The 144,179-nt window shown below is 42.7% G+C and overlaps 2 protein-coding genes across 6 annotated transcripts in view; both read left to right on the top strand.

Moving 5' to 3' along the window:
* Positions 1–28,098: 28,098 nt before the first annotated feature.
* On the top strand, positions 28,099–105,503 carry Hrh1 (histamine receptor H1). 4 transcript variants are annotated; one of them, XM_047534789.1, is made up of 2 exons: positions 28,099–28,169; positions 102,372–105,503. In XM_047534789.1, exon 2 carries the CDS (start codon positions 102,407–102,409, stop codon positions 103,859–103,861), a length of 1,455 nt encoding a protein of 484 aa, XP_047390745.1. In that variant the 5' UTR covers positions 28,099–28,169; positions 102,372–102,406; the 3' UTR covers positions 103,862–105,503. The 4 variants fall into 4 exon arrangements, with proteins under 4 accessions (XP_047390745.1, XP_047390743.1, XP_047390742.1 ...); XM_047534787.1 differs by lacking the exon at positions 28,099–28,169 and adding an exon at positions 71,819–71,883; XM_047534786.1 differs by lacking the exon at positions 28,099–28,169 and adding an exon at positions 82,400–82,494.
* A 3,125-nt stretch (positions 105,504–108,628) lies between these two features.
* Atg7 (autophagy related 7) overlaps positions 108,629–144,179 on the top strand; it is a 241,864-nt gene continuing 206,313 nt past the window's right edge. For both annotated transcript variants that reach the window (XM_047535017.1, XM_047535016.1), the window contains exons 1-5: positions 108,629–108,693; positions 129,265–129,434; positions 130,029–130,083; positions 136,920–137,037; positions 139,754–139,831. In XM_047535017.1, coding sequence (XP_047390973.1) covers positions 129,287–129,434; positions 130,029–130,083; positions 136,920–137,037; positions 139,754–139,831 — 399 coding nt within the window. In that variant the 5' untranslated portion in view covers positions 108,629–108,693; positions 129,265–129,286. The remainder of the gene's footprint in view (positions 108,694–129,264; positions 129,435–130,028; positions 130,084–136,919; positions 137,038–139,753; positions 139,832–144,179) is intronic.

Genomic DNA, 144,179 nt, shown 5'->3' with positions numbered 1-144,179 from the left:
TAGGTGTGTGCCACAGTCTGTGGATATTGCGGAAGTTGGAAAGGAGGCATTGGCATTGAAGCAGGAGAGCTGGAGAGACAGCAACTAGGAAGGAAGAGTATAATTGACCAGCAACATTGAGGACTCTTGCAACATTCAAGGTCAGGAAAGTTAAATAAGCAGTCAAAGTGGTTTTGAAAAAGCATATGAAAAACATAGTTTTTCTCTAGCCACATGCAGCTGCTGGGGACAGGAGAAAGTTTGGTAGAAAATGAGACATGGCCAGAGGGGTGGTTTGGCCAAGCAAGTATGGAAAACATACTAAGTGAAGAAATACAGAACAGAGAAAATTCAATTATGATTAAAAGCTCAAGATCAGGTGCAAAATTATAAAGACGACCTTGCAGGGGAAGGGAAGCAGTAAGGAAAGAGAGAAGAAAAGAAGGAAATAGGGTCATACTGTAAATTGACATTATTAGGCAATTGCATTATTAGGCAATGGATGAGTTTCAGATCCTGTATGGAGAACATGTTTTGATGGGAAGGGAGCCAGAGTAGCCTGAGGCAGACATGGAGGTGACAGCTAAGGCAACCACCCCACCCTGGATGAACCTGACTTGTGTTTTCATTTGGTTTCAGTTCTATCTGCCTGTGATAGAGAATCCTCCCTTCCCCACCCCTCCCTTATACTCCTTTTCCCCATTGTCAGCAGGTTTCCCAGAGGCCAGGGCTGCATACCAGGAGACTCTTCTGTCCAGAATGTTCTTAATAGCCAAGTCCAAACCACAGTGGCCAGAGAGGTCTCTGTCCTCCCAGCAATTTAACAGCCAGAAAGTCAGCACTTGGCTTCCAGACAGGGAAAGCAAGGCAGACCCGGCCACACACAGTGATCTTCTGGTCAGAGGTATGCGATGAGATTCTGGGAAGAGAGCCAGACCTGCTTCCCACACCTGGCTGCCAGGGATATCACCTGTGGGAAGTTAAAGCATGCTGATGATCGGGTCCCTATTCCCAGCATTAAGCTCCAGGGATCCTTATTTTTAACCAGCTTATCAGGTGATTTTTAACACAACGTTGGAAACTATTGATTTGTCTCTTTGGACCTCGGTTTCTACATCCATCATAGAAGCTAAGACAGAAGCCTAGATGTGCTTCCCAAACACAGATCTCCTTTGAGCCTCACAACAGCCCGAAAGATGTCATTATTCCCATTTTCAAGGTGGGAAAAGCCTAGCAGGTGTAGAGGCAGAGAAATGAGGGGGTGGCCATGTGATCACTGAAGTCCTCCCTGGCACTTGGGTTTCTGGATTCTGTAATAATTCAAGAAGGCTAGCTGAATCTGCTTCCCAAACCACTGGGGCTGACTCAGGCACTCACATATGCCGAAGGCCCAGCTCTGACACGCCTTCTCAGGTGAGTCAGATGAGCACGAAGGCAGGCCTGCGTGTCCAAGCGTGTTACTGCAGATGGAGGCTTCCTCTACTAACTGTCACCCTCACCTCTCCACACTGCATTCCTGACTACTTACTGCTCAACTGTGTCCTTTTGGGAATCCCTACTGACATCTCTGTACTTTACCTTATTTCAGACTATGTAATGCCTGCACATCTTGGAGGTGGGGTGACTTGGGAAATTCGAAAGGTTCAGTCCAGCTGCATCATTTCCAGAAGAGGAATGGAAAGAGCAGTCTGCATCACATGACACAGTGGCTGGCATCCATGTGAGTGACAATGCAGTAGCCATTGAGAAGTTGTCAACATCCCCGTGATGGAATGTTCATTCCATTGTGTGCTGCTAGAGGGGAGAATAGACCAGAAGAGGCAAAACCAGAGGCCTGGAGATGGTTATAGAGCCCCTGAAATCATTCAGGTAAGAGACCACATGTCAGACTAGGATGGGAAGTGGAAAGAGCACAGAGGGTGGCTGGGTTACAGCGATTGGAGTGGCAGGAAGGAGTCTAGGCAGTACCCATGTTTCTGGCTTTAGTGTCTGAGTGATTGTTGGCATCATTCATGAGGGAAGGGCCCATATTATTTTCAGAGTCTGCCTGCCAGTACCTGGCACATGGAGGGGCAGCTGTAAAGGTACTGAGGGATTAAGTTGTTCTCTAGGATGAGATATCTGAGAAACTGTGTTTGTTTTCATGATGGGGGATGTTGGGTTCTCTGGCTGAGCGATTAAACCCCAGCCTAGAAGGAACCCTGGTATGAATTAGAAAAAGGCAATCCCCAGAGAATGGGAGGAAATATTTGCAAATCCTCTTATCTCATACAAATCTAGTGTCCAGAATATAAAAGACAACTATAAAATGGGCAAAGGATTTAAAGAGATGTATCTCTAAAGAAGGTATACAAATGACTAGTAAGCACATGAAAAGATGCTCAACATTATTGGCTATTAGGAAAATTGAAACCACAAGGAGATGTCACGTCAAACCCACTAGGAAGTCTAAAGTGAAAAAGATGGACAATAATGAATGTTGACAAGGATGTGGAGACATTGGAAGTCTCAAACCTGCTAATGAAGAATGTAAAATGGTGTAATTATTTTGGAAAAAAAATTGGCAGGTCAAAAAGTTAAACAGAATTATCATATGGTCTAATTACCATATGGTCTACCCAGATACATATTCTAGCGGAGAATGGAAAACATGTTCACAGAAAAACTTATACAAGAATGTTCATAACAGCATTATTCACAACAACCAATGAAGATAATCCAGATGTCCATCACCTAATGAACTGATATGCAAAAAAAGTAGAATATTATGTAGCCACGAAAGGAATGAAGCATTAATAATACATGCTGCAACATGGGTAAAACTTGAAAACATTATCTAAGTGAAAGAAGATAATCACAAAGACCACAAATCACAGGATTCCATTTGTACGAAAGCACAGAATAAGGAAATCAACAGGGACCAGATAGGCTAATGGTCACTAAGGGATGGAGGAAGGAGGGAATTGAGAGTTACAGAATTGTTTTGGGGGTAGTAGAAGTGTTCTGGAAACTGATAATGGTGATGGTTGTGCATATTGTGAATATAATAAAACTACTGGATTTTATACTTTGATTTTCCTTTTCTTTTTTTTTTTTGTGTGGTGCTGGGGATTGAACCCAGGGCCTTGTGCTTACGAGGCAAGCACACTACCAACTGAGCTATATCCCCAGCCCTTGAATTTTATACCTTGAAATGGGTAAAGTGGTGGATTTTAAGTTGAAAATTTTCATTTGTGTGAAATTTAGCTCATAATTTAAAAAACAAAAGAAAACAGTGGCACCCACTCTGGGCAGGTATAGCCTTACAGAGGTATGGGTTAGCAAAGGGCAGGCTGGATTCCAGCACCTTTGACCTGGTGCATGTGTGCAGTGAGTGACCTGCACAGCAGCCCTGAGAATGGGGCATAAAGCCTTCTGCCCCCATCTGGACCTCTGATGGACTGAGTGCATTTGCCAAGGCTGGAAGAAACCCCAATCCATCCCCTCAGGAGAATAAAACCATAGGGATGATTTTCATCCAACAAGCCAGATAAGCCCCTTCTTCCTGCTCTAGGCATGGCAGTTGACTTTGGCCCCAGCCCCAAGATTTCTCATTCTGCACACACCCTGCAGCTGCAGCTCCACCTAGCATACACATTTCTTACCCAACCCTCTTCCACACACACAGGCTTACTCATTCCTTTTATTCTGGCAGTGTTTCCCTTTTTGCCCTGGCACATCTCTGGGATCCTCTTGGGGACTCCTCTGACCCCTTTCAGGTACTCGAATGCTCCATCTTCTTTTCCAAGCCACTTCTCCATTTCAGAATACTGCCCCTACTCACCTCTTCCAGTAATCTTCCTCAGAGGAACCCTGCCTATTTTTTAGTGTCCCCTGGACACTTGTAAAAACACCCTGTTTTTTTACTTGGGTTTTACCTGGGAAACTCACAGGCTGCATGATTCCAACTATCATACAACTTCTACAGCCTCATTGTCCCCATCTGTGATGTGTACAGTGCTATGCTAACCTGAAAGGTGGATTGCATAGAGTTAGGAATGTATAAGACTTCACTGATGCAAAGTGACAAGACCCTATGGAAGGGTGTTACTTTTGCCATTACTGTATAGGCATTGGTGTGTTTATCTGCAGGAAAATATTATATATACTCCATAAGCAGCTGAGCTTTCCTTGGTCAGTCTGGGGCTCAAGGGCAGAGGAGATGTTTGCTGTCATTATTGTCCATCTTTTTCACTTTAGCCCTCCTACTGGGTTTGAAGTGACATCTCCTTGTGGTTTCAGTGTTCCTGCCACCATTCCAACCTATGGAGCCAGATTCGCTCTGGAGTCAGTATCTGAACTTGAGACTCTAAGACATGGTCATGAAGTTCTTAAGGTCAGGGACTCTGCAGGGAGAGACTTCATTGCTCTGAATCTGTTTCCTTGCCTGTGAAGTGGGAATAGTAAGAATACATTTCTCATAGCACTGTTGAGAGGGTTGAATGAACACCATGTAGTAAGCCTTCAACAAAGGCAGGGGATGAACATGAGAATGATGCATTAGTTATCTATTGCTACATAATGAATTGCCCCAACATTGAATGACTTAAAACAATAATAATTTATTGTCTCTCATAGTTTCTAGGAGTCCGGATTTCAGGGAGCAGCATAGCTGGGCAGTTCTAGCCCATGGTCTCTTATTGAAAAGGCTCACTCACTTGGCTCACTCACTTGTACCTAAGCTGGTGCTGGCGGTTGGTGGGAGGCCTTGAAGCCTCTGTATTAAGCCACCTGAATATACTCACAACATGGAAGCTGACTTACCCATTGGGTAATCCAAGAGATGAAGGTGGACATCTCACTCTCTTTCATGTGCTAGACTCAGAAGTTAAACACTGACACTCTGCAGTATGCTGTTGGTCATGCAGGTCAGCCCTGATTCACTGGGGGAGGTGAAGGCCGTTGGGCACCATCTTGGAGATGCTGCATCTGATGACACCAAGTACATTCTTCATTAAGATCAGGTATAAGTGTTTTAGTCAGCTTTTTCACTGCTGTGACTAAATGTATCAGCACAATTATAGAGAAAAGGTTTATTTGAGGGCTCACAGTTTCAGAGGTATTAGTCCACAGAAGGCCGGCTCCATTCCTCTGGGCTCAAGGTGAGGCTCAACATCATGGCGGAAGAGTGTGGCAGAGGGAAGCAACTGGCATCATCAGGGAGTAGAGAGAGACTCCACTCTCCAGACAGAAATATATCCCCATAGCCATGCCCCCAATGAACCACTCCTTTTAGCCACACCCCACATGCCTCCAGTTACCACTCAGTTAATCCTATCAGGGATTAATTTACTGATTGGGTTAAGACTCTTACAGTCCAGTCATTTCTCCTCTTAACCTTCCTGCATGGTCTCATATGTGAGCTTCTGGGGGACACCTCACATCCAAACCATAACTGTAAGGCAGCTAGAAAGTGGCTCAGCCAGGATTTGAATTCAGGTTTGCCAACCTAGACTCTGAGCTCTCAACCACTAACCTATGTGGATACCTATTGTCTTCATGTGAGCAGTGGCTTTCTCATTTAACAGACCTTTTTTGAACACCATCTATGCTGTTGGTGTGCTAGATGCTGGCCTTGAGAGCTCACAGCCTCAAGGGCATGTGTAGGCTGAACCATAGCTCCCAGTTCTCCTTCACTTCTCTTTCTTCCCTGGGACATTCATATCAGAGGAGAAAATCACCAGATCCTGATACCTTCTTTGGCAGAGAAGGGTAGAGTCGAATTATAAAAAATGAACTGATCTTGGAGCCAGGAGCCCTGGGTTCTGAGTTTGAGTCTGACATTGATTCCAGGATGTCTTGGGTACATCTCTTCTCTTTTGTGGATTCAGCTTCTCTATTTGCAGAATTGCCTCTGAAGACCTCGCCTATATAAATAGCTCATTCAGTTACCATTTTTCAAACTCCTTCTATGGACTAGTTACTGTTCTAAATGCTGGGCATACAGTAGGGAAAAAGACAGAATCCCTCAGGTTACTTACATTCAATTGGTGGAAAAGACCGTAACTGGCAGCAAGGGGAACTAAGGAAGGCAAAGTGATAGACAGAGGCCTTAGTGCACTTAGCAAGGGTTTGTCCAACAAGCGGAGAGTGAATAAAGACCCAATGGTGATGAGGTGTCTGGGCAGATCTGGAGGATAGAAAACTGCAGGTACAAAGGTACTGAGGTGGGGGTGAAAGGTTGATGCGTTTATAGAGCAGCAGCGGGACAGTGAGCCTAGGAAGGAGTGATGGGAGATGAGGACAGAGGGGATGCAGGGGTCAGGCAACATAGAGTCTGGTAGGCCTCTGGGAGGTGTGTGGACTTATTTCTAAGTGAGAAGAGAAGCCCTTGGAGGGTTATCAGTGAGAGTGATCATAATGTGTAACCCGAGGGTGCCTAGCCTGGTGTGTGGAGAGTGGCTGGCAGCAGTATTAGTTCTTTTCACTTATTTTTGACCAAGACTCCTAGTTGTCCCAGGCTGGGAAGGCTCTATGGTTTGGGACAATGTGTGAGGGACATCATTATGCTGTATGCTGGGACAGTTCACTGTTCCCTGAGTTCACTGTGTATCCAGCTCTTGGGGGAACTTCCAGATGCCTTCTCTAGTCAAAAGGTTCATTGGTTAGATTAATACAAACTCACCTTGACATTCAAGACCCTCCTAATCTGGTTCCCAGACTCCCTTCCAGATTCTTCTCCCACCATTCCTCAGTGTGGCCAAGCCAGACTAACTACTCACCATTCTCTGAATGCTTCCGTTTCTTTCCCACCTCTGAGGGTTTGCTTATGCTGTCCCCTCTACCTGAAATACTTCCACACAGATCCTGTTCAGGACATTTTTTCAAACTCCGTCTCAAAATCCATGTCCTTCAGGCGGTCATTTTATGTTTCCTTTACCTAAAGTTGTCTCTCTTACTATGGTCATAAAAGCTTTTTAACAGAATTTTTTTTCTAATTGAGTGAAAATAAAAATGTACCGTTTTAACCATTTTTAAGGGCACAATCTAATGGCATTAAGTGCAGTCACAGTGTTGTGCAACTATCACCAGCTATCCATTTCCAGTACGTTTTTATTGTCCTGATCAGAAACTTTGTACCCACATAAAAGCTTTTAATGGAGCCTATATTCATGAGAACACTTTGAGATAAAAAGACGCGTGCGTGCACGTGCACACATGCGTGCGTACATACACAGGAGAGGAGGGGAGGGAGTGCATGCAATTTCAATTCAAAAGGACTGTTCCAAGAAGATAATCCATTGGCTTATAAAAATGGAAAGTTCAGGTTAGTCTTCAGGCTTGGCTGGATCTGGAAGCCTAAAGACTTGTCATCAGGCATATGACTCTCATTCTTTTGGTTCTGCTTACTCAAGTACTGACTTCACTGTCAGCCAGGCTCACCCTGTCTTAGTAGCAAAGGTGTCCATCAGTAGCTCTACCAGGTGAGCAATCCCAGCAGAAAAAATACACTCCTTTCACAGCAGGTTCAGCAGAATTTCCAGGGCCCTCATTCCTCAATCTGGGTCATGTACTAATCCCTGAACCAATCATTGTGACCAGAAAACTGGAAATGTTGACTGGCCAGATCTTAGTCACTGTCTTAGAACTCAGAAAAGAGTTTTATGACCTAAGGGCAGGGAAGAGTAGTTCTCCATAGGAAAAACAGGATTCTGTCGTAAGAAAAAGGAGAAGCAGGAACTGAACAGGCAAAGCATCTGACCCATCATTAGGACACTTACAAATATACCTCTTCCTATTGTTTTCTCAGTAAGTGGCTCCGCCTTGACAAGAAAGGCAAGAACCCAGTAATCTCCCCTGTCCCAAGTATTGCCGGGCACCAATGCTGCCCTCCTGAGTATTCCTGGAAGTGCCTTTCCCCACTTCAGTCTCTATTGCTTCGGCCCCAGTTCAGAGAACACACTCCATCTCCCACTTCCCTGCAATCCATCTAACCCTGCTTCTCCCAGTGTCCTCAGAGATCTTTTCTATAGTCTAAATCTGGTCACAGCTCTTCAAAGCCTCCCCTTTGAACTCCCCTGTCACTTATGAGGCTTTGTCAGATCTGACTCCCATTCACATCTTTGTGGCTTTGTTTTTGTCCCTTCCCCACACCCACCCTCTCTCACTCAACTTCTCTTGGGGCACAGTGAGAGCCTTTGTATGCTGTTCTTATTTCTGGAATGCCTTAGCCTTCCTTGCTTGGTCTTCATCTCAGCTCCTTATCACCTGCCGGAGGAAATCCTCCGTGGTGCCCACTGTTCCCACCTCAGCCCACATACAGTGTGCCTACATCTCCCATGGGCTCTCACAGTAGTACTGTTGGCTTGCCTCTTCATAGTACATATAGTGGGATGTTATATTTGAAATGTTAGCCTCTGTGGATCTTTAAGGAAAATGAGGTTTTAAAAGTTCAGATATAATGTACTATTGATAAACTGCACAAATATTATAGAGGAGCTCAGTGAAATTTTACCAGTCTATATCCCAGAGACTAAAGTGCAGAAGTTTTCCAGCACCTTCGTCTCAGTCATGAACAGTATCTCTTCTATCCCAGAAGAAAACACTTTTGTAAAACCAGTTATCAATCAACCTTCATATAAATAGAATTACATAAAATTTACTTTTTTGTTCTTTATAATCAAAATAATGATTTTTACTTTCTTCCATGTTGTTGTGGACAAAAGTAGTTAATCTGTTTTTATTGTTGTATAGTATCTCAAGCATAAATTAACCAGGTTATTTATTCAGACTCCTTTTGGTATATATCTGTATTGTTTCCAGTTTGGGCTATTATGACTAAAACTGTTATGATTTATGTTCAGTGTTTTGTAGGTGTTATGTTTCCATTTCTTCTGAAGACATCCCTAAGAGTGGAATTTCTGAATCAAAGGGTATATGTATGTTTGGTAAACTGAAGAACAGTTTTTTACAGTGCTGTACTGTTTTCATTCCCATCAGTTATGCATGCATGGAGTTCCAGTGGCTCCATTTCCTAGTTAACACTTGGCGGTGTCAGTCTTTTTAATTTCAACCAGTCTGGTAGAGATCAGGGAGGTATTTTTCATTCTTTTTTTTAATTGTAAACAAATGGGATACATTTTGCATCTCTGTACATGGAGTAAAGCCATACCATTTGTGTAATCATAAATTTACACAGGGCAATGTTGTTTGATTCATTCTGCCATTTTCCCCCTTCCCCCCCACCCCACTCATCCCTCTTTTCCCTCTATACAGTCCTTCCTTCCTCCATTCTTGCCCCGCTCCCTAACCCTAACCCTAAACCTAACCCTAACCCTAACGCTAACCCCTCCCACCCCCCATTATATGTCATCATCCACTTATCAGAAAGATCATTTCATTCTTTGGGTTTTTTTTGAGATTGGCTTATCTCACTTAGCATGATATTCTCCAATTTCATCCATTTACCTGCAAATGTCATAATTTTATCATTCTTTATGGCAGAGTAATATTCCATTGTATATATATGCCACAGTTTCTTTATCCATTCATCAACTGAAGGGCATCTAGGTTGCTTCCACAATCTGGGTATTTTTCATTCTTGATCATTTTTGTTACTCAGGAGTCTTACATTCTTTCATTTTAGGTTGTCATCTCAAAGTTGCTGTTCTTTTTTTTTTTTTTTTTTTTTTTTTTTTGACTCTACAGAAAAAGAGAAGCCAGAATTTTTTTTCCTGGCTTTTGTATTTCAAAAGAATAGGGGCTTATGAGAAATAGAAAAAGGCTCTTGTGCACTGATGACTTGGTCAATATGGGAATATTCAAGGGATTTAGGAGACACTCAGAATCTCCAGGTAAGTTCAAAAGAACCTGAATGTAGAAAGGACCTGTATCTTTCTCCTAGGCAGGTGCTTTAGAGGAGAAATGACAGTGGGCAGATGAATCTCATGTTTATAACAGATTGCTGAGCCCCAGATGCCTTTAGAGCTGAGCAGTGTTTCCTATGCACTTGAGATATGTGAAGACCTAAGAATAAGGAATAAGCAATGGCCTGTGTGTGGGAGGTGAACCCTCCTGAGACAGGAACAAAGATATCCTAACAGATGCCAGTGTGGCTAAGTGATGATGCACACCAAATGCTCCCCATGAGGTCCCCAGAACCAGGCTGCACACTAGAGATACAGGAAAAGTTTGGCTTGCCTGAGATTAAGATTGCCTTCCCTGTAAGGGGAGACCACAGTACAGCCTGAGTTCACTAACCTAGAGATCAAATTACCTTTCTTGCTCACTTGAGCAAGAAATTGTGGACTGAAATTAGATCACAGTCCACTTTTCACATGAACTGTGCTCATTCCTATATTTTCCCTTTCTCTCCTTGGACTGAAAGCAGAGAGAAGGTCTAATTCTTCCAGAATCAGTGGCCTCCTGGCCCAGGCCTGGCACGGACTAGGGTTTGGCGGGGGTGGAGTGGGGGGTGGGGGGGTGGGGGAGGGATTTGTCAAATGCCCATATCCATTTGCATTTATATTTCTTTGGATGCTCTGGGGTTCGTAGCATGACTTTCTACCCCCAGAAAACCTCTAATAGTTGTTCAATTGGAAGAAATTTAAATGTTCTTGACCTGAGTTTCCCCAGTTGTAAGTTCCTCCAAGGAAGGGTGAGAAGGAGCTGCCTGGTTGAGCACCCACCAAGTATAAAGTCCTGAACTGTGTTAATCACTTTTGCCACCTTAGGAGGTAGGGCTGTGTACACCACACTTGATAGATAAGCGCTGAGCCCCAAGAGAAGTTGAGCGAGAGAGGGTGGGTGTGGGGAAGGGACAAAAAATGTATTGAACCCTCACTTCATGCCAGGCATGGGTCTTGAAATGAATTAACTCCCACAACCCTCACTACAACCCAGTGATGCTGATTCTCTGGTTATCTCCATTTTACAGATGGAGAGACTGATGTGTGGATTCTGAATGCATGTGATTCCTGAGGACACTGCTGGGATTTCTGCCCAGGCTGCTTGATTCCAGGGCACATGTTCCTTTTCCCAGTACTGTGTCTGTGCTCTCTGCATGATCCGTTCTACCCAAACCTCCTCCTTCCCTGCCCATCTCACCATTCACCTCTGCATATCCCTTCACCGCTTCTGACTTTCCTTAATGCCACAAGTGTGAAGTGTTCATTCCTCTCTATTTTTTTGTTACCACAGCACTTTATTTTAAGTATTCATATAAGTAAGGATTGTGTTCATCTGTATTTGAAAGAAAATCTAAAGCAATAGTAGCATAAGCAAGATAGAGGTCATTTTTTTCTCATGGCTGCTCTGCCATCCTAGTTTATCACTCCCTTAAGGGCTACTAAAGCTCCAGTCAGTACATCTACATTCCAAGGATCAGGAGAAAAAAGGAGTTTGTTTGTTCCCTTTAAAGAGATGTCCCAGAAACAGCAGTTTCCCATTTATCTCATTAGTCAGAATTTAGTCACTGCACTGCAATAGTCTTTTAGTGGGATATGAGAAGAATGATTACAAAGAAAACTATAGTTTCTAAAGTAACATTGTTACCTTAGCTACCTGGGATGGCTTATTTAGACATCTCTCTCCTCAACTACAGTATCTTAAAGGCAGCTTGTCATCATCTTCATCCTTTTCTCCCAAAGTCTAGCACAAGTTGGAGACCCCTGAGATGGGAGAATAAGTGATTAGAAGTTGTTTCTTTGGTTGCTCTGTGGTGCATACCATAAATAGTTAGTTCTCTAACCATGGTGAACCTGTAATAGTTGTTCAGTTGAAGGAAACTTAAATCTTCTTGACCTTAGTTTTTCCAATTGTGAAATGGGTATAAATGACCTTAAAGGTCAACTCTAGTTTGGACATTCATAGTTTATATTAAGTAAAATTTGAAAAATATATGTCATTAAAGAAAGAAAACCTAGCCAGAGATAGCTATTGTGAATATCCTTTGCTCTTTCTCTATTTCTTCTGCATAAGCACATATATGTGTTGCAGATAAATAGAATCCCATTATACATACCATTTTATAACCAGCCATTTTCACTTCTGCCTTTGCCTATGAAAAAACAGCTTGTAGAGATCAGTACTCTCAGTAAACAACTGGAACATCTGCATAAAAGTGTTTCAAAGAATATAAAAATCAGTTACAAGCTATCAAAATGTTCTCCAGAAATCTAGAACTTGAGTTCTAGATTGAGCCTGACAGTTTATGTACTTTTTTTCCATGATTTTACCAGTTCATATGAGACTGAGAAGCACAGAATAAAACTGGCTAAGAAATGGGAGTAAGTAATCTCACAGGGCTGGAAGACAAAAATAATTCATGATAAGCACACTTCTGGGCCATTATATGTTCTCTAAACATCAAATTCATAAAATTCATTGAATTCATAAAATTTTGGCCTTTGAAAGAACTCCAGAAATAAAGGAATCAAACATTTTATTTTATGGATATGGTGGCAGAAGCTCAGAGACATCAAGTAACTTTCCCAGGGCCATATGGCAAATAGGTACAGCCTCCTAGTACAGACTCCTGTCACTGGAGTGCTCTTTGGCTATTGCTGCTGCTCTCAGCTTTAACATCCCTATTCCTTTACAGCCATCCAAGCCAAAGAGATAGATCAATTTAATCGTAGTTCTGGTTGTGGCCTTTTAATAAATGAAAGTGCTTTTCTAAAAGGGAAACCGAGCACAAATCCTTTTATAAAAATTATTGGTCATTTTTTCTGATTATCAAAGTAACATAAATTTACTTTAAAAAGTTAGAAAACACAGTAAGTAAAAACCAAAAGTGCTCACAAATTTTTCTCCTTCCAAGCAAACCTTGATGTAGATACTTTAAGCTTTTCTATACATAGGTATAAATTTTTCACAAAGTGAGGTCATCCACACCTAGTCTTTTACAACTTACTTTTTTTTTTTTTTTTTTGGTACTGGGGATTGAACCCAGGGACACTTTACTACTGAGCTACATCCCCAGCCCATTTATTTTATATTTTGAGACATGGTCTTGCTAAGTTGCTGAGGCTGGCCTTGATCTTGCAGCCCTCTTTCCTCAGCCTCCAGAGGAACTAGGATCACAGACCTGCGCCACCACATCTGATTTATAACTTACTCTTCTTTTGGTTGTGATGGTGATGCTCGGGATTGAATGCAAGGCTTTGCATATGCTAGGCAAGTGCTCTACCAACTGAGCTACATCCCCAGCCCTTATAACTTATTCTTTGAAGTGAACCTTCACATCATGATCAGTTTTCACGTATTTCTGTATTCTCTTATGTGATCTTAACAGCTGGTTAGTAGTCCATTCTATCCATGTGCCCTAATTTATTTGACATTGTATTATTTTTAATCTTACTATTACACACAAATCTGCAATAAACATCTTTATGCATATCTTGGTGGGGCCCAAGATTATTTTCTCAGAGAAAAGTCTTAAAGTATGGAATAATAGAACTGAAACTTTTTAAAGTTCTCAACATCTGGTTCTAAACTACTCTCCATTTTATCAGTGTACACTTCTTTCGCAATGTGTGTATCAAAAGTATGAACTTTACTTAAGAGGAGATGGGGAGCAGGTCTTGTCATTCCAGCTTGCTATCTGCCTTTCTTACTCACCTTCCTTTAAACAGATAAAGAACTGGAAATGTAGTTCAGTGGTAGATCACTTGCCTAGGATCTGTGAGACCTTGGGTGCTACTCTCAGCACAATAGATAAATAGATGGATAGATATACAAGCTTCACAGCATGTAGTGTAACCAGATTTCAAGTGGAGAGTTCAGACTAACCACCTAAAGCCAGAAACTTTGAACTGAGCCAGGGCCAAGTTGAAATGGTCAATTTTGATGACTAAATAACCAGTTGGCCACTTGGCCCACTTCGGTCCTAAAGCATGTACTCCTACTCTCAAAACTTGAGCAAGAAGCAAATCAAGTGAAGGGCTATCTTGCCTACTTTGGGAAGCTACATTTTAAAAAATGAGCATTTGGGTCTCTCAGTGCCAGAGTGTGCAGTCCCCAAAGGGGTTGACCGACTTCATGAAGTGATGGGTGGGGATCTGCCTGGGCACCTTGCCCAGACCTACTCGTCCACAATTTGGAGCACAGCCTGGGAACCCAATGTAAGTGGCATTCATTTCCTCCAGGTCTTTAGGAGTTTGTTATTATCTAGTGTTCCCTGTGTAAATGAAAGATAATTCCTTTGGTTAATGGGGTACTGATAGTTATTAGCATTAAGTGGGACTTGTTTCAGAGTTGGGGGACAGGGGTTCTATGGCTGATTGGATGGGACACCTTGGGTAAGTCCCTTCTGTCTGGGCCTTCCTTAGTTTCCCTATGTGAACAAGGAAGTAGTTGGCCTGGATTTGTTGAGCCTTGATTCCTGTTTTGCAGAGGAGGAAAGAAGGGAGGAGATTTAGTTAATTACCCACTACAGAGCCAAGCACTGACTGAGCACTTTGTACCTCTGAGTTTATCTGCTCCTAACAAAAGCTCTATAAGGGAGAGGCCTTTTGTGTTTTACCTTTCCTGCACTGATACCACATTAGCACCCTGAATTTCATTCCTTACCTACTTCTAGTCCCGGTGATTTAAGAGCAGATGAACCTGCCCCCTTGCGTAGGTGTAGGCATGTGACTTAGGCATGGCCAGTCAGAGAAGACCTAGTGGGTCAGGACTGGGCATGTGACCCAGGGCAGGCCAGTGGGAGTTCATCCTGGGATTTTTGCTGGAAGTATTTTGAAGGAGATGAGCAATTGGTCATTCCTGCCTCCTTGTGGAAAAAGTCTGGTAATAAAAGGGACACAAAAGAAGCAGGATTCAGAGGGAAGCTGGGGATATAGCTTAGTTGGTGAGTGCTTGCCTCACATGCACAAGGCACAAGGGTTCAATCTCCAGCACTGCCAAAAAAGAAAAAAAAGATTCAGAAGGAGATGGGTTCACCTCTGATGGGTTCATAACTTCATTTGAGCTAGATTCATGGCAACTTCTTTTGAGCCTCTGAAATGGGCTGTGCTGAATCCAAACATGCATCTTACACTTTTTGATTCAAGAACCCTTTTTGATTAAGTTGGTTATTACTGGTTTTATGCTACCTGCAACTGGAAGAATCACTAAAATCCTGGGTATAACTAGGCATTATTATTCTCATTTGTGTGTGCAAATAGGGAAACTGAGTCTCAGAGATGCAAAGTAAGCGCAGACATAGCAAGTGGCAGAAGTATTTTTAGTCTGTTTTTTTCTCCTTACCTATAATCTCTCCTCCAGGACTCAGGCTATTTTGTTTTCTTCCACAAAGTACAGAAGTAGGAGCAAGACTAGGGAGCCGTTCTGAACCAGGTTCCAGACCTGGTTTGACTGCTTCCTGACTGTCTGATCTTAGCATAACTTATTGCCTCTTTATGCCTCTGTTTTATCATCTGTAAAATGGAATGACAAGAAAATCTACATCATGAAACTGTTATGAGGAGTGAGTACACTGAACTATGTAAAGCTCTTCAGATAGAGCCTGGCTCAGTCATTATATAGGGGCTAGCTATAATTTTTTCATCTTCTGGCTGTATATTGTTATCCTGCCCCCACCCCATATGGCCTGGGTTACCTCATGATATATTAGTTCCAAATGCCACAACAAGATAATTCATACCCTGGTCACCAAGAGCTTTAAATAATATCTGACATGCTGTTTCTAAAATGCTGATTTTTCTAAAGATGCTGATCACTATGGGTTTAGCAGCCCTAAATCTGTCCCAGGAAGTGAAACTTTGGAGAGGAATTCTAAATAATCAAGCCTTTGCTGACTCTCAGGAGGGGAAGAGAGGGGGTGAAAGTGGACCCAGCCATTTCCAAAGCTTTTACCCCACCACTCCTGTAAAGCCCCACAGCTGTGCAGGGGAAATGCCTTTCCTTTAGAGTTTATAACAGGTGTGACCCTGGGTGCTAACTCTGTTCCAAGGGTGCATTAGTCTGATAAAGTTTAAATTACAGAGGAATCCCTGAAGAATAACCAGGGAGTGGGAGAGGTTTGCTGGGGATTCAGGGTGGGTCCTGATTGAAGGTTATGCTAAAGTACAGGGACCTGGCCAAAGAAGCAGGTGGAAAAACTTTGTTTTTCTGATTTATAGCAGTCAGCGGTGGTGCCCAGGAAAGTAATACTGCCTGTCAGCTATCATGAATCCAAAGTCACATGTCTCTGGGCATTACTAATGATCCCTGAATCCCCACCTTGCAGACAGGTTGGTGTCTGTGAGCTACCATTTGTGGAGCACTTACTAAGCCCTTTATATAAATGACATCATGGAACTTTCCAACAGCCCTGCTAAGAAGATTATAGCATGATCTTGGAACTTGGGGTCAAGCTGCATTGGATGGATTCTCAGTTCTTCTGCATGTGACCTTGTGCGAGCCACTTGGCCTCTCTGTGCCTCAGTCCTCTCATCTGTGATGTAGGGGTTGTGATGGCTCCTCTTCATTCAGGGTGGTGTGAGGATTTGCCGAGTCAGCACCTGTAGAACTTTGAAGCCCTGTGGCAAGATGATGGCTATTTTTATGAGCCCTCACTTTACAGACATGGACCCTGAGGACAGAAAAGGAGATCACCCATTCACCATGCATTACCTGTGAAATTGAGCCCCAGTCCTCTTCTGAGTGACCCCATAACCACTGGAATTACCCACTAGTTGGAGGAGGCTGAAATACTCCCGTAATCCTCGATCCTTCCCCATCAAATACCTTCCTCTGGGCTTTCTGAAGTGTCAAGGTCGGATCTGAAGCCATAAGTGTTTAGAAGTTTAAATGGGGTTTTTCTGGCACTGATAAAGAAAGAAGGGGGAAAAAAAAACGACCACTGACTCTTAGCTCCGAGAAACCGAGGCAGCCAGTAAGAATTGGGGTGGCATTCCTGGGGTCCTAAAGAATCACACCCTCCCCACATAAGGTGGCACAGGCTGATAATTGAAATATCTCATTTTGAAATGTAAACTCGGACTGGAGGTGTAACTCAGCCCAAAGCCCTGGGTTCAAGCCCCAGCACCAGAAGAAAAAAGGGGGGGGGGCGGGTGGAGAGAAGAAAGAGAAACCAGCTCACTCATCAGGAGGGTGTAGGTTCTTGACCTTGGGGGAGAGGGGTCTCTACTTCCCAATGAAGCCTCAAGGCCTCTAGGGGTAGGGTTCCCAATCAATCTTACCCTGTCTTTTCCTATATATGTCTAGCAGGGCATCTCGGTTTGTCCTTATCAATACATTTGCTGTTGACTTTGCCAAACATCGCCTCATCCCCATTCTCTACCTCTAACTATTTTCATCTGTTCGCGTGCCCCAGGTGCACGTGTGGTGGAGGTGTATCACCCTACTCTTATCTTTTCCCACAGGCCAGGGACCATCCTCCCTGCGGAGCCGGGGCTGGGGTGCCCCACCGGAGCGCTCGGACCAGGGGCGGAGGTCTGGGAACTGGAAGCATGGGTATCCTGCAAGCACTGGGCGCTGGTCCCCAGCCTCCTCCCGGCGGGTGGTGGGCGGCCTGCCGCGGCTCCTCCCCCGCGCCCCGCCCCCAGTCCCCACCGCGCCCCCGCGGCACCCAGCCGCCTGGCCATCGCGGTCGCCGCGCCACCAAACTTTCCCCTGAGCAGGCACTGGTGAGTCTGAGCGGCGTGGGCAGGTCGCGGACGTGGGCGTGAGCCGGGCCTCATCCGCTGGGTGAGGCTGCGCGCTGCGGGCTTGGGATCCCCGTATTCCCGTGGGGCAGCGGAGACCCCCCCCCCCCGCCCCCGGAGCCGGCGGCACAAGGTGGGCGTGCTTGGGGACCCAGCGACGCGGCAGACTGGGGAGGGTGGCAGAGCGCTCCTCGCTCCACAGCCCCGCTGGCTGCGCCGCGGTTGTGGCCCCAGTGCCTCCACGCGCAGGCACCTGTGGCTTCCCGGGGCTTGTCCAGGGTGTGCGCCTTGAGCGGCTCCTCGGGCCTTTGAAGAGGGGAAAGCGAGCACTCAGTGTTCCCTGAACCGCCCAGGGCTGAGTGCGATGCTACCCCGGTCCCAGCCGGGATGTCTAGTGCGTTCTCTGTGCCTAGATGGGGAGCATCCATTGTTTCTTTCGTTTCTCCCTATAACTCAGTAAACCAAATATTGCTATACCCATTTTATAGAGGAGGAAACTGAGGGTTGGGAGGGGAAGTGGAGCCCAGGAGCATTGGCTATTAAAGAAGAGAGCTAGGGTTTTGAGCTAGAGTTGGGCGAACCTAAACCACATAACCACACACATTGGAGCCCCAGGTTCAGTCTCACCTCATGTGGGGGTATGGAAAGCTTCTGGATCTCTACCCCTGTCCTCTTCTTTTCGTAGGCAGGCTGCAGCCCGTGGAGTGTGTGTGTGTGTGTGTGTGTGTGTGTGTGTGTGTGTTTGTGTTTTGTGTGTGGGGGGAGTGTCTGTCTCCTCCTGGTTGTGCTGATAAAAGATCCTTTGTTGAAATGGGTGGTTGTTAAGGCTAGAAAGTGGATTCTAATGGTAGAAGCACATGGAGGCTGCTTATTCTGCAATTAGGGGACCCAAGATTCTGGAACTTAGTCTCCCTTATTCTGGAAGAAGTACTGGTAGGCAGGAGCAGGACCTAAAGCTTAATGGATCTTCTCTGAAGCCCCTGCTCTTTGTTTGTGTGATCCAGGACTCCCTCACTGCCCAGAAGATTCCATCTTACCCCATCCCCATTCCTGAGTCCCCTGTTATCTTTGAGGTGTCTGCTAGTCTGGGAGCTGGCAGTGCAGGGGTGCTCCATGTAGGGTTGCTCTCCTCCTGCAGGGGGCTCCCATATCAGACCCATGCCAACCTGAGGGAGTAGGCTGGGAGTCCTGTGTGAGCAAGTTCTCCAGCATGAAAAATGCCCAGAGAACTCATTCTGTTATTGAGGGTTGGGGGATGGTTTTTCTGTGACAATGAACAGATGGAGCGTACCTCCAGAGCCTGAAGAACAGGGGAGTTGGGAATCTGATAAAGGTTTGAATTCCCCACTCTTGCCTTTTATCTTGGGGAGACTGGGGGAGTGGGAAGAGACAGAAACCAGTCATCAGAGATCATCATGTATTATGCTGTTTAATACAGCAGACTTGCAAATTAAGTACCTTTAGGCCTAGCCTTGTTAAGCAGATAACCTACTGAGATACAGAGAGTTGGGATTTGAACACCAGTCTTGCCTCACTCTTAAGATTATCAATGAGACTTGGGTGGCAGATGGAACCTTAGGTTCTTTTGTGTTCGTGGTTGCAGCAGCAAAACTAAAGACTAGAGGGATGCCAGGCAACAGGGTCCCCAATGCCCTTAAATTTCTCTTCAGTAGGTCTCTTTTGGTGGGCCTTGCTGTTGAGGATGATCACTTAGCAAAATCCCTGACAACCCCATGTAGGTATACTACTGTGACTTGGAGCTTGCAGGACCCCACACATGTAAAACTGCCCCGCTGCTCCAGGAGGTATTTTCCCTAGCGGGGGAGAGTTAGTGTAAGAGAACAGGGAATGTCTGTACCATTTTCAAGTGTGACTAAGTCCTGCAGAGTCCAGGAGATGCCCAAGTGCTCCTTGTCCTTGATTTCAGAGTGGGGTTGAGACCAGAGCTACCTACTGAGAGACTCCACACCCCAGAGAGGCTGGGCAACCCTGATCTGGGAGTGGTCCCCCTAGGCCCTCAACTGAGTGTTCCAAGGAACTTCCTCCCCTGTTCTTTGGGATTCAGTGTTCACACTTTCCTCTTCACGGTCGAGGAGTGCCTGATAGAGTGTGGTCTTGCCATTGCAAAGGCAGTGCACAGCAAAGAGATTATGGAGCTGACCTGCCTGGGTTCAAATCCTAGTGCTGTCTTTTATGAATTCAGTGGCCTAGGGCAATTTGCTACACCTCTCTGTTCCTTGGTTTCCCTACATTTAGAATGGGGTGCTTGTGGCACCTTTCTCACCAGGCTGAGATAATTATGTTCAAGTGCATAAAGCACTGAAATGATGTCCTGTAATACTTAAAAATGCTATTGTTACTATGAAAGTCCTACAATCCCAGGTTTGTGGGCTTGCAAGCCACCTAACCTCCACACAAGCCCAGGTTTGTGGGCTTGCAAACCACCTGACCTCCACACAAGTCTGCCTTCTCATCTATAAAACAGGAGTAGATCTAGTCAGATTACTGTGTCTCCCAGAAGTCTTAGTGAAGTCTCCAACTTTAAACACAAGTCTCTGGGCAAACTTAGGCAAATTCCTAGCACTCTGCTTGGTGTCGGGGAAGGACTGGGCATTGCCACCATTTTCACCATGTGGCAGACCTTCCCCTGAGTGATGCCGCTTGAGCTTTCTGCTCTGCCTTGGTTCAGAGAGTCCTGACTGGAGACAGTTTTCTAAAAGATATTTTCTGAATCTTAGGGAGAGCCTGGAAGATTTCTTTGAAATTGGTTCTTGGAGACAGAAGAAAGGCTCTTGTCTTTCAGCCCAGATTTTAGCTGTATGGTCATTTAGCTGTATGTTCCTCTAGGAGCAATTGGGGGTCTCTTGATGGTTGTAGGATAGAAGGGGGCATGTTTGAAATCCTTTTCATAAGATCTTCCCACAGCTGTCCCAATAGAACACACCAGCCCAGCTGGCTTTCAGATTATACTGCCAACTTGGAAGATTTTGTTCATTCTTCAGGTGAGGAAGACCCACTCAGAATTTTTATTTTTTCCCCCTTGAAAGAAATAATGGTGGAATGAAAAGAAATGCGTGGTTGGAACCCCTGTCCCTTTAGAGCTCAGTGACCTTGGGCTTCAGTTTCCTCATCTGCAGAATGACCATTAACCATATTTGCCACTATTTATTTCACAGGATTAATGCTGGGATGACAGGCAGAGAAAAGAAGGGGAGGGGAGGGAGATAGTATAGCTGGCAAAGAATGACATGCAATTGTAAGTAATTCTCATTAGCATTCAGGCCAGGCATTAGCTGTAATTGCTCCTGATCCAAGACGTTTTATCTGAAAGCCATACCTGGCAGAGGACCATTGAAGCCCCAGTCACCTGCTGCCCTCCCTTTCACAATGACACTGAGCATTTCTGCATCTCAGGATGTAATTATAATAAAGCTCCTGTATCTTATTTATAAGTGACTCACTTCTGCCATTAATGGTGGCAGAGGACTCAGACACACACTCTTTGGGAACAATGCTACTGATGCTGTTGGGGGTGGGGTAGCAGGATGCCTCACCTCTTATGCATCTGTCCTCCCTGCTGTAATTCTCCAGTGATAATGCAGGAGGGTCACATGGGCCAGAATCGAAGCTGACAGCTCTCAGTTTGTGCAGCAGCTTGGTTGGTGAGGTCCACTGAAACTCTTCACTGCCAGCAGAATGTATGTTAGAAACCTTTGCAGCAGAGAGGATGAAGCTGGAGAGGTTGATGACGGTACTTCCAGGGATGAGTTAGAAGTGTACACTCTGGAATCCAACAAACCTGACTTTTAATCTTGATTCTGCCAGCATATTAGTTAAGGTATGAATTGAGGCTGTCTTCCCAAGTACAGCCGGGACCATGTGGTCTTATTCATAGCTGCCATTACATCAAAAGCAATCGTGAGTGCAGAATGAAGTAATGACTATATGAAAGATAAGTTGCTTAATTAGGCCTCAGCTTTCTCATCAGTATAATGGGACTAACATAGCACCACTTTATATGTTGCTGTGAGAACTGTTCAGTCAAATGTTATGAGCAAAATAAGTATTCAGCAATGCCAGTGATGACAACTAGGTGGGCAGAAGAAAGGACACAGCTTGTACGAGCTGGAACGTAGAATTTTTTCCTATCCCCAGACCAAAAGGAACAATAGTACCAGTCATAAGAATGTCCTGAATATGTACAGCACTCTGAAAGATGTTTTCATATCCATTGAGTCCTAACAACTAGACAAGAATCATTATTTGTTTTGCAAGCAAGGAAACTGAGGTTCAGAGAGGTTGGTGGAATACTCAGAGCCAATGAGTTTAGAAGCAGCAGTAGTTGGAATAGAAAAGCCAGGTGGCTCTGATTTCCAAGTCCTGACCTCTGAGTTGCCCTCTAGAGAGTGGAAGGTGTAGACTATGTCTTCCATGAACATGGTATCTCTCTTCATTACTTAGGGTGTTTTTAACAACTTTAACGTTGGGTAATATAGAAAAATTTTCTCTTCATGATTTTACACATCTTTTGTTAGATTTAGTCCTAGTTATTGATATTTTCTTTGCTGTTGTACATGTTTTGTGTATATGTATTTTAATTAATGTTCTTTTGGTTATTCATTGGAGAAATATGTTTTCATTTTGCATATGGATTTATATCCAGGAATCTTGCTAAAATATCCTAATTTTTTAAAATGTGTAGATTCTTTTGAAAATACTATGTACAATTGTAGACACTGCAAATATCAGTTTTGTTTCTTTGTAATTCTTTTTCCCCCCTTGCCTTACTTCCCTGCTAATACCTCAGTTCAGTGACGAATTGAAGAGGTGATGGTGGGCATCTTTCCTTGCGTGACTCCTGTAGGGAAGCTGTTCACATTTGATTATTGAATATAATTTTACTCTAGGTTTTCAGTAGATATCTGTCTAGATTAAAGATGAAGTTCCTTCATATTCCCAGTTTGCTGAGTAGTTCTTTTCTTTTTAGTCATAAATGGGAATAGAAGTTTAACAGATGCTTTTTCTGCATCTGCCCAGATGGTCACATGATTTTTTTCCCAATCTGTTTACCCAATACATGACCTTGATTTTTGCATTTCTGAAATGAACCCAACTCATAACATCCTGTAGTATCTTTATTTCAAGATTATCTTTGTTAGCCATTTTTGTATAGGATTTTAATGTGAATTCAAGTTCAGGAGTGAAATTCCCTGCTGATTTCCTTTTTTTTTTTTTTTTTTTTTTTTTTTTTTTTTTTTTTTTGATGCTTCTTTCTCAGTCTTTGGTATCAAGGTTTTACTGGCCATATGAAATGAGGTGGGCAGGGTTCCCACTTTTCTCTGGAAGCAATTGCATAAGCTGAATGTTGATCTTCTTTGAGTGTTCGGTGAACTCACCAGTGAGGCCCCAGTGGGTGGAAACAACTAAAGCAGAGAGTGGGGAGGGAAACCGTGTCAGCTAAGTCCAAGAAGGAACTTTTCAACAGTGAGAAGCTCAGACTGCCCTGGGTGGAAGTGGACAGAGATTCAGTCTGTCTGTCCTGAGTGCCTTGGGGAGAGCCCAGCCTTGGACACTGAATAAGGGTTCTGCCAACCAAGGATCCTAGATGAAGGGCACTCAACCCATGGTGAAACCCAGATGCTCATGAACTGCACTTGAGTTTCTTTCTGGTTTTAAAATTGCTGCTGCTGCTGCTGCTGCTGCAGACTTGTGCTATGAATTATTATTCCCTGGTGATCACAGATTGAGGAACTTTACTTTCTTAATTGTTTATTCCTGTTCCAGTTGGTGGACTCTCCTGTCCCATTATCAGTTTTTGTGAAATCTCCACATTATGATCTATGGGTCACACCCTCTTCTGCCAGTTCACTTACTCTCCCTACCAGGTAGCTAGATTTGGGCTAGTTTCTTAGCTAGAATCTTCCCTCAATTTCCTTTTTTTTTTTTAAGTGCCATGTACTGACCTAACTTGGATCATCTCTCTTAATCCCCTTAATAATGATATGAGCTAATTACTATTATCCCCATTGTTCAGATTAGGAAAATCAGGGTTTCTAGTTATTATTTTTAATGGTTTCACATTTCACACTAAATTATCATCTCTAACTTGGTATAAGAGAAAGGTCTAAATTGATTTTTTTTTTTTTACCAATCTTTTCCATTGTACTTACTGAATCTTCCTTTCTTACTACCTCCACATCCTATGCTACCTGTATCAGTACTGAATTACTGTACATCTTTGGAGGCAGAACCCCAGGATGGTACACAACTGCAGGGAACACTGGAACACTGTTTTGATGGTTCCCAAGCTGGGTCCTCAGGGTTTGTAACCTGGAAATCCATTATTAGTGACAGGTGTCTATCTAGGCTGTTTGTTCTGGTTTGTTGGACTGATTCTGTAACTGACTGTCATACAGGTTGACGACAGGAGACAGAGGGTCCCTGACAATGGGAGAACTAAGAACAGTTTGATAAAGAAACTACTATAAACTTTTTGGTTTGGGGAACCACTAAGGGGTGGGGCACTGCCCTAGGGTATTGGTGGGGAGGAGAGAGCTTTTCTACCTTTATAATTGGAGGGGAAAGAGAAAGGAGCAACTCACAGTACCTGGAAAGAGAGTTGGTGTGGAGACCCAGTATGTAGCCATCTGCCCAGGAGGGAGCATGAACAAGAACACCCCATCACACTTTCCTGTGGTATCCCAGGGCTGCACCCAGCCAGGAACAGAGGGAGGGCAAGTGAGTCTTTCCTGGGGTTCATGCAGGCAGAGAGCAGGCATAGCAGATTGGGATTGCCATGCTGTTTTGATGATGATTTGTATTATGTATGTTTTCATAGCTTACAAACACATCTGCTGCCTCCTCCTCTTTTTTATTTTTTTTTTGTTTCAAATTTTTCCAGGCAGTTTTCACCCAGTTTATTCTTATTTACTGGCTGATTTTTCACTGTTGCTGGAGAGACTCACTGATCATTATTAAATGAACACAGACTGCTGCCCCTCACCCTGAGCCCATGTGGGGCACAGTTCCAGGGCCAGCCCACACCTGTGGGCCAGAGGGTCTTAGAATGTGACTTGATTTTAGGTGCACAAGGGCAGCTGCATTTTCTTTATTTTGTCTGCGGCATCCAAATGCCTGTGTGCAGGGACCACCCTGATGGACCTTAGGGGCCTCTATGTAGAGGTTGCTTCCAGCCTCCCTGGAGGACTAAAGACAGTCTAGCTCTCGAAAGCACCTCCTAAGGGCTCCCAAAGTGAATTTGGGCAATGATGAATTTTGCATTTAAATCAGATCATCACAGTCTCTCCCTGAGAACAAGTTCATGTGAGGCCAAAAGAGACAAAATGCAATTGTATATATAAATTAAGTTGCAGAAATGATGCTTATAAATTCAGTGAACAGTTAAGAGCTAAGGCTTCAGAACCTGGGGGCAGTTTTGGATTCTGGCCCCACCACTTTCCAGAATGTGTCCTGGGCAAGTCACATGTCTTATCTGCACCTCAATGCCCTCAACCATATGGTTGGGTTGGTGACATTTCAGTTACACGCTACATAGAGATGTTTGGTCAGTAGTGCACTCTGCATATATGGACATGGTCCCATTAGATTATAATGAGGCTGAGAAGCCCTTGTTATCATAGAAGATGACAGTTCCATGAATATTATTGCCCCTGAAGACCTTCCAATGGGATAAGATGTGGAGGTAGAAGACCTCCACATCATATTGATGATCCTGGCCCTTTGTCAGCTTAGGCCAATGTGTGTTTGTTTGTATCTTAGTTTATCTCAGAAAAATTTGAAAACTAATAAAGCTAAGGAGTAAAACTAGTTTTAAATAGAAAAAGACATATAAAATTGTTTTAGTCAGCTATTTCGCTGCTATGACTAAATGATCTGACCAGAACAATTTTAGGAGGAAAAGTTTATTTCAGGGCTCATGGTTTTCAGAGGTCTGAGTTTATAGAAGGCCGACTCCATTCCTCAAGGCTTAAGGTAAGGCTGAACATCATGGCAGACAAGTGTGGCAGACAGAAGCAGCTTGCATCCTCAGAAAGCAGAGTGTCTCCACTCTCCAGATACAAAATATATACCCTGAATCCACGTCCTAATTCCCACCTTCTCCAACCACACCCTACCACTTCAGTTACCACTCAATTAATCCTCATCGGGATTGGGTTAAGACAATTACAACCCAATCATTTCTCCTGTGAACCTTCTTGCATTGTCTCACACGTGAGATTTTGGGGGACAGCTCACATTCAGACCATAACAAAAATATAGAAAGGAAAAAAATTTTTTGTCCAGCTGCATAACAGCTGTTATGTTAAGTGAAATGTTATTACACAAGAGTCAAAAAGGTTTTTTTTAAATTTTTTTAGTTGTCAGTGGATTTATTTTATTTATTTATATGTGGTGCTGAGGACCCCAGGCCTCATAAAGTTTTTTAAAAAGTGAAAAACTTGGGCTGGGATTGTGGCTCAGTGGAAGAGTACATGCCTAGTATGGTGTGAGACCCTGGGTTCAATCCTCAGTACCACAAATAAATAAATAAAATAAAGGTCTGTCGACAACTAAAAATATTTTTTAAAAAAAGGTGGAAAACTATAAAGTTAAAAAAAGTTTCAATAAGCAAAGGTTAATTCATTATAGAAAAAAATAAGTTTTTAAAAATATAAATTTCATGTAGCCTGAGGATATAATGTTTATAGTCTGCAGTAGTGTACAGAATGTATTCAGCCTTCACATTTACTTGACTCACCCAGAGCAACTTCCAATCCTGCAAGTTCCATGCATGGTGAGGATCCTGTAGAGGTGTACCAGTGTTTTCTACCATACTTTTACTATACCTTTTCTATGGTTAGGTATATTTAGATACAATAATACACTGTGTTACAGTTGCCTACGGTATCCAGTATGGTAACATGCTGAACAGGTTTGTAGCCTAGAGCAGCAGGTTATCCCATTATCATAGAGCCTGGACGTGTAGTAGGCTAGACCATCCAGGTTCATGTAAGCACATGCTAAGATGTTCACACAATAGTGAAGCTGTCTAATGACACATTCATTGGAATAAATCCCCATTGTTCAGTGACGCATGACTGTATTAACTTCCAGGACTGTTATTAATCTTAAATGAGTCACGAAGTTTGAAAGAATGAATATTTGGAAAACATTTACAAGAGTCTGTCAAGGCCTAATTGTTTATTAAACAAAGCAATTAATATATATTATATGGATTTCTTTTCCCTTGAGAAATTGGGCGTTATTTTGTCAGGTTCCAAAACAAAACCCATTGTGTTTTTTAAAATTTGAAATTGTGTCAGCCCTATATATTAATGTGAAGACCTGTCACATTAAGGGCATTTTGGTTTCCAAACTGCTAGGTGTTACTAGTGTTTCCTGTGACAAGGCCAGTTGTACATTGTAACTCCTTAGAGCCCTTTGCTGAGGCTCCTTGAGAGAGGGTTCTTGTAGAAAGAGCTGGAACCTAGAGGCAGCGGGGTGTGGAGACTACTGTGGGATTTCAGATTCTTGACCTGGACTCAAATTCTAATGCTACCCACAGAGACATATGTTTGATCCCAGAGGAAGCATTTTAACCTCCCTGGCCTCAGTTTTCTCATATGTAAAAGGGGAACAATACTGATATCCATCAGAAAGCCTCTTCCTCCTCATCCTAGAAAGAATAACAACTTCTCATTACTGAGGACCCAAATATCCCTTCCTCATAGAGGCCCATCTTGTTTTAAGCTGACACTCCTACCGTGATCTACCTAGTCTCCCTTTCATTGTCTCCGTGGCCCCCACCAGCCAGTCAGCCCTAGCAGCATGGGGAAATTATCTCTCTGGTTCACTGCTCTCCAGCACTGCCTTCATTACCTCCTGATACCTAGTAGGTGCTCAATAAAAACCTCCCAAAAGAAGGATGAAAGGTAATAGCTAGATCCTGAAACACAGGCAGTGGGTGGGACCTTGCTCGTGTCAGTGACTCTGCAGTCCACAAAGATGGTGTCTGTTGCTTACCACAGCTCTGGTACTTGGGACAACTTTTAGACCTTCAGATTGAATGACTTTGGGGCATTTTGAAAGTAGTAGGAATCACTGGGTAAGGATGGGTTCTTTTCACTGTTATTTCAAGAGCTTGATAAATATTTGTCAGTTGCTTATTGATTGATTCTCACAGCACCTTGCACCAGGCTTGACCAGGGCTCTAAGAAGCTCCATTAGCAAGTCAGGAACACAAGACAGATGGAGTCCCCTCCCGCTGCGCTCCCCTGTTGGGAGCTGGGAGGGGCCAGTAAATAGCACTGCTTCATGCTGCCTGAGTTCTGTCCAACTGAGAATTAAGACAAAAGGCAAGGCAGCCAGAGAACAAAATGTCACCATTATTACCAATCAGTGTGATGGGGGAGCATGTCAGATTGCTGATGCTGAAGGGCAGAACTGACTGGGTTTCCCTGTCCAGGTTCAGGCAGTGCTGGGCTGCCCTGGGTAGTCCCTCTCCTTCCTGGTAGACAGCAGGGGAGAACCATGCTCCCTGCTTTCAGACTGGCTCCTAAGGTAAGGAGAGGCTAAGTTCTACTTGACTATTTAATTTCTTGGATTTGTTCATAAATATGTCATACCCAGAAGGGCCCAGGGGAGGAGGAAATGAAGAGATGGAGAAAAGCCAGGGTATTAAAGTGATGAAGTGCCATGTGTCATGTGGAAGAGAGGAGGATTAGGCAAAAAGCATTTTCCTGTCCTTGGTGGAAGAATCCAGAAGTCTCTGATGCCTGCTTATTATTTATAGCAGCAGAGAATGGAAGAAACAGGGTCCCGATCCCTCTCTGACTGACTGAGGAAGGCATTCCAGACCTGGGCTTCTGGGTCATTACAGGATCTGGTCCTCTCAACAGCTCTGTGCGGGTAAGCTTTAGCATGTCCATTTTAAAGATGAGAAAACTGAGGCTAGCCATGCTGCCTCACATGCGAAAGTGGACCTGGGGAGACCAGCAAGGAGCTATGACAGTGACCCAGATGAGAGAGGATGATTGTTTGTCTGGGCAGGATGTTGACTATGGAGTGAATTGGAAGGATTGAGACTGTTTGGAACAGGCAGGAGGGCCAGACAGGTGAAGCGGGATGTGCTATTATTGGAAGGTAGTGTTGAAGTTGTATCTTGAATAACTTGTGATTATTTTGTTTAGATTTAGGGGTTTTGGGGACTTGGTTTATTTATTTATGTGCTTTTTTAAAATTTATGTGTTTTGTTTTTGTGCTTTGAGTAGAATAGATGTGACCCTTCTAGGCAGAGATTTTGCAAAGAATTAAGAATTCCATAGGCATCACGGCATCTGTGCATCTCTTTGGAACTGAAGCCAGTGATCACTCACTCCTAATTGGAGTGGTGGCTGGAGCGCCTTAAACAGAGTGGAAGCGTGCAGGGCTGAGGCGGGGAGCTAACAGAAAAAGGTGCTTGTGTCTGTGAGCATTCTGGTAATTAAGGAGGTCCTGTGACACCCCCCCCCACTTCCTTCTTGCCCTTCCACAATCCCCTCACAGGTGACTGTTGTTGCATCCCACCACCCTGCCATGTTTCCCAGAGCCTTGCTCTCTTTTGCAGCCTTCCTGAGCATCCTCCCTTCTGTCCCAGCCTGAGCTTAGGTTTCCTCCTCCTTTCCAGGACCCCTGACACCTGCTTCCCTATCCCCCAGAAGTCCTCTGTTATCCCCAGGAACGAATCTCTTTTCTAGGAATGTATCTGACCATGTCACTTCCCTGCTCACAGTCAGTGGTCTCCTCTGCAGCCATCACATAGAAGGAATTCTTAGTTGTACCACTGAAAAAGATGTCTGTGATAAATGTATTGCTGAGTGATAACCACAAATGGCAAAATAACAGAGACAATATAAGGCGACTGAATGCCATGCATGGTCACATGCATGGCTCTGGGGCCACACTGACAATGCCACTTAGTAACTGTGTGACCAGGAAAAAGTGTTTAATCTCTGTGAGCCTCAACTTCCTCAACTATGAAATGGGAATGCTAATGGTTCTCACCCCTTTTTGCAAGGATTAAAGAAGTTAATGTGTCTAAAATATGAGCCTAGTGCTTGGTTCCCAGTAGCACTCACTAAATGAGCAGTTTTCATGATCACATCACTGCCTGTGTGTCACACATATGTGTACGGATCTCCCTCCCTTTTTACCTCCTCAGGACTCAGGTTAGATGTGTCCTCTTCTAGGAAGCCCTCCCTGATCACCTCCATTACCACCTCCAAGACTGGGTTAGGGTCCTTCTCTGAACTCGCAGCACTGCATGGACCTGTATCTGCCACACACATACCACTCCTTACGGTCACCATCTGTCTCCCCAAGACTGTAAGCAGCCTGAAGATGTGGGCTGTGGCTGATTTCTCCATTGTATCCTGACATCCCTCAGAGTGCCAGGAACAGAGCACACCCCCAGGAAATTTTGAATGAATAAATGAGTGAGTGTGAGCAGGCTTTGAAACATAGGCTTCTGTGGGAAGCAATTTGGACACTGGACATTCCAGGCAGAAGGAACAACATGGGCAAAAAGCACAGGGGGAGGAAGACACATGACTGGACTGGCCACATCATAGAATATGACAGGAGGTTAACAGAAAGTACTTAAGGTGGGCAAGATGGGTAGGGACTTCAGGAATGTTTTGTGTAAAGAAAGGAAAGTAGATGACACAGGTGGGCCTGAAGCAAGAAGATACCCGGGGGGAATGAGTCCTCTATTTACATCATGATTCCCCAGCCTAGGTCAAGGTCAGGTGCTTCTGAGACACCAAGTAATCATCAAAATGTAAGATAAACCCTCGTTTTACCTGTCTCTCTCTACTGTCGACTGCAGACTCCTCTAAAGAGGGAAACTTGGGTAGTAGTTTTGTTTTGTTTTTTACTCTAGGAATCTTCTTGTGCACAAAGATAAGCTATTTCCTCTTCCACACCTCCTTTCTCTCTGCCACATAGGGCTGCGGTCATAGAGTGTGTTGTGCTTTCCAGTGTCTGCATCCTAACAGGTGTCCCTCCAGTTCTTCTGGGAATAGCAAGTGTATAGCTCTTGCACTCATTTGAACTCATTCTCTCACTCCTGCTTCCTTTAATTAAGACTTGAATCAAACCCACAACAGGTAGAGCCTAGAAGTTCATTCCTAGGTGAGACCAGCAGGCTGCAGAAGAAAATGTTCTCTCTTAAGTTGTTGGGACTGAACTGAATCTTGCTTGTGAAACCCAAATCGGGAAGGACAGTACCTGTCCCAGTAGCAGAGGTGGCAGCAAGGTAAAATAGGAGTCAGAGTCTGTTTATGGGATGTGTGCTGGGGATGCTGCAGAGGACAGACTGACATGGCTGTTGCCCTTACAGGTGTCAGGATGGAGAAGACAGTTGCTAGATGAGTCACAACAATAAAGTGGGGTGTGACAGTCTCAGATGGGGAAGCACAGTGCCAAGGGAAATTCAGAGAGGTTAAGTGACTCACCCAAGGTCACACAGCTAGTTAGTAGCCAAGTTGGGGTTTGAACTGATATATCTGTCCCCTTTTCACTGTGCTACAAAACCCCTCATGGTATGATGCTAATTGCCTGAAACATTTTTGGCAATTGCTCGGTGTTAGTTAATCCTCCTGATTCTTCTTGTGGTTTCTTAGGTTGCGTTCATCTATTCATCCCCTGATATTTCCAGGACCCAAGTGTGAACCCTTTCTCCTGAGTTCCAGGCTAGGTAACAGGAACAAGTCATGAAATTAATCCTTGGGTTTCTGAGGTTGAGTGTTCCCTGATTCACAGAGTTCATTTCTCCCTCTCTCTGTTAAAGGCAGGTGAAAAACAAACAGGCAAGTTGGAAAGAGAAATCAAAAGAACATTTAGCTCTGTTGATTGAGCATGGCCATTGAGTGAGTCACAGGGATTTGGACACCCAAGGTTTGGAGCCGATATTGGACCAGATTGCCCTATCAGTGCTGAGAACCATTAAGGGTGACCTTCCTGTGTCACTTGTGAAAACAGAGCAAAGCCTTCTTGGTCTCTAGGAGAAATCCTGCAGAATCGAGCACCTTTCTGATGATTGCATTTAGCTGTCTTTGATCCCAGCTCCAGAGCTGTGTGTCTGCGTATGCTCTAAATGGTACTTTGAGGCAGACCTCAACTTCCATGGTTATTAGTTTATAAAATTGCCTTCATAAATCTTACCAGCACCAAACACAGGGTAAGGTCACCATGGGATGCATTGAGCGTCTACTATATACTGGACACTGTGCTGAGCATTTCATATGTGTTGCACCATTTAATCTCTAAACAGCTTTGTGAGTCAAGACCGTCATTATCTGCACCTTTGAGACAAGAAACTGAAAGCTCAGAGAGTTGAAATATCTTGCCTGGGGTCACACAGCTAAAAAATGGAGGAACTATGATTCAAAGCCAGATCTGACTCCCAACTATGTGCTTTTCTCCCCCAGTGTTTAGGGGAAGGTAGAGCTTTGAGAGCTGATGGAGGCATCCCTGTCCTTCAGAGGAGGAACTTGGTCCCCAAGAAGGAGGGGACTTGCCCAGGGCTACACCTTCCGTTGATGGCTTAGCTGGCTATAGAACCAGTTTATCCAATCTTGTAAGGCCACCCCTTCTGGTTTCTTTTTGAGGCTTGCCAAGTCTAGTCTAGATTTTTAAACAGGGACACAGGCTCTTTGCATACTGACCCTTTCATTTGCAAACAGCCCCACACGTAGCCCAGGCTTCTTCCCCTTCACCATGTCTTGCTCCCCACGGACCCTCCCACTTTCTCTGTCAGTGTGCATTCTGTGTTCCCATTGCATTGCACACTTAAAATAAGCTATTTGGGGATAATAAAATTTTTATAGTAATGAAATTTACATAATAAAATGGGTGAACACAATGGCATATGACTTATATCCCAATAAAACTGAGAAAGGAGGGGGAGAAATATCCCTCCAGGTCTCCCCTTCGATGGTGCCTCTTCCAGGAAGCCTTTCCTCCTAGGAGGTTATTGGGTTTGCAGAGCTCAGAGGCAGGCCTGGTTTAGTCTCCATCAATGGGACTTGCTGCTGCATATAGGGATGTAAGCAAGACAGAACACAGTGTTACTGCTATATTGCTAGGCCCCATGGGGAACTGGAGGACCATTTGGAACCAAGCTGCCACCAGAGACTTATTATCCTGGCTCTCCTCTGTAGCAGCCATCTGCCTCCCTCTCTAATGCAGGACAGTGAGGTGACTATCCTCATTACCCAGCTATTGCTCCTCTTGCTTGTACCACCTCACTCTTCCCTCTCCTTATCCACCTTTCATTCATTCAACAACGTTTTATTGAGCACCTTGTGTGCCCCAGCTCTGACTCTAGGTACTTGAGAAATGCTGCAGGAGGAGCAGACAATATTCCAACTGTGGTGGAGCGTCATTCTGACCTGCTGGCTTCTGCTAACCTGTGACGTCTACTGTCTCTGGATTTGAAGGCCCATGACATCCATAGTCCTCTCCCTCTGCTGACCCATGATATTTGTTGTCCTTTGGCTTCTGCTGGTGCACGACATCTGTCGTTCATGGTTCTCTGGCCTCGTGACTTCTACAGCTTCATGGTTTTTGATTTCTGTGCCTGGTTCCTATCAACCTCTGCTTTCTGTGTGTCAAATTCAGCCTTTTCAAGATGGAATCTATTTTATTCAAAAATTTCTGCTTGGCCAGAAATTTTCTCAGGGTCACCCCACAGATGACACATTCATGACTATCTTTAACCCATGGATGGTCCAGGCACCTGTCCTGGGTTTATGAGTCACAAGTTCAGCTTTCCTCTGAAGGTTGGTGGCCCCACAGGTCTCCTTCAGTCATTCAACAAGTTTTATCAAAAGATCATATTTTATTGGCCCAGTTGATACCAGGATCTGTTCTGGGTGCTGAGTTGTAGGAATGAACAAGATCCTGCCTACTTAGGGCTTCCATTCTGATGGGGATGTGTGAGACATGAATTGACAGTGACTAAAAAATGCAGTGTTGAAGATGTGTGACAAGCCAGGTGTGGTGTCACATGCCTGTAATCCCAGCAACGAGGGAGGTGGAGGCAGGAGGATCATGAGTTTGAGGCCAGCCTCAGAAACTTAGTGAGACCCTGTCTCAAAAAAAAGAATAATAAGCAGATGGGGATCCCTTTACACAGAGTGGGAAGGGTTGACATTTGAACCAAGTGAGGAATTGAGATATGTTCCTGAGGGGAGAGCATTCTGGTGGAAATGGAACAGCAAGACCCTGGTCTAAAAATAGTTTAGAATATTCTAGAAAAAGTGAGGAGTGCTGAGCAACTGAACAAAATGAGTAAGGTCCAGTGTAGGAGTTGGGGTCAGAGAGGTCACCAGCCAGACATGGAAGACCTTATTGACCATTGCGAGGACTTGGCTTTTCCCTGGAGGTCACTGCACAGGTTTAAGCCTCCAGCAACATGATTAGGTGTCGGGTGAAAAGCATCACCCTGGCTGTTGGGTGGTGTTGCAAAGGCAGGAAAGGGTGGTAGTGAGGGACTCCACAAGAGACTATTGGTGACCTCCAGTCCTGGATGGCTGTGGCCTGGACTGGAGAGCAGTGACCAGCCTCCAGGTGTAGTTTGTAGGTGAACTGAGTGTAGTAGATGTATCTCTTGTGCACCTCCCCCAAGTCTCCAGGTGGACCCCAGTAGCACAGTCCCTCTGTTCCTGTGGTGCTTATCCCAGGTGCCACAGTGAATTTTCTAATCTGTGACTAGAGGACTATAATGGTATCTCCCTCCTGGGGTCATTGTGGGGATGACAGAGGCCCTTGTCTCAGTAGTTGGGAGCTGTTATTGTTTAGGAACACAGGGAATTTGGGTGTTTCAGGATAGAGGGAACATCTCAGTTGTAGTTCTCTCAGTGGATTTGGGGTGCATCTGATTCTATTGTGCCCAGAAACTCTGGATGTGAGCTCTTTTCAGTTGGAAATGGAGTTGCTACTCTTTACTGAGTTCAACCAGGAACCTGGGACTTTTTTTTACACTTATATAATTCCATACAGCTCCTCTAAGCAATGGGAATCCCCAACTCCATTTTGCAGCATCGTGGAAGGTGAAGGAATTCACCCCAGGGTCTTTGGCAAGTGGCAGAGCTCAGGACAACCTGCTGAGCCCAGGCAAGAGGCAGAGTGGTATAGTGATTCAAGACCTGGGTTTGGGACCCACAGAAATCTGAGTTTGAATCTTGGTTCTGCCACTGACTGGTCATGTCCCTTCCTCTCTCTGTGTCTCAGTCTCCTTATCTGTAAAATGGGGTAATAATGGACTCCTCGCTTGGTTAGGGTAAGGAGTTAGGAAATGAATGTTAAGTCTTAGGCAGGACCCACATATAGTGGACACTGTGCCGGTAGAGCTCCCCTCCCTTGTCCCTAGGCCTGTGTGTCTGGCTCCTGCATGGCATCCCTGCCACTATTTGAAGAAGATGCCTCATTGCCAGATGCTGTCATGGAAACTAAGAGATGGGGGAAACAGGAGGAGCCAGAGAAGGGATGGGGTGGGGAGGGGATGTCCTTCCCTTGCTCACCTTGGCCCACCTCAGTCAGCTCATTGTAACAGATGATGACTCAGAAGAATAAAGTGGATGTGGCAGAACAAAGTGATGGAGGAGACAAAGGCCAGCTGGAGTGAGCTAGTACCTTTGGCTGTACGGTTAGTGGAGAGTACTGAGCACAACCTGCAGGGCCAGGTACAGCCATCTCTCAGGCCCCCTGAGGCTCGGGCAGGCTGGAGCAGGGATGTGACTCATGCTGAAAATACTTGTCCATCTGCCATTGTTTCTGCCTCTGAGAGAGGCAGCACAGCCCATTTCCCTGTGAAACACTCCTTACCCATGTCTATCAAGTCAAAATTGATGCTTCTTCCAGCTGCTCCTCTGAATCGATGTCAAAGTGAGTTGCTCACTGTCTTGCAAACATAAAGAGCTTTGTTTGAGGTTACCTGGTTCCCCTCATCCAGTGTCTTCAATACTAGATCCTTTTTTGACACCAAGTTCTTCAGAGCTGAGTTGGAGACCTGAGCTATGGATTAATGAACCTTCTGAGTCTCAGTGTTTCTGTCTGTTCAAGGGGTTGATTGCAGGACCTGCCTCACAGGCCCAGGAGAAGTACTTGCAAGTGGTATTGTTGTGACTGTCATTTCATACCCTCTAAACTAAGGAACAAGGAAGGAAGCAGGGAAAAAACTCACTAAGATATGCTTTGTTTTTAAAATTAAATAATTTACTTTTGAGATGGAATGAATCTTGCAAAGCTTTCTTCCTTGCCAGTTTTGGATCAGTTTATCAAGTGTTTATTTGTACCTACTACGTGCCAGACCCCATGCTGAGTGCTGGGGAGATAAGTAACACAGACTCATCTGACCATTGAACTTGCAGCCTGATGGAGAAGGCAGACACAGACACACAGACACACACCACATAAGATGTGAAAAATGGTGGAATGAGACAGACATCATTACCTGTGAACTTGTATGATTACATGTGTGAATGTACACCATGCACAACCATAGAAATGAAAAGATGTACCCCATTTGTGTACAATGAATCAAAATGCAGTCTGTAAAAAATAAAAAATAATTTTAAAGAAAGATGTGTATGGTCAGGACAAACATGGGGCTAAGGTGCATAGAACTTGGGGGGCATTCATCTCAACCTGAGGAACCTGGGAACATTTCCTGGAGGGGATGGTTTGCCTGGAGAGTTTCAAAGCTGAGTAGATCTGCTTGGCTGAGTAGGGTGAGAAGGGCTTTGTGGTCTGAAATAGCTTGGTATGTGCAGAAGGCCATAAGGAGTTGGGCTTCATAGCTGAAAGTCAGGGTTAAAGGCAGGGGAAGATGGAACAAGAATAAACCTAGAGAGGTGAGCAGGGTCCTGTTGTTAGCGGCCTTTTAATGCTAAGGATGGCCTCCCTCCCAGACTCAATCTAACCTAGGATTTCTTCTGTTTCAATGAGTTAAAGGTGCTGTGTTTTGGATAAGTGTTCCCCAAAGCCCCATGTGTTGAAGACTTGGTCCCCAGCCTGTGATGCCATTGGAGATTGTGGAACCTTCAAGAGGTAGGGCCTAGTGGGAGATCTTAGGTTATTGGGGGCGGGCTCTTGAAGGGGATAGTGGGACCCTGCCCCTCCCTCTCTCTCTCTTTTACTCCCTTGAGGGACTCTACTCTGCTGCATGCTTCCACACGATGTGCTGCCTCACTACAGGCCCAAAGCACAAGGCCAACGGATCATGGATTAAACTTCCAAAACTGAGCCAAAGAAACTCGTCTCTTTGCAAGTTGACTCTCTCTAGTATTTATTGTCCTGATACACCAGGAGACTGAGGAGGGTGATCAGAGGGTCTTGACCACCCATTTAGTACCTGGAACTTTACTCATCAGAGAATGGCCATACAGACCCCATAACGACACTGGAACTTGTTAGAAATGCAGAATCTTAGGCTCCATCCCAAAATTAGCATTTTGGCAAGCTCCCCAGGGAACATACATGCACATGAAGGGCACAGGACTAGCCAGTACCAAGATGCATCCATTCGTCACCTGCTCTGTTTCCAGGCCCTGGCAAAGGTGGACTTTTGCTTTTCAAGCAGCCCAGGACTCCTATTCAGGACAAGGAAGGGACTTCCCCGGCTCTGCCCTAGAACTGCTTTAAAAAGATATCTATATCCCCTTTTTAGGCCCCCCCCCAGGGGTCCTTGGTCAATTCATCTCTCTTTTGTTTCACTGGAAGCAGGATCAAGTGAGACTTTGAAGCACTTACTCATTTCATAAAAGGAAATGATTTGTCTTAAAAACAATCTCTAGAGAAAAGATATTTGGGCGAGAGATTTGGTAGGTGCTTTTCGGCTCCTCCTGCGTGGTGGCTTGTCTCCAAGGACAGGGCACCCAGATGTATGAGTCAGTTGCTTCACAGACCCCGTTTATTAATTTGTGTGTTCTCTTGAGAAAGAGAAAATGATGACACAGTCTCCCCCATCTCCAAAGACTTAGAAATCAGGCCAAGTGATTAGGACTTTTGCCGAGGGCAGTAGGGAGCCAAGGAAGCATTCTGAGGAGCACAGTGACAGGTTAAATATTGCCCATTGAAAGGTTACTCTGCCTGCAGTGAAGTGGGGGCAAGAAGGGTCTACAGACCTTAGTGTAGATTAAGGTGCAGGAGCCCACATGAGAAAAATAAGGCCTGGGTCCAGGCAGTGACTCTATTTGGTCACACTGCATCAGCCCTCTGAGCGCCCAACCTTTTTCTACTATGTGGGCAAGTGGTTTCAAGGATTCTGAGTTCCTAATTGATCTCATCTGCTGGAGGCTTAAGCAACTGCTGCCTTTGAAGCAGCAACTTACAGCTGGCTGAGAATAGAATTTGGAACCCTCTCTGGGTGGTATGTGACAGAGAAAGTCATCTATTTTGATCTAGACAGTTTAGGAGCTGCTGGCAGCAATTTCAGCCTGGCTTGGGAATCCCTCCTAATGCTCAACCCAGCCCCTGGGGTTATGTGCAGAAGAGTGTGCTGAGGGACTGTGGACTCAGAGCAGAGAACAGGAGGACTTTAAAGGCTTGGTCTTTCAGCTTGGTGTTATGGGGAGGTGGTGGAATCTTTCAGAGCTGGAGCCTAGTGGGTCTTCAGTTCTTTGGAGCCATGCCCTTGAGGGGATTATGGAGCCCCAGTCTCCTCCCCTTTCTCTCTTTTACTTTCCATCCATGAGGTCAGTGGTTTTGCCCCACCATGCACTTCTCTGCCTTGATATAACGCCACTGACCAAAGCAACACGGCCAAATAATCATGGCCTGAAACCTCCTATACTCAGGAAAGGGTGGAGACTTTGGTTAGCAGAAGCTGGCTTTGAATCTCACCTTACCACTTACTGTGTGATATTGGATGATGGAACTTACCTTGAGTCAACTTGGTCTTTTATTGTGTACAGTGGGAATAATGGCAGTACTGATGATGTAAAATTATTATGAATTCACGAATATTACATAGCACATGTTTGGCATGTTATAAATAAAGGGTAACTCTTAAATTATTATTACTATATTTTTAACATTTGTTATTATCCATAAAACTTTATTTACAATGCGTAAATTATTTATTTTACTTTTAAAGGCTTTAAAGGCTCTAAAAAAGTCCTGCAATAAAATCGGCTTGACGTTCCTTAACCCAGTATTTCTGAAATCTGTTTGATCTTGGAGCCTCCTTTTTCACATAACAGCCAGGAGTTTTCTGAGGAATTCATGCTGTGACTTCCTTTGGGAAATAATGATTTTGTGTTCGGGAAGCCATTGTCTCTGGGCCAGGTTTTAGTCCATACATGAATCTTCTGGTGTAAAGAATTGTGTCTCATTCTCAGTTCCTGTTTCCTCTTCCCCTAAGACTGTCACTCTGAAAGAAAGGCATGGGGTAACCATTCCAGAATCATAGGGTGAGGAGTTGGAGGTGGGCCTTGGGGGTTCAGCCTTGCCCTGGGAAAAGGACTCATCCTCCTGTACCCCATTCCTGTGTTCCCTTCTCTCATAAGCCTATACATCTTGCCCAGAGAGCATTAATTGACCATTTCCACTTGAGGTGGCAGCTCTGGTGGAAACTGCCCATTCAAGACATACCACAGTAGACCATGACTATCTGTGACATGACCGTCTCCTCAGGCTAGACCATGAACTTCTTCAGAGCAGACATCACGTGTGTGTCATCTCAGGAATCCCAGCCAGCACTTGATCAAGACCAGATTGCATTCATCACCCTCTAGGGACTCCTGAGGTCTCAGCCAGTGATAGGAGGAGTGAAGAGTGAGCTCTGGGTCTTCTGAAACAGGAAGACATGATTTGTCTCAGCTCCACCATCTCTGCCTGTTCCTATTGCCTTGGTGGGGGCTGGGGGCCTCCCTCAGATTGCCAGTGCAGGACCTTTCTGAGATCCCCAAATACAGATACCTAGAGGCAGGAGGTGATGCATCCCAGGGCTTCACATCTGGGCAGAAAACCACTTCTATGGCAAAAGGGCAGAGATGACCACAATGGAGTGATAATAGGTAAAACCAGCTCCCAATTTCCACTCCAAAGCTCATATGCCATGACCTTTAAAGTCAGTGGCTTGTTTGAACTAGATAGCAGTACATGAGTACTTAATCTTGGAAGATGACTATGCTCTCCAGGGATCTGGAGGCTGGAGCACAGGGACTTGGCTGAGCTAAAGGGCCCAGAGACCAGAACTAGACCTGGAGGCTGCTTCCAACTGACCCCCCCCCCAACAACCTGAGGACAGCTCAGGACACACCAGGACCCCAGCAGTGGTTGTGGGAATGATGGGGAAGATAGCCTAAGCCACTCTGGAGACTGGGGGAGCTGCTAGGCAGTAGGCTGCCCCGCAACCCAAGGCAACATTCAGCAAAGAGTGGGACCTGATTCAGATCAGAGTCCAGTATGGTCCCAATCTTAGTCATGGTTTCTTTGGATCAGGAATCCTTTTTCCTTCAAGGTCTGGAGAGAAAAGAAGCTGAAGCACACTGGAGCTTGGAATGTGACACAAAGCCCTGGTCAGGTCTTAGGGTCCCAGCTGGGAAGGATTCCTTGGAGAAATAATGATGATGATGATGATGATAGTGGTGGTGGTAGTGGTAGTGATGATAGGGATGATAGCAGCTTCTGTTATTATTGAGCACTTAATTTGTGCCTTTCTACAGTTACCTCATTTAACCCTTGCTGCAGAGGTGACTGTTGCATCCCCATTGTTCAAATGAGAAAGTTAAGCATCTGCAAGATCATACAAATTCCCCCCAGGTCATTTAGCTAGTAAGCTGCAGAGCTGGGTTTCAAATCTGGGTCTTTTTGGCTTCCAAACTCCGATACCTGTCTATGAGGCTACTTATTTAGTCTGTCATCTCAATGGAAATGATTTAGGTTCCCAGTTTAAGTATAGACTGTGCAAGTGGGTCTGAATCTATCAGATTTAATGATCCCTTTAATAACAAGTCCTTTGGAATGCCCTCTTTACCATCCCTAAATGGAGGCCATTGATTGTACTATACCCACAAACACCTAAAATAGTAGTACTAACAATACTAACCATGTGATAAAAGAGAACTAAAAGAAGAACCACTTATAAGAAAATGATGTATATGTCACTACATAGATACCCACATTCAAAGACGTCCTGAAGAGTCAGAGGTCTGCAGCCACATCTAGAACCCAGGAAATATACAGCTACAAATGCTAGTTGATACAGATGTGTCAAGTAAGCAACTCAAACACCATTATAATTCCACTCATGGTAAACCTCCAAACAAAACAATCTCTCATTTCCCCAGAATTTGTATGATCAGAGCCATCTTAGAAAATTCAGAGTAAATTGAAACTGTGCAATGAGGTTTTTAAAAAAAATTTAGTTGTAGATGGACACAGTATCTTTATTTTATTTATTTATATTTTTATGTGGTGCTGAGGATCGAACCCAGTGCCTCATACATGCTAGACAAGCACTCTACCACTGAGCCACAACCCCAACCCAGGTTTTGTGTTTATGTGTAAATGGAATTAGGGATTCTGAACTCAGATAACTATAAAGTTTTCCCATCTACTTATAGTTCAAGAAACATTTGAAAGGTGGGCGGGATAAAGGAAAATTCATCATGGAACTTCACTGGCCACAAAAATGCCAATTGTGCCTCCCAAATCGCTCTTGTAATTTGAAATGCACCCCCTCCAGATGTGTCTAAACACCCCATGGAAAGCATGGAATTCTACCCCATTGAGAACCATTTGACTAGGCTGACATGCTAGGGTGAGATCCTAGGCAGCCAATTCTACAGCCAGTTAGAACTGGGGAAGGGGAAGGAGATATTAATGAATATTGAAGATCTACTCTCAGATGATCCCGAGGTTATGCTTTTTATAAATGAAGTCAGAATTCAAACAGGCTCCATAGGGAAAGTTTTCTACCTTACTTTTTTAAAATTAAGGTTAAATTTTTTAAGGACTGATGGGAGTCTGAAGATAGTGTCATATAATGTTCTGAGAACATTAAAAGTCAAGTACAACCTCAGTCTTTCTGCTCATCAGCCACATAACTTTAAATTGGCACTTCTCCCATTCTTTGCCTGAACTCCTATGCATCCCTCAACACCCAACTTAAATATCACCTCATTTGTGAATTATCCCAGCTTCTCCAGGATGAGGGAGTGTTTTCCCCCTCTGAGCTTCTATGCCTCTATTCATAAAGCTCACCAGGACTCTTGCCACCCTGTGCTAGGATTCCTGCTGTGTCTGTCTTCCCCAACTTGATGAGGAGCTTATTTATTGAGGGCAGAGACTTTGTCTGATTTAAGACCCTCAGTCCCCTCTCTCTGCCCCCAGTGCCCAAAACAACCACTGCATCACAGGCATTCATAAATACAGAATGAGTGGTGAAATTAAATCACTTTGCTTAAAAAGTTGCTCACAGAGCAGACCCTTTGTGCTGCATGACTAAACAGAGCAGGTCAGAGTCACCTGGGATTTACCGGCTGTTGATGGCATCTCTTCAAGCATCGCTGCTTCTCGGTTGACACAGATAGGAGACAGGAATCAGTGCAGCCCGGTCCATCCAAAAGCGGTCACTCAGTGGAGCTTCCTCCAATCATGCCTGCAGCCTGCAATCATTCCTGCTGTCTGAACCCTTGCATACCCTACCCAGGGCCTTCAGCAGCAGAGAAAGAGGGTCATGGTGGCATTTTGATCCATGCTGCAAAGTAAGGGGATGCTCCTTGCCTGTCATCATCCTTCAGCACCTGTGCTCTCCCTCAGGCACACTTTGTACCTCTTCTGCCCTCTGGAGTTCAGGTTCATGTCCCTTTATTGGGCACAGTCCTCTTTTCTTCTGGTTCCAGCTTATCATCTTCCCCCTATCCTGTGTTTCATCTACTAAAAATTCTTCTCTAGCCCTGTCTGTGGATGCATCCCTCTTGAAGAAGGTGGCTTTGGGGACAAACCTGTTTTCAAATCCCAAGTCTCTTTAGTTCCTATTTGAGTTCTATCAATGTTAGCATTCCACCCAGATCTCCTTGGTCTCTTTATAGTCTGTTCAACTTTCTCCCAGTCTCACCATACATGCACCTGCCACCTTTCTGTGGTGGGCTGTGGTTGTATCACAAAGCTATTTTTTCCACAGTAAAGAGGTCCAAAAATGCCTGAGAATGCATGCCTTCCACCCATAAAGCCCGTGTGCTTGACCAGTGGCTGTTGGGTGCAGAAGAAGGAAAGCCCATCTCCCTGGCCTTGGTTGAGTCAACTCTTGACTGTGACTTACGCTTCCAAGCCCCCTGATGGAATAAGACAGGACTTTGCCCACACCCAACACCAGTCTGCTTTTCCTGCAAAGCACTTAAAATACCTGGTGCCTGGAAATCCTTGTCACTGGTTCTACTTCTGAGGAACCTGAACTAAGATAGAGACTTGGACAGCACACTTCATATCTCTGAGCTTCAGTTTTCCCACCTGTGACTTCCGATGAGGAATGCATGCTGCTTAGAGTTGTTGGCAGGGTTAAATAGTATGTGTGTAAATTGTCCGGTGTGTAATGAGCCCACAGTTCCTTTCTATGATTTGTCCATTCAGAGAATCACCCAGAAAGGTGTCAACCTGGAACTTGGCAATTCTGACTTCTGTTCTGAGCTCACTGCTTGTCCTCAAATCAGGACACCTGTCCATTTCCAAGGTGAAGCCTCTTTGCCTCTCTAGGCCGCATTTCTTTTAATTAAATGACTTTATTAAGATGTAATTCACATATCATACTGTTCCCCATTTAAAGGATATAATCCATTGGTTTTTATTACGTTCCCAGAGAGGTTCAATTATTGCTACTATCTAATTTTAGAACATTTTCACTGTCCCCAAAAGAAAACCTCTACCCATTATAGACACGTTCCACTTTCACCCCACAGCCCATGACAGCCACCAGTTTCCTTTCTGTGTCTATGGATTTGCCTTTTCTAAATATTTCATAGAAATGGAATCACACACCATGTGGTGTTTTGAGACTGACTTTGATCACTTAGCATGATGTTTTTAAGTTTCATCCACTTTGTGGCATGCAAAACTCCTTGACGTCTTTCTGTGGCTGAATAATATTCCACTGTGTGGACATACCACATTTTGTTTATTCATCAGTTGATGGATATTTGAGCTGTTTCCTCTTTTGGGCTATTATTAATAATGCTGTGGGTGAGAGTTTGTGTGGACTTGTGGTTTTCCTAATCTCGGACTGGAATTTCTGAATCATATAGTTAAGTATATGTTTAACTTTCTGTGGAATTGCTTGTTTTCCAAGATGGCTATACCATTTTTGTCTTACAAAATATGTCTTACAAAATATGGCAATATATAGAAAGTTCCAGTTTTTCCACATCCCTGCTTAACTGTCTTTTTTACTTTAGCTTCCCAGTTAGGTATCAAGTTCTCTCTTTTGGTTTTTATTTGCATTGATGGTTAATGATATGGAGCACCTTTTCATGGACTTGTTGTCCATTTATACAGCTTCTCTGGGGAAATGCCCATTCAGATCCTTTGCTCATTCTTTGATTAGGCAATTGGTCTGTTGACTGTTGCTTTGAAAAAGCTCTTTATATTTTTTATATTATGAGGCTATGGAATTTGCTGTGTTCCCCAGATTGAAAACAAAGTTTGTTAGGGACCTTGTAGCCACCAGGGAGCTATTAGCTGTTATCATTAATAGAAACTTCTTTTAATTAATTGATCTTCAGGCTGTATGAGGATGCAGCTGTCATCCAGTCTGAATCTTCCCTGTCTGCCCATTTCATAGATGAAGCAATTTAGTCTAGGGAGGGAAAGGTACTTCTTGCCTCTAGCCTTTAGAAATGGCTTAAAGCAGATCTGGAATGAGCCAACCACGTGCCCTTGGAGAGTCCACATCCCTTCCTTGCACCTCAGTGTATCTATCTGTAAAGTGGAGGTAGGGGGCGTAGCTAACCTGCACAGAGCATCATACATGTGGCAAGCAGTGACTGGAATGTTTTCATGTACATGTCCCATCCAGTCCTCCCAGCCACCCCTATGTCCTGGGTGTTCCTTACCCTCCCATTTCACACATATGGAAATTGATGCACAGAGAGTTGAAGTCTCTCACCTGAGGGCTCATGTCTGGGATGTGACAGAATTAAGATCAAACCCCGGATTTTCATCCCTGATGCCTCTCATCTCTGCCATATCCTGTCTCCTGCGACACTTCATATCTTGGGATACCCCAGAAAAGCATCTCTTCCTCTTTTTTAAATTTCCTGATACTTTATTGTTCTTCTACCAGAAATTTTGTAATTAGCAGAGAGGAAACCTGAGAAAAGTGGAAAACACAGTTCCACCCCAGCCATCTGTGATAAGTTTTATCATTTCTCAGATCTGATTAGAAAGTTCAAATGAGAACTGGCTATGCCAGTCCTGTCTTCCTAAAGTGATGGCCTGGAGCACCTGGAAGTCTAACCATCTCCAGGGTAAACCCCAGCCTCGGTAGTGCTGAACTTCGGGGGACAAAATCCTTAGAATTTAGGCACAAACGCTTTGGTGGTAGCATTGGAGTATCTATTTGGGCAAGGAGTCTCAGATTCTAAAGCAGTTCTTAGCCACAGGTGATTTTGCCTCCAGGGAACATTTGACACTGTCTAGAAGTATTTTGAATTGTTACAATTTGTAGAAGAGGTTTGCTCCTGGCATCTAGTGAACCAAGGCTGAGGATGCTGCTCAACATCCTACAATGCACAGCGAGTTCTCTGAAACAAAGAATTATTCTGACCCAAAGTATTGACAGAGTGGGGACAAGGAACAGTGAACTGGACCAACACAAAGTTGATCCTCCTCTCTGCTAGGCCCAGCTGGGGTGCTGGCACACAGTACACACATGTATGGGGGTGAAACTTGCAACTAAGGAAGACTTCCTTACTGATTTCTGGGAATCCTTTTGTACTCTTGCCCCTCTTTCTGTGTTTTGGAATGAAGGCACACAGGGGGAAAGTGATACTATCCCATTCCCAAGGCAGGTTCTTGCTGCTCAGAGAGGCAGGTTATGGTCTGATGTATTTTGCAGATGGGCCTCTAAAGGGCTGCCACTGGATCTCATTTGCTACTGTGCCTGCAGTGATCAGTGCAGTAAATGAACAGGGCTGCTCCTACCTTCTGCCTCTAACTCATGTATTAACATAATGTTAACAAAATACTTATGTAAAAGTGACAAATAAGAACTTGGTCAGTCTTCATAAAATCTATGAGATAGATATTTTTATTATCTCCATTTTACAGATAAAGAAACTGAGATAAAGAGAGGTTAAAATCCCACAGACCAGACATAGTAGAGGCAAATTCTGAACACAGGCATTCTAGCTCCCTGCTCTTAACTACTAAATGTCTCCCCGCTTTCTTAAAATGGCCAAAGAGGTATATTTTGCACTGCCTTGTGTCTGAGACCAGCTTTCCCAAGTAGGCATGAGAAGTTGTCAGAGCTCTACAATGTCAGGCATTATCAGTAAGAGTTGAGGGGATGTTTATAGATTGTGGAACTAACCTAGATGCCCTTCAATAGATGAATGGATAAACTGTGGTATATATACACAAAGGAATATTATTCAGCCATAAAGAAGAATAAAATTATGGCAGTCGCTGATAAATGGATGGAGTTGGAGAATATCATGCTAAGTGAAATAAGCCAATCCCCAAAAAAACCAAAGTCTGAATAATTTTTCTGATAAGTGGCTGATGATACATAATGGGAAGGGTTAAGGGGTAAAGCAAGAATGGAGGAAGGATGGATTGTGCAGAGGAAGATGAGGGGTGGGGAGTGGGCAGGGTGAAGGAAAGATAATAGAATGAGACAAACATCTTTACCCTATGTACATTTATGATCACACACACGGTATGACTCTACTTTGTGTACAACTAGAGAAATGGAAGTTGTACACCATTTGTGTACAAGTCAGGGGGACTTTCCTACCATGCCCTGATAATGGTTTTCAAGCAGGAGGGAGAAAATTAGACTAAATGTGGTAGACTAGGTGGGCATGAGGTTTATCCCTGAGACTTCAACTTTGTTTTTCCATTGTACTTAGGGTTTTTATTAAAATTATCATGCTCACTAAAGAGTAAAACAAAACTTGCCAATGCCTCTAATACATATCCTCAAAAGACCTGGGGAATCATGAAAAATATTGTAGTACCTGGGCTCCACTGGTGCAAATTTGGATTCAGAAGGCCTGGGGCAAGGAATGGTATCTCAAACAAGTTTTCTTAGAAATTCTAACATATAAACAGAGAGGTCAGGAGCCTAAAGCATGACATTGGGGCTCAGGAATTCAAGTGGAGACATAAACTGTTCTTCATTAATAATGAAAGTATTCAATGCTTTATAAAGTCCCTACCCCTGGGAAGCCTTCCCTCATTTACTTTATCTTTATCTTTATCTTTTTACTTTATCTATCTCTGTATGGTGCTAGGAATTGAACCCAGCACCATATATTAGGCAAACTCTCTACCATGGAGTTAAATCTCAAGACCTTTTTATTTTATTTTCTATTTTTGTGACACGGTCTCCCTAAGTTGCCAGACTGGCCTTAAACTTGTGATCCTCATGCCTCAACCTCCAAGTAGCTGGGATTACAAGTGTGGGGTACCATGCTGACGTCCCTGATCCTTCAAAGGAGCCCGTTGCTTCTTTCATGACCTGCCATAGTGCTTTGTACTCATGACATCACAGGGCAATTTTCTGTTTATTGGGTGTTTTGGAGCAAGAACTCTGTCTTATCTGCCTCTGTATACCCAGCACCTATCCCAGTGTCAAGCCTGAAGCCAGTGCCCTATGAATGCTTATTTAGCAAATAGTTGAATAGTTAGTCAGTCCACTTTGATCTCCACCCAGTGTGCTTTGTGATCTGGGCCTCAGACTGAAAAGACCTGAGCTTGGACTCTGACACTTTGTCATCTTGACTTTGAGGCCCTCATATACCCCGTCTAAGTCTTATCTGGCCCATCTGGAGTATTGGGATGAAACAATCCCTCCCTCTTGGTGGAGCTAAATGACAGGCAAATCATGGCAATGATATTTGGCAAACCTTGAGGTATCTTGGTGATATGTATGTGGCAGGGGGATTGTGATTCCTGTTCTAGAATGTTGACACTCTCAGAGATGTTGTTTATGGTGACTTCTGGGTTCGGTGTCTGGCTTCCCTTGGGCTCCTGACGCTTGTGAAGGCAAATGGAAGTTTCAAATATGAACGTGTAATTGGAAGACCCCACCTCCGACCACCTCCAGCCTCCCTTGCAGATTTCCTTCTCTCCCCAAGTTCACTGCTCTTCTTGCCCACCTTGCAAAACTCTTCAGGGTTCCCCGGCACCCCGGCAAGCAAGACCGAGCTCCATTTTAAGTCCTTTTCCACCATGGGACTGTGAGATCACACTTGGAACCCAAATGGTTCCACCCTTTCCTCTTCCTCAGGACCTGCGTGAGCAGCCAGAACTTTAGTTTTATTGACCTGCTGTCAAAAAGTATACCTTTGTTTCCCGCTGTAACCAAAGGAGTGGACGGTATTTGCCTCAGGACAAGCGAAGTGGCTCTGACAAAATGATACAGCCCTTAGTCATCGTAACTATAGCTTTAACCATTGTGCCTCTGCCTGGTGTCAAAAGATAGAATTCTTACAACATGATTTAAGTATTGCTATTTTTATCATTTTGTAGATGGGAATACTGAGGCCCCAAGAAGTGAAGTAAGTTAGCCAAAGCTATACCACTTCCATCTGGAGAAAACTGGAGTCTAACTCAAACTGGCTGGCCACTCACTGTCTCTGAAACAATGAAGGGAAAGGGAGGGTCATGGTTTCCCTGTGCTACAACATCTAGGATCTCTGTGATTTCTACCCCAGGGATAAGAGATGATTACCATACAGTTATAAGGATAAAGTTCCACAGAATGGCAAACCTGGGTTCTAGTGTCACCTGAGCACAGGCTTATTTGGGGTCAATATGATTATGTATGAAGGTGCCTACCTCTGCACGAGATAGGCAGGCAGGCAGACAGGTAGAACAGGAGAGAGTTGAGAAGTAGACCTACATACAAGTTGAAATTTACTATGCATGAAGGGCACATTAGAAATCATTGGAGAAAAGAGATATTACATGAACTTGGAACAATTGGAGAATCTCTTTGAAAATATTGTTAGGTCACACCTTACTCCTTTCGCCAGAATTATTTCCAGATTGGTCAGAAATTTTAAGAAAAAATAAATAAAATTTTTAGAAGATGTGAGGTTTTCAAAATAATCTCAAAGAGAAGTCCTCTCTAAGTATAATGTACAATCCAAAATACACCCAAAATTTTTGATAAGTTTTAGTTTAAAAAGTTGTTTAAATGTCTTTGTCACATGTTATAGCAAAGTCAAAGGACAAACAAGTCACCTGGATAAAATAGTCATAAATGTATATCACAGACAGGAACTAATTTTCTTGATATAAAGAGTCCCTACCAATCAATTTAAAAAATCCCCTTAGAAAAACATGGTCAAAGAAGTTGAACAGAGAAAGAAGTGAAAATGGCATTTATATATGTGAAGTAATGCTCAACTCCTCTCGTAAGAATTGTAAGTTAAACTACCGTGAAATGCCATTTTAACCTGTCAGAGATTGGCAAAGATTTTAAAAGTTAGCCAAGGCATTCTGATACTGAGATTTTTTCAGAACTACACTGTCATAAATGTCAGTATTACAAAAATAGTGCGGCCTCTCTCTGTGGATCTTACAATATTTTAAATGTAAAAAATCTTTGACTCAACCATTCTTCTTGAAGTCCATCCTACAGATAAACTTCTGCATGTGAAGCAGTGATTGTGTATGGAGAGTCCAAAGTGGCAGAAGGCCTGGGGATATAGCTCAGTGGTAAAACATTCCTGGGTTCTATTTCCAGTACCAAAACCAAACAAAACAGTGTCATCCTGATTTTTAGAAGGGATTTATGTTAACAGGTATTATTTATATGTTATATACATATATCTGCACACAAATTCATACACACATACACATATGTTCTTTCTTTTTCTTTCCTTTTTTATTGTTTTTTTTTTTTTTTCTTTTTGAGTACTGAGGATTGAACCTAGGGGCACCTTTCCACTGAACTTTATCCCCAGCCCTTTTTAATTTTTATTTTGAGACAGGGTCTTGCTAAGTTGCTGAGACTGGTTTCAAACTTGTAGTCCTCCTGCCTCAGCCTCCAAGTTGCTGGAGTTATAGGTGAATGCTGCTGTACCTGGTTACAATAAAACAATGCATTTTAAAAAAATCTGATGATATTTTTTAAAAGTATCAGACCAAATGTAACTGTACAACTTTATAATCTGATGAAGTCTATGGACTATCATTAGGAGTTACAAACAGGTGCCCATGAACTAAAGCTATATGACAGATGAATTTGGTGTGCTAGGTCAATTCAAATTTCACTGAAAATTTTGTATTTTCTAATTTCCTTGGAAAAACTCAAGAGATTTGCCAACACTGGGCCCTCATGCCCCCGTGGCACGCTTGACAGGAGCAGAGAGGCAGCCGCCCTGTTTGGTTTCCATGGTCCCCCTGGTTCACCCATTTACCATCATCCCTCTTGTTGATATATAGCCAACTGGCATAAACAGAGCAGGATGAATATCCTTAATCCAGAAATCCAAAATACTCCAAAATCTAAAACTTTTATCCCCAGCATGATGCCATAAGTGGAAATTTTTACACCTGTTCTCATGTGCCAGATGACATTCAAAATGCAGGCACACTAAAAACATTGTATAAAATTGCCTTCAGGTTATATGTATAAGGTATATATGAAACATAAATTAATTTCATGTTGAGACTTGGGTCTCATCCCCAAGATCTCTCATTATTTGTATGGAATTACAAAATCTTAAAAAACAAAAAGTAAAACAAACAAACAAAAAAACAATGAAATTTAGAACACTTCTGGTCCCAGGCATTTTAGATAAGGAATACTCAATCTCTCTGATCCCTGTTTGACTCACACTGTCTTGAAGTCAGGCTCATTGCCTGTTCATTTGCTCATTCCCAGCCCCTTTGTTGGGCTGCTCATTGAGTGAGCCTAGAGAAGGTGCTGAGTTGATCTGAGGTTACCCATTGACATAGTTGCAAAAGTCAGGACCAGAACACATCTGTAGATACTTAACAAGAATGTGGTGGCAGGGATTCCTTCCTGTGGGAAAGGTTCTTTCCTGAGGCTGCTTCCTCTACCCTGGTCTAGGGGGAATCATCAGCTCTCAGTTTTCTTGAGTAGATATATTGGACATATGTATGGTGGCTCATATGATATTTTCAATTAATGGGCAAAGAAAAGGAGGGTTTTGTAGAATGAAGCGTTTGGGAAGGAAGGAGACATGTGGAAGGAACATTGGTCTACCCTTGTCTTGTTTGGGGTCTTTGGGCAGCCACACTGTCTCCCTGCATTTATATCCATAGCCATGAACCACCACCTACCCCCAAGAGACTTCAGCATCCAGGGAGAAGGGTGGAGAAGGGCCAGAAGTGTCATAAAAGATATAAACATATTGTCATCATGTCCTTGGCAGTCCCATCTGTTCAGCTCTCTTTCCAAGTGTGAATTCAAGGCCTAGAAATGACCTAGAGTTTTCCTGCAAGTCCAAGGGCATGTGCAGACTTCCTTGAAGCAAATGCTGTCTCCAAAACTTCTGAAATGTTTATTTTGATGACAAATTACATCAAAAAGCCAAACAGATGCTTAAAGGTTTTTTTTTTTTTTTTTTGATGGAAGGAAAAAATGTTTTGACTGTAAAATATACAGCCAATATCAGAGAAACTTTCTTTTTGATTTATGTCTTAGGTTCTTCAATAAGACACATGGCATGTGTCTTCAATTTCTCCAGTAGGATGCTGGCACAGTTCCAAGCATCTTATGCCTGGTATGCTAACTAAGCATTATGGGGAAATCAACAGTAAATAAAATGTGCCTTCATATTGCATGAAGAGTAATACTTAATATTCCACATGCTTCCCTATATTCTCAGTCCCTTGCAGCTTAATAAGAGCCATGTAACAGTCAAGCTAGTCAAATTCAAAGCACTTAATAATTGACCATTGGAGGCCCTTCTGCAAGCTCCTGTGCTGTGGTATTAAATGATGTTTCAGATGTCTTTCATCCTGGTTCCCTGAGTAACTACATGGAACAGAATCCCCTACCAATTTTCATTAGCCATTTATCATGAGTAGAAAATGAACCTTTTTTTGTTGTTGTTGTTTTGATTTTTTGTGTGTGCCTCTGAAATTTGAGAGTTCAATCTTTTCTGCAGGTTAACCCCACCTTTGTTAACCAATAGAGTCCTTAACCTCAATATAAAGAGCTATCAGTTATGGTATGTGTACTATGTGCCTGAGCACTTTACTTGCCTTCTCCAATTTAATCCTCACAGTAGCCCTGTGGGATAGCTATTATTATTTTCCTTTTCTAGATGAGGAAGCAGAAAGTTAGAGTTTTGTGCACAGCTAATTAGTTGCAAAATCCAGATTGAACCTCAGTTCTTGGTCTTCAAAGTGGCCTTTTCCTCTAAAGTTTCAAGGGAGATTAGACATGAAAACATATTCTGTATGAAGGTTTGAGTTGGAAGGCAGGGCTAAAGGAATTCCTCAGTTTAGACTGAGAAGGAACTTCTGGGCTCAAGATTCCACATTAGAATTCCAGTATTACAGAGAGGCAAAAATACCATTTTTAAAGCTGTTTTGGTAATGGCCGCCCCTTGATTTTGCAAGCATAGGCACCATCTGTCAAACATCACTGCTGTCTCCTTCCACCAGTATGAATAATCCCTAATGTAAGCTACTTGCTGTGTCATAGATATTTTAGTCCAGAGATGGGGGTCAAAGTCAAAAACTATTAGAAGGACTTCCTCTGAGGTACCTTCATTATGGTGCAGAGGAGGGTGAAGCCAGAGACAATCCTGTCTCAGATCAAGTGGTACCTCCATGGGAGGCCTCTCTGTTGAACTCAGAGCTTTGTGGGAGGTTTTGCACAGGTCCTTAGAAGAAAATGGGGGTCTGGTTTGCTTTTTCTTCCTAAATTATCCTAAGTACTTTCTGTAGAGAGAAGTGTCGTTAAGCACATCCCCTCATTCTTGACCCCCCATGCATATCTGCCATCTATGAATAAATGCACAACATACTTTTCTACAGTATCTGGAGCATCTAAGAAACTACATCTGTTCATGTTTGTTTTCTCTTCTGACCTTCACAGAAACACTGTGGGTAAGCAGGGAAAGTCTGTTCCCATTGTACAGATGACAGAATGAGCTCAGTGAGTGTGAGTGGTTTGTTAAGGTCACAAGACTTGTGGGTAGATGCAACCCGGAAGCTCTTTACTCTCAGACAAATGTTTATCTTTTTGACTCAGGGGGCTTATATCATAGGCCCCCTGAGTGGGTGGCATAGCTTGGATTCCTTACTGCCTGGGATTGAATTCAGTTATTCAATCATTTGGTGACTCAGTTTCCTCATCTGTAAAACTAGGAGAATAATAATACCTGAAGAAGAATTCAATAAGCTAATACATATAAAGCTTTTAGTATTGGGGACATGGTTATCACACAGTCATTATCAGCCAGTGTGAACAGTTCCTGACTTAACCATGGCTTCAACTTAAGTTTTTTTAACTTTACAATGGTGCAAAAGAAATAAAATTTCAGTGGAAATCATACTTCATACTTTGAATTTGAATCCTTTCCCAGGCTGGCAATCCATGATCCAATCCTTTCTCTCTGTCTTTGTGTCTGTCTCTCCCCTTTTCTCCTTCTTTCCCTTCTCTGCCTGGAGTTTGGGCAGAACAACCACAGAGCCACAGCTCTCAGTCAGGTATGTGTCACTAGGGAAACCACCAATTCTAGATAACATCCTGAATTACCATGGGGTTTTTTGGATATAGGTATTGAATAAATGACATGAGATTCAACATTTTATTGTAAAATAAGCCTTGCATTAGTGTTAGACTAATTAGTTATAGGCTAATGGAAGTGTTGAGGGCACAAGTTAGATTAGGCTATGCTATGATGATCAGTATGTTGTACTAAATACATCGTGTGTGTGTGTGTGTGTGTGTGTGCGTGTGTATAAAGTTGTTGATGGACCTTTATTTTATTTATTTATATGCAGCGCTGAGAATTGAATTCATTGCCTCACTCATGCTTGGCAAGTGCTCTACCAGTGAGCCAGGAGTCCAGTCCCTAAGTGCATTTTTGACTTGAGATATTTTTGACTTGGGATAGGTTTATGGAGACATACTCCGTTGTAACTTGAGGAGCAGCTATGTTATAAGATCCTTGCCATCAGTGATTATAATAGTTCTGGGGACACCCCTGCTTCTGTCCATGGCATGCAATGGTTTGTTGTTTTGATGAGAAAAAAAGCTAACTACTCACACAGAATGAGGTTAGGATAATAATTGTATACTTGTATACTTCTTCATGAAAACTGGCCACACATGCTACCTTGGAGGCCAGCTGTACCAGGGCTCTTGCTCAGATCCCCTGAGGATAGGGCAGTGGCCAACACCATGTGGAAGGAAGAGCTGAAAGCTCTTTGTTCAGTGCTGTGCAGCCGCCACCCCAGGCCCAGTGGCCAGCAGCCTCCTTGGCTCTGGAATCTGGCAGCCCTTTGCAATGCTTCCTTCCCACCTCAAGTCACTTTGTTGCGTCTGAGGAATGAAAGTTTAGGAATATTTAAGGAATCAAAGTGTTGGTATGTTCAGACTGTGCCAACTAGGACCTCATTAGCTCTAAATCAGTGTATATATCCTGTTACATAAACCTACAATGGATTGATAGAGGGTGGGAAGCTGGGAGCAATTCCTTGATTGTCACATGTCAAGGGTGAACCACACTAGTTTCTAAACATACTGAAAGTGTCTTGGGGAAGAAGGTTTTGATACAGAAAGAGTTGTCAGTCTCATCTCCACCCTTTCATAGCACCAGAGAACCAGACCCATGTCCCAGATCTATGATTATGGATGGAATTTGGAAGAGGGAATCAGTTTGGGAAATCATGTCTCAGACTTGACCTGAGTGTGTTGTGCAGCAGAGAATCTAATTCTGAGTAGCGGTCCAACTGCATGGGCACCCTTGGCCACATGGGCTAACATTATGGAGCAGGTAATGGGCATCAAGAACTCAGACCCTGGTGACCAGTGTTGAGACAGCTCCTACCTCAATCATTATATAATTACTAATTAACTAGAGGTGTTAATATGTAACTAAGGCTAGTTCACCGTCATGGTTAAATTCAGTGTGCCCTAATAGCAGAACTGGCATATTGGGAGAGAGCTATTCACCCAAGACTTGTGGGAAACCTGAGTATTTCTGGCCCATCCCAAGGGATGTTGTAGCATCCCTAGGGGCTTAGGACCACAAAAGTGGTATCCTGAATTCCCAAATATTCCATACAGGACTGGCTGTGGCCTGGTTGAACTGAACACAGTACTACCTTCTTACTACAGAGAAAAGAGACTAGTTTAGTGGTTATAATGAACAAAAATGAAAGTGGGGCTTCATCCTAACTCCTGCTGAGCAGATATTCTTCATTGGATGTGATGAAATGACTATTCGTGGGCCTTTAGTAGTAGCAGTAGTATTTTTTATTGAAATGTGATATACACAAAGGCATCTATAGGTTAAGTGCACAACTGGATGGATTTTAACCAATCAAGCATACTCATGTAACTAGCATCCAGATTCAGTTAGACACCACTTCTATCACTGGGGATTCCTCTTCATGACTTCATGTGGGGTGGCTCCTGTCTTGATGTTTAGTGACACTGAGTCATTGTACCTGCTTTTTTGATGTTTGTCTTTTTCCACTCCATCTTGTGTTTGTGATACTCATCTGTGTAGTTGTTGGTTCATTCTCATTGCCGTGTCACAGTCCATGGTCTGAATGTACTGAAATGTATGGAATGTATGGACCTGTGGTTCAAGTAGGTGGGAGGTGTCCCATTTGGGGCTGTGTTCAGTAGTGTTGCTGTGAACATTCTAGGTCCTTGGATGAAGATACATATGCCTCTATTGTGGAGCCATGGGCTCTTGTTTTTGTTTTTTGGTTCAAAAGAAGTCACAATGATTGCTTCAGGTCTCTAAGCATCATCTGAGCAGGTGATATGAGTGCTTAGTAGACTTCCCAACTTGGATGGAATTCAGTTTTTTAGTGGTTCTCTGTCCCTTCATCCATCACATCTGGGCCCTCCTGTCCTGGATTCATCTCTTTCAGGGCTATTAGATGTAGGAGCTAGTATCTCAGTGCTTATTTCCCTCTTAGACCTAGCCAGAGAAGCCAAGCTCAGTAGCAATTGACTCAACAATTTTAGAATGTTTTAAGGGACCAAGTGAAGTAATAAATGTAAGTAAAAACATGTTTATTTACTGGTCGGGCTGACCAGTACAATTTTTTTTTTTAACTAAGCACATACAATGAGCCAGAACTTCAGCATCTAAATATAAATGTGTTTGTACAACTCACATTTTACTCTCCCTGAGGACAAGCTAATCATAGCAGTGTCCTTTCAGAAATATCCCATACATAGGCCGTTGTCTGAGCTTTTTCTCCTCTCCTTAAGAGAAAATGATTACAAACAGAACTCTTTAAAAAAGCCCTGATTCACTTGGTAAAATGAAGTAAGTAAGTATAAGTTAGAAACTAATAATATTAGGCTAGCAGTCATTCTGCGCTGTTTTGAAGTTCTTTTTAAAGTGGATATCTTAGTCTGTAGAGGCTCCTATAACAAAATGCCATCAACTTGGTGAATTACAAACGAGAGGGAGTTAGTCACCATTCCAGAGGTTGAAAAGTCCAGGATCGAGGTGCTGGCAGATTTGGAGTCCACGAGGACCCTCTTCCGGCTCAGGAAAGATGCCTTCAGGCTTGGTGGCTCACCTTGGTGGGAGGGCCAAGGGGTCTCCTTTGGTCTCTTTCTGTAAGTGCACCAGTCTCATTCCTGAAGCTCCTTTCCTTGTGATTTAATCACCTCCCAAAGACCCCCATCTATTAATACCATCACCTTGGGAGTTAAGATTTCAACATAGGAATTTGAGGGTTGGGGGGACATGAACATTCAGAATATAGCAATGACACAGGGAGAAATGGGGGAAGATTTAGGGCTGTTTCCTGAGGTGTCAGCAAATATGTTTGCTACAGTGATGGGTTTTCTGCTTATCAGAGGAACATTGTTTCCTAAGGGTTTTGGGGAAGTACAAATGCAGTCTTGAAGTTGGTTGGTTTGGTATTTGGTTGTCCAAGCATAAATGCAAATAGGTGTACACATGTGTGTGCACAGGGATCAAATGAGCTGCACCCTAAACCTGGAGTCCTTATGAGGTGTTTGGATGGGGGCACTTGTTTTTTTTTCTTAGGAGAGAGAGGACAATTTCTTTTTTAAGGTGGTACAGTGCAGTTCGAGAATCAGGAAACCAAATGCAAAAGACCTAGGTTCAAATCACAACTTTGGCTCTTTTTAGTTGCCTGCATTTAAGCAAGATTTTTCATTTCTTAAAGCCTTGGTTTTTTTCAGCTGTAAAATAGAAATGATGCTGCCTATGCTGTTTTTCGTAAGTATTGAAGAGGATGGAGGCACTCATTAAATGGTTGCCGTTACACATTGGGCTCCTACTTTGTCCCATACTCACTTCCCGATACCTACTGTGTGAGTCAGCTTTCCATTACTTTGACAAATAACTGAGATAATCAACTTATAAAGATGAAAGGTTTATTTTTGGTTTACCATTTTGGAGGTTTCTGTCTGTGGTCAGTTGGCCCCATTGTGTTTGGGTCTGTGGTGAGGCAGTACATCATGGTGGGGAATGTGTGAAGGAACAAAATCAGTCACCACATGGCCAGAAAGTGAAAGAATGAAGTGACTGGGGTCCCACTGTCCCCTTCAAGGACCACCCCCAATGACTTGAGACCCCCCCTTAAAGTTTCCACCTACTCCCACTAGTACTACACTGGGGACAAAACCTTTAACACACGGACTTTTGGGGGACACTTAAGATCCAAACTATAACATTTACCTACTTTTCATCTGAAGGTTGGGTAAATTCCACAACTTTTCCTTGCTCAATACCAACTTCACTTATTTACCTAATAACTTCCTTAATCAACTCACTTCCAATTTAAGCCTCATCCTGAGCACTGGTAGCTGTGAAATTGTTGGTTTGATGTGCTTTTTTTTCTGAATATACCTTAAAATTGAGGCATAACCCTTAAAATAACATATTTTCTTTATGAGAGGCAAACAGAAATCACTGTGGTGGCCCAAATTTGTGTGCATACCACACATCCAGGAGCTCATTTCCAAATTTAATCTTTAAGATGGTCTGTCAAGGGGTGCATTGGATTTTTTAAAGAGACATAAATGGATTTCCCCATCAATACTATGCAGCCAGCTAGAACCCTTGAAAGACTGCTTTGACATCTCTTGGAGACATGTTCCCTTCAAGAAAAATATTTTCAGATCCTGAGTCCTCTTGCCTGTAACCAAAAGGAGCAAGCATTGTCACAGTGGCTCCTTGGAACAGGCGGATTCTGCAAGGTCTCTTGAAAAGATTCATATTAACCAAGTTTTTTGTAAATCAAACATGAGAACAAACTACAAACAGCTTTGCATGGCACTAGTTGGATAGTGCTGGCAGTTGGCTTGCAAAGCCACCATGTGCTTCCAGTTAGGGCCATATTTAGACATATCTGCCTCATGCTCCCTCAGCCCTCCACCCCCAATTTCCCCACCCCTAAAGGGAGAGGGAATGACCCAGTGAGCTGGCTCCCACTGGAGCTCCTGAATCTAAATGTGTTCATCAGAAGCAAGTGACTTTCCTACAGTATTACATTACATCATGGAGTATCTGGAGGATGTGATCTGGGGACCTGCTGCTTGTTTTTCTAGAATTTTTACACTTTAAAAGCCTCAATTCAGGTATGCTTTTGAATTCTTTAGGGTTCAGTGGGTTGCAAGGAAATCACCTCAACCAAGGAACCTGGCATAAGGGTACACAGGCATCCCAGGGAAGTCAAGTCAGAGCTGCTGATGAGCCTCAGGAAGGGTTGGAACCAGGAGCCTGCCCCCCTTCTCTACTTTTTCTTTCTCTGCTTTCTGCCCAAATTACTTAAAAACAACAACAACAACAACAAAAAAAAAAAAAAAAAAAACCATTATTTTTGGCCTAGTACTATGAATTAAACCTAGGGCCTCACACGTTAGTCACGTATTCTACCACAGCTGCATCCCCAGAACCAGTAATTTACTGTGTGATTCTTTCTCTTTCCTAACAAACTATCTGTTCCAGTTTCCAGTGACCGTGGAGCATAAAATGGTCATCAGTGACTCTTGAGTTTTATCCCTCCTCAGAGACCGAAATGCTCTTTCTAGCAAACACAATCCATACTTCCAGGAGAGGAACTCCATACTTTGACCTCTCCCAACCCCCTTTCTTCCATGCAGTCAGAGTGACGTTTGCAAAAATATGAATCTGACCAGGGCTCCCCCTCTTCTAACACTCTCCAGTGTCCCAGGTGCTCTCAGGATGAGACCAAAGTCTTCCTGAGGCTCTGCCTGGCCTGGCTGCTACCTGGCTCTCCAGCCTGGCTGCCCTGCCCAGCCTCACTGCAGCTCCCTCTTCCAGGAGCACTCTTTTCTCCTGCTTCTGTGCTTCTCCCCACCACAAGGTCACATCCTTTCTTACAGTCACTCACAGCACTTGTTACAGATGCCCTTCCACCTTGGTCCACATGATTCTTTGTTTTTTGTTTTTTTCCAGCTCTCCAATGGGATGGGGAAAAACCTCTTTATTGCCTGGCACACAATGGGTGCTCCTCAGTGGTGGCCACGCTTTTACTGGAGCCCTTTGTTGAATAATCTCTTGGGGTCTTTCAAACCCACCCCAAATGTTGAGGATACTGCCCTTTTGGAAACTGTATGATGTTTCCAAGGAATTAGTCTCTAAATCATAAGGGGCTGATCAGCTCCTCCAAGTATGATCCAGCCCTCTAACCAGTTTTTCTCCCTTCCTGAGCTCACTACTCACACCCACGTTCTTGCCTCAAGGTTTGCTTTGGGGAGAATCCAAACCAACTTATTATCTTTCCCCCCAAATTGCTTCTCATCCTGTAAATTGCATCAGCCTCCTCTCCGGTGCCCTGACTGGATAACTGGGATGCTACTTTGATTTTTTTCCTTCTATCCCACCTCCCACAAGGGAACCATATCCAAGTGCTGCTCCTTTCTAACCCCCTAAATACTCCACAGTTCCATCCATGTTTCTAGATCATTTTGCTATCATTTGTGGTCCAGGCCATCATTGCTTCTTAGGTGAACAGCAGCCAGAGGCTTCTATACCTCTGTCTTAACTCTTCATCCAGGTGACTCCCACTTCTGAACAGATATGCCAGGCCCAGACCCATCTCTCTGTTCAGATCCTGGACAAGTCTCCTTGAAGGTATACCTCCAACCCGGTCACTACCTTGCATTTTCAAGCCTCTTCCTGGGTTAACTGTCCTTGATGGGTCTCCCACCTTATTAGCCACACACTGCAAAGCAGAAAATCATCCCGCTGATTCTCGTTCCTCTCCTTCCCATTTCTGCCTTGAACACTTCTCCCGTATCCATCCTGACTTTCCATTTCAATACCTCCACTTTAGTTTGGGTAGCAGTGTTTCATGAATGGTATGCTCTGATCCTTTCCTAACTGATCTGCCTGCCTCCAGTCTCAACCCTTCTCATCCTTTTTCTATCATTATTGAAAGGATTAGCCTAAAATGCCAATCAGATCCCCTCACCATCCCATTTAACTCTTCACTAGATTCTCATATGAATTTCTTCATTGACATGAAAACCTCTTATGAATTATCTCTAGACAGCCTCAACTCCTAGCTTCCCTGCAGACACCTATGACTTCAGTCCCACCCCATTTGTATTCTTTTGTACCTTGAGCCCCACAGATATTATGGATAGATTTAGGATGCAGGGATGGGGTTTTCCCCCTTGAACCTGGTCAGACTTTTTTTTTTTTTTTCCCCCCAGTGCTGAGGATGTAACCCAGCGCCTCAGGCATATTAAGCAAGTGCTCTACCACTGAGCCACACCCCCAGCCCTCAGGTCAGCCATTCTGACAGCAAGTTGTCACCTTCCTAGTCTCCTCCATTTCAAAGAATGGCACCACCCTCTACATGCACATCCAGTCTGGAAGCCAGGCAAAAATGACATTCAATAAACAGTAGCAATTATTATAATAAGAGATGAATCTCTCAGGCATTCCCATGCTCCTGTCATCTCATTCCTTCATTAAAGAAAATCCTGGCAGCAGGGCCTTGGGAACTTGGGAATTATACATAGCAGAGAGAAGGAATGTTTAGAGCCTGGGGATTTGAAAAGTGGGACTGGGAACTGGATTTGCCACTGGAATGGGAATCCTAAGGAGGTCCCCCAAAGGGAGGTAGATCTCAAATCAAGACTGTGGGGGTCCTTGACATCTTTACACTAACGAACTTAGAGGTCAAAGTGAGGCACAGATCAAATTTATGGAGATAAATAAGGAACAGGGTAGAACATAGCTATCGGAAAGGAATGTTCTAGCTACATCCTAGCTTAAGATTAATAGCACAAGGACGTGATCTGAGAGGGTGTTCTTAGTTCTCCTTTGTGTTGGTACCTGGACATGTTGTCCAGTGCTGGGACTGGGTCATTTACTGACTAGTTGACAGTTACCAGAACGGGGTGTTTTATTCTTTTCTTTATTTTTGATGCACTCTGCTGCATGAATTTAAGCGGTACTACATTGGTGAATAAGTTCTAATAATTGATTTAATGGTGCTGCTTGTGAGTGAAGCATGTTAAAGTGACTTTTAAATATGGATTTAACATGACCACTGCAGGTCTTCTTCTTACCTATCTTTGTGTCTTCTATCCTCCCTCAGCTTGGATGGGGCTTTGTGGGGAAGGGGTGAACACTCAGGAGCAATGAGAAAGCATGTGGGCCTGAACTCTTGAGCAGATGGAGTGCAGTACTGTGCAAGGACAGGAAGGGCGAGGACACAGTGGCCCAGCTGCAACTGTCTTGACCTTACAGCTCTGCAGAAGCTGGGCCTCCACTTCTCCCTGTGCTACAGAGACTGAAGGGGTGTGACTGGCTGAGGGAACTGGAGGTGGAGCCCTCAGGTAACTGGAGACCTTAGCTACATTGTGGAATTAATTCCCAAGGACAAGTAGAGTCTGAGAACAGTGTCTTCACTCCTTGGAGTCAGTGCTACAGTGCTGGAAGCATCTGCAGACAGCAGGTAGCCTTCCATGAGCTTGCCCTCCCTGCCCTTCTCTCCCTCCCTTCCTCCTTCCTTCCCTCCCTCCCTCCCTCCCTTCCTTCCCTCCCTCCCTCCCTCCCTTCCCAGTAAATCAGTGCTGTGGATATGCCTTGTGATGCCACAGTGCAGCCACACATTGTAACACTTTTAAGGACAATCTTCACAAGTATATTTGACTTGCAGCCATTACCACTGTGAAGTCACACTTTTCAGAAGTGATTACCAAACTGGATTATATTTCTTTACCTATCTTTTTATTCAGTCTATTGAATGACCACTGTAAATTTCCAAACCAGCATTGAGGTCATTAACAGATTTTTGTGACTTTCCCAGATGTTTCCTTCCTTCCTTCCTTCTTCCATTTTCCTTCCCATCTTTTTCTTTCTTCCTTTCCTCTCTCATTCTTTCTCCTATTCATTCATTCATTCATTCATTCATTCATTATTTTTGTGAATTAAAATTAATGAGTCAGGAATCCAGGCTGGGCAAGGCAATGCACCTGTGTAATCCTAGCAGCTTGGGAGGCTGAGGAAGGAGGATTGCAAGTTTGAAGTCAGCCTCAGTAATTTAATGAGGTCCTAAGCAACTTAGCAAGACCATGTCTCAAAAAAAAAAATAATAATAATAAAAAGGGGATGTGGTTCAGTAGTTAAACACCCTTGTGTTTACTCCCTGGTTCAAAAAAGAAGGAAGGAGGGAAGGAGGAAGGGAGGGATCCAGCTTAGCTTCAGAATCTCTCACTGGACTGCCATCAAGGTATTGGCCAGGGCTGTGGTCTTCACCTGAGGCTTGCCTGGGCAAGAGTTCACTTCCAAGTTCACATGGTTGTTGGCAGGATGCAATTTCTTGTGGATTATTGGATGAGGGTCTCAGTTCTTTGATGGAAATTGGCAATAAGTGGACCTTAGTTCCTTGTCACATGGGTCTCTCTGCAGAGCAGCTCGAGTCATTAAAGCTAGCAAGGGAGAGTCATGGGAATCTGCTAAGACTCTACTGTGATATAGTTACAAAGGTGCTATCCCATCACCTTGACCTTATCTTATTTAGTAGAAGGAAATAAAGGGTCCTGCACAGGATATAAATTCCAGGAGGCAGCGACCATCACTGCAGACCATATGACACTTTGTCACAGTGAAAGTGACATCCCTTCCTGTTGGGTCTCAGCTGCACCCTCTTGCATGTTTCACATTCCATTGCCCTCCTTGAGCATTTCTGAAGAGGGTCCTGTAGAATATGCCTTTCAAGCAACTTTGTCATCCTACTTCTTGTACTTAGGAAATTGAGGACCAGAATCTTTTTATACTTTGTGCCTTTTAATCCAGGTCAATACTACTTTTCATTAGTATAGTTTCCCAAAGTTTTGTGGGTTTTATATGCCCAAACAGTACCTTTTGTTCAAAACAAAGTAGTTTCTAGAGCATTCTATACTATGAAAGACTTTGCATGGACCTTTTCTGGGGTGACAATTAAGGGGAAAGAAGGGTCCTTCCCTATACATGTCTGGCAGTCAATATATTAGGCACTTTCGGAGTTGGGCAAAACATTCAGAGTCCCAGCCCTTAGAAATCTCATGGTCAAGAAGAGAAGTCAAACACTAAAGAGGCAGTTGCAGATGGAAAGAAACCAAGGGAGCTTCCTGGAATGTATAAAAGAGGTCCAAATCCAGTATTTCTCAAACTTTAACATGCACATGAATCGCCTAGGGATCTCATTAAAATTCACATTCTAGTTAAGTAGGAATGGGGTCTGGTATGAGATTCTGCATTTTCAACAGACTCCCAGACACTCCTGATATTGCTTGTTTGTGGACCATAGTTTGAGTAGCTTAATGGCTATTCTGATGTAGCATCTAATTCCCTGGGAGCATCATACAGTTTCAAAAAGGGCAACATCCCCAACATTTTATGTGAGTTTGAAAGGCCCTAAGAGACTACTTAACAAAGGTTCCAGTAAGAGCTTTATTATCACTGAGGAGCACCTACTGTACACCAGGTTATAAAGAGACTTATCCCTGTCCCAATGGCAGAAGCAGTTGAAGGGTGTGGACAGAAAAATCAAAGAATTATATAGGCCAGTATGGAAGAACATTTGTGACAAATGCTGTGAGTGATTGTAAGTAAAGGGGAATGTGAATGGCCGGATTGGGAGGAGGAGGAAGGGGAGGAGGAAAGAGTCCTGGAAGTGGGGACTTCAGGGGCAAAGGCCTGGCTGTGGAACAGGGAGCTGCAGTGAGGCTGGGCAGTGCAACCAGGCTGGAGAACCAGGTAGCAGACAGGCCAGGCAGGGCCTCAGGAAGACTTTGACCTCATCCTGAGAGCACCAGGGGCACTAGAGAGTGTTAGAAGAGAGGGAACCCCAGTCAGATTCATATTTTTGCAAAGGTCACTCTGACTGCAGTGAAGAAAGGGGTTGGGAGAGGTCAGTGTGTAGTCCATCCCTTGGGATTATGAATTTTTCTTTGCTAGAGAGAGCATTTCAGTCTCTGAGGAGGCATAAAACTTGAGAGTCATTGTTGACCTCTTGTGCTCTAAGGTCACTGGAAACTGGAACAGATAGTCTGCTAGGAAAGAGAAAGAATGAGACACACAGGAAGTAACTGGTTTTCCAGGGGAGCTGAGGTCACTTCTGTGTGTGAGTATCTCTTCTGGGGCATTAACTCCCCAACATTCCCAGCTTATTCCTCTTGGGGTGGAGAGAGCCCACCCACAGGTAGAAAGAGCTCACTTAATTATCCAGCTATCTCCTAGCAGAAAGGGATATTGGGTCTGGCCCCAAGTCTTTGCTACATGTGTTAAGACCCCTCAGATAGGTGAACTCCCAGGTACCTGAGACTTCCAGCTGACGTCTCCAAAATGGGTGTGCAGGCCAGATGATGGTGACATTCTGGTAGCCATCAAGGAAACCTCACCTCTGTGCCCTGGAAGGGTGGGTGTCTTCCTGTTTGTTTAGGGCTTTCAAGTATCCTTGACCCAGTTGGACCACATAGGTGCATTGTCTCCTTCCCCAGGCTGGCAGCTAAGCCAGTACTTTAAGGCTCAGCCCACTCCCTGCAGAATAGTCATCAACTGTTTCTACACTCTTAACTTCCATCCTTCTGGATCTTGAGTGCCACTTGTCAACAGTTCCAAGAAGTGGAACTCATTAGGCAAAGAGGAAGAAAAAGGGTGGGGAGAAGATAGGTCCATCTGAAGACAACCTGCAGATTGCAAAATAAAGAGAGCCAGGTTCCTAGGCAGCCCCCGTGTATGCAGGGGAGGGTGAATGGAATGAGCTGTTGTTGCTGTGTGCCTAGTCCCTACTTCATCCTCTTTACCACAAAACACAGGCGGCTCATTGGATCCAGTCTGATATCAGTCTCTGCCTTTAAAAAATAGAATCATATGCCAAACCCAGCACTAGGAGCTATAATGTAATTGCATATATCCCACTAACTAATTTTTAAAAGTTAAAAAAAAGTATGATTAATTTCACTAACATTTCACTTAGCTCAGTCTATCCAAAATATGGTCATTTTTCATGTCAACGTAATAATATAATATTTTACATTTTGGGAGAACAGGGGTGGTACTGTCTTCAAAATCTTCCTTTACAAAACCTATCAGTTCAGAGCTGCCACGTTCAAGAGCTCACTGGTTATGGGTGGCCAGTGGCTGCATATTAGAGATTGTGTGTCCAGCCTCTCTGCTATTGTGAACCACAGGAAGGAGCTAATTTAGTGCATGTGTATATGCCTGGTTGCACGCACGTGCACAGCCTCACACATCCCTACACACTGTCTCTCGTGGTGCATCTCTTGTGTCTAGGGCCCAATCTTCATAATAATCATAAGATAGTTACAGTAGTCAGGAATTTATACTATGGTGAGAACTTTACAGACTTGACCTAATTTGAGCCTACATCCATCCTATACATTGTGATTTCTGTATTAGAGATGAAACCATTCAGGCAGGGAGAGGGTAAGCAGTTGGCCTGTGGTCATATTTTCCATTAGTGGTGATCCCAGGATTCTAGAAAAAAAAACTCTGACTCAAGTCTTCTGCTTCCCCATGAAGTGTACCACCAGTACCAGGAGTTGCCTCGCTCTCCCTCACTTCAGGGTCTTTCCACATTCTGTCCCCTCAGCCTGCAGTGCCCTACCCTCTCCTTGCCTTGCTAACTTCCACAGTTCCTCCGGCCATGGTTTGAATCAGGCCTCCTCCACCAAACCTTCCCTTTTTTCCCCAGTGTCCCACAGTGTGTGCTTTCCTGTGGTAGAGCTTGTCACACCATATCCTCACCTGTCCCATGACAGTCCTCCCAATGCCTTGCGTGGCAGGTAGTAGCGACCCAGGCTTTTTTGTCACTGCTGCTAATGGACTTACTAGAGTGTTTGACCAGGCAGGTACAGTTTACCATCATTTTTGGTTCTGTTCAAGAGGTTCTTAGATGCAGAACCTGAGAAATGGTCTTGTGGGGATATGTGTCAGTCAACACTGGCAACAATTCACCCCCCACTTCCTGGCTAATGGAATGCTCATTTTTTCTGGTTACCTACCCCTTAACCCCATTCTTAGCCAATTGTAGGAAACATTATCCTGTTGCTGGGAGTCATACAGTACTGGACAGTTGGTGGGGCTAGGGTCCTGGTGCTAATTGACCTTAGAAAAAAGGGATGGCTTCTTTATTGCACGTTGTTGTGCTGGGCCCTGTGGCAGTCATCTCGTGACCAGGAGGTGATCTGGTTTGAGAAAGCCCCTTACAGATATTTAGATGGCAGAGTCAAAGATGCAAGGGACCAGAGTGCTTGATGATGTCCCTGAGGTGCTGTATTAGCTAGCCCTAGAACTGCCCTGACAGGGTTTCTTATTATAGGGGGCCCATGATGTGATTACATGAGGTGAGGTGAATGTGTTGGGATTTTCTATTACTCTTAGCCTAAATCATCCTCGCAGTTCCTCTGTACCCTGGAGAGACTGTGCAGTGAGACTGGCTAGAGAACAGAGCCGGAATGTGGGCTCAGCCCTGGCATGGAGAGTCTGGGACATCCTTTGTGCACAACTCAGATGTCATTCTCTCTCCACAAAGCCTTCCTAGACACCCTGCCGGGAGCTCATTCTCTCCTGCCTCTGAGTATCTCAGATGATCCAGGAGAGCATTCCTCCCTGCTGCTTGTGAGCTCTCTGAGATCAGGAACTATGTGTTGATCATTTCTGTGTTGCCATACTTGTTATCTTGCACAGAGTAGGCCCTTAATTAAAAACTCTATGACATTATAGCATTATTTTTCTATCCTTTTTTTTTTTTTTTTTTGTGTGTGTGTGTGTGTGTGTGTGTGTGTGTGAGAGAGAGAGAGAGAGAGAGAGAGAGAGAGAGAGAGAGAGGGAGGGAGGGAATGGTGCTGGAGGTGGAAGCCAGAGCCTTCTGTATACCAGATTTGCCCTCTGCCACTGAGCTACACCCCAGTCCTTCAATGGCATTTTATATCAAGTGTCTATTATGTGCAGGGCTTTGAAATACAGGAAATAATTAGACACATGCCCTTCCATATTGAGATGTGCAGAGTACCTGTAAGAGGAAGAGACTCCCTTGAGGAAGATGCTCCCATTCTCAAAATGCTATTTGCAGTTTTAGGGGATCCTTCAGTGAGTTCTGCTAGCAAAAGGCATCTACAGGCCCACATCTGCCTTCTAGCCCAAACAAAGGAAGAATCCTAACTCTCTTAGAAGTCTAGGAGAAAGACCAAGTGCATATTAACCAATTACCCTCCAAAGGCACTGAGCAAGGCAAGCCCTGGTGACATGCAGAAGATAGATTTGATAGCTAGAGCCCTGCTGTTTGTGGAGGAATTCATCAGGTGCTTAGACATAGGAAACTCTTGTATAGACCCATGGGCTATATGTGTACAAGCTCCAATGGGTGAAAGGGCACTAGATATTACGGGATGGTGAGCAGCTTTGGCAGAAACAAAGAATGGGGGACCAGAGGGTAGATGGAGGAGTGTGGGTGTGAGGAGCAGACAAAGGCATGTGGGAGAAATGCCAAGAGGAAGTTGCTTGTACAGGATGCTTCAGGCTGCACAACTAAGAGTGGGATTCAGAGCAGGAAACCTCTACAGGGGTTCCTAAGGAACTGAGGTCAAACTTGGAGTTCCAAGAAACAGGCTGAAAATTCCACACATCCTCAGACTTAGCTGGAAAAGTCTCTCTGTTAATTCAAGGTGTCATGTGACTGTTACTGCACCCCTGAGAGGGACTTTCCCAACCAAGCAGAAGGCTCTGATGTCTAGGCCTTATCATGCACCTGCTGAGTGGCTTACAGGAAGTATGTTCAGCCTAGAAAAATAAAAGCAGAGTTCTTCCTTTGTGTGGTTCCACCACAGAACTTATGTGGGGTTAGAGGTTGGTAGCTACCAGGCTTTATTTACATTTCGGGAAGTTAAAGGAAATCATTGTCTGCTGCCCGGGCCTCCCTGGGACACTGCCAGGGAACCTTTTTGGTGAAACTGCATTAGCACTGCTCTCCCTTCAGCTCCCATCTCACCAGACAGGGCCTGGGTCTGACAGAGCAGAACACTGTAGAGTAACTCAAAGGTGCAGAGGACAGATTTTTCTTTAATACATGCAGCTTTGTGGTAGATAAAATTATTTCATGACAGTTAAGATTAAGAAGAGCCTTGTTGGAAACCAAATAGTCACCTAGGTGATTTTGTTTCTTTCTTTTTTCCTTTTGTTTCTTTCTTTCTTTCTTTTTTTTTTTTTTTTAACCAGAGATTGAACTCAGGGATGCTTTACCACCAAGCTACATCCTCAGCCCCTTTCTATTTTTTTTTTTTTATTTATAAAGAGTCTTGCTAAGTTGCTTAGGGCCTTACCAACTTGCAATCCTCCTGTGTCAGCCTCCCAAATTGCTGTGATTACAGGCTAGTTTATCATGCATTTCTTTCTCAGATCATGCCTTGAGTGCCTTATCTAAAATGTCCTTGACAAGCCCAAGGACTCCAGATTTTCTCCCAAGTTCTCTTCTAGGAATTTTATGGTTTTGCGTTTTACACATAGATCTATGATCCATTTTGAGTTGATTCATGTCAGGGATGTAAGAACTGTCTATATTCACTTTTTTTGCACATGGATGATTTTGGTGCAGTGCCATTTATTGAAAAAAACAATGTCATTCCTGTGTTGTCTTGGCTCCTTTGTCAATGATCAGTTAACTATATCTATGTGGATCTATCTCGGGCTCTCTATACTGGTCCATTGATCTGTGACCAATACTACACTGTTTTGATTCCTGTACTTTATAGTAAGTCTTAAAGTCAGAGTGTCAGCTTTATAACTTGATATTTCTCTTTCAATATTGTGTTGGCTATACTGGGTATTTTGCTTCTCCATCAAAACTGTAGAATCATTCTGCATGTATTTCCAAAAGAGCTTGCTGGGATTTTGATTGGGGTTGCAGTAAATCCATAGATTAGTTTGGGAACAGTTGATATCTTAATAATACTATGGAATTGCATTAGCTAGGACCCAAGCTATCCTTTGACCTAGGTCACCCCCCCCCCGCTTTTTTTGTACCAGGGATTGAACCCAGGGGCGCTTCATCACTGAACTACATCCCAACCCTTTTTATTTTAGGGACCTCCCCTAAATTGCTGAGGCTGGCCTCAAACTTGCCATCCTCCTGTCTCAGCCTCCTCAGTCACTGGGATTTATAGGCATTTGCCACTGTGCCTGACTCGATTGAGCTGACTACAGTTCTGCTTCTAAGTATTCCTTAATTAAAAGAAATAATAAAAATAATAAAGTAGGGGAGGGAAGCACTGGGGAGATGATCCATCAAGTACCTACTGTGTGCCAAAAATCATTTGATCATTTTGGAATATCATGAGAATGGGATTATGATTCCCATCTGATATTCACCGAGGCTCAGAGAGATGTATGTATCCATTGATTAAACAAGGATGAATTAAGGCCCCGCTGCTTGAGAAGTCCTGATCCAGAAGCTAGAGGTATAACAGAACACAATAGAAATGTTTTACGTTCTTAGAGCTTACTATCTAGTAGGGGAGAGAGGGCTACTAACTAAATAACCTGTGGAGACAGTTTAGTGGGTGGCCTTTAGGAGGTGCTGTTTGAGCTGATGGAAGGATGAGTAGATACTAATCAAGCAGAGGGAACACCACTTACAAAGCCCTTAAGGCAGGAAGGAGCTTAGAGCTTCCTGAGGACTGCGGGGGTGGGAGGGGTGACCAGATTTGGAGGAAGGGATAGGATGGGGTTCATGGAATTGCTGAAGGAGGAGGTGGGACTCAGCTGTGCATACCTTTGGTCTTCAGTGCATAGAAGCAGGGTGTGAAGAAAGAGAGCAAACTGGGCAGGAGGTGCAGCTCAGTGACAGAGAGCTTCACCCATTGATAAACGTTAGCCCATTTGACACATAACAAAACTGGGGTTCAGAGGGGGTTGGCCACTCTGCTGGTCAGAAACAGCCCAGGCTTCCCATGTCCACCTGACTCCAAAGCCTGAACTCTCTTCAATTTAGGGACCCAGTGTACCAGCCCCTGCTATCCAGTGCCTCCACCCTCCTTTCCCAGGGGGTGCCCAGCCAGGTTCCCTTCAGTTCCACATTTTTGGTTTCTAGCCTCTGCGGCATCCTTGCTTAGAATCAGAGACGGAAACTTGGGGTCTGGTAATTGTATTCCGTTAAGCCTAATTAAGATGCAAATTTGTATAGTTAATGAAGGAGGCAATTTTGCCAGTGACAGAGGGACTCATCAGTGCTTCTCTTCTTGGTAAGTAGGTGGGGGAAATGGGAAATGTATGCACAGCCACCCACCAGGCTGCATCTGGCCCGTCTCCAGGGGGAATTTCTAGAACATGTTGTATAGAAACTGCTCCATTTACGTGGTCCCTTGTGTGGGGATCACCCAGCTGTGGCTTCTCAACTCCCAACTGCATGCTCTGTCCAGCCCTGGCTCCTGCGTGTGTGGCAGGAGGGCCTGCAACACTTCTCTGGAACCAGACTGCCTAGATTCATGTCCTAGCCTCACCACTCACCAGCTCTGTATCCTTGGGCAAGTTTCTTAACCTCTCTGAGTCTCAGTTTCCTTCTCTGTGAAATGGAATAATAATAGCAGCACCTAGGATTTTTGTGAAGATGAAATGAGATAAAGTACCTGGCATATGAATTAGGGACATTTTTATTGGCTCTGCCAGTCCCCACATTCTGCATGAGTAGAATTTCTAGCTTCTAAGCCCCAGGCTTACAGATCTTCTGCTGCTTCTACCAGAGGCCTGACAGGTCCTGGCTGTCCTATCCCTGTGATCTGTCTAGCTCTGAAGATGGGTACCGTCCAGCTACCACTTTGTGGAAGTTGCTACCTGTTGGATGGCTGTTTTCACATATTTGAATACCTTCCAGACCCTGACCCAATGTCCTTGCTCCCCGCCACTTCAGTGACCAATTTTGTTTCTAAATAAATTATTTAACTGACATTATTATTATTAGATCTAGTATCTGTGGAATGTTTACTGTGCCAAACTTTGTCTATAATTATTTCATCCTCATAGTTTGAAAATGCAGAAACAAAGACTCAGAGAGTTGAATGACTTTCCCAGGGTCACACAGCTGGTAAAGGATATAGCTGGAACTCAAACTATTCCATCTGACTTTTCAAATTCACTTTGAAGCCTTCTCACCCACCTCTTTGCCAATTCCCAGGTGCCTTCTGAGTGCCCAACTCTGTACCTGTTGCATCGGGCAAAGGAGAAGCACACAGGCTTGTGGGAAGGGACAAATAAGACGAGAGAAAATGACAGAGCAGGGAGCATGTGCTGCAGGGGCAGGAGGAGGACTGTGAAAGCACTGAGGAGGGACCTTGTCTTCCACAGAAGGGCCAAGGAAGGAAAAGAAGGTACACAGAGGAGGGTGGTCTCAATGCTGAAAGGACGTGGTCATCTGTTGGGGCTTGCATTGGAAAGGACATCATGCAGGTGTGAGGTACTCAGGTATATTAAAGCTGGGGGTGAAGGGAAGATAGGGAGTGGCAGCAGAGAGGGACCCAGGAAATGTAGGCAGAGGCCAGATTCTGCTATACCTCAAAGGTAGCCTCAGGTGGAACTTACTAGAGGTTTAGAGTGGTGGGTTCTAGAATTAGACAAGACTGGAGTCTGAGCTTCTCCACTCTTAGTTGTTGATGACCTGGCATAAGACCCTTTACCTCTTTGAGCCTTGGCTGCTTCATCAACAAAATAGCAGAGGGGCAATCAAGAGCCCTCTCTGCTAGGCTAGTCGTGAGAAGATGCACAGAAATCAGTTCATGGTCTCTGTACACAGTGACCCCTCAAACAACAAGAACTGTTCCCCTCAGTGCAAGAACCAAAGAAGAGCCATTCATCTAGAAATAGAAAAAACAATCTTAAAATTTCTGTGGAACTACAAAAAGTTCCATACAGTCAGAACAGTACTAAGAAAGAAAAGGAAGACAACTCCTGATTTAAAATTGTATTACAAAATTGTAGTAATCAACACAGTATGCTACTAGCATAAGAACAGAAAGGTAGGCCAATGGAACAGAATAGAGAGTCCATAAATCAATCCAAACATGTACAGTCAGCTTATTTTCAGCAAGGACATCAAGAGGACACCATGGAGAATAGCATCTTCAAAAATGGTGTGAGGAAACCCAGATTTCCACATTCAAAAGATTGAGATTGGACCCTTATCTTCAACCATACATAAAAATATCAACTTGAATTGACGAAAAGATCTAAATATAAGACCTGAAACTAGAAAACTCTTAGAAGAAAACATAGAGGTTATCTTCCTCAACGTTGGCCTTGGCAATGATTTTTTAGACATCACACCAAACCTCAGTCTACAAAAGCAAGAGGAAATGAATGAGACTACATCAAACCAAAACCTGCTTTACAGCAAAGAGAGCAATCAGCAAAATGAAAGGGCAACATAGGGACTTCCAAAAATTTTTGCAAATCGTAACTGAGTAGAGAAGCTCAGACTGCAATCCTGATCTCTGTGATTCTAGAACTCACCACTTTCAACCTCTAGCAAGTTCTGCCTGAGACTACCTTTGAGGCTCAGTCTGATAAGGAGTTAATATCCAAAATTTATCAAGAACTCTTACACAATGTCAAAGAAGTAGGGCTGGAGCTGGAGCTCAGTGGTAGAGCATTTGCCTAGCATGTGTGAGGCACTGGGTTCGATCCTCCAGCACCACAAAAAAATAAACAAATAATATAAAAGATTGTGTCCATCTACAACTAAAAAAAATTTTAAAAAAAGAAAAAGAAGTAAACTGATTTTTAAAATGGGCGAAGCACTTGAACAGACATTTCTCCAAAGAAGTTATGGGTGTATGAAAAGGTGTTCATTACTAAGTATCAGGGAAATGCAAATCAAAACCACTGTATCACCTTACACTCAGAAAGATGGATGTTTTTAAGACAAGAGATATAAATACTGGGGAGAATGTGGCAAAAAGGAGACCCTAATATAGTGTTGGTGGGGAAGTAAACAGTTGGTGCAGCCATATGGAAAACAATATGGAAATTAAACCAAAAGGACTGAGGATGTAACTCAGTGGTAGAGCACTTACCTAGCATGCACAAGGCCCTGGGTTTGATCCCCAGCACCACACACAAACACTCACACACACAAAGAAAAAGAAAAAAAAAGAAAAAGCCAGACACAGGATGTGTCCTATGGTCCCAGCTACTTGCAAGGCTAAGTCAGGATGATCAGTTGGGTCCAAGAGTTAGAAGCCAGTTTGGGGAAACATATCAACATCCTATCTAGGAAAAAATTATAGAACTATCATATGACCTAATAATACCTCTTCTGGGCATAGAACCAAAGGACATGGAATCTCCTCCCATGTTCACTGAGGTTTTCACAGAAGCCAAGATATGAGGAAAATCTAAATGACAGATGAATGAGTAAATAGTTAGGAAATTACTTATTAACTTAGAGATTTGGGAAGAATTGGTTTGTGATGGTATTTTTAATTGCCCAGAGATTCTTGACTTTGCTTTGTATAGTTGGTCTGAAACTGCTGTGGCTCATATGATGGAATTCAATATATTTGGAATTCACAGTGTTGGATCAATAACCCTATAACTTCCAGAATCTGTACTGCCTTACTCTTTTTTTTTTTTTTCCCCATCCCACGGTGCTGGAGGTTCAAACCCTGGTCCTTCTGTATGCTAAGCAAGCACACTCCCAAGATGGGCTATATCATCAGCACCTGCCTTGCTCATTTAGGGCTGCTATAATGAATATCATAGATATCGTGACTTAAACAGTAGACATTAATTCCTCACAGTTCTGGAGGTTGGAAGTCCAATATTAGGGCACCAGTGTGGTTGAATTGTGGTGAAAGCTGTCTTCCTGGCTTGCAGATGGCGGCCTACTTGCTGTGTCCTCATGTGGCAAAGAGAAGAAACTCTGGTGTCTTTTCCTTTTCTTATAAGGGCACTAATCTCATTATGGGGGCCCCACCCTCATAACCTCATCTAAACCCAATTACCTCCCAAAGGTTCCACTTCCTGACCCTGTCACACTGAGGGTTTTAGATATGATATGTGGATTAGGGGAAATATATAAACATTTAGTCCATAAACATTTACCATGAGGACAAGTATGAGAAGTGAGTTGGATCATTGCTTTGAATGTGTATCTTTTCTCTCCAGTGGTAGCCAGTAAGCTGTTTTGTTTATTGAGTGTTTACTATGTGCCAGACTCTGTGTTAGGTAAATACTTCTTGTATATTCTCACCAAATCATTACAACATCCCTGTGTGTAAGAATTGTTAGCTCCATGTGACAGAGAAGGAAACTAGAGCTCAGCTACTAAAGGGTGGAGCTCAGATTTAGAGGGCACCTCCAATTCTTCGCTCATCTCCACTCTGCTACACTACCCAGACAGACCCTGAACCTCTGGGGTTTGGAAGACTTGTCTTGCTTACCTCTGGATCCTGTCCCAGTATCAGCATAAGGTAGATAGCATCAAACTCAATTGTTATAAGACAGAGCGAAGATGTTGGCATTAGGTGACTTGGGTTTGAGTCCTACCTCTGCCCCTTATTGCTTAGAATGACTTTATCTTTCTATCTGTTAAGTGGGTTTAATAATCCTGTCCTTGACAAACCATCTTGAGGATAAAATGAGATAGTGTGTACACCCAGTACGTAGTAAGCACTAAATAAAACTACCTGCTGTTATTTTCATATATACATTTAATCCCCAAAGACCCCTAGATCCAGTGAGTAGAGCACTATGGAGATAGAGGTAGCTCTAGGAACCTCAGATGTCAAAGCATAACATCACTCATTCATTCATTCAGCAAATAGTTGAGTGCCTCTTACAGATGCTCTTCAGTTTATCATGTGGTTTTATCCTAATAAACCCATCATAAGTTGGAAATATCATAAATTGAAAATGTATTGAATACACCTAAACTACCAAACATGTAGATGTTTGGTAGATGATTGTAGGTATTTTTCTGATTATGTGACTTGCTCCCCTGCATCATGAGAATATCATACCACATATTGCTAGCCTGGAGAAAGATTGAAGTTCAAAATCCAAGGTGTGGTTTCTATTGAGTCCATAGCACTTCTGCATCATCATAAGGTTGACAAATTGTAAGTCAGACCATTGTAAATTGGTCAAAACACAGTAGTGAACAGTGAGTGACATAAGATCCCAGCTCCTAAGGAACTTACATACCAGGGATTAAGACAGATGATAAAATACAAAGGAAATAAATCTATTCATAATTCTAATGATGGGTGCTTTGAAGAAAACTAAACCAGTTTAAGAGGTTAGAAATAACCAGAGAGGGCTGGAGTTGTGACTCAGTGGTAGAGAACTTGACTGGAACGTGTGAGGCCCTGGGTTTGATCCTCAGTACCACATATAAATAAATTAATTAAATAAAAGATTCACTGACAACTAAAAAAATATTTAAAAAAGAAAAAAAAAACATATAGGGTTCAGGGAAGAGAATTATTTGGATCTAATGGGCAAGAAAGGTAGCATTTGAACAGAGATCTGAGTGAAGTGGGAACCACTATGGGGAGATATTAATTGGCAATTTTGGTGCCTAGAGCAAGCAACTAAGGGGGCTCTCAAAACAACTCTGTAAGGCTGGAGTTACATAGTTCAGTGGTAAAGCACTTGCCTAGCATGTGTGAGGCACTGGGTTCGATTCTCAGCACCACATATAAATAAATAAAAAATAAAGGTCTATCAACAACTAACAAAATATTTCAAAAAACAAAAACAACTCTGTAATTCATGAAGGGATGTAAGCCAAGCCCTGCATCTCATGGTTCTGGTGAATTATAACAGACACTGAGCTGTTTGGTTTTCTACGGCTAAGGGGGTACCTACTGTCAAACTGAACAAATTAATTGACAAAACAGTATTTCATAATCACAGATAATCATTCCTTCCACCTTTTGGTTATCAGACCCTTCCATGAGGGTACCCTCTCCAGTCAAGACTGTGCCCAGGGCAGCCTCAAACCCCAGCCCTTGGGCCTTCCTGGGCATGACTCAAGATAGCAAACCCTGAACTGATCTGGGAACTCATCAGGATAAATGAAAGAGGTGGAATAGACAGATAGTGACACGCATTGGGGTTTTAAGATTCTTCACTGCTCCAATTTACCCAGGAGTGTTCCTGCCCCTGCCAGGATCAAAGTGTACCTCTTTGTGGTCTGAGAAAGGTTATGGGGCCACTTCATTCTATAAGTGTAAATGCAGAGACAGGATTGTTGAGGCTATTCCTGTAGTTTGGGGTGGTGATTCTCGACCACCTGCACCAGAATAATCCTAGAGTCCATATTTCAAAATAATTTTCTGGGACTGGAGGTGTAGCTCAGTGGTAGAGCACTTGCCTAGCATTCACAAAGCCCTGGAGTGTGTCCCCAGCACTGGGTGGAGGGGAGGAGAAGAAGGAGGAAGAGGAGGAGGAGGAGGAGGAAGAGGAAGAGGAGGAAGAGAAGGAAGAAGAGGAGGAGGAGGAAGAAGAGGAAAGGAAGGAAGGAAGAAATTAAATTAAATTAAATTAAAAAGAAGATTCTGGGCTTTACCCCAGCATCTTGATTCACTTTTCCTGGAATTTCCATTTTAATAAGCTCCCTGGGTGATTCTTATACACTGTAAAGTTTGAGAAGGGTTGGTTCATGGGGCAGCTGATGGGAAGAATATTTGCAGTCAAGGTTTTTGTCCTGGGAAGACAGGACACTGCCTGCCATCCTGTCATCAAAAGGCACTTCAGGTTCAGGTTAGTGGGTTGGAGTGGGTTGGGGGTCACATCTCCAGATTTATCTTTTTGCAAAGAGAATTGCAGTAGAAATAAAGACAGGAATTTCAGAAGTTGGTTTTCATCCTGCTGTGAGGCAATATGTAAGAAGGCTCTGCCTTACTTCAGATGAGAAGGCAAAAGAAAAAGCTTGATATCTATTTATTCTGGAGGCAAATGTGTCACTTTCAAATGGATTCTTTTCCAGCCTGGACACAATTTTCATTTCTCTCTGGTGAGTCATTGCAGAAGTTGCTTCTTCCTCACTGCTACTTGTTAGGAAAGGACAAATTTCATGGAATACGTGCTACAGACAGTCCTAGGAAATTTATTCTTTGCAAAGCCAGTGAGAGGACCCACTTGAGGACACCTCAGAACCCCCGCGCCAGGTGGTGTGAGGGCTACAGAGATGCCTGCCATCCTGTAGAGGATCATTTCTACCCTTAATAATTAACTGTCCTTGTTAACTCAGATCTTGCCCTCTCTGGGGCTGTTTTCAGACTGTCTGGCTGCCATCCTGCTGGTTTTAATGAGAAAAAGCCCCCAAGTACCTTCTGACATTCATTTATGTGATCAATCGGTAGCATAGCATTGCAATTAAGAGTGTGGGCTCTCTGGGAGTCATCTCCCAGTGGCTGCCCATCTTGCTCAAAGTCACTACAAGAGTGCCTACCCTGACTAACTTTATGTCCCTTTCACTTGCTGAGCTCCAGCCACTGCACTGAATTTTTCACCATTTATCTAACTTGTCAAGGGATGTCAACCACAGGGCCTTTCCACAGGCTGTTTTCTCCTCCTGTGATACTCTTTCCCAAAGATCTCTGCATAATTAACTCCCTTACTTCCTTTTGATCTCTGCTGAAATCCCACTACATCACCGTAGTCATCCACTGCCCTCTATAAAATAGCACACTTACTTTAAGCCATCACTAATCCCTCCCCACTTCCCCCCATAGCATTTTATCACCACTTGACATAGTATTTACTTACTTGTATTTTCCTTTATTATTTCTCTCCCTACTAAAATGATAGCTCTCGTAGATGAGAACTTTGATTTGATTACTACCATTTTTCCATTATCTAGAATATGTTTAGCACATCATACAACCTTAATAAATACAGATTGTTTGATTGAATGTCTGACTGTGTTCCTTACTAGCTTGTGACCATAGGCTCCTTAGCACTTCTGAGTCTCAGTTTCTGCATTTACAAAGTAGTTCAGGTTATACAGGTTTGCAAGCCAAATGAGATAATGTATGTGTCTTCGTCTTTTTGTACTGCTATACCAAAATGCCTGACGGTGGGTAAATTATGAAGAAAAAAAATTATTTTCTCAACAATCTGGAAATTGGAAAGTCCATGATTAAGGTACTGACAGGTTCAGTGTCGGGGAAGGACCCACTTGTCCCTAGATGGTGCTGTCTAGGTGACCTCACAGGGAAGAAGAGATGGAAGGACCAGAAAATTTTCCGACACCTCTTATTAATCCTAATCATGGGGATAGAGTGATCATGGCCTAATTACCTCCCAAAGGCTTCACTTAGTTATTTTTTTAGATCCTCTGGATGAAACCCAGGTTCTCACGCTTGTTCAGCAAGCACTGTACCCCTGACTACCAACACCCCCCCAAACACACACAGCCCTGGCTTTACTTCTTGGTATAACCGCTTTGGGGTTTAAGTTCCAACATGAATTTTGGAGGGACACACACATTCAGACCATGGTAGCATGTAAGTCCCAAGCATGATCTTGCATATTGACCAGCATGTTCAGTTATCAATAAATGATAGCCATCTGTAGATCATTATTACTGAGACCAGCGAAATAAGACAGACTTCCACAGAAAATGAAAAAAGATTGCAAAGGACTGTCACATTGAGATGTAGAGGTCTGGCCACGTGATTAGGATCAGTAAAGGCTTTTTGAGCTGGGCCTCTGGGATGGGCAGACTCTCAGTGCGTGAATGGTAGTCTAGGAAGATGGAATAGCAAAGAGGCAGGGGAGGAAGTTGAGGGACTGGGAAGGTGTGCTTCCTAAACTCCAGAGACTTCAAAACACGAGGGGGAAGGGAAAGCAGAGTAAGGAAAAGGAAGTTCTGCTACCCCTCTTCTGGAAGAAGAGAGGAGGGCCAATGCTTGCCAACAAGCTGTACAACAATGGAACCACAAGGAAGTTTAATTGACAGGCCATTCCTGGAGCTGAGTGCTTTGCAGTTAGTAAAGTGCTCCCCAGAGCATTCTTTTGTTGACTTGTCCCAACCCTTCTCAAGTGGAGCAGAATTTATTGCACGTTTGTTATTCTAAAACTGAGGTCACCCGCAAATAACCCTGAATGGGATATCATGACCAAAAGAAACCAATTGATAATGGTGGGATTTGGGGGCACTATAGCATCCTGTTGTTTTGTAGACTGGGAGGAAATTCAAAGCACAGGCCTAAGGAGAAACTCAGAAGGTTGGTGTGGTGGGGAGAGGAGAGAGCTTTGGAAAGCAGAGAGATGTGCATTTTTCATTCATTTATTCTATGAACACTGAATACTCACTATGTGTAAAATAATATATTCAGGCCTGAGACAAAGCAATTTAGTCACTTAATACATGTTGACTTTTCTACCCGGGGGTACTTTACCACTGAGCTATATGCCCAACCCTTTTTTATGTTTTATTCTAGGAAAGGGTCTTGCTCAGTTGCGCAGATTGGCCTTAAACTTGGAATACTCCTACCTCATCCTCCCAAATCACTGAGATTACGGGCTTTTGCCTGGTTCCAATAGTGGTTCTAATGATACCCAGGAGAGTCTCAGCTAGGTACTACAGTCAGCTAACAGCTCTTTCTGACACTTCCACCCTGGGCTGAGGATATATTGGGTACACACCAGAACCAGGAAGCTAGAGACAAGATTGGGGTGAGGGTGAGGGGCAGCCAGGCTGGACAAAGACTTAAGAATCAGAACATGAAGAATATCCACAGCTGTGACTTCCTTGTTTTGTGAACATTTTCTGGGGAACAGTTTATGAGAACTATGATTACTTTTCCATTTTCCAGTCTCTATGATTGTTTTCATAAAAAGCAAAGTTGTTCCTGGGTGATTATATAGCCCAGGTGCTATGTAGAATCTTAACTAAAATACTGAAATCCAGGGATGTTTGGCTATCACTTATCTATTTGTTCAGCTTCTCCCAACAAATTCAATGTACTGCTTAAATTCAGTGTTTGTAACCAGTGGAGGTTTTAGTGAGTTCTGGAAAAACAGGAGGGAAAACTCAATGGAAAAAAATGGGATTGAAGCAGATGCTCTTTTTTGGAAGGAGATAGCAGGTTGCCAGGATGGTCCAAGTTGCCGACTGCACCGTACCATATGACTACAGTGCACTTATGTCAATAAAAGGCAGGACTAGTGGTCCCCTATATCTAGTGTGTTTGGAGGCACTGGGAAACATCTTTCCTAAGGTTCAACCTCCCCCTTCTAATCGAGGAGGCTCACCTTCTACCATTCAAGTACATTAGACAATCAATAACAGTTGTCCAAATGTGTCAGAAAGGATTTTCCATTTTCAGAGCTGTTCTCTTAAAATGAAGATGTTCCTAAAAGTGCTGTTTGTTCCTCTAGCTTGGTTGTCATTGGGCTTCTCTGGTGAGTCTGGGGCAAATTGGAAGGAAGAGCTGAGTAAGGGGGGCTCTGGATCCCCCCTCTTCTCCATTCCAACTACAGCAATCTGCTTTGATCTGTTTTAAATACATTTGTACATAAGCCAGGAGTAGCACTACCAAGAAAAAGAAGGAAAAAAATTTGAAAATATCTGATTTAGAGCACCCACCTTGTTTGACAGAGGAAGCCCGGAGAAATTGAGAGAAGAAAGCACACAGCAAATTCATTTAACGAATATGTACTGAGCAACTGCTGTGGGTCAGATATATGGTAAACAAAGGTCAGCACTCAGATCCTCTGTTACGAAGAGCAGGCTTTTCTCTCTAGAATGGTTCCTTTGCAGCAGGGTTTGTGCCTACTATGTGCCAAGCAGGGCCAGCTGATGAGCTACAAAATTAAGACATGGTTCCTGCTCCCAACCATCTTTCAACCAAACAGGGGAGAGAAAAGTTGTACATAACTGACCACAGTGCAGAGTCAGCACTGCACACTGGAAGGAGGCACTGATAGCTTATCAACCTTGCAGGGTCAGGGACAAAAGAGACACATGTAGTCAGGGGAGGTGATATTGGAACTGGGCTTCTTTTATCTTCCTAAACTTTTAGGTTAAGAATATAGATGTTAGAGTCAGGCAACCCCCATTTCAAAGCCCATCAAGCCATGTAACTATGAGCTGGGCCAAGGGACATAATCTCCCAGGGCCTCATCTGAAAATGTGCATGATAATAGTAGTTTCTACCCCAGTGGGTTGCTGTGAGGATTAAATGAGATAACACAAGACTGGGGCTATAGCTAGCGCAGAGCGCTTGCCTAGCGTGCTTGAGGCAGGCCCTGGGGAGGCAGATACTCTTTTTGGAAGGAGATGGCAGGCTGACAGGTACAGTGGTTCAAGTTGCTGACTGCACCATACTGTATGACTAGGGTGCACTTAACATCAATGATAAGGCAGGGCTAGTGATCCCCTATATCCATCCCTAGCACTGTGAGAGAGAGAGAGAGAGAGAGAGAGAGAGAGAGAGAGAGAGAGAGAGAGAGAGGGCTCACACATGTCCAACTCTTAGCTTTGGTAGATGTGACTTAGAGACTTTGGAGATAAGGTGAGAATGGGAGAAGAGCATTCCAGATAAAGGCAGAGAGGGGAATGCAGGCAACAGGGTACAGGATGCTCTGTCTGTTGGAGCCAAGAGCCACACAGAGGAAGGAGTGCTGGGGAATGCTATAGGGAAGGGGGAGCCAGCCAGGTGATAGAGAGCTACTCTGAGACCAAATTGAGGACTGGGATCCTGTGGTACTCATTCTTTTAGACCTAATGGCTTTCTTGTAGTTTCCTTAGGGTTTTCTAAATACTGGGTTACGTGGTGTGCAGAGAGAGAAATACTCCCTTCTTTCAAGGCGTGCCTGCACTTCCTGCTTGCTCAATTGCTTGACTGCCTTTAATTCCTTTTATTTTCACTATGTGTGGACCAGGCCTGGCAGGCATCAGAAGGAGGGACAGACTGCTGTCTAGATGGCCAACCTAATGGACAAGGGAGGATATGCAGCCTAGTCAGGTGAGAGCCAGGGCAGCTCTTTGGGCCTTTGATAGGGCATGTGCTCCCAGGTCTCTTCAAGTGATGACGGAGAGAAGACGGGTAAATGCTTCCATGGATCATTCAGTCCCTGGAGCATATTTCTGGAGCATTCAGTAACTGTTCATTGAGCATTTCCCTGGTTCCTGGCTCTGAGGACACAGACATGACTCAGATCTGTATTTGACACCCACAGACTGGTGAGAAGTTCTGCTCAGTAATTAAGCAATTACAACCCAGCTTGATAAGGGTTATAATAGAAGTCTGTACAAAATTCAGAAAAATCCTAGAGAAGGAAGTGAATTAACCATGTCTGGTAGGGTTGAGGAATGCCTTCAAGGCAGGGACTTCAGAACAGGGTTATAAAATAGTAATTGGATGCTCTGGCTGACTGAGAGGAGGGGAACTGGCAGAGAAGTGTTTGCACAGGTACGGGAGTGGGGGCAACCTGGACTTTCAGAGGAAAATGGAGTCCTGGAGGATGAGGCCACAGTAAGCTGGGACCAGATGGGAAGAAATCATGTGTGAAGGGCTTACAGGTGTTCACATAGAGCTGGCCACTGCCTGGCCCTCTGCCTCAGGTTCCAGAGTGGAATCTGTTTGCTTGTCTCCTGGGCTTTTATTATAGTGATTGGAGTAATGGATAAAGAAGAGAAGTTCTGGGGAAGCTAAGGTGATTTATGTTAGAAATAACGACGAGGTGCCCTTCAGTGGATCAGAAAGACTCAAGAGTGGGTGAGGAGAGGTGTGGGGGACAGAAGTGGAGCCACATGCTGAGAGACAATGACAATGGCTTAGAGAGCCAACACCTGAAACAGTAAGCAACACTGCAGAGTGGTAAGTGGAAGAACTTAAGGATGTTTTTGCCTCTTTGCGAGTCTACAGTAAAAAGTTTAGGCTACTTTTTCGTAGATATACTTTCATGATGTTGGACTTGAGTTTCTTGTGAACATGATGCCCTGGGCAACCTGGACACAGACAACAAAATTGTACTGGGGTTACCTTTGTGTTATATGCAGGGGTCTCGCGTTGCATCCTAACAGTGACTGGCATGGGAAGGTTCTAGGTCAGGGAAAGTGGTGACTGGAGCTGTGGTTTTAGAAGGACCAGCTGGGGCTGGAGATATAGCTCAGCTGATAGAGTGCTTTTGTTTTTTTTTTTTTGTTTTTGTTTTTGTTTTTTGCGGTACTGGGGATTGAACTCAGGGCCTTGTGCCTGCAAGGCAAGCACTCTACTAGCTGAGCTATATACCCAGCCCCTAGAGTGCTATTCTTGCATGCACAAGGCCTTGGGTTCAAGCCCCAGCAACACACACACACACACAGAAGGATCCACTGGAGGTGTGCAGGAGGGATCCCAGGGGTCAAGACCAGGAGCGGGAACTTCAGTTATGAAACTTTTACAACTTGAGAGGAAACATTATCAAACTCCAAGCCAGAGCAGTGGTAGCACAAAAGGATCAGTATTTCTGCTCTTGCGTCACCTGTAGTACAGAGTTTTAAAGTAGGTCTGGGCAGGTGCCAGTAGTGCCAGTAAGGAAACTCCTTTTACCTGTGGGGCAGTTAAGATCTTAATCATTTCCTGGGGCTTTGGTGTTCCTTTGTGTAAGCATACGCACAGTACACACAAAAGGAAGGGTGTTGGGGGGCTGTTTTGTTTTGGGGTTGTTTTTGTTTGTTTTTGTTTTTGGTACTGGGGAGTGAATCTAAGGGTGCTTTACCCCTGAGCCACATCTCCAGCCCTTTTAATTTAATTGTGAGACAGTCTCACTAAGTTGTTTAGGGCCTCATTAAGTTGCTGAGGCTGACCTTGAATTTGTGATCTTCCTGCATCTGCTTCCTGAATTGCTGGGATTACAGGCACGCCCCACAGAGCCTGGCTTGGATGTTTGAGCCACACAGGAATGTGGCCTGCCACCCAATAGACTCACTCTTGCTTCTGCAGAGTTTGGAGAGGTCTAGACCAGACCATTCTGTATTTTTGGTCTCTTGACTTGACCACATACCCCAGGAACTTCCTGTGTCTGAGAGTGATTAGAACCTGTCCTTACATAGCCATTGCTGAGGAAACAGCCAGAAGGGAGCTCTGCTGCAGCCACTAGGGAAATGATTGCTGTTGAGACTGGCCAATTAGCCAGCAGGACAGAAAGTTCCTGGAAAAACTAAGTAGGACATGGCCCCTGCTTTCCCTAAGGCACCCTGGAAATGGGAAAAAAGTGGGAGTCTTATTCATGTTTCCACCTCTAGCAGCTTGGCCCAGCATAACACCTGGTACCACATTATTGTTTAATTAATAGTTCCTGAATATATTAATGAATTATCATAACATGAAGCCCTGAAATTGGTCATGTTGGGTCAGAACTGTGGTGTGTTAAAGGCAAGATTCATCCACTCACTCATCATTGAGTGTTAGGTTAGGGCACAGGGTTATAGTCTTGGCTGCAGGGGAGTCATCTGAAGAGTTCTCAGAGATCCTGATACCCACACCACTACCAAGACCAGTTAAATCCAAATTGGGTCTGGAGAGGCAGGCCCAAGCAGCAGTGTTTGTTTGTTTTGTTTTGTTTTTGTGACTTCAGTGTGAGCCAAGATTGAGAGCCACTAGACTAGATCAGTGCTGGAAATATAGGTGAATATCACTTTGACCCTATTCTTACAGGGATAAAAGCCTAAATGACAGATGCCTTCTTTCATTCAGTAGAATACAGAGCATTAAATGCCTTAATAGAGATATGAAAACAATAATGTGGGAACCCAGAGAAAGGATTGGTTAGATGTGGTTAAAAGATATAGGAAATCTTCAAAGAGGAAGGAACTTTTAAGAGGGGTTTTATCGATAGAGAAGTTCATCAGTTTCTTCTTCCTCTCCTTCCTCTTCTCTTCCCATCTTCCTTATCAACCTTTCCCTCCTCTCCTCTCTCCTTCCCTCCCTTCCCCTCCCCTACTTTCCCCTCCCCTCCTCTCCCTCCTCTCTTTCTTGATACCAGGGATTGAATCCAGGGGCACTTAACCACTGAGCCACATCCCCAACCCTTTTTATTTTTTGTTTTGAGACAGGGTCTCGCTAAATTGCCTAGGGTCTTGCTGAATTGCTGAGACTGGCTTTGAAATTGCAATCCTCCTGCCTCAGCCTCCTGAGCCACTGGGTTGACAGGTACCACACTTCCTGTCTCTATTCTTTTTCTCCTTTTCACCTCCTTTGTTCCAGGCAGGCTCTGAAATAGGTCCAGAAGGAGACAATAGTAAACAAATGTGACATCCCAATTCTTAAAGTATTGCCTCTTCCAAGAAAAATGAATAATGTACAGAGCTCCAAAGGCTGAAAGACCCCAAGGTGTTTGGGGACAGTGACTTCATTTTTAGAGTGTAGTGGGTCAAAAGTTGAAGAAACTAAACTGTCTTGCCCACAACCCAAGGAGTTTGAACTTTCCCTTCATTTAGGAACAAAACAATTTTATGATGAGATTTCAAACAGTGTTTACCACATTTTAGGTGGCACTGAAGTGACTCTAAATGGTACACAGACATGGCATTAATTAATATTGACTCACACTGGTTTTGATTATATTTCAGTCCTTCTGATTACTTTCAGGAGAGTCTAAATTTAGCACTGGAAGGTCTTTAACACCTATCTCACACTTGCTAATCTCTCTGTAACAAAGCAGAGCCTTCCTTGCAGCATTTAATCACATTGTTTTGTGGTCTTGTTTATTCCTATGGAAAGCATTGTAGGTGACAAAAACAGATATCTGTTTGTTTGTTTTTAAGTGACATGTAATAATTGTGCATAGTTATGAGGTATGGTGTGATGTTTTGATTCGTGTATACACTGTACAACAATAAAATCAGATATGCTAAATAGCCTATTTATCATCTCATGTATTTATCATTTCTCTGTGGTTGAGAACCTTCAAAATCTTCCCTTGTAGCTATTTTGAAATTATCAGCACAATATTGTAACCATAGTCTCCTTGCTGTGCAGTGGAACACCAGAACTATTCCTCCTATAAGGCTGTAACTTGTCCCTGTTGACCATTCGCTCTCCAGTCCCCGCTTTCCCTCCCCTCCCCAGCCTCAGATAACCACTTCTCCTCTCTGCCCTGTGAGATCAGCTTTTCTAGATTGCACTTAGGAGCGAGATCATGCAGTATTTATTTTTCTAAAGTTTTTCAGATGTGATAGTGAAATAAACTTAAGGTAAAATAAAATGAATACTTTTAAAAATATATGAAGTAAGTGATGGTATAGGAAACACATAGATCCAGCAAAATTATAACAAGAGTGAATAAGTAATTAAAGGAGAGAAACACAGAGCAAGAAAAACTGCTTGCATATTTACATGGGTAGAAGCCAGGTGTGAGACTGGAATCAGGCCAGCCAGATATGGGACTGTTGCAGTAGCCCAAGTTACAAAGAAATTGAACTTGAACATGAACCTGAACCAAGGCGGCCTCCAAGAGGATGAACAAAAGGAGCAGGCAGCTGGCATCTAACAATGGGAAGGAGACCTCAGATCATGTTTTAGTGAGGTGACACTGGCAGAAGCCTCCTGGGCAGGCTAATCTGCTACAGGCAGGTCCAGCAGCAAATGATGAGGACTTATCCCAGGGCCTGACCTCAGGTCTTAGTGAAAATATTGGGAAAGAAGACAAGAATTTTGGGATTCAGTTATTGGCTGGGGAAGCCATGGTGAGCTCATTCTGAGAATAAGAATCTGGGAGTAAGAGGCATTTTATTGCTGAATTCCAAACCTGTTAAGACAACACATTCACCAGAGGGACTATGAAAAAAAAAATACAGTGTCCAAGACCCCTGTCCAGATCACCTGAATTAGATTCCAGGCTGGGCTCAGTGTTCTGTAATTTTTATAGTTACCCTGGTAATTATTTTTAAACTAATTATCTTTATTGTACATATTATGGGATATAATGTGACAAATTGATACACATGTACAATGTGTGATGATAAAATCAAGGTAGTTGGTATTTTCATTCCTTTAAGCATTTAAGAAATTTTAAATTAACATGTAATAACTTTACATATTTATGAATACAGTGTGATGTTTCAATACATGTATATAGTGTGTATTGATCAAATCAGGGTAATTAATGTCCCATCCATGTTGCAGTAAATGACAAGGTATTATTCTTTTTATGGCTGAATACTATTCTGTTGTGGGCATATTTTAAAAATCCATTCATCCATTGGTGTTTCCCTAGTTATTCCTTTGAACCAACCTAGATGCAACCACCGTGCAAAGACCCTTGCTCTCAAAGTGAGGTTCATGGGCCAGTGGTGTGGCAATGACTTGGAAACTTCCCAGAAATGCAAAAGTGTAGACCCTACCTCAGACCTTCTGAGCTATTTAAACAAGATCCTCAGAAAATGTATGTATATATTAAGATATAAGAAGCACTGACCTGGACCAGTGGCTTTTAACCCTGACTGTACTTTGGGTCACCTGGGGAATCTTTAAACCATGGTGCCTGTGTGGAGTTCCCAGGCATTAGTGTGGGTTTTCTTAAACCTTCTGGGCACATGCAATTGTAAGAAATAGTACAGAGCAGAGAAACAATACAGAGCAATCCCATGTACTCTTTCCTCATTTTCCTCCAATAGTAACAGCTTACAAAAATGTAGTACAGTGTCATTCAGGATATTGACATTGACACGATAAAGATACAGAACATTTCCATCCCTACCAGGGTTCCTTAGTAGCCCCTTTATAGCCACACCTATTTTCCTTTCACCTCCCCATCCCTAACCCAACATGCACTATTCTGTTCTTTATTTCTTTAATTTTGTCATTAGAAGAATATTATATAAATGGAATCATACAGTAAGTAAGCTTTGGGGATTGACTTCTTTCACTCAGAATAATTCTTTAGAAATTCATCCAGGTCTTTGCATTTATCAGTTGCTTGTTCCTTTTGTGTCTGTGTTGGTAGATTCTGGGAATAGAACCCAGAGTTGTGAGCATGCTAAGCCCTCACTCTACCTCTAACTGCACCCTCAACCCTCACTATTCCCTTGTACTGCAGAGTAGTCTACCGTGTAGATGCCACATGCATGGTTGGTTAGCCATTCACCCAACAAAGGTTTCCAGTTTTTGGCCATTATGAATAAACCTACTATAAACATTCAGCACAGGTTTTGGTGTGAATGTAATTTTTAATTTCTCCAAGACAAATGCCAAACAGTACAATGCCTAAGATGTATAGTAACTGCACATTTAGTATCTTAAGAAACTGCCATCCTCTTTCTTCCAGAGTAGCTGTACCATTTCACCTTCCCACCAGGAATAGAATCTGAGTGATAAAGTTTTTCTGCACCCTCATTAGCACTTGGTGGGGCTGCTATTTTTCATTTTAGCCATTCTTATAGGTGTGTGGTAATATGCATTGTGGTTTTAATTTGCATTTCCCTGAGGGTTAGTGATGTCGAATATCTCTTCATCTTGTATGTGCTATCTGTTTATGCTCCTTGGTGAAATGTCTTGCCATAGCTTTTGCCCATCTTCTGATTGGATTGTTTGGTCTTTAGGTCTTTAATGCTGAGTTTGTGTGTGTGTGTATATATATATGTGTGTGTGTGTGTGTGTGTGTGTGTGTGTGTGTGTGTGTGTGTTTATATACATGTTTATACATATATGTGACTTGCAATGTTTTGTCTTTTCATATTCTTTTTAAAATTTTTTAAAATTTTTTTATTAAAATTTTTTTTCATCGTAGATGGACACAATACCTTTATTTTGTTTATTTTTATGTAGTGCTGAGGATCAAACCCATTGCCTCACACATGCTAGGCAAGTGCTCTACCACTGAGCTACAAACCCAGCCCCATCATGCTCTTCTTTTTATTTATTTTCTTTTTAGTTGTAGATGGACACAATACCTTTATCAGCCTTCTGATTCATGAACACAAGTATCTCTCCATTTATTTGTGTCTTTGATTTCTTTTATCATCATCTTATAGTTTTCAGCATAAAGTCTTACACATGTTCTTCATCTGAGAATGTGTTGATTTTCCTTAGTTCTTTCAAGATATTTTCATCAAGAATAAAGATTCTGAGGCTGACTGTTGTTTCCTTTCAGCATCTGAAAAATATTGGGGACTTCTCTCTTCTCTCTATGTTATCATGTAAGAAATATCATTATGGTAAGGTGTTTTTCTGCTGCTGCTTTTGAGATTTTGTATTTGTCTTCAGCTTTCAGGAATTTAGTTATTATGCATCTTGGTGTGGATTTGGGGGAAGTTTATCCTGCTGAGGTTTACTCAGTTCTGGATTTCATTGATTTATATCACATCAAAATTAGGACATTTTCAGTCATTTATTTCTTTAAGTACATTTTCATCCTCACCCTCTTTCTTATCTCCTTTCAGAACTATGATTACATGCGTGTTAAATCTTTTGTGTTGGTCCCATAGTTCTCTGGAGCTGGTATTTTTTCATTTATTTCAAGTGTGTTCACATTTTCACATGAAGCATTTTTTTGCTATTCCTTTATAACTTTTATCATATTAATTTGACATCTCTGTTGTCATAGATATCTATTGATTGCATTTTCTAATTCTGTTTGTGACTTTTCCATTTTTTGATATAAGTGATTTTTTTTTAATGAAATGTGAGCACTTTCAGGTATTGTGTTAGGAGACCCTGGAGCATATTTAAATCTTTTGTTTTATCTGGTTTTATGTTACACTGCCCTGGAGAGGAAGTGGGGGTTGTGGGAGGGAAAGTGATACTTCAGACTTTCAGGAAAAGTTCAGTTTCCTCATTGGCTTCTGCTGACACCTACAGGGTGTCACTGGGGCCTTGTGGCTACCTCTCTGACTGGGATGGGTGAGGTGCCTCCATCCTGCTTCCCTCATGCCCCCCTGGATATTGTTGGGTGGTGTGGGACTTGTGACCATCTGATAGGGACAAAAAAACCTAGCTTCTTACTGGGAAATATAGGTCACCTGTCACAGCACAGTGAAGCCACAAGTATTCTTGGTGGCATTTGGCTGAAGTAGAACCATTATTATCTCAAATTTTCCTGTTTTGTGATGCTGCACTTTTCCTGGTCCTTCCATTAGACATAGTAGGTTTTTGTTGGGTTTGTTTGTTAGTTGGTTTGTTTTCTGTGCACGTTGGCCCTGAAGAATTGCCAACTTCTCTCAGAAAAACCAGCTTAGGGAACTCATCGTTGTGCCATTCTCTGCATCCCAAAGTTCATAGTTAGTCTGCCTCTGCCTCTCCACCTGTCAGTCTTTTTCTTAAATGTAATGTTCAGGGGATTTTTTTGTGTTTGCCTTTTTAAAAAATATTTTCTTTTGGGATGGGGAAATGGGGTCTTGTTTTATTGCTCATGCTGATCTTGAACTCCTGGGATCAAGTGACCTTTCTGCCTCAACCTTTTGAGTAGCTGGAACTCCTGGTGCATGCCACCCTGCCTGAATTGTTCAGGGTTTTTACTTGTACTTGGCAGAAGAATATGGAAGAGTATCTCCTCTCCATCTTGCAGGAAGCATAAGTTTCCATATGTGTAAAAACTATCTGGGAAGCCAGGGTTGAGGACTGGCACAGGCTGTCCACTCCATGAGAGCAGGAACTGTGCTTATCTTTTAGGTATCATAATGTGAACTTCATAAAACTTGTCAGTAAAGATGTTATGAATGAATGAATGAATGAATGGAACAATGAGCAAATGAATAACAGAATCGAACCAGCAACCAGACTGATCCACATTACCTTTATAAACATGTCCCTGTACATAAGGCACACATGGTCGAGAACCAGAGGAGGGCTGGACCAGCAGGTGGCGCCAAAAGGTCCCAGGTGTGGTGTCAGGGAGGTGCAGCAGTCAGGTACCAGGTTACTTGACTGAAGGAGGCAGAAATTAAAGAAATTGCACATTACCCAGGAACTCTCTACTGGAAACGTCACATCTGCCTCTCTTTTGTCTTTTTTCCAGATCCTTTATTTATTGTGGTATCATAACTATTTTTTTTCCACAAAGAGAATATATCCTGAGCAACTTTGGTCTTTGAAAGTCTTTCTCAAGACTTAACCTCCTGGGAATTGGAACAAAAAGAAAACATTATTCATCATGTCCTAAAAAAACACTTGGATGAGTGCTGGGTCTGGAATTTTGTTCTCTATTGTATGTATTGTCTAATTTGCACAATGTCTCCACTTTCAGTTCCATGAAATCTTTATTTGAAGTGTTTGTTTACTTCCCTCTTTTTTCCAGAGAAAAGAGGATAGAGAATGAAGGGGAGGATGTGAAGGTATCTCAGAGGTCTTAGAAGGTAGTGCCATTAGGGCCTTTAAATGAGACTTGCTCTTCAAGCACTCTCAGGTATTTTTGTTTTAATTTGGAGTGTTTTTGCGTGGTGCTGTGAGGGAACCCAGGCCCTTGCACATACTAGGCAAGTGCTCTACCACTGAACTCCATCCCTAGCCAACTCTGATTTCCTAGTGCAAGGCACCAAGTTTATAAGCTCCCAAGTATCAGTTTCTGCATCTTTAGGAAGGGGACATAATGATTTGTTTAGTGTATGTAAGGCCACTACCCTTGTATAGACTAAATGGGACAATGTGACAGCTCTTGCAGCCTGCTGCCAGTGTGTGGAAAACCCAGAAAATATTACTTTTCTTTTACTTCATTGCTTTTCAAGATCAGTGGGTGAGAGAGAACTGAACTGGGATTTTAGTACTTCTTTTGATTGTCATTTAGTGGTAACTCTCCTTCAATTTCCCTTTTGCCATGAATTTTAAAAAATCCCAGTCACCAGAGCATGGGTGCAGGTTGGGAAAAGCAGAAAATCAAACAAGTCTTATTTCCTACACTCTTAAACCAAATTATAAAATGAGAGACCATAGCTGTCTGTGAGGAAATGTTTTAATGTAGCCAAGTCATTTTCCTACTTTCATTTCTGATGACTAGCTTGGAAAAAGTTTTCTGTAACATCTCACTGTGATTCCCTAACAAGAATATGTATATGTGTGTGTGTGTGTGTGTGTGTGTGTGTGTGTGTGTGTGTTTTGTTTCTTTGCAGTGTCAGAAATGGAACCCAGGGTCTCACACATGCTAGGCAAGCACTCTACCATTGAGGTACACCCCCAGCCCATGAGACTTACTTTATCTAAGTCTTGGCCAAAGCTGACTATTTGCTAAGCAACTAGTTTTTGCTTTCATCTGAATGACAATGAGATCTTTTTTGAACCACTGAACGTTTTACAATAACTTGAGGTGTAGTTGACATATCATAAATTCTACCTATTCAAAGCAAATAGTATAAAATCCTATTGTTGGTAAATTTACAGAGCTGTACAATCATTATCAGAATCTAATTTTAGAACACTAACATCATTCCCCAAAGATCCTTTCATTTTCCCACCCCCACTCCCAGGCAACCACAAATCTACTTTCTTTCCTTAGATTTGGCTATCCTGGACATTTCTCTTAGTACAATAAAACACTCTTATCTTTTATGCACCCTTCTTTCATATAGCATGTTTCTTCAGGGCATCTGTGTTTTAGCATGTATCAATACCCTGTTCTTTTTTTTTTATTGACAAATGATACTGCATTATATGGCTAGACCAATCACGTTTTGATAATCCATTTACTAGTTTGCAAATATTTAGGTTGTTCCATTTTTGGATAATTATGAATACTGCTATGAACATTTGCATACAGTTTTTCTGCAGACATGTTTTCAGTTCTTTTGGATATAAATAGGATCTATATATGGAATTACTGTGTTATATGGTAACTATGTTTAACCATTTGAGGAACTGCCTGGCTGTTTTACATAGCGGCCACACCCGTTGACATTCCCCGCAGCAGTGTACGAGGGCTCTGATTTCTCCACATTCTTGCCAGCACTTATTATTGTCCCTCTTTCTTAATTATAATCACCCTAGTAGATAAAAATTGGTATCTCATTGTGGTTTTGATTTGCATTTCCCTAATGATTAGTGACACTGAGCATTTTCTCATGTGCTCATGAGTCATTTCGTATTATTGGTGAAATATCTATTCTAATCCTTTGTTCATTTTTAAATGGGATTACTTGTCTTTTTGTAATTTAGCTGAAGAGTTCTTTTTATGCAGTCATGCATCATTTAATGATGAGTATACATTCTGAGAAATACTTATCAGCAATTTTGTTGTACAAATATGATAGAATTTACTTTTATAAACTGAAATAGTTCCAACATCACTAGATTTTTAATCTTATGAGACCATCATTTGTGGTACATCATTGAACAAAACATCATTGTACAATACATGACTATTCTGGATACTTCAGATATGCGATATATCAGATATATAATACACAAATATTTTCTCCCATTCTGTAGCTTTTCACTTTCTCCAAGGTGCCTTTGAAACATAAAGTTTCCCATCTTGATGAAGTTCAATTTAGCAATTTTTTCTTTAATGCTAGTGCCTTTAGTACCAGATCTAAAGAAATCTTTGCCTAAGTCAGGGTCACAAATGTTTTATTAGCTTTTACAATTAAGGCTGTCATCAATGTTGAGTTAATTTTATGTGAAATGTGAAAGAAAGGCCTAAACTCATTTTTTTATGCATGCAACACTCGTTCCAACATATATATCATTATGCTTTGGCTGTTACCTTCCTCTATCCCTTCTGTGACCCAGTGTGCCTAGAGATGAGCAAGAGTGCCCTCCTTTGGCTGCAGCCTCAGCTGCCACAATCTCATTCCTTTAGTTAATTAAATCCACAGAGTGTCTTGAAGCACCACCAATTCCAATTTCCAGAAGACAGAATTGGATGGATTAGTACATTCTTGATCAGGTTATAACCTCTGGTCCACTCACATGTGCCCAGAAGATCAGGATGAGATGCAGGAACTCTGATGGACAGGACCCATCCCTAGGTGAGAAGATGTCTCAGAAAAGGAGACTTGTCATGAACTAGGCAAATCCCCCCAAAAGTGTATGTTTGGGGTCATTGTCATGGATTCAGCTTTCTGGATCCCCTATGAACTATCTTGATATTTCTAGCTACAGGTTTACAGGTCATCTCCCCCAAACTTCTTTTGATTTCCCTATGGGCATGCAAAGAAACAAATTAAGCAATTGAAAAATTGACAAAATTGAAAAACTAAGATTTTATATAAAAATCTAGATTGTGTGCTTCATTTAAAATAGGCAGATCTAGGCCTAAGGCAGGTGGTAGCATCTGAGTAGCAGCAGTCCTCTGCAGACAAAGAATACACTGCAGGTTGTTACAGTCCTTGCCACACATGGTCCCCTGTACATGGTCCCGTGTTCTCATTGATTTTTCCTTCCTGGCTCTGCAAACATTTGCACGTGTATGTTTCCTTGCAGAAAGGCCATGAGTGCCACTACCTGCCTATAATGTCATCTACCTCTCATGTCTTACCCAGAGAGTGACTCAACCCAGCACTCTGTAGACTGAGTCAGCCACGTTCCTGCAGCACTGGGCTCTGAATAACATTTTGCTATTTGTGGTCTGCTCTGGGCACCACAGAAGGTGGCATTGATAAGACTGGGTGTTTCATGGAAATTGTGCTCTGGCCAGACTTAATGAGAATATTCAGTAACTAGAGCACCCTCATGCATGGCACCTTTTTCTTGGAATTAGAGCAAAGAAATTAATGTTCTGACTGACTTCACTAGAATAACCATCTATGCAAATGAAGAAGACGGTACAGCAGCTTGCTTGGAATGGGGAATGGTGGGTGAGGCCATTTAGAATATAAAATGAAGGAATCCCAAATGCTCAGTTTTTACTTAAGAAAATAGAAGATGTGCAAAGCATATACAAAACATTATTTTTTAAGCTGAAGAAATTATTTTGTCTTTTTAAATAGGAATGTAGTTAGTTATTATTTTCCCTGTTAATCAAATTAATACAATTTCATCATTGAAATCTTGGGAAATACCCAAGATAATAAATACCATCCACTACCCAGAGAAAACTACCACTAACATAACAGAGATTCACCCTAAGTCTGAGCCCATGGGTTAATAGCAGTGGCACCATCTTGTATAAAATGTCTTTTATGAATTTTATTTCATCATAAGCATTTTCTCATATCATTACCAATCCTCCACAAATGTGATGATCAATGGCAACGAAGTATTCTGTTCTGTAGGTAACCCATTGTATGAATCTATTTTCTGTTACCACAACAAAGTACCTGAGGCAGGCTAACTGTATAAAGAAAAGAGATTTTTTTAGCTTATGATTTGGGAGGCTGAAAATCCAGAATCAGGCAGTCCTATTGCTTTGGCCTTTGCCAAGGGCCTAACAGTGGGTAGCATTGTGGTGGGAGCATGAGCAATAGGAAAGGTAACATGACAGCAAGAGAGTGTTTTTGTAGCAGCTTGCTCTCTCAAAATTTCAGGAGTCACACAGAGCTACCTTGATTGCTTCTAAGGGCACACCCCCAATGACCTAACTTTCTCCCACTAGGCCCCACCTCTTAAAGGTCCTACCACCTCCCAGTGGCATCATAGACTGGCAACAAACACTTATTAACTCATGAGCTTTTGGGGGACACTCATCTAAACCACAACTTTGGTCATGGTGTCTCACTTCAGAAGCAGAAATAGCAGACACACTCCATGCCCTAGAGTGGCCCCCTGTTTAACTGGGGAAGAATCACCTGAAGAAAGAATAATAATGCCACAGGAAAATTAATATACAAGGGAGGATGTTACACATGTTGTTAGGGGGAGACAGAGAAAGGAGGCACTAGGAACTTCAAGGCAAAAGGGTGCATCAGACATGGGTAGGAGCACTGGCAGAGGCACCGAGGGGTCAGAGTGTTCACTTACACTTTAGCCCTAACATATATTTCCAGACTTGTCATTTTGTGCTTCAGGCACTGCCAGTGAATTTCTCCCAGTTCTTCAAATTCAACTCTGTGCTTCATTTTTTCTATATCTTGGCCTCAAGTAGCTCTTCCTTCCTCCTGGTAAACTTCTACTCATCCTTCTAGCCTAACTCACACATAACTTCTCCTGTGTCCTCCCTGACATTGCATGCCACCTTGAAGGAGTGAGTCAGTTGCTCCTTCTTTACTCCTGCCACCTTCAGTCATCACACTTATCCTAGTTCAATTCTAGAATTTTGTTTTCGATGCTGCCTCTTGTGTCTTTCTTCTCATACTAATTTATATAATTTATATCCTTAATGTATTAGTTAGAATTTGGTCTGACTGTGTTTGATGGAAAACCCAAGTAATAGTGACTTTAATGAGATTGGGCAGAGGTGGGCAGTCCCCACTGATCTGGTAGCTCTGTGATCTTCAGGGACTTAACTCCATCCATATCGCTGCTTCCCCTTCCTCATTTTGTGTCTGTTCTTCATGGTCCCAAGGTGACTGTTTAAACTCCACTCATCATATCTGTATCCCATCCAGTTGGAACAATGGAGTGCCAAAGAAGAGTACACACCTCTTCAGAGCAGAAATTTGCAAACTACACTTCCATTTATATTACACCCAGCTACAGAGGAGACTGTAAAATGTCTCTAGTCTAAAAAAAACAGTATTCTATTCCTAAACATCATATGAGACTATTAATAGTTTCTGTCATAGTGAAAAACAAGAAGAGGTCAAGGATGATTCCTTTTAGCCTGACTGGACCATCTGTGGATGGTGGTACCACTCACCAGAAATGTAAGAAACACAACAATTGGAATAATTGAGCCCTTCTGTGTGTGAGACACTATATGAGGTGCTTTGGATACTGTATCTAAAACCAACATCTGCAAGTTTACTTAGGTATGTAATTGCCTTTGACAAAGATGGAAAATTTCTAATTTGGAATCAGATCAAAGCTACCTCCTCTTGCACACTTCCCATGATGGGGAGCTCACCATTTTTCAAGGTAACTGCATTGTTGATAGCATTGGTTTTTAGAAAAACCATATTCCTGAAACTGAAAACCATATTCCTGGGCCGGCAATGGAGTGGAGTAGTGCTAGGCACATATTCTTCAATTAGATCAATGGTCCTGTGCCCCAGGCACTATCTGGCAGTTTTACATATTTGGTCGTCATGCCTGAAGGGGACAGCTGCCCCTGGTATCTAGTAAGTAAAAAGTAGGGATGCTGCTGAACAGACAATGCACACAGCAACAGACAGTGACCGTGTGAACTTAATAATTGGTGTATGAGAAGCACCCATGTTTTGACTTCTTACCATCTCAGCTGCCTCAACCACTTCCTGAATGTGGAAGGAATGTTGACTGCCTGTTTATTTGCTGGCACATGGATGTGATTGGATTAGACTGTTTGTAGCTACTCTAGTAAAAGGCCCCACTTCAACTAATGCATTTGGTCTAAAGCCATTGCCTTAATTAAAAACAAATTTGCTTGTACACTCAAGTCTCTTAGACAAGGGTCCATCTTTGCTTTTTACCTAATTGTCTTCACTTTGCAGAACTTTCCCCCGCTCTGTCTCAGCTGATCCTCCCAACAGCCCAATGCCATAAAGAACCTCCAGGTGTCCTCTTGCCTTCCCCAAATGTCCTTGTCCAAAGCGCCTACTCCAGCATCCATTCTCTTGGCCCAGAGCACCCCCTCTTGCTCACATAATTTCTGCAGGCCTGACTTTCACCTCGCAGGGGTGCCCTAGACCCAGCTGGGGTCTCCTGTGCCATGTTAGACCAAATAAGGATCTGCGTGCCCACATATCTCCCACCCTCTTTGCCAGAGCTCCTGGCCTTCTTTTGGAACATGTACAGGGAAAACCATTCATGTATCTGCTTTTCAGTGTACAGATGCCCAAGGGATGGATAAGTGCCTTACTTAATCATCTCACTGCCTGGAGCCTGTTCAGACTGGCTTGAGAAGCAGAGTTCAAGGTTGGCTTCCTGGTTATGTGACCCACACAACTGCACAGGACCAGGGTACATAAGACCTTCAGCCTGGTAGAATGCTCTGCAGCCACCATCTTCAAATTCTTAATCAATTAAACATTTTTTTGTTTGGGGGTTCAGGGTATGGTTCAATGGTAGGACATTTGCCTAGCACATGCACGGTCCTGAGTTTGGTCCCCAATACTGCAAAAGATAACTTTTTTTTTTCTTTCTTTCTTTTTTTTCCTTCAGTTTGAACTGGTAGCTGGTCCTGTGTGGGACATTAAGTAAATGATGATATTCTACTGTCCATAAAAGGAAAATCCCTTTCCATGGGTCCCTGGTGCTGCCCTCCCTTCGTGTTTGCAGTCTTAGTGCCTGGGTCCTGTTGATCCTCAAGGCTTCTCCTTCTTTGGAACTGTCCTACCATTCCTCAGATTGCTCCCTAAGGTTTCCCTTAGTTCCCTGGAACTGCTCCCACCATTTCTCAAGCCGAGGGCTACATCTCTTTGCTGCCCTCTCTGGTATAGCTGAGTTTTTCTAGGCTCAGTGCCTGGGTTACATTGCTCCCAAAGGCTTTTCCTCTTCCTTAGAACTGACCCTACATTCTTTAGGCTAAGTGTTGTTGTAGCATGAGTGCTGCAGTGGCCTTCCAAGGACTCAAGTCCTGCAACTTTTGAAAACAAAAGATTTTCTTCCTCCCAAATCAGATCACTGAGCTAAAAGGAACCTTTCACCAGAAAATATTTGTTGAATGAATAAGTTCCTAGTAGAGATACTTAAGAGCACTCTCGTTTCTCATTCATCAATTCATTCTTTTTCTTTTTGTAGTGTTGGGATGGAACGCAGGTCTTCTCACTGCCACTGAGCTGTAACACCCCCAGCTTCACGTTTGCTGTTTTTTGTTTTTGTTTGTTTGTTTGGTACTAGGGGTTGAGCCCAGTGATGCCCCACCACTGAACTACAACCCCAGCAACCTTTTCTATTTATTTTTTGCTTTGAGACATGGTCTTGCAAAGTTGCTCAGGCTGGTTTTGAACTTGGGATTCTCCTGCCTCAGCCTTCAGAGTAGCTAGGACTACAGGTGCATGCCACTGTACATAGAGATCTTTCTTTTTGAATCAAAAAGGAAAAAATACAGATTTTTTATATAAAAACAAATTATTTTCTGTCAAATTAATTATTACACAATAGTTTCCACACAATTTAAAAAGACAGATTAGTGCCCCCTTTGTGTGTCCAGCACTGGGGAAAAGACAGTTGAAAATCTTTGGAAAGAAGGGAGGTCTGAGTTGCCTTAAGAATGCCATGGTACAGGATTATTTTAGGGAGCTACTTCTTGCTTCCTTCTCACCCAAACAAGAAAAAATAAAATCCCTGAGATGATCCTTCCTTCTTTTCTCCCCTCCCTCCCCTCCCCTCCCCTCCCCTCCCCCTTTCTGCTTTTTGAAGGAGGCCATGGCAGCAGCAGTGGATTTTGACTTGGTCAGGGCTGAAGATGAAGCTATGAGTTTGGCATTAGACAAAGGGATGATGGAAGATTCCTGCTGCAGCTGTAGGTTTGGGTCTTGTCGTCATAGAGGTGATGGCTAAAGTGTAAGGAAGTGAGTGGAGAAGGTCCCTGAGGCAGTAGAGTAACAGGGACAGGCCGGGACTTGTTGTCACAGGAAGGAAATGGTATTGAAGTCAGAGAAGCGGTCAGTGCTCTGATCGCAGGCGACTGTGCAGAGCTGGAGGGGAACATGGAAACCCACCTCAAGAGAGGCTCTAGAGAGGATACCTGGGAAAACTCTTAGAGATCTTCTGTCCCACCACACATACGAGAAAACAAAGCTGAAAGATCACTTAAGGAATCAGTGGCAGAGGGCTAGGGTTGCGGTTCAGTGGTGGAGCACTCGCCTAGCATGCGTGGGGCCCTGGGTTTGATCCTCAACACCACATAAAAATAAAATAAAAAGTATTGTGTCCACCTACAATTAAAACAAAATATTTAAAAAAATATATTAGTGGCAGACAAAATCAGTGCTTTTCCAACAAAGTATCTTGTAAAGCTCCTTGCACAAGGATCAGAAGCCTTGGGGTCTTGATTTTTGTTTGGAAAATGATGTGGATTTACTTGGGCATGGTGGCATAAATCTTGATCCTGGCAACTTGGGAGCTGAGTCAGTAGGATTGCAAGTTCAAGACCAGCCTCAGCAACTTAGCAAGACCTTATTTCAAAGTAAAATAAAAAGAGCTGGGGGTGTAGCTCAGTGGTAGAGACCCCTGGGTTCAATCCATAGTGACACATACACACAAAAACAAACAAACAAACAAACAAAGCAAAAAAACAAGTGCTATGGATTTAGCCTTCTGCTTGAGAACTTATGACTTTTTCTTACTGTAAAAATAATTTGGTTTCTGCTAAATTATTGAATCTGCCCTCTTTGTTAGTGTCTCATTTTCTTAAAATCATACCATTTATTGAATATTAAAATCTAACAATTCTTTCTTTCAAGTCTCTTAATACCTACCTTCCCTTCCCGCTTGTTTTAGTTTGGGTCCTGAGTATCCCCCAAGGTTCTTTTTGTTGAAGGCTTGGTCCCCAGGGTGGTACTATTGGGAGGTGGTGGAACCTGTAAGAGGCGGTGCCCACTGGGAGGTCTTCAGGTCATGGAGGCCTGCCATTTAAGGGGATATGGCACCTCAGGCCTTTCTGTTTCTCTCTCTCACTTCCTGTCCATGAGGTGGGCATTTTATTCTATTGTTTGCTCCCCAGTGTGCCATCCATCATCCCTACCAGAGGTCGAAAATCAATGGGCCTGCCTCATCCTAGACTGAAGTTTACAAAACCATGAACCAAAATAAACCTTTTTTTCTTCATAAATTGATCATCTCAGGTATTTGTTATAGTTATTGAAAAGTGACAAACAACAGAGGATCAACAATAACAGGATACAATCTCTTTTCTGTGTTGCCTTTACTAGCAAAAATTTTGTTACATATTATTTGACATAGTTTATATAATGATAAAAATATTTTTTTAATTTATCAAATATAAAAGTAAATTAGATATGCTTTTGAAATACCACAATTCCCTTCCCATTTAAAAGACCTTTCTTCATTTTTAAGTTGCTTTTTGCATTGCTGGGGATGAAATCCAGGGCCTTGCACATGCTAATCACTTGCTGTACCACTGAGGTACATCCGTAGCCTGATAACCTTTGTTCTTAGGGATATGCTAGATTTGTTTAATGATTTCTGTATCTTTAATACATCCCCTTGACCTGCCTGCCCCCCATGTTAATTAGGGATGCTTTTAGCTCCTTGTAAAAATCCCCCTTGACAGTGACTTAAGGGAAGAAGAAACATTTCACTTTTTTCTATCCTAACAAGTCTGGAGAAGATTCCAGGGTTGGTTTAGCAGTTCAGTGATAAGAGGTTTTCTTGGCATTTCCATGATGACCCCAACATCTGGAGCAACTGCCATAGCTCCAAACATGACTATTTCACTTCCTTTCAGCAAGAAGAGGCCATGTGGGAAAGATTGCTTTTTCTTGTTTTGCTCCTTTTTCAGAGATGAAGAACTTTCCCTGAACCCCACCTCTGTTTCCTTGACCACAGTTGTGTCTCCTGGCCATACCTAGATCTACCACTGGCAAAGAGAAACTAGATTACTATTTTTGGCTTAGACCAGTTAGGATGGATTCCACTTTCCTAGAGACTTTAATAAATTACTTACCTACCTTGTTTTGGCCAAACTCCCTCACTAGAATGTAACTTCATGAGGGTGAATATTTTTGTCTTATTTCATTCACTGCTGTATCCCCAACACCTAGAACCATGCCAGGAATTCAATAAAAAGTCACTGAATAAATGAGGAAGAAGGTACATGTTAGTGAGGTAGGTCAGCAGCAGTGTCACTGCCCCCGACAGCATAGAAGTCTAGCTTGATGAACACAATGCTTCCAAGTAACTACTGATTACCAAATCTCTGACCTTGATCCTTATATCTTTTCTCCCAGGGAGTGAGCCATAGCTGGAGACTGCCCTTGTGCCAATGACCCTTCCCAATTCCTCCTGTGTCTTAGAAGACAAGATGTGTGAGGGGAACAAGACCACCATGGCCAGCCCCCAGTTGATGCCCCTGGTGGTGGTCCTGAGCAGCATCTCCCTGGTCACAGTGGTACTCAACCTGCTGGTGCTGTATGCTATACGGAGCGAGCGGAAGCTGCATACTGTGGGGAACCTGTACATCGTTAGCCTCTCGGTGGCAGACCTGATCGTGGGTGCTGTGGTCATGCCCATGAACATCCTGTACCTCCTCATGACCAAGTGGTCCCTGGGTCGCCCTCTCTGCCTCTTTTGGCTTTCCATGGACTATGTGGCTAGCACGGCATCCATTTTCAGTGTCTTCATCTTATGCATTGATCGCTACCGCTCTGTCCAACAGCCCCTCAGGTACCTGAAGTATCGCACCAAGACCCGAGCATCAGCCACCATCTTGGGAGCCTGGTTTCTCTCCTTTCTATGGGTCATTCCCATCCTAGGTTGGCATCACTTCATGTCCCGCACCTCAGGGCGCCGAGAGGACAAGTGTGAGACAGACTTCTACGATGTCACCTGGTTCAAGATCATGACTGCCATCATCAACTTCTACCTGCCCACATTACTCATGCTCTGGTTCTATCTGAAGATCTACAAGGCTGTACGACGACACTGTCAGCACCGGGAGCTCATCAATGGATCCCTTCCTGCTTTCTTAGAAATTAAACAGAAGCCAGAGAATCCCAAGGTGGGCACCAAAAAATCAGAGAAGGAGGCTCTGAAAAGGGAGTCGAAAGATGCCAGTAGTGGACCTGTTTTGAAGCCATCACCCCTGGATACAAAGGAGAGAAAATCTCCAGATACCTTGAGCCAAGAGGAGGATGGAGAAGCAGCTAAACTCCCCTGCTTCTCACTTGATCTTGTGCAGACACAGAGTGTGGCAGCGGGAGATGGAAGGGGCTGCGAAGTTGTGGACAAGAGTGAGAATCAGCTCAAGATGGAGGGGCAGAGCCTAAACACCCATCGAGTCAGCGAGATGTCAGTGGATCACATGTTTGCCGAGAGCCAGTCCATCGGCCGCACAACAGACTCAGACACCAGCACAGAGCCAGCACTGGGCAGAGACAAATTGAGAAGTGGGTCCAACCCAGGCCTGGACTACATCAAGTTCACATGGAAGAGGCTCCGCTCCCATTCCAGACAGTACGTGTCTGGTTTGCATGTGAACCGCGAACGGAAGGCTGCCAGACAGTTGGGTTTCATCATGGCAGCCTTCATCCTTTGCTGGATTCCCTACTTCATCTTCTTCATGGTCATTGCTTTCTGCAAGAGCTGCTGCAATGAACATGTGCACATGTTCACCATCTGGCTGGGCTACATCAACTCCACGCTGAACCCCCTCATCTACCCCTTGTGCAATGAGAACTTCAAGAAGACATTCAAGAAAATTCTACACATTCGATCATAAGGGAGGCACCAAGGTTGTGACAAAATGATACTCGATGTCCAAGAAGGAGATGGAGGAGGAAAGTCTGGGCATTGCTGAGCACCTGGGCTTTCTGGAAAAGAGTTGAAACCACAGTCTTAGGGGCTGCTTGGTGTGGAAAAGTTCTCAGGTACTGAGGGAAGAACAGCAGATGGTGGTGGTCAGTGCAAAGATTGTACTTGGAGTAGAAAGCAGAATATTTGCAAGAGAACAAGACCTGGGTGGAGTTGAGTTGTCCTGCCTCTCAGGGAGAAGTGGGAGTCTCTGACTCTCATTGTAATTTGAGTTTTCAGACTGGAATTAATTGGTAACTGAAGGGACACTGGATAGAGATCCACTGGAGAATTAGGACTCTGCCTGCAACAGAGCTAGATGTCTGTGCAGAGACATGCAAATAGCTGCTGCCCCTTTCTAGGGGTCACCTGGAGAGGCATGACAGCTATTCCCTTGTGGCTGCCACTTCTCAGAACACCTCTCTTCTGAGCCCTTTCTACAGCTTTCTCCAGAACCAAGGTCTGATCTACGCTGCAGATTCTGCCTTACTCTTTCTCACTCACGCATGTCTTAGAGTTGATAGGACATTATGCAGCTTGCCTGTCTGTTGTTTTCAACCCCAAATTCCTTCTGGCTCTTAAAAACACGGTGACAAAAGCTGCCCTCAAAAGAAAGAGAGAGGAAACGTTCTGGAGTGAGTGTGTGTTAAAAGCAAAACAAGGGAGTGGGGTTGTGGCTCAGTGGTAGAGTGCTTGCCTAGCACATGTGAGGCACACGTGAGGCACTGGGTTCAATTCTCAGCACCACATATAAATAAATAAAATAAAAATTCATCAACAACTAAAAAATATTTTTTAAAACAGCCAAACAAAACAAAAGAGTAGGAGCAAGAAAGCCATATTTCTTGAGGACCAGACCAGGTTTACCTCATGGAAGTCCCATGACACCACAACAGAAGAAGCCTTATTGGTTCCAGTTCTCCGAGGAGCAAATGGAGGTGTATCAAGGTGAAATGAGATGCCCAAGATCACATAGCTAGTTATGTAAGAAAGAATGAAAATCTCTGGGGTTGCAGCTCATTGTAACACATTTTTTCCAAAAGGCAGAAATGCATCCTGTTAAGTACACACATACACACACATACAAACACAAGATGTTCCCAAGAGTGGCAACAATTTCCAAAATAATATGTTGAGAGGAAAAACAGCTGACATGGAACACATCTGTGGCCACAGGTGACCCTTTGAAGGGACTGTGCATTATTTTTATCTGAGTCCCAAAGTCATCATGTTCTTTTATACTTACATGTGTTAACTGAAAATTACCAAAGGCATGAGAACATATATTTGGTATTTATGTTGCAATCTGGTTGTGATTTATATTTTAAAACTTAATGCTAAAGCTTAATATGTGTAACAAATGGGAATGCTTGTACAAGCTGGTCTTCTGTGTCTTGTGTTCCTGTTTGCATGATCCATTAAAATGAGATATTTTTACCTACCTAAAATATGATGTTTTAAAGGATAATGTTATGTTTTTATTTATTTATTTCTACCCTTCTGAGTATGTTGAATGGAGAAAATGTATTGAAATGTATTGAGGAATGTTACAAGGCTTGATAGAGGGTTTCTGGTCAACATTTTTGAATGTCTTTCAAAAAGGACTTAAGTTTTATAAAAAGATTCATTCTCACTCTACTTTGCATCCTGGAATGTTCTTCTTGCTCTGAATTTTGGGAGCTTCAGAGACTTTGTTCCAGGTTTCAGAAGCTGCAACAGGTCCACTTCCAGCTTATAAATAATTTTCCAGAAGACTTATGAGAGAGACAGATGATATTACTCCCCAAGGTCCTCTGGAGCAGAGAACACTCTAGAGCAGAGAGCACTCCACATAGACAAGTGGCTAAGTGCCCATTACTTATGGTGAGGAACAATCCAGACAGTCAGTGGAAAGACATGCTTAGGAGCTTTGATTTTGGGGTCAAAGAGACCTGGATTTGAGTCTGACAAGAACAAAAAAGGGTCAATAAATACATGTGGTCAGAATCAAGGAACAAATTCCATGCATTATTATTGTCAGTGTCTCTAGTGCTTGCATAGTCTCTGTTTTACAGAGGACATTCATATAAATTTTAAAAACACATTGGGCACATACTAGGTGACAGACTTTGTGCTTTACTGTAACTTTTACATATCCTTGTAAGCGAGATTTCCTTATTGTACACACAGGGAAACCTAAGCCCTTTCTACTCCTGTCTGAACCACTGAATTCATTTTTAAATTCATTAAAGGCATTGGACTATGGCACAGAGATAACTGAGCCCAAGCCTGTTAGGAAAGAATCAGTGACTGATGGAGTACACATGAAATCAGTCTTTCTGCCTTAAATATTAAAATAAATACTTCCTACAAGAAAGTCATTATAGAGAATTTGATGTTACTGACAATCTTGCAGACTCAGAAACTCCTTTATGATTCTCTTCATTGACTTAAGCATGATCAACTTCAAACCAATTCTTTGACCAATTTGTCAAATTTACAATTTACCAAATATTGGATACTTTACATATATTTTTATATTAGTCTGCTTTTCATTACTGTTACAGAATACCTGAGAAAGACTGTTTTATAAATTAAAGACTTTTATGGTGACTCATAAACCTCTGGAGGTGCAAGGTCCAAACAGCACGGCATAAATTTTGGTGTAGATTTCCCTTGACTGCATCACATCATGCTGAGTGGAAAGGAGAAGCATAGAATTTCCTCTAGAATGCTACCATTGACCTCTATTACTGATTTCACTGCCTAGGAATATCAGTTCAGAAATCCAAAACTGGATGTAAAGAATCATCCTATGTCCACTTCTCCAATCAGCTTTGGTGTGCTAGGGGGTGAAGGCTGGGATGGCGAAGGCTGGTATGGTATATGTTGTCACAAAATGGCTGGAAACAGTTCCCAGAGAAGTGGGAATCACTGTATCCTGGGCAAAAACTCCAAAATGTGCTTGTTAGAACTGAAAGCCCAGCAGAGAAACAAACTTACAAAGAACTAGCTTCAACCTGGGCTTATTTATGCTCAATTCAGTAAAGCCTAGAGGGAGGTATCAACCATATTTTCTGATAGTGTTACACTGGGACAGAGGCCTGCCCCAAAGTCGAGGTAGTCTAGGAGATGCCCTCTTCACCTTGATTCTTGTGATCATGCCAGAAGGATTTCAGACATGTTGCTCAGAGTAACAGACATGAGTTTATTAGAAGGGATAGGATAAAGGAAAAAGGGTCACACGCAAGGGACAGAGTGGGTACACTTAGGAGAAGGACAGTGTACCCTTCTTGCCCTCCAGTTTTATTGGAGGTCACAGGGAAGTTTCCATAGAGTCCCACCCAAGTTCACCTCTTGACTTTTGACTGATAGCATACTAACATCAGATTCTCAAGTCCCTACTGTACAAGACAAGTCTAGGTCACTTTGACCTATGATGACTGATTCTAATTTGTTCTTATAGATTTTAGGGTTAGGGGAACTTTTCCTTATTTGCCTGAGTTCTGGGATCTGGTCTGTGTGTGGAGGGTCATGAAATCTTCCCCTTGAAGATGACTTGTATTCTCACTTGCATATTGGGTCTGCATTTCTCCTACAGGTAACAGTTTACTGAGGAATGTGACATATGTTGTCAACTTAAACCAGTCAGGGCTGTAGGTAATTTTTTTTTTTAAAGAAAGCATGTGAGGGTCAGCACAGTGGGTTCAGTTTTAGAATTATTCCCTTAACCTCTTGTTTCCACCACTCATGTCTATCTGTTCCCTATCAATAGGAGGTGAAATTCCTACTGATTCTGTGTGTGTGTGTGTTCTGCTGTGTTGCCCAGGTTGGTCTCATACTCCTGGGCTCAAGTGATCCTCCTGCCTCAGCCTGTGGGGTAACTAGGATTATAAGCCACCTCACCCAGCTCTGTTGAAACAGAGTACTATTCTGACCCAAAAGCCATTTAACTTTTTGGCAAGCTGCTTAAATTTTCCTGGCCTCTGTTCTTTCACATGTAAAATGGGAATAATAATACAACATCAACCTTGGAGGACTAGAGATGTAAAACCCTGAAAACATGATAGATAATAAATAGTAGTCATTGTTCTCATTATTGTGAGTCTATAGAGCTATATCAACCACTTTGTGAAAGACCATGTAGGCCAGATTGAAAAGTGCATCATGTTCACAGTCCTATCTTCAACATCTATCCAGTGCTTCACACATAGTATATGCTCAGCAAATAATTTAGAATGAATAACTTTATCCCACTGACTGCTGTGTGCTCCGAAAATAATGACTGATTTCCGAAAGAGCAGGTTGGTTATTGTCAACTTTCATTGGCCTTTACCTATTAAAATTTTCATCTCCTTTGCCTTCACACCTGCCTCGCATATGGCCTCTGTACTGCTAGTTTGAGGCAGCCTATCTCCCCCTGTTCTATAAAATGCCAGAGGGGATGATAATTTCTGTCATCCTCAGAAATCAAGAGAGACCACGAATATGTGTGTGTGTGTGTGTAAAAGGCTGAACGGCATATAGACATTGCCACACCCCAGAGAGAATCGTCTCCACCACTCTCAGCCAGGGACCTCACCCACATCCTGATGCCCCGCCTTCCCACGGCTCAAGCTCCTCCCATCGAAGCAGGTGCTAGGGGCGCATTTCCCGGAGCCGGCTCAGGGTCCTATGCGCATGCGCATAAATCTCCTCCGCCCGGGTAACCGGGGCGGGACTGCGTGCGTCATCCGGGCGCGCGCTGAGGGCGACGCTGAGGTTGCCGGAAGTTGAGCGGCGGTAAGTAAGCCGCGGCTGCTGAGGGAGGAGTGGGCTCCTGCGGGGTCTGTTTTGGAGTCCTGGAGAGAAAGGGCGAACTCGGCGGTGAGGGCCAGGGTCACTGCGGGTTTCAGAACCCTCCAGCGCCCGCCTCAGGGTGGTCCTCCCACCTCCGGGGAGTTACTGATAACATGCCTGTCGCCCTTCCTCTCTAGCCACGACCCCTCATACTGGTTCAGTCCGGGGTCTTCTGACTAGGAAACTTCTCCTTATTTCCCAAGTCAGCCCCCCTTATGTTCTCTGGCAGGGAGTGCTCAGAATCCTGTGTTAGAACACGGGAGCTGAGACTTCTGGGTTCTTGTCTTGATTGCCCAGAAGTGCTCTGTTCATCTGAACTTTTCTTCCCTTTCTACCCTCCTTTGGGAGCAATCATACATTATTTGTTAAATGTAGTTAAACTAAGTCTACTGTAAATGCTTTTTCCTTTTCTTTTCCTCCTCCCACCTCCCCGCCCCTCCCCCCACTTTTTTTTTGCAATACAGGGGATGGAACCCAGGGCCTGGCACGTGCCAGGCAAGTGCTCTACCACTGAGCTACATCCCTGCCCCTCCAAAGACTTTTGTAAACTATGTTCTTGATTCCTTGGTTTGGTCCCGAGGTTACAAACTAATGCTTGAGAGGAATCAGTCAGGTAAGGTAAATGTAGGTCTAAGAAAATTTCTTTGTCAGAAATAAAGTCAAACTTTTATTTTTACTGATTCGAATTTTATGAGCACTGTACTTAGATATATTATGATAATGGAGAAATTAAATTAAGGCCAGGGTGCATTTGTGCATATATGTAAACTTATTTTTTTAACCCTGACCATTGATAGACTTCTCTATTCTTTCAAAAAGCTTTGGCAACTCATTCAGTTTTTTACAAAGCTGTGCGTCTGTACCCATGTGTATCTGTGACTGCAGTTTGGGATCTCACCTAGGCTTCCTTTCCCATTGGCTTCTTGAATTTTTTTCCATGACACCTTTGCCCACTGGTGGATTTCTTCAGTGACAAAAAGCTCAGTGCTTCAGGTTGCTTCCGTTTGATCTTTCCTAGTTCTGACTCTTAAATGCTGAGCTTACAGCAGTTATCTAGTAATCTCATCAGGTCCCTCATTTAGGTTCTTGGAATCACCTTCCCATTTAATTGCTCTATATGTCTTTGAAAGCTATGAGTTTATCTGCATCATCCCTCCTTCCTAGGCTGAGCATATTTATTTACCTGTAGTAAGCTCCACAATGACAGCATTTTGTTTTATTTGTTGTCATATCCCTAGCATAGAGAATGGTCCCTGACATCTTGTATATGCTCAGTAAATATTTGTTGATTGACTGAATAAAACAAATATTCCATTGTTTGTTAGGTGTTAGACATTATTATATACACTGAAGACAAAAATAGTTCTCTTTCAAAGAGCCTGCTTTTTGATGGTGATGGCAGTGCTTGTCAATCAATACACTTTTAAAGAGTGGTATTTCAAAACCTGACAGCTGATACAGAAAAGAAAACAAGGTAACAGGATGGAGAGAAACTTGGGGGACACAGAGGGAACTTCTTATTTTTATTTATGTATTTTTCTTGAGGGAGTTTTTTAGAGCTAGCTGGACAGGCATGAGTTTCTGAGGAGGTGACATTTGAACTAACGTCTGAATGATGAAAAGGCCAGTCTTGTAAAAATTCATCTTACCATATTGTCCCTTATTCTCTAACCCTGCATTCCAGTCTTATTAAACTACTTGCCTATAGCTCTCTGCTCTGATTGTTCCAGCTGCCCCTCTTCTTTGTTTTTCTTGGTCAGTTCCTATGTGTCTTCATGTGACATGATTTTGAAACCCTTTGAGGAACTGAGAATTAGGATCTCTTATTATTCAACCACAGCCAAGTGAAGTTGTTCTCAGCCAACTTTTCATTATAGAGAGTAAACATAAATGTTTATTGAGCATCTGCTGTGTACATGCAAAAATGAGTAAGATATGCATTTTTGTCTTCAGGGAGTTTACTTTTTAGAAACTATAGCATGAGGCTTATTGTAGAGGTTTAGTGGAGGAGGACTTGAGGTGTTTGTAAATCAGACTGAGACATCAGAAAGTTTCTGTGAGGAGCTGCTGTTTTATCAAGTTCTAAAGAATAAGTAGGCTGTGCCAGATGAAGAGGGGTGGGAGGTGGCATTAACTAAGGGCTGTAAGTGATACTTCGTGGCCTGCGAGTTGTTCATCAGAGTGGCACCATAGAGTTGTAGGATGAGAGGTGACTGCAGAGATAAGTGGGAGCCACATCGTGAGGGCCTTGGGGGCAATAGCATGTTAACAGCGCAGACTTTGGCATCAGATGCCTATGTCACAGTGCTAGCTTTGCCATTGAACTAGTTTTATGACCTTGGGCAAGTGACTTCCTTTCTAAGCTTCAATTTCCTCATCTATGAAAAGGGAAGGAGTCTCGGGGTGTTGCTCAGTGGTACAGCTCTTGCTTAGCATGCCCAAAGTCCTGGGTTAAATCTCTTGAACTGCCAAAAAAAAGCAGGGTATGGGGCTTGGTGGATGGGTGGGAAATATAAAAATTATAAATTAAATGAACTGATATGTTATCCACTTAGTTTTAGTAGATGATGGATGTTTAATAAAAAGTAGCAGTTAATGTTGTCAGCTCAAGAAGTTTTGGTGTTTTTAAAGTGTGGGAGTAGAGGGGCTGGGGTTGTGGCTCAGTGGTAGAGCTCTTTCCTAGCATGTGTGAGGCACTGGGTTAGATCCTCAGCACCACATAAAATAAATAAATGAATTAAATAAAGGTGTCCATCTACAACTAAAAATATTTTTAAAAATTTTTAAAAAATAAAGTGGGGGAGTGGAGATAAGAGCACTGAAGATATAAGCAAGGGTGTTATGCTCTCATGTGTTTTAAATTACTCAGGCATTAATGTGGGTGCACTGCATGGGATAGGACCAGGAGGGGACCATCCAGGGCATGATGCGGTGGCCCAGGTTGCCCACCTTCATCCACAGAAGTGAAGTTGAGTAGTGACTTCCCCCTTTCCTTCTGTACTCTGATCTTCCCACCTTTGTCCAGTGTCATGAGGGCCTGATTATATAATCATAGGAGAATAAATAGAGAGTACACATTTTTATGTTCATGGCTGACAGGATAGCACCTGTTTGCTGGTCCATCTCCAGAATGATTGATCACCTTTAGGATTTTCTCATACTTTATTCTTCTGGCTCTTCATCCTTTGAACTCATTTTGGTTTGTCAGTCTGTCTTCCAGCGTGTGTAAGTCCTCTTCCTCAAGGAGTCCTCCAGGTAGGGCAGGAGTTTTCTTGGGCAAACTCAAGGCCCTGCCAGCTACATTGCAGACACCTGCTTTTGATGCTTTCACACCATCATGTCCCCATATAGGCCAGTTTGGCCCTTGGTGCTTCCTGTGAGTCCTCAGGCAGCCAACTCTCTTGCCCGTTTCCATTGTGTCTTCTCCATTTTCATTCCTCTTCTCCAGCTTCAACCTCGCCTTTTGCTTCCCCAAGTTGTAGCCATTAGTCAAGGCTTTTCAACTTCCTCTTCTGTCCTTTCTACCTTTTCTCCAGCCTTTAATTCAGATCGCTGAAAGAAAGGGTGCTTGTTCTGGGTTAATTACTCTCCTGTGCTTGCCGCCCCATCTCCTTTCCTCAGGGACCTGGTTCTTGAATTTGTGAATTTTCTTTCCTGTTTACCATCTTCCCATTTAAGTATTCTTAGTTTTTAATCTTACCTTGGAAAGAAGCAACATCCCCTCCCATTTACACCTGCTCATCTTCCCAGCTGCTTTTCTTGGAAGAGTGTTCTAAAATTGCCAGTTCTGTTCCTCAAATCATCATTTGCTGAAATCCTGCTTCTGTCCCACCACTCCACCAAAACTGCCCTCCATAGAGTTGTCAGAACTACTGAACACTTTTCTTTCTTGTCTTTTGACCTCTTGGCACATCTGCCATTGCTGCTACTGCCCTTGGTATATGAAAACCAGTCCTACTTTTATTGTCTGTCTTTCCCTCTCGGTTTTCATTGTGGGCTCTTTCCCTCTTTGTCCTTTAAATGCCCTTTTCCTCTAAGCTCTGCCCACTACTTGGTTCTCATCCATGGTTTCAGTGCTCGTTTCTGTGCCCATGACCCCTTCTCAGTATCTTGAGCCCAGTCTCTTCTGAGTGCCCTCCTCAAACTCAGCAAGTCCAAAACTAAGCTCATCATCTTCTCTCCAGACCTGCCATTCTCTCTCCATCCTTTAATCTTGCCCACTCCCCTTGTTCCATTTAGTCTTCCAATACAGAATCCTGGGCACCATTTTGGGCTCTTCCTCTCATGCCATTCTTCCTCCTCTCCCTTCCAGCCCAGGCAGGAGTCAGAATTCTACCCATTCCAGTTTCTTCATACCTCCTGTCACCTTTTCTCCTCCATTTCTGTACTACTGCCTTCATGCAGGCCCTCCTCACCCTTCCTGAATTTCTGTCCCGTCTCTCATCTGTCTGCTGCGCTTTAGGGATCTGGCCCTCACTGGTGTTGCAGCATCCTTCTGAAATACACATTTTTTGCTGAAATACTATCTATCACTTTTCACTTTTCATTTAATGTAGTTTTTGCCTACTTTTTTGGCATGATTTCCAGCTACTTTGCCACACATACCTCTCCTTCCTGCTATATGGGACTCCTTCATATTTTCTCAAATATCCCATGTGGTTTCATTCATTCTTAGTTTAATCATCATCATTTATTTGCTGTACCTCATACCGATGAAGTACTAGGACTGAGTCAAGTGCTGGGAAAACAATGAGGAATGGAGGGAAATGAAAACCTGACATAGTTCCTTTATCATAGAGCTCTGATTCTACTCGGGAAGACTAGCATTGAAAATATGTAAGATAATTGCTTATGTACCCTGAAGGTGAGGTACAGAGTGCTCTTGGAGGGTATGATACAGAATTGGCCTGTGTAGGAGGTGAGACAGTCAGGAAAGTCCTCCCTCAGAGGCATAGTTGAGGCTGAGATTTGAAGGGAGAAAAGAAATGAACTAGGTGGTGGACATGAGGAGGTGGATAAGAACATTCCATGCTTGTGCAGAGACCTTCTGAAATTGAACATGTGGAGGTGACAGTTTCTTGCCTTCCACCTGTGGCCTTCCTTGTCCACTGTCCTTGCCTGGAGCTGCTGCTGCCATCCACCCTCCTCTCCCATCCAGTAACCAGAGGGCATCACTGTATTTATTGAGAAGGAATCAGCCCTGCTAAACAGTTTATCATATGCAGGCTTGAAACCGAAAAGAATTGTACCCCTGAACATGCCCTGTTGAGAATCCACTGCTAGGCTGCAAAGCCTTGGCTCAAGGGTTTCTGTGGGAAACCATCTAATATTCTAAGTTAGATGTCCTTCCTTTCCCCTCTGCAATACCCTGTACAGACAGCACACTGGGCTCTGTAGTACTTATTTTATCCCTAGTTGTTATGCTGTCTTTCCAATTGTGTCTTGCCTTCAAAGCTATTAGCTTTTTAAAGGTAGGGGCCACAACTTTTTTGCCATGGAATCCTGAATTATAGGGAATGGAAGGTAATATAAATATTTACCAGAGGAATAATTAAATGGTAACCCCAGCATCTTTGATGCAGGTTTTAATGGTGTGAGCTCTGGTTTTTAGTACCTTGTGTGTGCTGGGAACGTGTTCCTAATTGAATTCTCACAGTAATTCTACATGATATGTAGCATCCTGGTGTGCATATGAGGAGAAAGACCAGTGAAATCTCAGAAGTTAAATGACTCAGAGAAGTTAAATAACTTAGCTAAAAAGTAGCAGAGGTGGGATTTGAATTTGGATCTGTGGCCTCTGACCTCTGGCCTGTGCCCTTCTCAATCCAGCATCTGCCTTTAGTGTATCAGACTACATTGTTGTCCAGTTGTTTTCTTGAACTTATATTTGAGGCCCTGTATTTACCTCGCCCTGTGATGCTGAGGGTGGAATCCAGCGTATCACACATGCCAAGCAGGCGCTCTACCATGGAACTGCACTCCCAGTGCTATAATTTTTGATCTTGTTAAAATAGGGCTGCCACTGTAGCTGATAAGAATTTTTTTAATTTTTAATTTTAGTCATCTTCTGCATTGTCTGATTCTTTCTGCTTTGTCTTATGTGGAATTGGTATGCAAATCTTCTCTATCATCATCCAAGTCAGTGATAAAATGTAGTAAGAATGCCCTATTGAATGTACAGGTTGAGCATCCCTGATCCAAAATCTGAAATGATTAAAAAGCAAAAGCTTTTCAAGTACTGACAAGGTGGTGCAGGCAGCAACTTCCATACGTGACCTCATGTGATGGGTTTCAGTCAGAAGGCAGTCACACTAAAAATACTGTATATGAGGTGTATATGAAACAAATGACTTTGTGTTTAGACTTTGGGACCCATCCTCATTATCCTGTAGATATCCCCAAATCTGAAATAATCTGAAACTTCTGGTCCCAAGTATTCTAGATAAAGGATCCTCAGTCTGTATTCATGGGTTTCTCTCACTGTTAATTCTTCCCACAGGGTTCAGCACACATGAAATGGTAAATGTCGATGACTGTTCTTGTGGACGAATGAAGTAGAAATAAAGTGGACAGGATAAAAGACTGAGCCAAAGATTTACCACTATTCACTCCTTTCTTATAATTATCAATTCATTTCACAAACAAATCTTTTTAAAAAAATATTTTTAGTTTTAGATGCACATGATATCTTTTTTTAATGTGGTGCTGAGAATTGAACCCAATGCCTCATGCATGCTACCACTGAGCCACAATCGTAGCCCATAAACAAATCTTTATAGGATTATCTTACCAGTTTTTAATCCTCTATCTCAATATCCAATTCCTAGATCTTCATCTTGTCTAGGGAGGATTTCTGAAGCAATCTTGTGAGACATTGTTGAGATTCACTTACCCTATGTCTGTTTCTCCCTGATCAAGGAAGAAATGCAGTTATTCTGTTTTGACTTTTTTTTTTTTTTTTTTAAGAGAAACCATATTAGCCTTATGTCATGACTCAGGGCTGCATCATAAGATTGTGCACTGCATAAGAGGCCACATCAAAATGAGTGCCATTTATATCATAGGCATCAGGTATGTTTTTGCAATGATAATTTTCTGGCAGACAGTTTTCTGACTTGAGCAAACCTGATTGATATGTTATGATACTTCTCTAGCTAAAGGAAGTAAAATGTCTTGGAAGGGTACCAATTTTATGATTGTATTGACTATACTGTTGGACTATATTGGGTCCCAGTGGTACCTTTCCTATGAGCAAAATATCTTTCCATAGGTGTGTGGAACCCACCCTTATTCAATATGATACTGAAAATCTGAAATCAGATGTTTGCTAGGTCAATCTTTTAGTACCTTCCTGTTTCTTGGAATTTTTTGTTTAATTTGAAGTTTCTCTAAAGGTTTTACTGTGCACAAAAGAAAGTGGGGGCTCAGTCCTTCTTGGGACTGGTCTCATTCCAGACATGACATTGCTCAGCAGTTCTTGCTGCTTCTTGGTGGGGATGTTTGTCTCCACTCTCTTTCTTGATGAACCTAGGGATCTGGTTGTCATTGGAGGTGTTGAGCAGCTTCATGGCACCACACCCACGTGGAGCAAATCCACACACTGCTTGGGTCCTGTCCTCCCCGAATGAGCTTGTACTTGATGGGGCTCCTGTGAGGGTGGTGTTTCTTGGCTTGTTCACTGTCTTCAGTCACTGTGTAGCTATTGTTGAGGCCACCGTAGTGGGTAGTTGAGTAAGGCCTTAGGATTCTTCAAAGACTGCAAGAAATGAAAACCACAGATACAGTCATTCAGGAGTAATCCTTCATGTCAGACTACTTTTAGGAAATTTTAGGTGTTTCTTGACTTAATCCCACCAGGGATTCAGGTGAACCCAGGTATCTTTCCTTCATGCACAGAATGGACCAAAGTGACTCCATGGATCAGTGGAGGCAACAAAAAGGACTCAAAAGTAAGCATGCTGCTCTCCTTCTTTGTGTTACTCCTTTCCCTCCCTTGGCTCACGTTTTCTTGGCTGCTACTCACTTGGGGCTTGCCACACCCCAGTCGCTGGCACCCAGTGTACCCTTCTCAAACACCTAGGCTGCAGGAGACCAGGTCTTGTGTGAAGAGCAAGGTAAGGGCAATAGAGGAAAACAGCCTGGAAGTACCTGGCTGCCTGTTCCTGGATTGACTTATGAAGGAGCAGATGTCAGTTCTGTAGGGCTAGAGGTGACTTAGTGGGAGGCGAGGGCAACTAACTGTCCTTCGTAGCAATTGTCCTGACTGCCAGCATGATCGCCTGTTACCACAGAAGTCACCTGACAGCACAATCACTCAGAGAACCACTTTGGGGTCTTGGTGTGTCCTGGACACATTAATTTGGCTTAGGAACTTGCCCTCCTAGAAGGGGAGACTCTTTAACCTCCCTCATTAGTAGACTTGCAATGGTTTCCAAAGCTCTGGAAGCTGCAGAGGTGCCCTTTGTCTGCAGAATGTGCATTTTTGCCCTGTGCTGAAGCACCCTTTCCCCACGGTGGCCATTGTCTCTCTACTTTTTACACAGCTGAGGACACTCTGTTTGTCAGCAAGACTTGGGGCACGTGATTTGGTACTTATTTTAATGGCTCCCTGAGCTCATGGTCCTTCAGCTGGGAAAATGAGGCTGGAAGCCTGCTCTCTCTGCTCCATTTGGGCCCAGAGAAGGCACTTAAGGGCCAAATTACCGTTATTCTGGCACTTCTGCTAAGTGAATGGCTCCCTGTGGTTCCAGAGAAATTGAACACAAAATGCTCCTGACCCCTGGAACTTGCTCCTTTGGCCTTCTCTTTGAGGACCTGCCTCTGGCAATGGGGGCCATGTTTTAATGCATCATCTCCTGTTTGCTTCACCCCTTTTAAGGAGGAACAACTTCAGGCATGTTCTAGGCAGAGGAAGTTTTCATAGTGAACACTGGGAAGGGGAACTGTGTCAGACACTGTTGACTGCTAAGGGGGAGTGACAAGAAAAATGAATAGCAGCTACCCTTTGTGAACTGCCTACTGTGTGCTGGGCACTGTAGCCAACACGACACTTCTAACCTCCTTAAGCCCACCCAGTGTCATTCTGGGTTAGGGACAACTTCATATTTGATGGGTGGGCAAATGAAGGTGCAGGGGGTTGCAGAAACCTGGTCCAGGCTTCTTAACCAGTGAAAAGTAGCGTTGGAATCCACACTTGGCTTTCTGTGATTCAAGACCAGGTTTCTACCATTCATATGGTACCTCTACTTTTAGTGTTTCTTTCTCTAACCCTAAAAAATTTCCTTGCTCTCCGAATGCAGATAAAAATCCCAAAACAGGAAAATTACAGTGAGAGAATTCTTAGCATGCTTAGGTTGGTCTGTTTATCTGCTGTCCCTCTGAAGTTCCAGTTAAAGATAGGACTTTTTGTTTTTGGTTTTCCCTCTCTGATTGTTGTTTATTCTCTACCACTCTGACTTCTTCATTTCTAACAATCCTGCACTGGCTTGATATTTGCCGTGGCCAATCCTATTAGACCCCCACGGAGGGAGAGTGGTTGGGCTGCCTCACCCCAGGGCACTTCTGCTTCAATTAATTTATAAGCAACTGAGCCAAAATACTTCCATCTTCAGCCTTGTTAATAAGAAAATGCCAGAAAATGTTATGGAAATGATATTTCACAGAGGCTTCTTATTTACAGCAATGAATTTCTTTTTACCAAAGCTACATTAAGTAGGTCATCTGTTGGCCACTGAGTGAATACAGCACCTGAAGCTTCTTTGCAGAATTGCTTTAGCTTGACCATAGGGTTTTTTTTTTCCCCCTGCTCTTTAATCCAGGCATAACACATGTAGTAAAGGGCACTGATCACTCGTGGTTTTTTACATAGGTATATACCTTGTAAGCATCACTCAGCTCAAGTTCTAGAATTCTTCAACTCCCCAGAATTCTGACTCCCTCTCAGTCAGCTGCCTTCCCCACCCTGAAAGAATGTTCTAGTTTATATCATATTGATTGGTTTTACCTGTTGTAGCATAAAACTGTGTGCCCAGGTGCTAAAATTATTCTCAGTAATTTTATTTGTTTATTTTGTGGTACCAGGGATTGAATCCAGGGGTGCCCTTCCACTGACCTATCCCTCCAGCTCTTTCTGTTTTTATTTATTTTTAACTTTCTTTTTTTTTTATGGTACTAGGGATTAAACCCAGAGGCACTTAAGCACTGAGCTACATCCCTAGCCCTTTATGTTTTTTTATTCTGAGACAGTCTTCTTGTGTTGCTGAGACCGACCTCTAACTTGTAATCCTTCTGCCTCAGCTTTCCAAGTTGCCAAGAATAGAGGTGTGCACCACTGTGCATGGCCTTGATATTTTATTTTGCAACAGTTTCAAACCTAGGCTAATCATAGTGATAATAAGATGTTCCATTTGCCTCTCTCCCAGAGACTTCATTCAGATTTTATCCCAGTAATATCCCTTGAGGCTGAGCATCATCTCAGAATCATGCATTTCCCCAAGCTGTCATGTCTTGTGTCCTTCTTCTGAATGAGACAGCTCCTTATCTTGACTTCTGAGACCCTGACACTTTGAAGTTTAATGAGCAGTCCTAGTAATTTTGTAGAATGATTTTCGGGTTGCATTTGTCTGATGTTTATTCCTGGTGAGACCCAGATTTGATGCTGTGTTCTTTTTGTCATTTATGTCAACATGCAAGATTTATTTATCCCTTTACTGCTGATGTTAACTTAATCCTTTCATTAAGGTAGTGTTTCATTGTTGTTCCAGGAACCCAGGGCCTTACACATGCTAGCCATGGTCTGCCACCGAGCTACACCTCCAGCCCTAAATGGTATCTTAATGATCAGATTTTATCACTCATGTCACTTTTTTCCTCATTTGAAATGATGACCCTGCCCACCTTTCTTCTTTTCTTCTTCTCCTCCTCCTCTGCCACCTCCTTTTTTTTTTTTTTTTTTAAACAGTGTTGGGAATCAAATTTAGATGTCAGGCATGCTAGGTGGGGCTCTGTCCCTGAGCCACACCCCCAGACACTTGACTTTTTTGTAGAGAGCTGCTCTACAACTGTGAAGATAGGCTTTTAACTCACGCAGCCACAGGAGCGCTTTCAGAGAGATTTATTTTTGTATGTAGTGAGGTAAGGTTTTATTTAAACTGCTTTGTGCATCAATGTTTCCAGTCCTTTAAGAATTGAGATCCTCTAAGAGCTAGTCCTAAAAAACCAACAATAGGTTTAGAGTCCTTCTGGGTTGTGTGGCCTGTCTCCATTTGTCCCTCTTACTCCTCAGGGAGTAAGAAACTTAACTTATTCCAAGGGTGAGCTTCTGGAGTTTGTCTTGCTAGTTACGAAAGTTGGCTTATTTTTTTCTCTTAGGGAAGACACCCAGAAAGGATTTCCAGAATGCATTTTAGTAACATTTGCAAGCCATTCTGCAAGGGACTAGGAATGTCGAGGGGAATGCAAGTCAGGATCTGTAATTTTGGAATTTATGGTCCAGTTCACAGAGGCAGATGGGTAAGCAGAGAGTTGCAAAACAGTACCAGATGCAGAGGAATCTTGGAGCCAGAGCTGGTAGACTCTCGCTGCCAAGGGAGGAGTAGGAGAAGAGTGAAGGTGGTGGGAGGAACTGGTGAAGGCTGTCCAGAGCTCAGAAATGCCAGGGAGTCACAGGGGCAGGGGAGGGAGAAGGGGATACTTCTTAGACAGAGGGAGCTATGGGCCCAGGGCTACATGACCAGAAGGGCAGGTGCTGGAGGAGCACTAGGTAGCTTGGAATTTTCTAAGCATCAGGTGAGGTACAGAGTGGCAGGGCTGGGGGAGACCACAAAAGGTGGAGGACAATAGCGGTGTCCACAGGAAAGCATGGAGGAAGCCATTGGAGGCTGACTTGCTCAGGATATAGGATGCTGCTGCTGCAGTCTTTCTGGCTTGTTATGAGTTTCATTAAATGTCAGACAAGCTTTTCCTTGGCTTAATGATGCCTAAGTATGTGTGAGAATGCTCTGTGTAGACTGGACTCACCAGTTCATAAACAAGAATTTGCCACATTACAAGGTAAATAATCATAGACTAGCATATGTGGCCTTTGAGTCTAGCCTTGCAGTCTGCTTCACCCTCAGTAGCTCTTACTAATTTCTTCTGCGCTATAAAACATCCTGCCCAAAATTTCAGTCTCCCTAAAGTGAACATACAATATTAGCACCTTCAAAACGTCAAAAATAATTGTTTGGGAAGATCATTCATTCCATGGGTGGACAATCTACAACCTGAGGGACAAATCCTGCCTGAACCTTACTTTGTATGCTATTCATGAACTAAGAATGGTTTTTACCTTTTTTAAACCTTGTTTTTAAAAAAAGGGGAGGGGTGTGCAGGGAGAAGAATATATGACAAAAACTGTTTATAGCCTGTAGTTCCTAAAATATTTGCTATCTAACTCTTTTGGGGAAAAGCTTGCCAACCCTGGTCTCATCTGACTGCCTGGTATAGTAATCCTTAGTATGATATTACTTGGCCAACAGTCATCTATCTAATCTATGCTCAAATGCTTCCACTAATGGAAAATTCATGATCTCTCTGATCAATCTGTTTCCTATTTGAACAACTCAAACTATTAGTAATTTTAAAACTCTGCTGAAATCTTTCCCACTGTATAGCATCCATCTGCTGGCTTTTTGTGGGTGAAGAGGTATTTCATGTTGACACTTGCTGAGCAACTGATATATCCTAGTCACTGTGCTTAGGTGCTGAAGAAAGATGAATAAGACATGGTTCTTATATAAAGGGTCTCCCAGCTGTTATATCCTGGGACCAAAGCAGTTGAGCAGGCCCTCTTAAGTCTTGTTATCTGTCTTGCCATTAGGTGAGGACTTTAAAAAAATTATTTTACGTATGTATATACTGTTGTTCCATATACACAATACAAAACCAAAAAAACCACAAAGGCCATAGAGTGCAAATAACTCTCTTTACAGCCCTGTCTTCTGACTCCCTGGTTTCTTAGGAGGCCACATTCATACACTTCTTGTCGGAATGTGGCATTAAAGAACTGCACTAACCAAAGGTTTAGGTCCATTTGAATAGAAACTTTGAATAAATGCTCATAAAAGGACATTTTTTGAGCTTCCACTCAAGTGAATTGCTGAGTGTGACTCAGTTTTATTTTTATAGAAGTCTGAAATTTGGGTGGTAGAACCAGCCCTAAGGGGTTTTTATTACATGGTCACTCACCCTGCTGTTTCAGGTTAATCTTGCCGGAATTTTTTGGCTACTGCTGTGTGTCATACCCTGCTGGATTCTCGTTCATTAGAGTGTTGAATCCTCATTAAAGCCTTCCCTTTTTAATTGGCTGTGACACAATCCCATCTTGTCTGACTCTTGGGTTTCACATCCTGAATGTGATGAAAATAGTTGGAAATAAAGTCAAAGCACACCTATGTTGTTGCCTGTGTCAGTGTCTTTCTTTGATATGTCTGAATATAGTGTGCAAGTATGATAGAAATAATCTTTGAACTTTCCAAGCTAAACAAAAGCCAGAGTCTCACCTGCCCCATCCAGGGTCACATAGGCCAACCTTACTTTAGGTAATGTTTGGAACTAGACCAATTACACATAAAAAACTCTGTTGGAAAGAAGATTAGCATGCAAATGATTTTAAAACTGATTACTTGGTTTTTTTTTTTTTTTTTAGCATACTAGGGCTGATGATGCAATATAAAGTTTCTGAAGAGTTTTCTTCCTCCAGGGCAGTATAGTTTAGAGATGAGAACAGTGACTTTGAAGCCAGCGGCCTGGCTTATGATCTGAGCCCTATCACTTCCTGACTGTGATTTTGAGCAAGTTACTTGACCTCTCAGTGCCTCACTTTTCTGTAAATTAGCTCTTAGAGGTGGTCACAAGATTGATATGTGTGCAAAATGTTTACAACCTACTGCTTGGTACAGATGAGCACGCAATAAGAACAGTTATTACTACAGCCATTTTTTGGAAAGTTTTCAAAAGGGCTTTACCACAAAGCAAGTGCAATTAAAGGTGGTAAATGTGATGGAACCTTTCACCTGTCATGATGCACCATTGATATACACAGGCTGCATTAATGATGGGTTCATAAAGGATCATGAGAGGGAAGGAGGAGCAGAGATTCTCCTGGTAGAGAGGGTAGAGGTTTCTGGGGAACATCCACCAAGGCATAAAGTCAAGAAATTAGCAGGCTAGGGCAGTGGTACCTTGCACTCTGTGCAGTAAGCCTGGAAGGGTCTGTTCATTTGTTTAAACACAGAAGGCAGCATGCCTTCTTATTTAGTGAATATAAGGACTGAAGACCGTGACCTGTGAGCATGTTCCTGGAGGCTCTAAGGTGTTGAATGGTGGAGCCAGGCACGTGGCAGGTGGAATAGAGAGAAGGAAGCAGGCCATATGGGATGCATGCAGTTGTAGGACAAATACTGGTTTTGAATAACCCTAGAATTTGAATCCTAGTTCTCCCACCTTCCTAGTTATAGAATCTTGGTGACATTTCTTACCTCTCCAAACCTCACTTTCTTCCTTTATGATGTTAGAAGTTTCAGTTTCTTCCTCTATGATATTGGAGCTATCATTTCTTAGGGCTTCTGGGAAAACAATTCAGGCAAACATCTTGCCCTGTTCTGGGACCTGGAGTGTGCTCAGAAACTGTTAAACTTTTTCTGTTTGGTACCTGGGATTGAACCCAAGGGCATTTAACCACTGAGCCACTTCCCCAACCCCCCCCCCCATTTTTTTTATATTATTTTATTTAGTGACAGGGTCTCACTGAGTTGCTTAGGGCCTTGCTAAGTTGCTAAGATGGCTTTACACTCTTGATCCTCTTGCCTCAGCCTTCTGAGCTGCTGGAATTATAGGTGTGTGCCACTGCGCCTGACCAGAAACTGTTAAATTTTCTGTCATTCCAGAGCAGTATTTAAGATTGAGCCTCTAGGAATTACTGCTTTTTTTGCAGATGAGAAAGAAAAAAAATTGAGACTAACTGAAGTTTCTATCTTGAATACAGTGGTACTATTAAGTAAACTATGAAATACAGGAAAAGGGGTAGAATTTGGGGCAAAGATGTAGTCAGTTTTGGATCTCTTGAATTTGAAATGTCTGAGAGATCCAAGTCCTGGCTGTAAAAGATACATGTATGTTTGGAGATCAAAACTAGAAATACAGTCCTGAGATTCATTGGCATGTAGTTGGAAATTGTAGAAATGCATGATTTGACCAGGTATGGTGGTACATGCCTGTAATACCAGCAGCTCAGGAGGCTGAGGCAGGAGGATTGTGAGTTCAAAGCCAGTGTCAGCAAAAGTGAGACCCTGTCCCTAAATAAAATACAAGTTGGGGATGTGGCTCAGTGGTTGAGTGCCCCTGAGTTCAATTCCTGGTACCCCCCCCCAAAAAAAAAAACATGCATGATTGGCCTTGGAGAATGCTTGTAGATGAGGAGAGGGCTTGAGTGCGGAACCCTCAGAAACTGACAATAGAAAGAAAACTAGCTGCATTGTGGAGGGGGAGAGGAAAAAGGCAGTCAAGTCAAGGCCCAGGAAACAAAGCAGGAAGCTGTGACACTGTTTCTCCAAGTGTGAGCTGTGGATTCCCAGGTCCCCACTAGGTGCTGGAGTCACAGTGCTCTGGTGAAAAGTTGTAGAAATCCTTTTCAAACAAAAGGCAAAAAAAAAAAAAAAAAAAAAAAAATATATATATATATATATACATACACATATATATTTAATGTGGGATGAGGGTGCTTTAAAATACATTTGATTAGTTTAGAGGTGAGGCAGCAAAAGTGCGAGTGACAATGACCTGTGGGCATCAAGGGATCACCAGACATACATCAGCATCTCCTGGGGTGCTGGTGAGACTGGAGGACTCCTGCACATTCCCTGTCCCTTTTGCCTTCAATAGGAAGAGTGGTGGGTCCAGGCACCCTCCTTATTAAGAAGCCCTCAAGGTGGGCTCAAAAGCCTATGGTCAGGCATTGTCTGGTGTCTGATGCTACAGACCATAATGGGAAAGCAGAATTTTAGGTACAATGAGTTGCTGTCCTTTGTGATCAATAAGGCTTATCAATGCTATAGAAAATATTTCATTATGATTATCACCACTTCTTATTTTCCTTTTGTTTTTCTGAGTTTGGTAAGCCCCCAATTGTGAATTTTTCATTCATCCACAATTGGACTTCTGTTCCCAAAGCATATTTTTAAATGTGCAGAACAATATTGAGCCTGTGGGAGAACAACTGCCCATGAGGAATCCAGTAGCAAACCACCCTGCCTGCTGGGACTTGCTTGGGACTTGCTGTGATCCTGCCTTTACAGCCTGTCTCTTCCTAGCAATTTTCTATCAAATTGCATTTTAGAGAGCCACTACTGAGCTCCTTTTAAACATTAAAATCCAATGGCATTAACTGGACATTTTCTTTGACTTCTAGTATCTTTTCAACATTACTATCTTTAAAGTTTCTTGTTGCTTTGGCTGATATATAGATGGATCTTTCTGTCACACGAGCTGCTGCTGCTCTCTCTGTTGGTTTTACTGGTTCTGTTTCTTACTTCCTTTAAACTTACTGTAGGACTTAATTGGGCTGGGGCCCTTCTTCCTAGGAGCTGGTGTTTCTTCCCCACCTTAGCTGTTATCTCAGTATCGACTTCCTACTCTATCGGACCCACCTTCTGGGACTCACCTAGGTCTCCTTGGATCTATTTCACATTGCCCTGCTATTGTACGGGACTGAAAATTCCTTCATGTGTTATTATTCCTTTCCTTCTGAGCCTGATCCACCCTTCAAGTGTCCTTTCTTTCACTGGGGCTCCATTCTTGCTACCCCGGAGGGTTTTTTCCTCCTGGTCATTCCTTGAATCCACCAACATGGTCATCTTTTGTCTTCTGCATCCCCAAGGAGAGGACCCTCCTTCAGAGTCTCACTTCCTGTGCTCCAATCTGGGTTTTTATGGATTCTTAAACTCTACCTGATTTCCCTGTCTGCTTCCTTCAGCCCTTTTGCCACTGCAGAATTGTATCATATTCTCATACAGAACTGCCATTGGCTTCCCCTGCAAAATTCTTTAGCCTCACACATGCAGCTTCTCCCTGTGTGCTCTCTCTTGTGACCCATTCCATTTTCGGGGTGGTGCTCTCACTCAGGACAAACCCTCTGCTTTGAGACAGCTAATCTCCTGCTCCCATTTCTACCAGGATAGTTCCTCTGCTCGTCTTGTACCTTCCACTCTCTACCCACTGTCCCTCTCCTTACCATCCGTTTCAACCTTCTCTTAGTCCAACTCCACAGAACCTTTCTTCACAGAGCCCAAACTCATATTCATCTGCACTTAGCACTTTTTATGTAAAGCACTAGTGTTGCATTTTATCATATAGTTACTATCAAAGCTCCTTATTGCTGATTCTAAAATCCAACAAAGTTGGAAAACTGAAAGATGGATCTATGTATTTATTATCTATTTTGTAGTACTGAGGAATTGAACCCAGGAGTGCTCTACCACTGAGCTACATCACCAACCCTTTTTATTTTTTATTTTAAGACTGGGTCTTGCTAGGTTACTGAGGATAACTTCAAAGTTGTGATCCCTCTGTCTTAGCCTCCTGAATCGCTGGGATTATAGGCATGTACCTCCATGCTGGACTGAAAGCTCTATGATAATATCACAAAACTCTGGCAAAACCTCTCTGGATATCAACTGTCTGTTAAATATTCAGTAGTTTCATTGGGATTAACTATTACATCATAAAGTTTCATTAGAGATCACCAGCACTGAAAATTTTTCATTTCATATGTACAGTTTTAAAACAAATTTATTAATAAGATTTCATCTATTTACTGACAATGTGAGTTTAATGAATTTACTGAACATTTATTATGGCACTCTAATGACATGTTTCCTAACAAGACTGCAGAAACCAGAACTCATGCCCTTTGACTATGCTTATTAAGAAAGCAAATACCACTTTTTAGCTAACATGCCACATACTGAATAATTCCTACTGAATTATGCCTCAGATCACAGTCAAGACACGTTCTTACCTCCTCAAACTAGAACCTTTAGTATGAATTGCATAAAGAATACTGAATGCTGTATTTTACATTTTCAATAAAATGTAACTATTTTGTTGGACATGGGCTAGCCTTGAAGAAGGATGGTAAAATCTACTTTAAATCTCTTAGTTATCATCTAAAATGTATTTTTTTAAATGTATCAAAAGTTATTAAGGTCCTCACTAACTTAGAAGGCCAAGAAAACCTACATTTTATTCTTTATAATTTCCTCAGGATTCTACTTAAATGCCAGCAACACAGTCAGTCCTAGCAAGGCATAATGGGTAGTTGGTTGGTTGGTTTTTCCATAGTAGTTGATGATTATTGACAGACTGATTTATTTTTTATTAAAAAAAAATTGTGTGTGTATGTGCTGGTCTTCAAACCCAGGGCCTTTTGTGCTAAGCTTATGTTCTTCCACTGGACTACACCCCCAACCCTTCGTGCCATTTTAAAAGTTGGAAAATATATTTTTTGCTTGCATATAGAGGAATTAGTTTTGACCATTCATTATGATATTGCCTGATCTACTGTTAGAGAAAAATAATGGCTAATTAATTTTCAAAGTGGTAAGCTTTTCTTATTTAAATTTTGTCCACATAAAAATCAGCCTATAGAAGGTGACTAATTCAAAACAGATTTTAAGTAAAACATTTTTAGATGTAACTGATGTTATAAAATTAGTTTACCAGTCTATGGAGTATATATAGTACTTCTTCCTTTTTCTGTAATTCATGGAGGCTATCTAAAAGTGGAGCTGTCATTTCCTGCACATTAAACCCAATATACATGTATAACTGTGTAGGTAAGTGAAAAATTAGGAAATCAATGTGCTCTCAGAATACCCTGAAAAATAATGCAAAATTATAGCCTGACACTGGGAGTAACTCAAACAGGACTGGCAAAGTTAACTAAATGATCCAAAACCATCATTGGTTACCAAAAATTGATTTAATTTTGATTGATTTAGCCACATGCCAAATACAGAAATATTCAATATATGGGGCTGGGGATGTGGCTCAGTGGTGGAATGCTTGCCTAGCATGCACGAGGACCTGGGTTCCATCCCTAGCACAGCTAAATAAATAAATAAATATTCAGTACATGAAAGTGGATAAGTCTAAACTCAAGAGATTTGAACAAATTCACTGAAGATACACACATCTAGGGCGTAGACACAGAAATTTCTTTGGTAAACAGACCATGGTTGAGTTTATTTTCAATTTTTTCTTTGGTACAGAGAGCATTAGGATATGGTTTTGTGTTATGATAATTGAAAGGTATTCTCACAGGGAGTCAGAAACAGCCTGAGTGAAATCATGCTTACACTGATCTCACTAGACTGCCAGGGTGCTCTAGTACTGTGCTTCGCATACTTCAGTGTGTGTTCCCTGCGTGTACCGAGGACATGGAAAGTTATAGCATACACATGCATGATTACCAGGACTATCATATCCATTTGAGTGGGGGAAATGAAGCTTTGAAATCTATACCATGGTGTAAAATGCAAAGTTACCATGCATTTAAGAGATCAAACATGAAATTTCAAAGAAATTAAGGGCATGGGAAGTAATGAGAAACATCTTGTTTTCTCCTCAGCTGGAGATGATAATACACTGCTCAGACAGAATTTCAGCAGCTGAATTGTATTTCTAATTGACCTGACTTTGGATTTTGTACTTGTAGAGTTTCTTAGGACCACAGGGGATAGTGACAAATTCTGAGACCTTAACCATGTAGAGAAAGGAGTAAACACTAGTGCATCACTCTGACTGACTGACATGAAACGAAGATGCACCAAAGTTAGGGCCAGGGACTGGATTTGTAGCTCAGTGGTAGAGCACCTGTCTGGCATGTGTGAAGCATGGGTTCCATCCTCAGCACTACAAAAATAAAATTAAGGTCAGAAAGAATTATTGTGGAAAGTCACTCATGTCATGAGGAGACCAAACTTGACAACAGAGATAATTAGGATAGTTTACTTTTTTGCCCCACAGTTTTTTATTGGTGCATTATAGTTTTAACTGAACCATGGGATTTGTTGTTACATTTTAGTACATGTACACAATATGACAATACAATTTGGCCACTTTGGCTCTCCAGCACTTCCTCCCTATGATAGTTTTCAAAGTTCTGTCTTAAGTGAAATAAGCCAGTCATAAAAACACAAACCCCATATGTTCCAGTTTCATGCAGTATCTAAGATCATCAAACTCATAGGGACAGAAAGAAGAATAGTGGATGTTAGCCTGAGATTTTGTAAAGGGTACAGAGTTCCAGTTTTGCAAGGTGGAGAAGTTCTGGAGGTCTGTTTTGCATCTGAATATACTTCATGCTACCAAACTGAACACTTCAAAATGGTTAAAAGGGCAAATGACATGTTACATGTGTTTTACCACAACTTTAAAAAGTCAAGTTATAAGATAGCTCTTTGTGTTTCTGAATAGGCACCAATTAAGAGCAGCAGCTATGGGGGATCCTGGACTCTCCAAATTGCAGTTTGCCCCCTTCAGCAGTGCCTTGGATGTTGGCTTCTGGCATGAGTTGACCCAGAAGAAGTTGAATGAATATCGGCTAGATGAAGCCCCCAAGGACATTAAGGGTTATTATTACAATGGTAGGTGGTAATAAACTGTATCTCCTGTCATCTTCTGTGATCCTCTCTGTCCTCTAGTGTAGTACCAGCTTATTTATCTATCTATCTATTTATTATTTTTTTGTGGTGCTGGAATGGACCCAGGCCACCTGCTAGACATGCGCTCTACCACTGAGCCACACCCGAGCCCTCAGCTTTCCTTTAGAAATGGACTCCCGTGTCTTTTATATTCAGTACTCTTTACTGGTTTCTCTTTTCCTTCCTGACTTTCAACCCATATTTCTTTTTCTTTTCCCTTGTTGTGGGGAAATGAAGTAGAATAGTGAAGCTCAAGTTATTAATCTGAATACTGATTAATTAGTTTTACTGGAAGAGCAGATCCAAAATAGTTTTTCACAAGAGAGTCCTTTTATTTTTGGCAAATCCCTCACAAAAACCCTGTCACTTTCTGCCATTATCCATACAGACATTATCTGTGTGTCACAGATAAGCAGGGATTGAATGGTGCCCTTTGAGCTCCATCAACAAAGAGAATAAAATGATTCACAAACATTTTTGTTATGAATGCTGCTATATCTGACTCGTTATTGAAGATGTGACCATGCTTCTGTCCAGGTGATTCTGTGGGACTGCCAGCTCGCTTAACGTTGGAGTTCAGTGCTTTCGACATGTGAGTATTTATTTGTTCACAATCTAAAGAACCGCTCTTGGCAAGGAGTGAGCATTCTTACCTCCCTCAGAGGTGAACCACAGGAGGAACTGGGGAGGTGCCAGGGAGCAGAGCCAGCACCTCAGATTCTCTTATGCCTCCTGTTGAGATAAGTGCTAGATGCTTAGAACTCCCTGGTTCATTTTTTCATCAGAAAAAAAAAAAGTGAATATTTTTCAGAGCTAGTAGTTGCCAAGTACCATCTAGGTTGATTGAGCCTTAGAGAACATCTCTCCTGATTTTGATTGTAGTTTATATTTTATGATTCTTCATTGGTACCTCTTGACTTACTCCTTCAGTAGCTTATGCATCAATCAGTGAATGTTTATGAAGCTACTTCTGTATAGAAGCCACTGTGCAAGGCATTATGGGAATATTCAAAAAATATAATAGATACACATTTTTTTTAATCCACTTGGGAACTGAGGGAGTTGCTGGAGAGAAGAGAGGCATTTATTGAGTACTTAACTGTCTAGGCATTTCTATAAACATAATCCTGTCAAGTGTGATTTTTCTCTTTTTCAGATGAAGAGAGCATGGGTCAAAAGATAAAATGGGGGCTGGGACTGTGGCTCAGTGGTAGAGCTCCTGCCTAGCACATGTAAGGCACTGGGTTCCATCCTCAGCACCACATTAAAAAATAATAATAATAAAGTTTTTATGTCCATCTTTAACCAAAAATTAAAAAAAAAGATAAAATGGGTCAAAGTCATAGCTAGCTAAATTTAGAAAGCAAAGGTGAGGACGGGGTGTGACTCAGTGAAAGAGCACTTGCGTAGCATGTGTGAGGCCCTGGGTTCCATCCCCAGGACTTGGAAAAAAAACAAAGCACGGGTAAGAGAAAAATTAAAAAGTATTCAGAAGTCTATTTCCGAAATTTTAGCAGTTTTTGCTTAGAACATGTTGAGTTTGAGTGAGTATCCCCCAGAAATGTCAGGATGGACTAGAGTCCAAGAGGGGGTGAATAGTTGGTGTGATGGTCATCCATGCAGAAGAAACCATGAGGCCATACAAGGGAAAGGGAAAGAGAGCAGTGGATGAGAAGAATAGAGGGGCAGAGCAGTGAGTGGCTCTGATTAGGGAGGGGAAAGAGGATGCAAAATCGGCAAACTTATTGTTAGAGAAGAACCCGAAAAGTGGTATAGAAACCAAAGGAGGAAGTACTTTTAGGAAGGAGGAGAAGATCAACAGTGTCAGAAACCTGGAGGTCAGAGTTCATTACAAGGGTTCGTAGGTTTGTGGATGAAAGCATTTGTGGTCCTCATGAATTCATTTTCTCAAACTCAAGTTTACACAAAAGGTTAGAACCAGGGGGAAAAAAGGTTACAAGCTTAATCATATTGAGGGACTTCAAGATGATGGAGGACTGAAGAATTGAAGACTGTTGAGATCCACTGCTACTGTCTGCTGCCTCAGTAGGGTTAAGATGAGGGTTTGGGGAGAGCAAAGAGGTCTTTGTAAGGTCACCTGGCTTCTCCATGTAGCAGTAGACTAGTCAGTGGTTAGGCTATTACAAATAAAGTATCTCAAGAATTCTTTTTTCATTTCTCAAAAAATCAATACATTTTATTCTTTTATCTCCATAAGATTGCATTACCAAAAGCATAACATAAACCCAAAATAGTGTTAAGCTTTATATGCTTAAAAGGTTATGTGTTGGCCTTTCTTTTCTCCTTTGGAACTTTCTTGCTCCATCAAATTTCTGGTGATTACTTGTCAAAACAAATTAAATCCTAGTAAACTCTCTTGGTGTTTTGGTAGAGACTGGTCAACTTTTGGGGCAATTGAAATATAATGAGGAAAAGACTGAAAATGTATAAGCTTTAAATTGTCCCAAGGTGGTAAAGGGGGAATATCAGCTGCCTGGTTTTCTAGAGAGTTTCATGTTCATCTCAAGTGGGTCTTGTTCCTGTCTTTGTCCTGACACTACTACATGGTTTGTTTTTAAATAATTTAAAAGTTTTATTCTTTGGGACACTAAAGAAAAAAGCAGTTCATGGAAGTTAAGTTTGGTCTTATTACAAAATCCAAGCATCCTAAGCTTGAGTAATCCATAGGTTTTGGTCAAAGAAACTGTGATCCTGCAGCTGTGACTGTCACACAAATTTCCTGATTACACTGGTGATACCTTTTCCTTTACCCATCCAGTACAACCAGTGTGAGGCCCTGTGGAAGATATTGGGGAGGTGAGCAGGAGGAAGACATGAAAATAGCCCTGGATTTGAAGTTTGAAGACCTGAGAGCCATGGCTAATTAACTGTGCTACCTCAAATAAGTCTTTTTTGTTTTTTTTTTGGTTTGGTTTGGTTTTGGTTTTGGTTTTGGTTTTTTTTAGCTTCCTTTTACTCATCTCTGGGCTTCTAGTGTTCCCTTTGATATTAAAAGTCTGTGTTTTTCTGAGTTTTTCTTTTGTAGTGTGATTAGGAATTTTAATAAAAGTATTTATGACTTTCCTCAGAAGGTAGGATATCTTCATGTCCAAGTTATCTTTGTTATTGTTACTCTATCTTTATTTTTATCACCATATATCAGCATGGGTTTGTAGGGAAAAGTCTTTACGAATTGATTCATCAAACTGTCTACAGTATGCAGGGTGTGTGGATATTAGAAATGCAAAGACTTAGGAAAGTGTCCTCTAGAGCTCCACTGTAGTGTGAGAGAGAGGGAGAGAGAGGAGAGGAGAGCAGAGGAAAGACAAAGATTTGCATTGTAGTGTGCTCAGTGAGTAATAAATGTGGAGAGGTGATCATTATTTCAGAAATACTCATAGATTACTTCCTCTGTGTTCTGATAATACTGTGCACTAGGCACTGGGTATTCAGAGAGGAAGGAGATACAGTTGAGAGCAAACAGCCCTGGTACTTACCTGTTGAAGCCAAGGGTATCTCAGGTTTGCATAGCACCACATAAATTCCTTTGACTCTGGGCTGCTAGTCCTTTTTTTTTTTTTTTTTTTTAACATGTTTTTTGTTTTATTTGGGTGTTGTAAAGTGAACCCAGAATCTCATGCATGCAAAGCAGGTGCTCTAACACTGAACTACATCCCTTTCCCCAGGTTCCTAGTCTTAAGGATCTCTGCTAGCAGTTAGCAGCACCAGGATGCTGTTCCTTTAGTAATATGGAGTGAGTTGTCCAAGCAGTCTTTTATTAGATGCCATGCATTGAAGAGGAGAGTGTGGTCTTAGGGTAGGGTGTGCCACTGAACCAGACCCAGAAATGGAAGAGCCCAAACACAAAGAAAGTTTATTTCTTTCTTACTTAATAGTCCATGAATGGCATCTGGTCATCTTCCACCTTGTGGCTGTCATTCTCGAGAGCTTTGCCTTTGTGCTTTGTGCTTTGTGTCTGAGTTGTCACTTTCAGGTAAAAACTGGTAGATGGGGAAATAGAGCCAGAGTGAAAATAGGTAAAAGGCAGAGGCCCAGCCGGTCTCTTAAAGGCCCTGGCTGGAAAGGGGACTTGTGTTACCACTCCCTTAGATTCTTTTGGGAAGAGCTATGAATTTTCTGGCAAGAAAGACTAGAAAAATGGGGTACCCCACTATAAACACCCTGTAATCAGATTCTGTTGAAGAAAAGAAAGGTAGGTTTTGGATGACAATCTGTACCAAAGTGAAATGGTTAAAAAAAAAAAATCCTTTCCTGGGGTTTCTTTATCCTGAGGATTATTTGTCTTTAATCATAAAATTTTTTTCTAAGCCTCAAGTTAGATCTGATTGGAAGAAGATAAGGCATAACTCTTGCCCTCAAAGAACCTAAAAAGTAGCCAACAAAGTAGGTGGGCACAAGCATGTGCATAGGACATAGGTTGTATCTGCACTGTCCTCTGCTGTGCTGCGTGCATCTACCATAGGCTTGGTGCATACTAGCTGCTTAAATAACTGCAGGCTATCAAAATGGGATGTGGTTGGAAAGATATCAGTGAACTCCATTACAGGATGTTATAAATAGAAACTCAGATCATTGGAGAAAGTAGGAGAAAATGAAGCAAAACTGTGATTCCCAGGTTCCCCAAGTTCTCTATAGTTACCATGCAAAGCTGTGCATGTGGAGGAAAGAGCCCTCTATGTATAAAATGCGACCTCTGTTCTTCTTCTGGAGGGTTTATTCTGTTCTGATTACCCACTGCCATGGAAATAACTGGTGCATAGTACTGAAATGCTTTCCTAAGTGTGCCCTGTGATATTTTTTAAAATATTATGTTCCCATGCAGGCCCAAAATTCAGGCCTTTGGGAAATCCATTCTTTACCAGGTGTGTTAGTCAGCTTGGCATTACTACAACAAAATACCTGAGGCAGTGAACTTTATGAAGAGAAAGGTTTATTTAGCTCCCAGTTTTAGAAATTAAAAGTCCAAGATCAGGTCAGAGATGTGGGGGGCATTTGTTTAGTCTCTTGTGAGAGAAATGAGTGGTGGCATATTATGGCAGAAGCATGGGTGGGAGAGAAAGGTCAACAGGATGAGCGAGTAAGAGAAGGTAGGGCCAATCTCAGGCTGTTATAATAGTTCTGGCAAGGAGACCCAGGAGAACAACCTAACTCCCTTGCAAGGGCATGTCCCCAAGGACCTAGGAGGATCCCACTATACCCCACCTCCTAAAGATTCCATCACTTTCCGCTAGTGCCACACTGAGGACCAAGCCTTTAACCCATGGGCCTTTGGAGGGCATTTGATATCAGAGGGCACCAGGTTAGTGTTTATATATCATTGAGAATTCACTCATGGCTTTAGTATGTAGGGAAGATTTCTAATTAATATTCTTTTCAGCAGCTTTATTGAGAGAAATTTCACCTGCCATAAAATTTTCCCTTTTAAAATGTACACATCAGTGGTTTTTAGTATGACCATAGAGTTGTACAACCATTATCATTATTTAATTCCAGAACATTTTCATCACCCCAAAAAGAAACCTCTAGCAGTCATTCTCCATCTGCCTTCTCCCTATCCTCCAACCTTGGGAAACCGGGAATCTACTTTCTGTCTCTGAGAATTTGCCTAGTCTGGACAATTCATATAAATAGAATCATAGAAAACTAAACTACAAAGCAATGTCAGAACTAGCATTTGAGCCAAATTCTTTTGTCCCCAAGTATTGGGCTCTTTTCCTTCCGTTATTATTTTTAAAAAAATTTTTTAGAACTAACATTTATCTTCCCTGGTAGAATTTTAGTCCTAAAAAATGCTTCTCCTTTGAGACTTCCAGTCCTCATCATTAATTAACTGGCCTAAATGCTGGTGTTCTGGAAGCCATCCTGGCAGCTGCTTGGGTTCTTGAGCAGTAATTTTCTCCCCTTTCCAAGCAAGGCTTTGACATGGCCCTCATGTACCTGAGACATTTGGGCACTTGGGAAGAAGTTGAACCTTCCTCTTTTGTGCTTGGATTCAAATTAGATCTTAGCACCCTCCCTTCTGTCCTAGGGTCCCATTTCAACAGTAATTCCATAGAGCTATGTCTGGGTAGAAAGAGCTAACTTAACAACTGTTCTGCTTCATTCTCCTTCATGTAGGCTTAATCTTGCCCCTTGTGATTTCTCTTTTCTCCTCAAGTCTGTCTTTGATGTCCTCACCTCACCTGCATGAAGAGTATTCCATTATTGGAGGAGCATGGTAACAACCAACCTGTGATTTGCTGGTTCACAGCTCCCAAGGGAAGGTTCGAGCCATTGAGTGATAGCTCTTTGCCTCTCCCACTTTGGCATTTGAGCCTCACAGGCAGAACTGGAGAGAGTGCTTCTTGTACCCCTCCACACCTGCTGTAGGTTTAGAGCTCTTCTCTTTCAGCCCCCTGAATGCAATTTTTTGCATACTCTGAATAAAAAGATACTGGGTCATTTACACCAAGCAGCTACCATCAGTTTAATCAGTAGCAGTGCATTCTCTGCATTGGTTGTAAATGACAATAATATCAGGTCACTAATGAAATGCATATATTCATTTAGCATCTGTAACCTATGAAACACAAGTTAATCACTTGAAAGAAGAGAGCAGATTTGTCCACATAATCAGAATCAACTTATCATCTCTTCTCCTAACTTTTGATTTCTCTGAGGACCTTGAGATCTTTGGGGGCAGTGTACCATGCATGAACCATGTGGTACCCTGGATTGACAGGTGGCTCAGGCTCAGTACATTCTGTCTACTGATTCTGATGGCCCTCAGGGGTTTGCTCAGTGACAGCCAATTGCAGAACCATGTTTGGGATGACCCAGGTCATGGGATAAGTAGGAGGAGATGTGCTTCCAGCCCTTTGGGAGCTTAGTGTCCTCCAGTTGGGTGTATATGGCCGTTCTTAAAAATGCTCTAAAATATTATGTTCCATTTTATGTACCCTCTATTACCAGAGAAAATGGGTGCCAGCTTCCTGGAAGAGGGGGGCTTAGAGTAGGGCCTCAAGGCTGGGCAGCACAGTGCCTTGAGGTCAACTAGTTCTGGTTTTAGATTTGACTGCCCAGTAATATATGACCCAAGGCACATTGCTTGAATCTTTAAGTGGGAAAAAGAGTTATTATTAAGAATTCATACTTGGCAAGCTCTTAACTCAGTGTTTTCCTTCTTAGAGGGAATACAGGAAAGAATAAAAGATAGAAAAGGAATTTGTCTTTTGGAGGTAGTGGAGGAGCAGCATACTGATGGAGGCTTCTTGTGGAACGGCACCTGCTTCTCAGTCCTAGAATGGTGGTGTTGGTGCCACACTCAGTCTTCTCCCTGTCCTGCTGGACAAGACTGGTTTCCTCATCACTCCCCCAGTTCATGCAGGGTCCCTGCCATGCCTACTAACCGTGTCTCTCTGTGTCTAGGAGTGCCCCCACACCTGCGCACTGCTGCCCTGCTGTGGGGACACTGTATAACACCAACACACTCGAGTCTTTCAAGACTGCGGATAAGAAGCTCCTTCTGGAACAAGCAGCCAATGAGGTTAGCCGTTTCCTGTGGGCCTGGCAGATGCCATGTTTCTGATAGGGCACATGAGTCTGTTGCAGAAACTAGTATATAATAAATAACTGAAGATATTTGCGGGTCTCTGTTTATTTCCCTAGGGAGAGTCCGTCCTTTTCACTCCTTCTGTGCTGACAAGAAGTATAGATCAGAGGTTGAATACTCAGGTTTGCTGCTGATCTCCACTGAGCACTTTGGAGCAGCCTGGCCTCTCCCTGAGTGTTACATTCCTGTGCCTGAATGCATCTGGGTGCTCTGTGCCTTGAGCCCCAGAGATACCTGGCAGTCCAGTGCACCATGATGCCATGGGAGGTTATACAGACTCTCTAGTACCTTCATTGCTAAAACTAATCTGCTTCTGATTTATAAGACTGCTGTTGATCTCTTTGGACTTTTTTCGGTCACAGCAGATTACTTGTAACTCCCATCACCTGCTTTTTTTTGACTCCTTGGGACATGATGTTCTCCATACCTGGGATATTTTTCCTTTGCTTCTTCACATCTGAGTTAGAAGAATTTAAATAGAGGATAGAGAGGAAACAGAGGGACACTTTTCCCAATCCTCCTTATCACCCTTAATTGAGGGGTCTTTACACCAGTGTTAGTAAACAAATGTCATCTTTTTAAAAAAAAATTTATTGGAGCATTGCACTTATAAAGAATTGTGGGTTTCATTCACATATTTGTATGCACATATGACATAAATTGGTCAAGACCAATAGAGTAGAGGATGGGCACTGGGGGTAGGGAGGAGGGAAGAGAAAGGGCAAGTACTGGACAATGAAATTGAATGAATGTCATCTTATATCCTGTTGATGGGAATATTTATTTGTATAACCATTATAGAAAATAGTGTGACTGTTCCTCAAAACTCTAAAAGAAGAACTATCATATGTTCTAGTAATCCCACTTCTGGGTATATATCCTTATATATCCCATGAAAATGAAACGAATATATGGAAGAGACATCTGGATTCCCATGTTTACTGTAGCACTGTTCACAGTAGCCAGGGTATGGACTCACCTGGGGTGTCCATGAATGGATGAATGGGTAAAGAAAATGCGATACATATATAGAGTGGAATAATATTCAGCCATAAAAAGAGAGATCCCGTCATTTGTTGTCACATGGGTGGAACTCACTGCATGTTCTCATCTTATGTGAAAGCTAAAAAAGCTGATCTCATAGGAGTAGAGAGCAGAATTGTGGTTTTCAGAGTTTGGAAATGGGAGAGGAGAGAGAAGATACAAAGAGGATGGATTATAGGTACCAAAATGCAATGAACTGGGAAGAACACATTCTGTGATTCTCTAGCATAGTAAGGTAATCAGTTTACAACAATTTATTGCATATCTTAAAATAACAAGAAGAAAGGAATTTGAAGCAAAGAAATGATTATTACTCTGATTTGATCATTATACATTGTATGCATGTCTTGAATTCCACACTGTATTCCATAAATATGTATAATTATTATGTGTCAATTAAAAGACTTCCTCAATGTACCATGCTAAAAAGAAAACAATATCAATTGTAGGAGAACAAAAAAGAGGAGGGTGTTCCTATTTTTGTGGCCATAGTGGTTAGGGAAGGAAATTTCCCCAGCTGGTCCTGAGGCAGGCTTCGCACACATCCCTCTTAGTGGATGCACGTCATGACTCAGATGATGATGGTTGCTTTTCTTGACCTGTGACCTGACTGCGTCTGGATCTCTTGCCTTGGCTGCAGTCTTAAAAGGAAACCTCCAAAGAGTTGAGTTAGTTCTTAATCCATCATGGGAAAAAACAGGTTGTCTTCACAGGAATCCCACCCCTTAACAGGGGCTCAAACTTCTGGCAGTTCTCGCCTTACCTCCTTATTGGCTCCTAAGAAGCTGGGGCCTGCTCTTTCAGGTCCGGCTCCTCCAAAGCCATGACATCAGCAGGAAGCGCTTACTTCTCTTTGCTTTTCCCACAGCTGTACTTGGGGAATGTCATTCTGTTGGAGTAACTATTTTGTCCTGCTTAGCAACACAAAGTTTAGTAGCTAATCTTAGGTACTAAAACATCTTGTGATCAGCAACTGCTGAATAGTACCAGCTTTAGCTTCCAAAGTACTTGTTGAGTGTGCATAAACTTGAATTTCATTCTCCTTTTCATCTTTCAAGGCAAGATAATCCCAAATATGGCTTTGAGAAATCTCCTCTCTGTTGTTGAGTTCAGTTCTTCCCAGAACCCCTCCTGGGCTCTTCATCTTACTCTGAGCCCAGTCTGGTGTTACCTACTTCTATGACAGCAACTCCTGCATGGTGTCAAACTTTACATTTACATCTGTCTCTGTCCCTAGTCTGTGAACTTCCTGAGGGCAGGGGCTATTTATTTCTGCAGCCCCGTTGTGCCTGGCATGTTGTAGAAAATAAGTAGATAGCTGCTGAAGGAAGTCATGAAGGCATAAGAGTGGCCTGGTTGTCCCCTTTGTGCTGAGACCCACAGAGAGGAGGTGCTTGGGTGCCCTCACTTGGCTTGCAAGCATGGCGATGGAAAGGCTGTATCAAGTGGGCTGGGAGGTAGAGACCCCACTTCAGTGCCCAGGATAAGCAGTGCTGGACTCCAAGAAAAGAAGAGCCTGGGGCTTCTCAGTTCCACACTTTTCTTGATAGTGAGAATCTCAGAGATGCCTGACAACCTGTCTTGACGCTTTTCTTTCTTTTGGCAGATCTGGGAATCCATAAAGTCAGGTGCTGCTCTTGAAAACCCTGTACTCCTCAACAAGTTCCTCCTCTTGACATTTGCAGTAAGTATATGGGCTCCCTGTTGCACTGAGACTGGTGAAATCCCTGGCTCAGCCCGGTGGACCAACAGGATGGGCTGCTCTCTTTTCTCTGAAGGTGTTACTTTGTGTTATTCGTTATAGCTGTTAAAGAAGCTCGAATTTGATTAGTGGCCAGACAGTGCTAGCACCTACTACTCTGCAAAATAAATTCATTTGTACTGATCACACTGGTAGTAGTTGCACAGTTTCTATAACACAGTGACCCAACTCCTGTTATTAAGGACATTATAAAGTCAGGCTTAGGGAGCAGTGGTTTCATTATTGCCAACTAACATCTTTGTTAAATATAGTCCTGCAGTGCTTATTTGCTAGGCCCAATGTATTAGCTGTCACTGTGACAAAATACGTGAGATAATCAACTTACAAGGAGGAAATTTATTTTGGCTCATGGTTTCATAGGTTTTTAGTCCATGGTCAGTTGGCCCTGTTGCCTTTGGGCCTATGGAGGCACAATACATCATGGCAGAAGTTCATGATGGAGAAGCTCCTCACTTCAGGGTGGCCAGAAAGCAGAGAGACAGAAAGTGGAGACTGGCAATGTCCTATTCCAGGACTCCCAGGGACCTCACTTCCTTCCACAATGCCCCACCTCCTAAAGCTCCATCACCTGCCAGTAGGCACCATAATCTGATAACCAAGGGCCTTAACATGTGGGCCCTTGGGGGACACTCCAGACTCAAACTATAGCACCCATTAAATAAAGGAAAAGGGCTTCTGGATTAGAGGAGATCACACTACATGATTTGACCACACAATTTTTTTTTTTTTTTAACAAAGTACAAACCAGGCATGTTGTCATATGCCTGTATTTCCACTACTTAGGCTGAGGCAGGAGGATCGCAAGTATGAGTCCAGTTTGGGCAACATAGCAAGACCCTGTCTCAAAAAATTTTGTTTTAAATAAAAATTGATAAAGGAAAATGCCTTCTACATAGGCATCTAATTTTAAAATACATTAAGGGAAGCCTTGAAGACGAAAAGGAATCATATGAGAGTAACGTCAATGTCTAGAGGAGGTATGGTTAAGGAACTAGAAGGAAAGATCAGGTCTCAGTGAAGAGGCAAGCTGGGGAAGGGTAAGGGCTGCTTGTAAAGATATCAGCTATGCACACACATGCAAATATGTGTAGAGATGGTCCCTGACTTAAGATGGTTTGACTTAGGGTTTTTCAGTCTTGTGTGAAAGTATATCTGTGCAACCATTCCTTTTCTCACTTTCAGTATAGTGATCAATACTTTGCATGTGGTATCCAGCACTTTCTTATGAAAGAGGATTTGGTTAGATGATTTTGCCCAGCTATAAGCTTAATGTAAGTGGTCTGAGCACATTTTAGGGTGGACTAGGCTAAGCTATGATGTTTAGCAGCTTGGGTATATTAAATGCACGTCCAACTGAGGTGATGTTTTTAACTTACGATGGGTTTACCTGGACATAACCCCATTGTATATCAAAGAGAGTGTGTGTGTGTGTAAAACTAACTTGTCCTTTATATCTACTATATAATGTTTCGTCTCTAGGTTGTTTCTTTTTCTTTACTTTTTTCCAGTGCTGGAGATTGAACCCAGGGTGCTTTACCACTGAGCTATATCCCCAACCCTTTTCATTTTGTATTTTGAGACAGGGTCTTACTGTTGCTGAGACTGGCCTTAAACTTGCAATTCTCCTGCCTCAGCCTCTGAGTTACTGGAATTATGGTACCAGAGTGTGCCGCCAGGCCTCACTATTTAGGTTTTTTCTAATGTGCCCTATTATAAAAAATGCTGCAGGAAGCAATATTGGCCATATTGATATTTTTTCCTGCTCATTTTATTTACTTAGAGTAAGTTCTTTGCTGTGGATAAAGTGTGCTCATCTGCTTCATCTGCTTCCTTTGCTTTTTAAATTTTTTTACATTAATCCTCTTCCACATTTTTTTAACCAAGTCATAGATAGGGTTAGCCTTCCTCTCTCTGCTACTCCTAAATGCCACCTCCCTGATCTGTTGCCCAAGCACAGAGGGAATGGTGGGACCCCAAAGATTATAGCAATGTATGGTTACCTACAAGGAGCACATTTTCTAACAAGTTACAGTAGAGAGAGAAAGATGTTTAAATTCTTTGTCAGATTACCAGGTGCTATTTGACATTAGTTATTTGTCTATACATTTGATTACTTTTGTAGGCTTAACTATTGCTAAATATTTCTGGGTTTGTTAGTTAAATGTTAATGCATTTCTTATACCTAAGAATTCTCATGAATAGAACATAAATAACAATTTTCCTTTAATGAGAAAAATAACATTAGCTCTGTTAAAGTTTAAGCTCTCTTAAAGTTTGGAGGCGTAGAGTCAATGTGTTTGTCTGGCCTCATTGTCCTTTCTAACTGAGCACTCTTAGCCTGGCTTTAAAAAAAAAATTTTTTTTTAAATCTCTCTTACAAAATCTTCAGGCGCAAAGGGCCTTCTGTTTAATTTAACCAAGGTCCTTTGTATCCTGAAAAGAATCCTAAGAAATTCAAGCTTTTTAGCTTTTGAAGATGACCCGATAAAACTCCTTAGAATGTGTAAGGTCCTTCATCTTGAATTGTTTAACCTTTTGCTAAAGATCAGTTATGACAAATCATTTCAGTACAAAGAAGAGAGAATCATCTCTGGAGGTGTTTTTGCTTTCCTTTCTTCTGTTTTTAGGCCTCAAAGGACCAGACACTTCATTAATTTCAATTTTGCGGTTTATTTTGCCATTGTGAAAAGGGAGTTTTTTCTTAGTTGATCAATTAGTGGCAGAGTTAGAGACTGTGGAAACTAATTAGTAGACTTTCTCATCTGGAAACGGGATTTATATGTAGATTTATATTTAAAAAGTCATAAGTATGATTCCATTTGTTTGAAAAGCCCAGAATAGACAAATCCATAGAGACAGGTAAGAGGTTAGTGGTTGGTTGCCAGGGGATAGAGAGGCAGGGGAGTAAAGAGCTTCTACTGGAAGGTACAGAAATGATTGTAGGCTAGTGAAAATATTCTAAAATTGGTGGTGATGGTGGTTCAATATTGTCCAAATACTAAAAGAAAAAAAAAATCATACTCAGTTGGACACTTTAACATAGTGAGTTTTATAGTATAAAAATTACTTCTCAATTTTAAAAAGTTCATCTGCTGGGCACAGTGGTCCATGCCTGTAATCCAAGTGACTTGGGAGTCTGAGGCAGGAGGATCACAAGTTGAAGGCCAGCCTGGGAAACTTAGCAAGATCCTGTCTTAAAATTAAAAGTAAGAAGACCTGGGGCTGTACTCAGTGTTAAAGTGCCCCTGGGTTCATTCCCCAGTACCAAAGATAAACAAACAAAAAGTCATCCAACAGCCATCCAGTTTTTATTCTGAGCAAGATTCAAGAAGAAATATTAAGTAGCTAGAAAACTGTATTAGTGACCAGTTGTCACCGATGAGTGAGGAAGCTGCCCAGTACCCACAAAAATCAGACTGTACCACATAAGTGATGCAGGCCCCAAACACTGCAGAAATTCAGAGACAAAAGCCCAAGTAGGAGCAGTGTCAAGGACAGCTCACAAATCCCCCTTCTTGGGTCATATCCCCATCCTTGGGTCACTTCACTGGGTGTGGGAGTGGCTAGAATCCCAGGGAAGATGAAAGCTCTTCTGCCGTTGTTGCTCCTTGGTACTCGAAACTTCAATATGACTCTTTCATTTAATCCTGCACACATTTTATCTCTGCTCTACATAGAAAGTGAGCTGCCAAGTGGGGCCAAGGTTATTCATCTTATCAGAGTGACTCATATTTTGCCTTATACATGACAAGTGCTTAATTGTTGTTGACTCAAATTTTACCAGTAAGGCATTTCCAAAAGCAATATTATATAGGTTGAGCACCCCTAATCTGAAAATCTGAAATTAAAAAAAAAATGCCGTAAATGCCAAAACTTTTTGAATGGTGACACGTAACACCACAAATGGAAAATTCCATACCTGACTTCATGTGATGGGCTATAGTCAATATAGCATTTAGGCACTCTAAAAGTATCATATAAGATTACCTTCTGCCTTTGTGCATAAGATATCTCGTTTATGTGTATGCAAATACCTCAGTATTAAAAAAAAAATCCAAAATCCAAAATACCACTGGTCCCAAGCATTTTATAGAAGGAATTCTCTCAGGCATGAGTATTTGAGTGGTATGACTTCCTCAATGATGTACTTAACTTATTTCATTATGAAGAGAGCTGTGTGGGGATTGGAGGTTGTAACTCCAACACAGGTCCATTGAATGTGTGTAGTAGAGTAGAACAAGATAAAGTTATGGAAGCAGAGTTCTGATCC

The sequence above is a fragment of the Sciurus carolinensis genome, chromosome 19 (genome assembly GCF_902686445.1).
Source record: "Sciurus carolinensis chromosome 19, mSciCar1.2, whole genome shotgun sequence".
NCBI classification, from domain to species: domain Eukaryota; kingdom Metazoa; phylum Chordata; class Mammalia; order Rodentia; family Sciuridae; genus Sciurus; species Sciurus carolinensis.
Note: the sequence above shows the minus strand (reverse complement) of the source record. Positions and strands in the feature narration are given on the sequence as shown.

What these genes read in the sequence shown, in the direction of transcription:
- Hrh1 (XM_047534789.1), top strand. Translation starts at nt 102,407, where the DNA reads ATGACCCTTCCCAATTCCTCCTGTGTCTTAGAAGACAAGATGTGTGAG.